Below are 144,179 nucleotides of genomic sequence, written 5' to 3'. Positions count from 1 at the left end.
CCAAAACGGTATTCATAACATTGCTTTCAAGCAAAAAGAAAAAGCTAAAAAAAAATTTGAACTAAAATCTAAAAAATAAAAAATTGTAATAGAAAATCTGAAGAAAAAAAATTGTAACAGAACAAGCCCACCAAGGAACACCCTGAGAAACAATCCTGGAGCCGCCACTGCTCTTGGCCGAATGGCCTTTGCTTGTTCTTTTCTTTTTTCTTCAACGTGTCCAACACACTTTGATTCACTTCTCATTAAGAGAAGTCAGACTTCTCACAAGTCATGGAGTGACATGCTCATTAAATGAGCTCTTGAAAAAACATGTGGGCTGGAACATGGTGCAGTGCACCCAACAAGATTCTCAAATGTGTGTCCAAACCCTAAGTCATAAGACATGTATTGCAAGCCTTGTCTACTACGTACTTGTGCACTAATAGTTTTTTCATGTGAGATAATATACTTTTTTCTCCATTCTCCAATGCCTTCCTTTTATAACTATTATAAAAAAAAAAACAAGATTCAATGCAGAAATAAAGCAAAGGACGATGAATGCAAATGCAAAAACTAAACTACATATTCCTAGGACAAAGGATGACTCTAAAGATGTAACCCTATGAGCAAAACTTGATTACCTACGACATAGCACAAACATTAATTGCCTTAAGAACTCAAACTAAAGACTATTTAGTGGTTTCGTAAATAGATCAGCTAATTGGTTTTCAATGTAGAAAAATTCAAAAGATAAGACTTGAGTTCCATAAGATCATGAGTAGTACCTAATGTTTATGTGCTTAATCCTAGAGTGTTGAACATTGTTTTCGGTTTTATGGTTTTTTGTTTTTGTTTTTGTTTTGTAAGAATAGTAGAGTAGATGCACATTATTTCAGGAGAATTTTATAATTTCATATATTTGTTTTAAAAATTAATTTGCGTATAGATGATGAAATAATCAATTTTCCTTTTTGATTCTCTTAAAAAATTGATCTTTTAAAATTTCATATATGGATAGGCAAGGCACATTGAAATTAATTTAAGAAATAAAAAAAATCAAAATCAATAAGACACTTTACTATGTGTAAGTTGTATTGTATTTTCTTTGGGAAAAAAAAAATCTAGAAATAGGATTTCTTTTTTAAATTTATTAATATCATTGTTTTCCCCCCTAGATAATTGCAAGGATCATGGTTAAGAATTTAAGGGGATACATACATACATATATATATATATATATATAAATATATATATATATATATATATATAAAATAAAAGTTGGGCTTAAAAGCCGTGATTGCATTAAGTTGCTACATTAAATTGCAGTAATTTTTTTAAAGTTTTAAAAAAATAAATAATTTTTTTTGTACTTATCTTCTTCTTCTATAATTTCTAGATTGATAAAAATCTTAATTTGATTACAATCCAAATTCTTCATATAATTCTTTTAGAGTTGGGTTTAAAAGTCGTGGTTGTGCTAAGTGGTTGCACTAAATTGCAAATTTTTTTTTAAAATTTTAAAAAATAAATATTTTTTTTGTGCTTATCTTCTTCTCCTATAATTTCTAAATTTATAAAAATCTTAATTTGATTATAATTTAAACTCTTCATCTAATCCTTTTATTATTATAATTTATAATTTGATAAAAAAATTTTAATTTGATTATAATTCAAACTCTTCATCTAATCCTTTTTTTTTTTAAATTTAAAAAACAAAAAATAGCAACAATCTTCATCTATTCCTTTTTTTTAAATTTAAATTATATTACTTCATGTAAAAAAAAAAAACATAATAACCGTAAAAAAAAAACAGCTAAGTATTCAACAACAAAATCTCATCTTCATACGTAACTTTTTTTTTTATAGATAATTTTTGCACATACCGATTTACCAAAAATGTTTTTGGATAAAGTTAAAAAAAAATATAAATAAGGTAATAAGTATTTGAGTTTAAAGTAAATACCTTCTCTTTCTTCTCCAAAAAAAAAAAAAGTATCTATATATAATAAATGTTTTTTCTTCTTAAAAAAATGTTTTTTTTTGGTTATAAAAGAAAAGTTTCCATTTTTCCATACAAAAATGTTTTCTTTTTTCTTTCTATTCATATGATTTTTTATTCCACTTTTTATGGGATTTATGAGATAGCAACAAACAAATTGATTAGAAATCTTAATTCCAATAGAATTTAAATTCTATATCAAATGAAACTCTACCTATATATATCCTTTTTGAAGTGAATTTTATTTCAATATGTGAATGTCTAAATCCCATAACAGGTATGCATTCTTTCTTCATTATTATTTTTTCATTTTGTTTAAGCTATTTTTTTTAACTTCAAAAAAAATTAATAAAAACTTCTCACACACGTTTTAACCCAATTCATAATATTAAACTTTCGTACTCATTTATTCTCTTCTACAATAATTGATTCAGGTTTTAGTTATATACTCACACTTTGATCTCTCAAAGTGATAGAGAAAACAAATGGATTATTCTTTGTTCTTTTTCTAAATTTATAATTTGTGTTAATTTCTTAATTTTAAATTATGAATAAGTTTGATTATATTCTTTATATTGAATGTGTTGGAGCATTTTAATATTAAATAATTAAAATGAATAAATGTTATAACATAAATGTAAAGATATGAGAGTGAATATGGAAGATGAGGAGTTAGTGAAAATGTTTAATCCCACATTGACAAGGAAAGAGACTATTTTGTTCTTTTTAATTGTAATGATTAATGAGTTAACATGAATTGTCTCAAATATTGAGCCAGATACGTGCGCAAGAGGGAGGTGTCGGGTGGAGGTGACGGGTGGAGGTGTCAAATTTGGAAATGAATGTTCTTTTTGGTGGAGTTTTGAGCTTGAACACTTTGTGCAGAGGTTGTTCTAGCCATACAACACTTGTTTGACTGTTGTATCCTAGGGGAGACAAGTCAGAGACAGTCTGCACCGGTTACAAAGTTTAGCCAACCAAGGGTTTGAATCTCTTTAAAGAGAGCGAGTGCCACGCCTCAGTCCAAATAGTGTTGTGTAATCTCTTTCTTTAAATTAATAAAAATTCAGAAGTATTATTTAGTTTCTCTTCATGTTATTTCCATTATCATTGTGTTTGCACCAACAAAATGTAAATTGTTGTTTATAGGTTTTTGGTTGTGTTATATTATTCGGAAAAAAAAAAAGTAAAAAAAAGAAAAAGAAAGAGTTTATATAAATTTGGCGACAAAGCTAAATAGATAAGCCTAAGAAATGTTTACTAATAATAGCTTTATCAGTAATTTTTTATTAACATGATTTAAAAAAAAAAATTGAATAGAGAGATAATATATTAACATGATTTAGACTCCAATAAAACTTTTTTAAGAGATTGGCTTAAAAAATTTTAAAGTAATTTTCTAATTATTAACTACTATGCACTAACTTCTAACTACCAAAATTCACAATTGAAATCCTAATCCATATGAGATGCCACTTCCAAAGATTAATAGCTTAATTATTATATATTATATGGGCTGACTTTTTGTGTGTGTCAAAAGAAGCGTCTCTCTCTCTCTCTCTTCAAAACAAATGGATTATAATAAGAATTAGCTAGACAGAGGTAAGACTATACCACATCTTTTCTACAATAAATGTTAAATTCAGATAATTTTTCATGTATATACACACGCTACACAAAGAGATTATAACAAGAATTAACTAGACAGGAATAAGACTATTCCACATCTTTTCTACAATAAATGTTAAATTCAGATAACTTTTCATGCATATACACACACATGTAGCGTGCAACGAACAAGACTTAAACTTGGTAGGGTGAAACTTACTTAAGTTTCATGCCTTCTTCCATGCTTTCTGTGGGGAGTAAAAGAACCCAAGCGGGCATTTGGGCCCTTGGGCTCTAGCAAGGAGGGCCGATCTGATCTTGAGCTAAGAATTTGTTAGTATTGCGAATCGGCCCATACGCTGAGGGTCCGAGGACACATCCGAGGGTGAGTTTTTCCTCGGACAGACCTAAGAAGATTCGTAGATTCACTACGAAGGTCGAGGCAGAATTCTGGAAAGACTGTTGGTTAGGAGGGGGAAACCTTGAACCTTCTTGATACAACGATGTTAGAAAAATATCATAAGCAAAGGCTGCCACCTCCACATTAAAGACTCTGCACCTACCTCCCTGGCCGCATTAATGGAGAAGTAACTCCTGAACAGTAGAGCTGAAACTTCTAGTCACTATTCAAAGGCACTAAAAGAAGAAGTATTTAAGTGGGGTGAAGGCCAAAGAGAAGGGGGCAGTCTGTAACAAAGAAAGAAATTAAGAATTGTAATTTTTAAAGAAAGAAAGAGAAATAATATAGCAGTGGTCCTCGGCCCACGTCCGAGGAGGTCCATCGGAAATTATCATTCATTATTTACAAGTGTTTGCACGCCAAAGCCTGTTATCAATTTCTTAGTACCTTTAGTCTAGATTTCAAGCCCACGCTCTACAAATTTCATTGTTTAAGGCTCATTGGGCCTGAGCCTATAATTTTCTTTGGGTCCAGGTGCAATTGTGCACTTACACTTTCAAGGACAAAAATTAAATTCTTATATGAGTCTCTCTCTACTTCAAATTTTTAAATGTTTAATAATTCAGATTGTTCTTAATTATTGAATTGAAGTTTCACTTAAACATGATTTCAATTATTGTTTTGGATAGTTTTTAACTATTAAATTCAAAGGTTTTTGATCCATTTAAATATATGTGATTAATTGAGCCTTAAAGTTTAATGTATTATTGAAAATCATTTTATATATATTTTTAGGTACCTCTATTATCTTCCCTTCAATTATATATATATATATATATATATATATATATATATATATATATTATGATACCTTAGTCTCATACAACATGCATTCATTATGTAACTCAAAAGTAAAATATTCATTTATTTTAAGTAAATTAATAAAAAAATTATTTACATATGAATTTTGATTAAACCGTGCATCGTATGGGCATAATACTAGTATATATATAAAACCAAAACCTCTAAAATTCCCAAAATTTTCCACATCATCATTTTAATTTATAAATTTTTTTTAACTAAATAGTGAGAGAGTCCTAACATGAATCTCTCTCTCTTTTTTCCCTAATCCTAAAGTTTTTTTTTTTACGTGAGTCTTTCTTTTTTCTGTTTTTGAAACCTAAAGTGAGTCATTTTAAAAATAAAAAAAATTCTAACGTGTGGTCTTTTTTTAAACTAAATAATGAGAGAGTCCTAATAGGAGTCTCTCTATCTTTTTTCCTTAATCCTAAAGTTTTTATTTTTCATGAGTCTTTCTTTTTTCTTTTCTTGAAACCTAAAGTTTTTTTTTTTCATGTGAGACTTTTTTTTTTGAAACCTAAAATGAGCCCTTTAAAAAAAAAAAAAATCCAACATGTGGTCTTTTTTTAAAACTAAATATTGAGTTCTAACAGAAGCCTCTCTCTCTCTCTCTCTCTCTCTCTCTCTTTTTTCCTTAATCCTAAAGTTTTTTATTTTTTATTTTTTATTTTTTATGTGAGTCTTTTTTTTTTGAAACATAAAGTGAGTCCTTTAAAAAAAAAAAAAAAAATTCAAACGTGAGGTCTAATTAAAAAATTATAATTATTTTTTAAATCCTAATTCTAACGTAAGTATCTCAAAAAGTAAAAAATTTTGGTTTTATATTATATATAGATAATAATAATAATGTGACAAGCTCTAAGGATATGAGGATGTAATTTGTAAATTTACTATCAAGATAACATAGATTAGATTGGTGGTGGATGGTAGATTTAATTATAGTTGAGTATTATGTGAAGTCGTCACTATGGAATAGCCCACGCGGGGATGTGTTATGTGGAACCAATGATATGAAAGAAAAAGAATTTTTCTAAACCATTATACTGAACAAAAAATTACTTATTTTCATTCATCTTCAAGTTATACATTTTTTAAAGTTAAGTCATAACCTTTAAGAAAAATAAGTACTTTTAACTCGTGCATCTTAACGGGCAAATTATACATAATGATAATAAACATAAACATAAAAGCAAATAACAATTGTGGGGTCAATGGGCCCAGGAATGTGTATTGGGCTAGAGGCCCAATCCGAGGACACTGAATGGTCCGAGAATGTAGGAATATCAGCTCAAGAGGCATTGCTAATGGATAAAGAGGCGAGGTCAGTTTAAGGTTGTCTAAAAAGGTGGTCCAAGGAAGAAAGCGTCCTCAACTAGTTAAAGCCGAGATAGGAAAGGGTTGTCCGACATTCAAAAACGATATTCTAAGAGATCCTATAAGTAGGGGTAGGCGTGATGAATGTACAGGAGAAGTAGAAGGATTATGAAATATTTAAGATAAAACTATTACCACTGCATTGAATGCTATGTAGCTACTTCTCTGATCGCATTAATGGGAAAGTGATGCCTGAGCATCATGGTTTAGCCTTACAGCTGCATCTAAAGACTTCAGGGATGGGTTGATAGGACAAGTATCTAAACTAGCAATCTGATCCATACGTGAAGGATGGGGAAAAGAAGAAGTATGATATAAAAGACGGGGGGGACATTGAGAAAAGGAGATCAGAGGGAGAAGAGAGAAAACACTGTAGACATTAAGATCAATAACTGTAATCTTTCTTTGAGAAAGTGAAATATAAGGTCCAGTCTTCTCGGCTTGGGTCTGAGGACAATTTTTGGTGTATAAACCATCCCAAGTGTATGCTATTGCACTCTAGCCCATCATCTTTATTCTTAAAAATCACTAGAACCTAGATTTCAAGCCCATTCTCTTCAAATTCATTGTATTGAACTTTTTGGACCTATCCCAATCTTACTTTTGGGGTTTGGGTGCAAATTGTAACCTTACAATTGACGCCATTTGTGTGAAATCTTGTATTTTAGGAAGTTTAATATTATGGTAGGCTCAGGTCCATACCATGCAGAGTCTATGGGGTCCCAGTGTGAGGATCACTTCTTGCATCTTGAGTAGGAAAGAGATCGGGAGGACAGTGTGCATACAACTCACACTAGTAGGAGTCATTCACGAGGTGGAAGCAAATTTCCTCACGAGGAAAATGTTAAGGCCATGCAGCTAGAGATTGATCATCTGAAGAGGAAGTTAAGCCGTGAAAGGCGAATGCGAACTCTCTCCTTTTTTGATCCTTCTTCTGAGGACACCAAGGATAGCAGTTACAGGCTCAGGTCAAGAACTCCCCCTGATAAGTCTTTCTCTTATGAGGAGGACGACCTTCGTGGTCGTAGGGGTAAGAATTCATCCTGTAGGGGCTTAGGAAATGATGCTATGAGTAAGGCATTGCACCAAATTTCCAAGTCACCTTTTACACGTAGGGTGGAGAAAGGGAAGCTTCCTCGGCGATTTACCCAGTCAACATTCACCATTTATAATGGCCGAACAGACCCTGTGGAGCATGTGAGCCATTTCAATCAGAGGATGACAGTGCACTCCAAGAATGAAACATTAATGTGCAAGGTCTTCCCATCCAGCCTAGGCCTTGTGGCGATGAGGTGGTTCAATGACTTGAGGGCAGGTTCCATTAATTCATTTATGGAACTCACCCGGGAGTTCGGGTCTTACTTTATTACATGTAGTAGAGTTCCTCGACCACTGGATTCATTACTGTCCATGGCCATGCAGGAGAGGGAAACCTTGAAATCGATAGGTACTAGGAAATGTTTAATGAGATCGACAGAGATTTTGATGATGTAGCAATAAGGACTTTCAAGGTTAGCCTACCTGCCGAGCATGACTTAAGGAAATCTTTGACCAAAAAGCCTCTAAGGAGTGTACGTCGGCTCATGGACCGCATTGATGAATATAAACGGGTTGAGGAAGATCAGCAGCAAGGTAAGGGAAATGTGAAGGTTATCCCTCAAGAGATGAGGGATTTTAGGTCGGACAGATACAACAACATCAGGCCCCGAAGAGATTTTGCTGGGCAATCTGGTCCTACCACTCCTTAAGTGGTCAATACTGTATTTAGGGAATCGGTGCATCAGCTGTTGGAGAAAATCCAGAATGAACTATATTTCAAATGGCCCAACAAGATGGCAAGAGACCTCATGAGGTGTAATCAAAATCTTCATTGCCAGTATCATCGAAAAATGGGCCATACCATTGAGGATTGCAGGACCCTGTGAAATCATTTGGAGCAGTTAGTCAAGAAGGGGATGTTAAAATAGTTTTTATATCAGCCTAATGGGCAGGGAAACCATTAAAGTTCTATACATCAGGGAAACACTTCCTCAAGACCTCCTTTAGGTACGATCAATATCATCTTTGCTGCTTTAGGAAGGACTGGTTCTCGTCCTTCCAAGGTGATGTCCATAGCACGAATCCCCGCCGAGGACTCAATTTCTAAGCCGAAGAGAGCCAAGGGAAATGTCTTACCAGCATTGAGTTTTTCAGAAGAGGACAAGGTTGGGACAATACAACCACATGATGATGCTTTAGTGGTTACGCTGAGGATAGGGGGTACGACATGAAGAGGGTGATGGTGGACTAGGGCAGTGGTACAGATATTATGTACCCTGACTTGTACAAGGGGTTGAACTTAAAGCTTAAGGATTTGAGGATTTGATGACTTATGATTCACTATTGATAAGCTTTGAGGGGAAGACTGTCATACCAATGAGCCAAATTAGATTGCCTGTGCAATCAAGCTCCGAAGTGGTAGAGGTGGATTTCATTGTGGTGGATACCTATTCTCCCTACACGACCATTGTAGCAAGACCATGTCTTCATGCCCTAGGTGCGGTTTCCTTAACTCTACATTTGAAAGTGAAATTTTCATTTGGAGACCAGATCGAAGAATTGATTGGGAGTCAATTTGTGGCTAGACAGTGCATGGCGGCTGCAATTCTGCATTAGCTTGAGGTGGAATCCTTAGCCTCTACTGAGGGGGGCTCATAGCAATCAATGACTTTTGCCATGCCCATGATGGCAACGGTAGAAGACCCCACGTGTGAGGGGTTGGAGGAGGTTGTTATAGGTGACGACCTTGAAAGATTCTTTCAGGTGGAAGCTCAGTTGCTTCCTCAGGAAAGGGAGGAGTTGATTGTGTTCTTAAGGAAAAATATTGATGTATTCGCATAGAATGCTTACGAAGCCCCTAGGGTAGATCCGAGTTTCATTTGTCATCATCTAAACGTCCGTCCGACTATGATACCGAGGAAACAACCACCTCGGCATTCATCCAAGGAGCATTCTGAGGCTGTCAAAGAAGAGGTAATCAAGCTCAAGAAGACTGGAGCTATCAAGGAAGTGTTCTACCCTGAATGATTGGCTCATACAATGGTGGTAAAGAAGAAGAACGGGAAATGAAGAGTATGTGTAGACTTTACAGATTTGAACAGGGCTTGTCCCAAGGATTTTTTTCCCATGCCTCGTATAGATCAACTGGTAGATGCCACTGTTGGGCATCCTCGGATGAGTTTTTTAGATACTTTTCAAGGCTATCACCAAATACCTTTGGCTTTGGATGATTAGGAGAAGACGACATTTATCACTCCAACAGGGAATTATCATTACAAAGTAATGTCCTTTGGTTTAAAGAACGCAGGGGCTACTTATCAGAGGATGATGACCCGGATGTTTGAGTCATAATTGAGAAAGACTATTGAAGTGTATGTAGATGACATGGTGGTGAAGAGTAAAGTGGCGTCCATGCATGTGAAAGATTTACATGACACCTTTCAGATGCTGAGGAAATATAAGTTGCGCCTTAATACTTCTAAGTGTTCTTTTGGTGTAGGATCAGGTAAATTTCTAGGTTACATGGTAACCCATTGTGGAATTGAAGTTAATCTAGTGTAGGTTAGAGCAATTCACAATTTCAGCCACCTCGGAATCCTAAAGAGGTTCAGAAGTTGACAGGAATGACTGCCGCCTTCAAGCAATTTATCTTTCGGTTTGCAGACAGATGCAGGACTTTCTTCCAATTATTGAATAAGTGAATGGGATTTGAATGGACCGAGGAGTGTGCTTTAGCCTTTCAGCAACTTAAAGAATATCATTCACGACCACCTATTATGTCTTGCCCAGAGGTGGATGAAGTCTTGTTTGCATACATTGCTGTGGCTAACCATGCTTTTAGTCTGGTTCTGATACAGGTTGATAATGGTGTACAGAGGCCAGTTTACTATGTGAGTAAGTCCCTACATGAGGCCGAGGTGCATTATTTACCGTTGGAAAAAACGATCTTAGCAGTGGTGCATGCTACGCATAAGCTTCCTCATTACTTTCAATCTCATACAGTTGTTGTTTTAATTCAGCTTCCTCTTAGGTCTGTACTTGGAAGTGCTGACTACACGAGAAGGATTGCCAAATGGGGTACCATTTTGGGGGGTTTTTGATATCAAGTATATGTCTCGCACCTCTATGAAAGGCCAAGTCCTTGCTGATTTGGTGGCAGAATTTGCTGAGCCTTTGTTAGAAGAGAATGCTAAGAGGATGGACATGGATGAAAAATCAGTTGGTATGATTTCGCGCAAGGAACCTTTGATATGGAAAGTGTACGTTGACGAAGCAGAGAACCAAAGAGGATCTGAAGTGGGGCTAGTTTTGGTATCTCTTAAGGGAATTACTTTTAAGAATTCCTTAAGATTGGGATTCTCAGCCACTAACAATGAGGCTGAGTATAAAACTTTACTGGTAGGAATGACTATGGTTCAAAAGATGGGTGGAAAAGCAGTGCAGATGTTCTTAGACTCTCAGTTGGTGGTAGGCTAAGTGGAAGATGAATTAGAGGCCAGAGATTTGAGAATGCAAGAGAATCTGACTCAGGTGAGATATTTACAGTCAAAATTTGAATCCTTTGCTTTGTTACAGATTTTCAAGAGCAGAAATACCCATGCAGACTCCCTAGCCGCCCTCGCAATGTCCTCGACTCAAGGTCTTCCTCGGGTCATCCTCATTGAAGATCTGAGTAAACCTGCAGGGACAAACGGTGACGCCATTCGAGTTCATCAAATCAGGGTCAGACCTAGCTGGATGGATCTTATAGTGTTATTCCCTAAGGATGATATTTTGCTCGAGGAGAAGTCTAAGGCAGATAAAATACGCAGAAAAGCATCTTAGTTTTGGCTATTTGAGGATCAAAAGTTGTACAAACGCTCTTTTTCTAGGTCGTATCTATTATGTGTAAATCCTGAATCAACGGAATTACTTCTAGAAGAGTTGCATGAGGGAATTTGTGGAAGTCATACGGGAAGAAGGTTTTTATCTCATAGAGCTCTTACACAAGGGTATTGGTGGCCAAATATGTAGAGAGAAGCACAAGATTATGCGAGGAAGTGTGACCAGTGTCAGATGTTTACTCATAACATCCATCAACAAAGAGGCATCCTAAATCCTCTGTCCAGCTCTTGGCCTTTTGTACAGTGAGGCTTGGATATTGTAGGGCCTTTTCCAAAGGCAGTGGGAAATAGGAGATGGTTGCTCGTTGGCACAGATTATTTTACTAAGTGGGTTGAAGTTGAACCATTGTCAAATATTAGGGATTTGGATGCAAAAAGATTTATCTGGAAAAACATTATCACCAGGTTTGGAATTCCTCACACTCTTTTTTCAAATAACGGTCTGCAATTTGATAGTAAGACCTTCAGAAGATATTAAGACCTTCAGAAGATATTGTTGTGGTTTGGGCATTACGAATAGATATTCCACCCCAGCTTATCAGCAAAGGAATGGGCAGGCCGAGACTGTCAACAAGGTTATAGTCAATGGGCTCAAGAAAAGACTAGATGATGCTAATGGAAGGTGGGTGGAAGAATTGTCGCATGTTTTGTGGACGTATCGAACTACACCTTAGAGGTCTACTGGAGAGACGCCATTCTCTATGACTTATGGAGCCGAGGCTGTAATCCTTCTAGAAACCGAGTTTCCAACATTGAGGACGAGCTCTTTCATCCCTAGCAATAATGATGGTTTATTAGAAAAGAGTTTAGATTTAGTTGAAGAGCGAAGAGAAAATGCCATGGTTCAGCTAGCTTATTATCAGCACAAGCTCAAACAGGGGTATGATTTCCATGTAAAGCTAAGTTCACTTGCATCTGGAGATTTGGTATTGAGGAAGGTTGTGGGTATTATGAAGAACCCAGCATGGGAAAAATTGGGACCTAACTGGGAAGGACTTTATCGCATAACTTTGGTAGCTGGAATAGGGGCATATTATCTTGAAGATCTAGATGAAAATATTGTACCACGTCCTTGGAATGTAAATAACATATATTATTATTAATGAAAGGCACTTCTGCCATGTTATTTCTGTTGACACTGTGTTATGTTGATTACTATTTTTCTATATATCAAATTGAAATTTGGTCATGCCTGGCTCATCGAATCACATACCTCGTATAAATTGACATTTTATTAAGTGTTGAACAGAATCTTAGTTATGTCTGGTTCTCGGATCATCTACTTTAAGAAAATTAACACTTCAGTTCATTTTTCTAAGTATCAAATTGAAACTTGGTCATGCCTGGCTCTTCGGACCACATACCTTGTATAAAATGATATTTTATTAAGTGTTGAACAGAACCTTAGTTATGTCTGGTCTTCGGATCATCTACTTTGGAGAAATTAACACTTCAGTTCATTTTTCTAAGTATCAAATTGAAACTTGGTCATGCCTGGCTTCTCGGACCACGTAACTTGTATAAATTGATATTTTATTAAGTGTTGAATAGAACTTTAGTTATGTCTGGTCCTTGGATCATCTACTTTGGGGAAATTAACGCTTCAGTTCATTTTTCTAAGTATCAAACTGAACATTGGTTATGTCTGGTTCCTCAGATCACATACCTTGTATATATTGATATTTTATTAAGTGTTAGTCAGAATCTTAACTATGTCTGGCCCTCGGACGATCTATTCTTGGGTCAACTAATGTCTAAATTTGATTTTAGCACCATTTTGCTATCCTGATCGCGTATCTTGAAGACTCCTAAAATAGTGATGAACAAATGGGAATTCATAAGCATCACTTAAAGCATTTGTAGGTATATTAAACATATTTGTTGTCTGGGTTGTGTCTGATTACTTCCTTAGAATCATTAAATTATATTGGAAATGATGTGGATTATTGTTTTGTTGTGACATATAGACTTTTCAGTTACCAGATGGTTTTGCTAGATTTGGTTGACTAACTAACTTTGAATTCATCAGAAAAGAGTTATAATTTATGCAGATGACAAATTTAGGCGTGTGCCATTGTCTTAATAATTAAGCGTTAAGTAAGGTAGAGGTGATACAAAGAAAAAATATGTGTCAAACGCATAAGAGAAACAACTTGGTATTTTCATTGATTTAAAGTCCTTTGAAAAGACAATTTGCTTACAAACTACCAAATTACATCAAATACAAGGAAAAATAAAGTTGAAAGAAAGAGTCGACAAGGATAAATCACGGCTTCAGTTTTATTGTCAGATTGCCCTTAGGATTCTTTAGAGGCTGGATAGGAGCCGTAGGGTCAGAAGCAAGCCCTTTGCCTTTTGGATCCTCTTTGATGGTGACAGGAAGGGTCGCCAGGACAAGCTCCATTGTCTCAGTAGCTCCCTTCTCCTTTGCAAACTCTTTAGGGGTATTAGGAGGTTGGGTAGCATCATGGGCCGCCCCTTCTACTGTTTCAATGGGTTGCTTGGTGGCCTCAGACTGCATAACTTTCTCGGACCCACGTCCAGTGAAGGGAAGGGCCTCAGCTGAGTTATCCTTTTCAGCATCTGCTCCTTGGGTAGTAGCATCAGCCTTGGTAACGGATGGAACAGAGGCTTGGATGGCTGGGGGGAAGTAGACATTGTCTATCTTCCAAAGGGCAGAAGAAGCATTAACCTCAGCCTGTGTAAGTGCTTCATTCCACACTTGGAGGCAGTAGTATCTACATACCTCGGAGACCTACAGTCTGAGGTTTTTCTTGGTCTTAACCACCCCAACCTTGTACCCATCTTGCTCAGCTTGGTCCCTTACTTTCTCGGCTTCTTCTTTGGCTTTTGTAGCTTCTTCCTTGGCTTTGTTGGCCTCCTCTTTCGCCTTCTCAGATTCCCTTAGATCCTTTTGAAGGTCCCCTATCAACTTCTTCGCCACAACATAATCCTCATCGGCTTGGTGAAGCTGTAGCCGCTGGGTCTCGGCCTGCCTCTCAGCTACTTTTAAAGTAGCCTCGGTGCTCATTTTATCGCTTTCTGCCTTGTTCAATTGGGCAATGACTTCTTGTAACTTTTTGTCTTTAATCTTAAGGGTTTTATAGGCATTATTGCACCTTATTTCCTCATCCTTAAGGGCTTTGTAAGAATTGATAACATTCTCTTCAGCCCTATGAGCAGATTGGATAGCCTATTTACAGTAACAGAGTGGAGCAAAGGGATATGGTCAAAGCAAAAAAACTAAGTACAAAAGAAAATGCAATGAGTAACAGTTAAGTGAGATTCTTACCATAGTGAGCTCTTTTTTTAATGTCATAAAGACATCTTACTTCTTCATTTGCCTCAGCTCGATCATGTCCTCAGGCAGTAGAAGAGCTTGTTTTAACGTGTCTACCACACAAGTAGCTGTTCCTAAGTTAGAACTCCTGATGGAGGCGCTGACGATAATCGCATGATCGTCCATGGTCATTGACGGAGCCCAAATTGGGGCAGACATAGGCGCCTGGATCTTGGTCCTTTTTTCTAGCCTTGTTTGTGTTGTGCGAGCCTGTTTAACTCCCTTTTCGGGCTTCACATCCTGGGAAGGAGGTTTTTACCTCCCTCAGTCACGTCTTTCCCCTTAGGCTGGTCCCTCTTTCTCTTATGATCAGCCTGGTCAGCATGTTGGGATTGAATAGGTGGGGGAGGAAGGAGTTTAGGTTGAGAAGACTTCTCAGGCCCCTTGTCCTTGGTCTGGGGTTGTTTAGTCTGAGTAGCCTTTTCAGGCTCTTGATTCCCCACCTGGGCTTCCATTAAGTCTTTGAGGTTTTGCCTGGGTTTGCGCTGAATTCGCATTGTGTCAAAGTTGTTAATTTCTCCTTGCAGATGGCTTGAAGATGACATGCCGAGGTCACTAGCTCGATTCTCTAAGGAAAGGGGTTGGTTGAAGACTTCAAATTCATCCTCGGAATCTAAAACTTCAACAATTTCTTCTTCTTCCTTTACGATGGGTTGAGAAGAGGTTGCCTCACCAGCTATATGTTAGGATGGAATGGGAATTAGAGGGATACTGTCAGGTATGGTTTGTGTGATGAGTGTGCCTTAGGGAGTAGGAACGCCCTCAAGTAACAGGAAGCCTTCAACAACAACGCTTATCCGATGTAGACAAGGGTCTTTTGCTCTAATCACATATTTGGGTGCTTGAAAAGATTTAGAGATGGGGTCATAGCCGAGGATCAAATGTGCCGCTCAAAGTTGATTATCTGTATGGAAGAATACTTCAACCCTCAGTATCTCGTTTAATTTTGCCTCGTTAACAAGATCGAAATAGGGAATCACGGCGTGTCTGTTTGAAAAACCGCAAGGAAAAACAAGATTAAAGTAGAAAAAAGTTTCTGTAAAGACCCAAATCAAAAAAGAAGCTGAAAGGGTGGTTATAAGTAGTTCATTTAGACCTTAGGCCTCACCTGGTTCCCCTTCTCTCGTTGGACAGGGGAGGTTATCGTGCTATGCCCTCAATATGATCAAGAAATCCTTTTTTAGACCCTTGTTGGATTCAGGGAGACATTGGATCAATCTAACCTCAAGAAATCTAGATTTTAGGTAATATCCCAGCCCCTTTAGGTGGTGGAGGTTGTAAATCCAGTTAACATTGTGAGGGGTGAGCCCTAGACCCATCTTTTCATTTAGTGCATCTACAGAACCCAAAATCCTAAACATATTTGGGGCGCACTGGGTAGGAACTAATCTAAAGACTCTAAGGTAATCTCTAGTGACTGTCCTCATCGAGATTTTCATCCCTCCCTCTATAAAAGCGATCATCAGGATTACTACTTCTCCCTTTCGCCTTTTCAAGAGCCATTCCCCTTCCTTACAATATGTAATGGATACTCCTGGTGGAATCCCATACAAAACCTTAAATTGTTCTATTTTTTCCTCAGAATCAACTAAGGAGGCAAATCTACCCATATCTAGGAAAAGGTTGAAGGAATTGATGAATAGAGGAAGGGATGGGTGAGCTGAGGCGAAAGAAACATAGAAAAAAAAGAGTACGCATAAAGATAATGAATGCAAGAAGTTGGTGAAGACTTACGTTAAGAAGGAAAAACCACCTTGGACTAATTCTTGGTAATTGTGAGGGCACGTGTAGACCAAAAGAGTTTGTAGGTTCGTTGTATGAGTGTTGAAGTGAGAAAGATAATTTAATTTGATGATATTTATATCGACGAGAATTTGGAAGCGGGGAAAACTCTCGCCTATGTTCCTATACAATCCTCAGCTGTTGGATATGCATCGCACCGTCGAACGTAGGAGACAAAAAGCTGTCAGAATTAAATAAGGGGATGCTCCGCATGCCGAAACATCGAGAACGAGCATTGGACAGTTCAAGGGACACCATCACTGTCAGGGAAGATGTGTGGCGAATACAAATTAACGGTGGCAAATGTCGAGATCCTCTTTTCCTCCTGAGGTGGCAGAAATAAGAATCTCGAGGGGTTACTGTGGGGTCAATGGGCCCAGGAATGTGTGTTGGGCTAGAGGCCCAATCCGAGGACACTGAATAGTTTGAGGATGTAGGAATATCAGCCCAAGAGGCATTACTGATGGATAAAGAGGCGAGGTCAGTTTAAGGTTGTCCAAAAAGGTGGTCTGAGGAAGAGAGTGTCCTTGGCCAGTTAAAGCCGAGATAGGAAAGGGTTGTCTTACGTCTAAAAGCGATATTCTAAGAGATCCTATAAGTAGGGGTAGGTGTGATGAATGTACAGGAAAAGTAGAAGGGCTATGAAATATCTAAGATAAAGCTGTTACCACTACATTGATGCTCTGCAGTTACTTCTCTGGCCGCATTAATGGGGAAGTGATGCCTGAGCATCAGGGTTCAGCCTTACAGCTACCTCTAAAGACTTCAGGGATGGGCTGATGGGACAAGTATCTAAACTAGCAATTTGATCTATACGTGGAGGATGGGAAAAAGAAGAAGTATGATATAAAAGAAGGGGGGGACATTGAGAAAAGGAGATCGGAGGGAGTAGAGAAAAAACATTGTAGACATTAAGATCAACAACTGTAATCTGTCTTTGAGAAAGTGAAATATAAGATCCAGTCTCCCCGGCTTGAGTCTGAGGACAATTTTTGGTGTATAAACCATCCCAAGTGTATGCTATTGCACTCTAGCTCATTATCTTTGTTCTTAAATATAACTAGAACCTAGATTTCAAGCACACTCTCTACAAATTTATTGTATTGGACTTTTTAGCAGGGTGGTCGATACTATACTGGTACCAGCCGTACCGGTCAGTGCACTGGTACCGGTACACTTCTATTTTGTACTTGAAAAAATACCGGCCGTACCGGCCAATTTCGGGCAATACCGGGTGTACCAGCCGGTACAGAAAAAAGCTTTTTTTTTTTTTTTTTTAGTTTTGTAACTTTTAAATTTTTGTAAGGGCATAATGGTAACTTATTTACATTAACTTATTAGTATTATTTGTTTTCTTAGTATGCAATGAACAACTAAACTTTCTATTTTTTATATTGTGTTTTTTTTTCCTTTTAATTGATACTAAAGTTTAAAACTATGAATAATTTGTTCTGAATTAAGGTAATATTTTATGATAAACTTTTATATTTACTATAATATAAGTGAAATATTATATGCTTATAAATATAGTTCTAGAGATTTTGGTGTGTGTATATAATATATATATATATATATATATATATATATATAAAATAGCGGTAAGCCCGAAACGGTACACCGGTATTGATCGGTATCCGAAATATATCGTACCGATAACCAAACCAGTACAGCCTCCGGTACGGTATTGACTTCCTTGCTTTTTAGACCTATCCCAATCTTAATTTTGCAGTTTGAGTGCAAATTGTGACTTTACAATAATAAACATCGACATGATATTAAAACTAATGATCCTTGTACTTAATTATGATTTTTTTTCTCTCTAGAAACGCCATTAATTTAAACCTCTATGGATTATTGTTTTGCCAATATTTATTCTTTCACCATAACGGACTTAAAATGGTAAATTCAACAAGTGTTTGATTGGATTTATTGATTAGTATCAATTGCATTTGTGTTTGAGAGATTGAATAACACATACGAAGAAAAATGATTATCGATATTACATTCAAACAAAAATTCATAATATTTCGTTCATAAAAAAAATCATTTCTTTTAGTAAATCTACCTAGGAACTCTAAGTTAATAATTGGCATTATCCTACCAAGGTAGGCTGCAACTCTTAAAATTTTTATAGGGAGTCCAACTACTATATATATATAATTTTTTTTTTTGAGAAAAAGGAGTCCAACTAATACGAGGTAATGTCTACTGTCTTAAAATATATTTGCGCAGATTGTGGTAGCTATAATGATGATTAACTATAATAATAATCACATTCACCCTACCAGTTCTAATAAAGAAGAGCTATAATAACAATATATGATAATCAATTGACTGAATTACCAAACTCATTTTTTGTATTCGTTTGACTTAATTATTCTCACACATTGCTTTTTTTTTTCTTTCTTTTTTGAAAAAAAAAATTCTAATAAAAGACAGAGTGTAACAAAAGTTTATAACTCACATAAAGTTTGAAAGTAATACCATTCAATATAGCAATGCTACTTTTTTTTTTTTAAATGTCAATTTGTTAAGGATAGTTTTAATATAAAATTTCATTTTTTTGAGAGTTTCTCTTTTAAGTCTATTCCTTATTCATATTGTCTCTTTTTTTTTTTCAATATCAATTATATTATAAATATTTTTCTTTTGTTCAAATAATAATTGATAAATTTTTCAATATCAATGATTAATTATAATTATATGTTTTTCTAATATGTGCATTTTAGGGAGCATAACGTCAGTAATGACAATTAACATTAACAAAATAAGATAACAAAAAAATAACATAACGTATAAAATGGTGCAAAACTTGTCAAGTCCCACAAGTTGATCTCTCACATTATCCTTTGTACCAAAAAAGACTTTCTAGCCCAGGCTTCCTGTCTAAACTAAAGTGGGCACCATCAGAAGAAAATTCTTGAATTTTTATGGCATTGGTTTCATAATCCAAGCCAACACTAGCAATTGAAATCCCAACATAATACATGCATTCCGCAGCAGTAAGGACATACATGAGGAGGGAATCAGGACTTGGAGTTAGGGGTAGTTCTACTGCAGGATTCTTGTGTTGGCTCCTACCTTCGACCCTACTACTTAATCATTGAAGTTTTTTTTTTTTTGGTCTTTGATGCGTGCATGCTAGATAAGGAATTTTTATTTCAAAAATTTTAAAGGATCGGGTTGTTTGTTTTGAGTAAAATAGGTTGATTAGGTTTAATTTATTTTAGTTTTACTATTGGTAATTTTTGTTGTTGTGATCATTTTTTTAGGCTTGTATTTTTTTTTGTTTTCTAGATTTAGATCTATTATTTTTAGGCCTTTAAAAGAAGAAAAATGCTAGAATTAAAAACTTTTTTTTTACAAATTAGTGATGTGGTGAGTGGTTATTAGTAAGTAAAAAAATGATATAAGTGGTATAGATGTGAACCAGTAAGAATTTGCTACTTAAACAATCGATAAAATTGTGGAACAACATAGGATAAAGGAGACTCCAATACATGTGAGAAATTTTAAGATAGTAGAAAAGTTTCGTACCTCATGCCATTATTTTTCAAGTAAGGAAACCCACTCGAAAATAGTGATTTATGGACGAGTTCTTCTAGTTTATGGCTTACACCTTCGGAACCCTTTGATAGAACACAAGCTTCCTTTCCAAATTTTAAACTAGGTCTAGCACGCCCCCTTGACATGATGGTCATTCCATGAGCACAAATTCTTTTGGGGTATAAAGGCTAGAATTCAAGTTTATAGGAGAGAGTTTCACACACATGCACTTAGATTATGTTTGAATAGGATTTCTATCTCATATATATATATATATTAAATGTTAAACTAGGGACCCCTCAATTTAACTTTACTCTCCATTATAAACTCCTTCCATCAAAGAGCTTCATTGATGGTTAATTGTCAATTGATTATTCATAAAAAAATTATCTATTTGCCAAATGATGTATTAAGTGAATGTTCACAAATATACACCTAATAGGATTGATCTTTATCTATCACTCTAAACATACCTCTTAGCCATTATTGTTGATAAAACTCATTGCAAATTGTGAATTAGAATTTATCCTGTTGTTTATGGTCTATGCCTAAGAAAATCCTTTGATGGGTAACAAACATAAGCCTTTTTTTAAAGGCTAGCGTAAGGACTCTTTTAATTTATCGTTGGTTTCTTATTTATACTCCTTCTATCAAGGAATATTATTGTCAAGTGATTGTTCACTAAAAAATACGTCTATTCATCCAATGAAGTTTTAAGTGACTATTCATAAATATACTTCTAAGAGGGTGATTTTTTATCTATCACTCTTGACGAGGAATGTACTCTAGATCGTCCACAGTCATCCACACCAGCAGCCGTCCAGAAGAAAGCATCAAGACGGGAGCTAACGCCATAGCCGTCCATGGACGAAGTCAAACCCACATCTCTCGTCCTGAAAAGGCAACCACCTCGTCCTGACTAGACTCGTCCACACGAGGACCCTTGGACGAGAACGTACACTTTGGAATTAAAAAGAATACACTTCACCATTCCGTAATACACGCATAACTTTCGATGACCGTTGTATGAGAAAATACAACTATCAGGTGGTTATGAGAGTTATCCAAGAACCCCGGACCTCCTGAAATCCAGGGGAGGTTACAATTTTAATAACTGTCCCCAGGACACTATATAAACGGCCATTCAGACCAATGGAAGATACGTTGAGCATTTTCCTAAGAAATTGGAACTCCAAAAATATAGAGAGAAAACTGACTTTACTATCGGAGGGTTCTTGGCCGGCGATCCCGGTCACCTTTGATCGTTTTTCTTTGATTTTCAGGCCATTAGAGAGTGAGTGGACCTTTCAAATTCGGAGCATCCAGCATACTGATTTTCATTGCATCATCAACTCTTATTATTTTTAAATAAAAAAGAAACTCCCATTCTACCTTCAAAAAAAAAAAAATCTAAACATATAATAATTAAAAATTTCGTATAAATTTTATCTGGATGACATTTAGGGTCTATTTAGTACTTAGAGGGATAGAAAAGTAGAATGATGGAAAATTGTGGGAGGATGGAAAAGTGAGACGATAGAAAATATTTTAATTTCTCTCATTTTTATTTGGTTGGGAGTGAAAAAGTGGAGGGATAGAAAAAGTGAGTTTGTAAAAAATTACTAATATACCCTTGTTAAAAAATGATGCCCAAGTAAAAAAAAAAAAAAAGACCAAAAAAAAAACAATCACACAAATATATTAAAAACTAAAAATCATGTCTAGAAAAAAAAATTAGGTCTAAACCAAAAAAAAAAAAAAAGGAATGGGAACAAAAGAAACACTTAACAAGGTACTGAAGCCCAAGAAAGCAAAAGAAAAAAAAAATGAGAACAAAAATCAAACTATTACTAAAATGGAATTAAAAAGAAAAGGACTTGTTCTAAAGCCCGTGTATAATTTTGCACATGGGCATTTTTGTCCTTCACTTATCAGATTTTCTCCCACAAAGTTTTCTTTTTCATTTTGAGGGGAAAGCTTTTTGATGAGCCCACCATCATTTTCCTCTCTCCTCCTCTCAATCAAAAACCTTCCAAAAAGTTTTCCCTCCTCATTTTTTTTTTCATCCTCCCTAAAATTCACTCTATCAAACATACCCTTAGTCTTTCGATGGAAATATTTTACATTGAATACTTAGGAATGAGATTCAAAGGATGGAAAATGTATGTTCTGTACCAATCAGCCTAATGGGCTTTCTAGTTCCTAAGGACAAGATAAAATATAAAAAATTTAGAGAGGTGCTATATTCACAACATTTTAATACATAATATCATGAAAAATAAGTAATTCTAATAGCACAAATGAAGTCCTAATTTTTGATATAATTATTTTACGTGATAAATTATAATTGATTATTTGTTATTTTCACATGAACCCGCTACTTTCATGTGGATAATTATGATTTAATTTGTGGTTTTAAAATTTTTGGGAAAGATGCTTAGACAAAATATATATTTAGTCAGTGGTTTAAATTATCGAGTGTAATTGAGAGCAGAATATGGAAAAAGGAGATCGAGTGCTATATTCAGCCAGTAGTTTACATTATCGAGTGTAATTGAAAGCAGAATATGGGAAAAGGAGAGTGCTTGCCTGCTTGGTCCTCCAAATATGGAAACCGACTCTCTTCCATTTCCTTTTCAAGAATAGGGGTAGCCCAACCCAACTGAGTTGCTTTACTTTGAAATGACCCACACCACCAGTAGCAGTTTCTCTAGGTGGCATTTTGGTGGTGGAGTTCCTTTATACCCTAACCTCTTTTATAATATCTCTAAAATTGGTAACTTCCTCAGTGAAATGATCAAAAGTAGGGAGGTTCTAACAACACCCAGCTCAGGAATTTATCCCTTTTTACCTTAAATATAAAAGACCATGAGACTTTTTTTAGCTTGGGAATGTCATAGCATGATATGCTAAATTTCTGTCTTTCCTTTATCTCAAACTAGCTAGTCCAGAAAATGTGAACTACTACAGTGGAATCCTACGTCAATACTCATTCTTTTCAAGCGCTGGGAACAGGACACAGATATCACATGCAAAAGAGAGAGAGAGAGAGAGAGTTACATTTTGAAGTGGAAAAAGTTAACATATGATTGAAGGATATTAGTTTAAACTTTTTACAAGTAAAGAAAGAAAAACTGATTTTTTGATAACTTTTTACAATTCTTATGAATATGGAATTAAAAATTTTCTAAAATAATTCATTAACAAATAAATAATGGTACCCATTAATATTGTTTCAATTCTTAAACCAAAAGTCTCAAAAAAATTGATAATATTAATTAATAGTTGTAAAAAAGAACACAAAATCTTTTTACATCCCTAAAATAATTTTTCTCAACAAACTTTCCCAGCCTGCAGAATTCTCTTTTCCTCTGGTTGCTTTTTGCCTTTCTGGTTCCTTTTTTCTTTCCCCATTAGATTCGAAGAAATTTCTGTCTAGTTTAGGCTGTTTAGCCATATATACGATGACAGCACATAATGTACCTAGAGATCTATCAATCCTATACATCAAATCCATATTATTTGCTTTCTTCTTTTCTTGTTCAGAAATGTGCCATGCGAATTGGTCTCTCTTATTGCGTAGCTGATTAACTGTGTCGTGGCCACTTGTAACACCCCACTTGTAATGCACGCTCCATTGCTCTTGCGTGATGACACATATATAGAGAGACATATGGTTCTACAATAGGAAGTGATATCAAAGAATCTATATATAATTTAGTTCTCCTCTCAGCTTTCTTCTTTTAATTAGAAGTGTGTTTGGGATTTGCTGTCTTCAAATTTTACTCACTTTTTTACTTGCTTAATTAAAGAAAAAACCAGAAACATTTGAATTTTTTTTTTGGTGGTAAACAACATCTGGATCTTTTAACTCCGTATATGCACCATCCATATTGTACAGTGTTGAACGTGGATATCATGCTCAGAGTTCTTAGTCCAGATCTTATCAATATATGATTGAGTGCATGAACAGGATTTCACTTGTTTTTAGTGACCTATTATTCCTTCAATTGACACTTGCTGGGTTATTTGGAGCTCAAATTTCTAACCATAATGTGATGACTTGACACCTGTGGTCAATAAATTTGTGATCAGAAAGCTTTTTTGTTTTTCCTTTTCTTTATTAATTTGTCTTACCTTTTATTTTAATGTTGCATTTTTTATAACTAAAAGTAGTTTTAGATAAGTTTTTCTTTTTTTTTTTTTAAATTTTTTTAAGTTGTTGAAAAATATGGTTATACTTAGGGAAAAGTGAGATACTTTTGTATACATTTTTTGATGTAAATTTTTTTACTGATTATTTATTTGATTAAAGTATAATTATATTTTAAAAGCGAGACTTTAAAAAACTAAATATAAGTGAATAAACTAAAAAAAATGGAAAAAAACATATGACAAACAGACACTAAATCCGAAAAAACAAACTTAGCCAAGCACACCTAAGAGTATTAACCATTTACTCTAAAAAAGCTTTACATGATAAAGAATATGAAGTAATTAATCTATATTTGAGCTGCCCCGTTCAAATGATCCTATATTATTAGCCACTAATTAATGCTAAGAAACTATGGGTGATATATATATATATATATATAAATGAACCTTATTTTTATAGCTAGCTCCTACGAATCCTATATAGCGTGATGATAGGTTCTCAACGTTATAAATATGAGGCTTCCATTTCGAAGCCCCACAAGAAACTCTTAAGCAAAAATCTCCAGCTTATTGCATCTATAAGTCCTTAAGTTCTCTTTTAACTTTCCCTAGCTTCTCTTTCATGGCAAGGGTGTCATCAGATCCTCTTGTGGTTGGAAGAGTGATTGGAGATGTTATTGAATCCTTCTCTCCAACTGTGAGAATGACTGTAACTTACAACTCCAATGTTAAGGATATCAAGTCCAATTCTAGTCAAGGCCAAAGCCTCAAGCAGGTATATAATGGCCATGAGCTCTTTCCTTCGGCTGTAACAATGAAACCTAAGGTTGAGGTTCATGGAGGCGATATGAGATCCTTTTTCACACTGGTATATATATTTTTATGCCTAGCTATATATATTTTCTTTCTTTCTTTCTTGGTCTCTCTATATACTATCATGCTTTGATTGAATTTCCCTATTGTAGATCATGACAGATCCAGATGTTCCTGGTCCAAGTGATCCATACCTGAGGGAGCACTTACACTGGTATGGTCTTTACCCTAGAAAACCATCAACCAGAGAAATAAAGAGAACAATTTTATGTTAATTTTTTTAATACGCAAAAAATTGAGGGTACAATTGTCTACCAATCACCTCTCTAAATTCCTTGTGCCTTGACACTATAAGAATCTCCACCTGGACTCCATAAACATATATAACATAATTCTGAAAACAGAATCCCAGAAGCAGCCAATGAACAATAACCAAGAGACTTTGTTCTTCTAGCACAAATAGGTGTGTAAGCATCTGCATGAGTTACCAAGCTTAACTGGACTATACTTTCATTCATGACAGGAGTATTTATTTATTTATTGGGTAAATATGAGATGAAGAGTTCATAATTTTCTGATAGTGCATGCGTTTGACCAGCTAATTTCATGCTAAATTTTTTGTTTAAGTCACTTTTGACTCAATTTTATGCAAATAAGCTGGTCAAAATGTAAACGAATTTCAAGGAAGAAAGTTATAGTCATGTATTTAGCAGGTTACGTACATTGCCTTAAACTATTTGAATTTCATCCTCTTACAGGATTGTGACAGACATTCCAGGCACAACTGATGCTTCATTTGGTAAGTCTCATCATCATCCACAGGTGAAATTAATTTATGGGTTTGTTTCATGGACACCCGTCTCATGTGGCAAGTCTCACACACCTGTATAAGATTCACATATTTTGGAAAAAGGCTGTAGAAGGGGGTCTCATAAGATTTTTTTTTTTCACATAGAGAGAGATATGCTAACTATTTATGTTTTTTTTTTTTTTTTGGGGTTTTGTTCCATGAACAGGAAGGGAAGTGATTAACTATGAAATGCCTCGGCCAAACATAGGGATCCATAGGTTTGTGTTCCTCCTGTTCAAGCAGAATCGCAGAGAGACAGTCATCACTGTTCCTTCTTCAAGGGATCGCTTTAGTACTAGAAAATTTGCGGAAGAAAATGAGCTTGGTCTTCCTGTGGCTGCTGTATTCTTCAATGCTCAAAGGGAGACAGCTGCGAGAAGACGTTGAAAACTGGTACAAAAAACCAGCTAATTAGGAGTACCACTACGTGCAAGTACTAGCTAGGAAGTTAATGACTTCAGATAATAAAGCAGTACTGGGGTCTTTGTTAAAAGTCTGTCTGTAATATTATATATTGTACCTTGTCAATGGAATGGAATAAACCTAACAGAAAGAGCATATCTTTTCTGTCAATCTTATTGCTTTTGACTTGCATATATCATGGTTTGTATGTTAACCCATATGGTCACAAATAGAGGGAAGAAGAAAAGGTTTAAAAAAAAAAGTATTAGGGTATATATGAGCCTTGCAGCAATGTGTAACTTTTGAGTTGTTTTGAAAACAAAAACAGAAAGCCTATGAGTTGTTGCTCATTTAGGTGATAATTTAAAATTAAAAGGACTGAACAAAAGAAGGAAAAGTAGAAGCACTTTTAATGGTATGGGCTGATCTGTTGCAAAAATTACAGGTCTCTGTGCACTCACGCAGTTACTTAGGTCTCATAGCTTTAGGTGATGTTGGTTTGAGTTTACGGTTTAGGGTGCCTATGCCTCAAAGACATCTTATCCATAATGGGCAACCCTTCGATTTTCCATTTTCTCCTAACAGGATTTAGTATAGTCCGTTTTGTAATCCAACTCTTTTTTTTACTGCTCAAACATATTAGTTTCAAATACTTACAATATTATTATAAATTATAAAATATTTTAGGATATTATCATAAATTGAGTTATCAATATATATATATATAATCATAATTTGAGAATATTCCATGTAGTATGAGCAACTTCAACATTTGAGATTCTCTTGAATTCCTCTATAGAAGCAACATTGAAAATAACATTAATGGATTTGCTATTAAAAGCGGCAGCTTCTTTTTAAGAAGTTGACCACTCGCTTATAGGATTAGTTGGTTTCTACCATTCGTATTCAACGGAGTTTCATACTCTCTCATCAATAGATTTCAAGAATGCTTTCATTCTTACTTTCCAGTAAACATAGTTATTCCCATCAAAGTGAGGTGGAATCACTAGAGAGTGACCGTGTTCCATAACAATAGGGGTCAAAGATCAACTCTTAGATCAAAGGATCTAAACACTAGAGCTAACCCGCTCTGATACCATTTGTAAAACTTTAGACCCCTTAATATGTTTAACCTAATATTAAGCAAAGTTGATTAACAAGTTTGTTAATTAAAACTAGGTTAAACAAATATGTGTAAAATAAATATAATGCGTAAAGAAAAGAACACAAAGATCTAATGACTCAGGAAAACCTAACAAGTAAAATACCTGAGGAGGATTTAACCTAACTATCCTCAAGGTAAAAAACAGATCCATTAATAAAGAGTTGAAGTTTGTACAATAAGACTTAGACCACTAACATCCTATTACTACTTAGAGTAGAAAACTTATTACCACGACTATGTGACAGTTCCGAGTCCACGGACTACTTCTTTCGTTGATCTGCTGCAACCACAAGTTCTCATACTTGTGACTTTGAGACTCCACTCAAATGTTTCAGATCTTCTTTAAGTTCTTTAAGCAGCAACTGAAGCGATCATCAAGCTCTTGATACGAATCTTGATCTTGATAACCCTATGTGTGTATATGAAGGTAAACACCTCAAAATCTCACAAAAGATTCACCACACAACACTCAAAAAGACCTCTAAAACATAGTTAGGGTTTTTCCTTTTATATGTGAAATAAAACATAAAACCCTACATGTCAAACGAACTTGGGCTAAATTGGAAATTTCACAGAAAATTAAATCTACGTGAGTTTCGATCGATTGAATCTAATTTTCGATTGATCGAGCCTTGCAGGTTTTGTCCAATACTTTCTGCAATCTCTCGATTCCAATTTTACAATTAAACATACTTTGAGCAAGCCTAAACCTAGACTCTATGTTTTGATCATGGTTGCCAACACATTACATATTGAAGTTCTAATACATTAGTCCTTATGGTCTTTGAACTTAACAATCTCCCCATTTGGCAATCTGTGATAAAACACATCATAAAAATGAAATGCTCAAAGTTAAAAATAGCCCAATCAGATTTAAAAAGCCCTAATTACAATTCAACCTAACTACTGTCTATCAGTTGCCAATGTAGACAGTAGCTACGACTGAATTAACCTGTAAATTCCTGAAATATTCAACAAACACATAAACGCATGTGTGAAAAATACAAGTAAACCAAAATTTAACTTCTTGATTTCACAAAACATAAAATAAAAGACATATATCATGAATAATCTCATAAATATAAATCAATAATCAAATGTACCATATGTGAAACAAGAAACAATAAAAATACTAAACACAAAGCATAACGTCTCCCCCTAACATATACAACCCATAAAGACATAAATACATCAAAGCCATAACAAAAATACATCGAAAAGTCATCATGAAGCTCCTAGAAATAATCTATATCTCAAATTTCCCCTATCTACATGTATATATACTCCCCCTTTTTGTGATGAATTGTCAAAGGGCAATCATGACTCATCATCAAAATGTGGAGGTGGTGGAGTAGAACGTCTAGCACCCACCAAATCATCCTGTAATGCCTGAAGCTTAGTGAGCACATCCAACAGAATTTGTCCATGCACCGCCTGAACGGTCATGACAGTATCCAGCAAACTTCGAATAGAAGAATCGCTCAATGAAGAAGGTGGAGGATCAATAGTGATGATAGGATCTACATACTCTTCAACAGTAGGATCGTTTGAAGGAGGAGGCATAGATGCATCACCTATAAAAGACTCGTCTCTAGGGCATTTAGAGCTAGCTTTCGTCAGAGCCGCTCTTTGCCTAAGGAAGGTGGCACTGATAAGAGCTATGATATGAACAAACTCGGATGTAGGAAAATCCTCTAAACCTAAATCTAACAAAATCCTATGAATGAAAACTGGAAAGAATAAACCATGAGATTTAGCACTACTCCTATGAACCTCAACTAATGAGCTGATAAAAAGAGAAGGAAAATTGATAAGAGCATTAGTGACAAGAGCGTACAAAAATGCACATATCTCAAGAGGAATAGTATGAAAGTGGGAGATAGGCCAAATATTGTGACAAGAAATCTCGAAAAATAAGTAATTGAGCTCGGTAAGCTCATAAGAAGTGATCCGAGGATTAATACCCCATCTAATGGAAGTACCAGTGAGTAATAACATAATGTCATCAAGGGGAGGAGACTCAGTGTAAAGGTACACGGGTTGCAAGGCCAAAGGTACACCAAGAGCAGAGGCCATTATCTGAGGAGTAATGACATACTCTTCATCCCTTGTCCAACTCTTTATAAACTGAATGTTGGAATTATCGGAGTGGACAAAGAGGTTCGAATAAAACTCTCTAATCAAAGTAGTTGGAGGAGAATGCTCTACATCTGAAAGAGGTAACCAACCCCTATTCTCAAAATTCCTCCTAATCTCCCCATCAAGCTCATCTAAAATGATCTTACGCTCAGCCCACACAGACCTAAAAATGTTTAGTTTTTCATAGGTTTCTTGACATGTAAGGGTTCTGAACCTATCACTTTGGAACTTAGGGGTAGAGGGAGTGGTGGTTTTCTTGTTGGCTCTAGTGTTCCTAACCATGATGCTAAGAGATTAGAATAAAAGGAAAATAGAAAACAAAGAAAAACCAAGGACAAATTACATTAGAGAGAGTTAGAGCACAAAAGTTTGAATAAATATCAATCTAAATGATGCGTGTAATGAATGCATATATGATACATGCTCTAATGCATTGAAATTTGTTCAATTACACTTTATAAATCAACAATTGACTTGAACATAGAGTTTTAATCCAAAAACCCCAAATTTGAAAAACTCAATTTCAAAAATTCAACCAAATTGATCAATTAACCATTATACTAGTTAGAAAACATCATATAATGAGTTAATCTATCATTAACGCTAGTCAATTTCACCAATTTTATTCCAATTGAACAAAATCTCCAATTTCACAGAGTTCCAAGCCCTAGAATTTCAAACAAAACACAAAATCGATCAAATTAATGTATGAAAATCACATGTATATGAGCTAGGAACAAAAACCCATTGATTAAAAATGAATAAAAACAACCCAAACATCGAAATCCCAAAAATCTTATGTTTGAAAATCCTAAAGAAAATGCATAAAAAATGTAAATTCATTGAAAAAAGGAAGGGTATTTAGGTCTTACCTATACTTGAGGACAAAAACCCTTGAATATTTAAGGAAGAAAACAACAAAAATTCTTAGATTGGATCGGTCGAGGAGAGAAAGTGAGAAAAAGTTTGAAAAAGCTTTTGAAATAGTGAAGAACACGTGAGGTGAAACTTTTTTATAAAAATTCAACGTTCGAATTTCGATCTATAGAAATTGAGCTTTGATCGATCGAAAAATAGATTCGATTGATCGAGCACCAATTGAGCCAGGCAGATTCAAACCAAAACTTTTAACGTATTTTCGATCAGTTAAAAAATAGATTCGATCAATCAAAAGCCTGGAATTTTGAAATTTTTGAAAAACCATGCACATTTTGTGTAGAAACCACTCAAACCACTTTATTTCATGAATGAAATGCATGATTATGAGTTTAAAATATTTTCAGAAACACTTGAATTTGACCCAGATCTTCCAAATTTTTTTTTTCACACTTTTGTCCCCAAAACTCAAAAAATAAAACATATTTTGCATCAAAATCAAAGAGTATATAATCTTGGATGACCAAAACAAATTCACACACAATCATGTACTAAGTTTAGCAAAGAATAACTTGTGTAGTGTGTGCAACTAGTCATAGCTTGAGATACATGTGAGGTGATAAGTAGATAGTAATCAATCACAATTTCTACATCATTCATCATATATGTTTGAAAGAGACTATCGCCCTAGGAGTTACATTATGTAACTCTCACATCTCCTTGAAAACAAGCTTGCAATTATGTAAGTTTTTATTTTATTTTATTTTACCTCATAATGTACACACCAATTTTATTTCATTGTTAAATTGATATTTAAGCCAAATAATATACACACCAATTTTGTTTATTTGTGTCATCTTTATTATATCCCAATAATGTACATACCAATTTAATTATTAATCCAAGGCTACAGTTTATGTTCTTTTTGTGCATGTGCTACAATTTCTCGAGCACAAAATCTTACGATATGCACTAATATGTTCATGATTGGCTAGTAAGCAGTAGTAAGATGGTTATTTATGTCTTTCTCATTAAGTTCTAGTCCTAACAATAAATAAAAAAATATGATTTCAAAATCAAGATCATGTGATAAAAAACTATAAACAATTCTCACACAACATGCATTACGTAGCTAAAACTAGCAAAGTGTAGAAAAAATAAGCTCATCAAGCTAAACAAGGTACACAAGCATGTTATGTAAAGATAATAGGCCAACCTTGATTACAAAATCCAAGTTATATGATACAAAACACATTTTTCCTTTTTATTATTATTATTATTATTTATTATTGGAAAAACAAAAACAACTTATCATAAAATGCATGAATGTGATGCAATGCAAATCCTAAAAGCAAAAAGAAAAATAAAACAACAAAAGAAGAATGGTCACAAAAAGTATTGAACTGAAGTACAAGGACCGTATTAAAAAGACTCAATTAGATTGAGCATTTTGCATTCAAAAATTCTTAGATGCAACTCTAGATCTGGAATTATTATTCACATTAGAATGATGAACAACTCCAGGATTGGTATGAAGGTTTAACGTCTTAATCAATTCACCAATAAGTACCATAGGATATTGTGCTTGAGGCATAGGTACTTTTGGCTTATTTGCTCACTTTGCATCTTGCAACTTGAAACAGTTTGGGTGAGTATGCCTAGCCTTTCTACAAAAATGACAAACCCACAAAGGTCTATTATGCTTTTTATTCTTAGGGAGGTTAGGATTCTTAGGCTTAGACTCTTTAAGATCAACCTTAATCTTCCTAGAAGGTGAAGTGTCTTCTATTAGTTTGACAATCTCACTCTCAATAGGCTCGAAAGAAGGATCAAAATTTGTGGAGTGGGTTTTAGACACCGAGATGCTTTCTACAAAGCCTAGACCAGTTTTGTCTAAGGGAGACTGATGAGCACTCAACATGTGATCAAGTTTAGAACTAGCAGGTCTATATGTTTATTCTCTACCAACAGATAATTCTGATTCTAAGTTCTTAATCTTATCAAGCAATAACATGTTTTCAGTCTTTACCTTATTAATCAAAGTATTAGCATCAAGTAATTTCAACAACAAATCTTTCTTATGAAGTTCAAGGGAGGTAATTTTCTTTAAACCTAAATAAACATTCATTGTATCCTTTGCAGCAACCTTGCATAGCTTATTGAAACCTTCTTGCAAATCAGCACATTCAGAGAGTTCCCCATTAGAAGGGTTCTCTTCAACCAAAACACTTTCATCAACTACAACAGTAGCTGTGAAAGTAATGAAGTTTCCATCTTCATCACCACCAGACTCATGATCAAAAACTTTATCATTACTAAGGGTTACAACCATAGCTTTACCCTTTCATATCAAGAATGTAGAACATTCTGATTTCACATGACCATACCATTGACAACCAAAACATTGTTGATCTAGAGAGTTACTAGAGGTTTGACCAGCTTTCTCTTTTGTTTTATCAGTATTATTAAGCTTAGTTGGTTCAATCCTTTTAAAGTTTCTAGGTTCAACATTGTTTTTATCTCTTGTCCTTTTATTGTTATTCCTAAGAAAATTTCTAAAGTTCTTAGCAAAATAAGCAATCTCTATAGAAGAGAGTTCATCATCAAATCCATTTCCATCAACATCATCAACGGACTTAAGAGCCATTTATTTGGATTTGTTTATTTTGGGTAGGTCTAGCTCATAAGATTGGAGAGATCCTACAAGCTCATCAATAGGGATGGAGTCCACATCCTTACTTTTAGTAATGACAGTCACTTTGTGTCTAAAGTCCTCAGTCAAGGATCTAAGTATATTCCTAACAATCTTAGGTTGATCTTAAATTTCACCCAAATTATAAGCAGAATTAACAATAACATTAAACTTAGCATAGAATTCATCAAAACACTCATCATTAGACATTCTAATTTTCAAATCTAGTTATTAATTGCTACAACTTATTAATTTATTATCTTTGTGCCTTCATGCATAGTTTGGAGTATTCCATGCAGTTTGAGCAACCTCAACATTTGAGATTCTCTTGAATTCCTCCATAGAAACAGCATTGAAAATAACATTCATGGCTTTACTATTAAAAGCGGCTGCTTCTTTTTGAGAAGTTGACCACTCGCTTATAGGAGTAGTCGGTTTCTCCCATCTGTATTCAACAGAGTTACATACTCTCTCATCAATAAATTTTATGAATGCTTTCATCCTTACTTTCCAGTAGGCATAGTTATTCCCATCAAAGTGAGATGGAATCACTAGAGAGTGACCGTGTTCCATGACAACAGAAGTCAAGGATCAACTCTTAGATCAAAGGATCCAAACACTAGAGTTAGCCTGCTTTGATACCACTTGTAAAGTTTTGGACCCTTTAATATGTTTAACCTAATATTAAGTCAAGTTGATTAACAAGTTTGTTAATTAAAACTAGGTTTAACAAATATGTATAAAATAAATATAATGTATAAAATAAAGAACACAAAGATCTGATGACCTAGGAAAATCTAACCGGTAAAAAACCTGGGGAGGATTTAACCTAGCTATCCTCAAGGTAAAAAATAGATCCACTAAAAAAGAATTAAAGTTTGTACAATAAGACGTAGACCACTAATATCCTATTGCTACCTTGAATAGAAAACTTGCTACCTTGAGTAGAAAACTTGCTACCATGACCACGTGACAGCTCCGAGTCCACGAATTACTTTTTTCCTTGATCTGTTGCAACCATACGTTCTCCTACTTGTGACTTTGAGACTCTACTCAAAGGTTTCAGATTTTTTTAAAGTTTTTTAAGCAGCAACTTAAGTGATCATCAAGTTTTTGATACGAATCTTGATCTTGATAACCCTATGTATGTGTATAAAGGTAAATACCTCAAGATCTCACAAAAGATTCACCACACAACACTCAAAAAGACATCTAAAACGTAGCTAGGGTTTTTCCTTTTATATTTGAAGTAAAAAATAAAACCCTACACGTCAAATGGGTTTGGGCTGAATTGGAAATTCTGCAGAAAATTAAATTTGCACGAGTTTCGATCAATCAAATCTAATTTTAGATTAATCGAGCCTTGCAGATTTTGTCCAATACTTTCTACAATTACTCGATTCCAATTTTACAATCAAACATACTTTGAGCAAGTCTAAAGCTAGACTTTATGTTTTGATCATGGTTTGCCAACACATTACATATTGAAGTTCTAATACATTAGTCCCTATGGTTTTAGAACCTGACAGAAAAGAGTAAGAGCAAAGAAAGGGAAAAGAAAAATGCTTCCCTCTAATATGTAATATGTTAGGAAGTAGGGAGGGAAAGAAAAGAGAAAAGAATATATTTGATATTTCCTATGTTTAGTTTGCAAATGGAAAAGCATTGAAAGGATAATCTGTTTTTCCTTAAATGTCTCCTATAAAGTAAAGAGAGTAAGAGTAAAAGCATTACGGGCAAAACCAAAATTTTGTTTGTCATTATGGTTCTACATTTTTTAATTGAATTTTTCTCCATTTGTGCCAAATTTTGATAGAAGATAAATATGGGTTTAGATGAATGAGTTTTCCCTCAATTTTCACTTATTTTCCCTTCTCTTATGCCAAGTTATTGCTAACCAAATGAAGGAAGCTGTCGAGTCACCAACATTTTTTATGCAAATTGGTTGATTGTGCAAAAAATAAATTTTAATATTTTATGTTGTTTCCACTTCCTAGTTAATTTGAGATTTCCCCCCTTGTTTAGTTGAATTAGGATTTCATTCAATGTTTTTCCCCCTTTTCCTAGTTGAATTATGATTTTTCTTCTTTTCCTAATTACGGTATATTCCTTTCTCTAGTATAGAAGTGGGATTTTGTTATTTCTTTTTCTAAAATGAGTAGGAGAAAACTTCTTCCAATAAATATTCTTTAAAGAGAAGTGGTGATGTTGAAGTATTATTAATAAAATATTCTTTTGAAGGCTTTTATATATTCTTTTGTCTACAAGCCTAGCTAGTATTCTTGTAAAGATTTGTAATTATTTCATGTAACGAATTTTGCTTCTACATGACTACCCTACATTAGTAGGCTTGAAATTGTGAGAAGAGGATAGCAAAGTCCAAGGAACTATGATTTATCAAGAATATGTGATTGGAGTTGTTCCCCCGCGTGTGCAATAAAGCTCATGATCAAGACTGCCACAAGCCTTTTGTGACATAGGATGCATATGTAGGTAAAGATTCTTAATATCAATTTATATTATTATTCTGTTAGATTCATTTTTCAAGCTATTTCTCAATATATTTTGAGTTTCGCATATTAAAACATCATGTAAGTATTACACAGAATTTTGTGTTCAATTCTATATGATTAGTTTTTTCTTGATTAGTTCATGTTTAAATCATGTTTCATTCATAAAACATGTTAAATCATGACTAACACCATTGGTTTTAGGCCTACCATTTGAATTTGATCGTATGAATGTGTAAAATTAGGGTTTTAGAATCATGTATATGCATGCAATATGGTGATGTGTGTTTTATGCTTTAGGGTTTCGACTCTTGATCCATCATGTCATGTTCTAATTAAAAATTCATAACTTTTTTATCACATCAAGCATGCATCATTTTAGGATTAGCTTAACTTGTTTCACATAAAACAATAAGTTTTCACATGGATGACAAAATTTCACCTGAAATAATGAAAGCTATGCATAAAATAATGGATTTTTTTTTTGAGAAAAATAAAATAATGGATTTTTTATGGAAAAAAAAAAATCAATTTTCAAGCATCTCACAGGTCCATACATTTTCCATATTCATTCATTGTGTTAATTATGTTCATTACTAAGTTAATTTCATGAAATTTAAAACATCTTTTAGGTTTGAGTAAAAGTCTTGAATTTGATTTTTAATGACTTTGTTACTAATTTGGTATGTTTTGAATAGTATATATGTTGTCTTTTGTCCATACTTTATATTTGATTAGTAAATAATTTATGCGTCATTGAATATTCAAAAAGTAAGCTTAAGATCAAATATCGTAGATGTCTAACAACTTCTTACCTTTATATTTTTCTTTATATAAAAATTTAAAATAACAGCTCCGTGTTATGCCCATAGTTATTTCATCTTCTTTACCTCTCCTCTAACCTCATACAATCCCATATAGCCTCCAAGATCTTAGGCACCAAAAATATTGAGAACTAGATCACCCAATTCCAAATCAAAAGCAATTAATCCATCATATCCGCTTCATAAACCTCATTTATTCACCAAAATTAAATCTAACAAACAATCAACACCCAAATTTTCAACCTCTAGGTTTCAAGCAGTAGAATAGAAAGGGTGACATTGGTATTAATAATTGTGACAATGACTGTGAGAACCATGATCATTGGACCTCGATCACATTCTTGGGTCCCATAGTAGCCAACTCTCATAATAGAGAATCAACTATAGATATAGAAGGTGGGACCGTGGGAGGAAGATAGATACCATTTGTTTGACAAAGATACCTCTGCTAGTCCAAAATAGTGGGAAGTAACAGAGATTGAAATATTAAAACCTATAAGAAAGAAATGATAGGGTTTTAATTTATGAGAATAGAAATAGAAGGTTTAATAGGAAATCAACGTCAAACTTTTTTTGGGGGGGGGGGGGGGGGTGGGTTAGGTAATTTCCCTTAAATTTTATGGAAAAATTATTATTTATATATCATTATAATATTTCTTGGGAAAATATACAAAACCCCTTATAGTTTTCCATTGAATTGATACAAAACCCACTATATATGGTTTTTCCTTAAAATCCAGACTTCCTTAATGTTTTGAATATAACACTTAACTCATATGGTATTGTTTAATATGTAAATATATAGTAGATTATGTAACACTTAATTAACGTCCTTGAAAATTTTGAGTGTAGCACTTAACTTCCCTAAATATTGTCATACGTGAAATAACAAGAATATGTGTCATCGATCACATAAACAACTCATTATTTGTATTAACACGTGTTTAATGATTTATACATAAAACAATAATGCAAGTAACTTGAGTGTTTTATTCAAAAATTCAATAGGGTGGTTTCGGGTTTACGGAAAACCACAAGGTGATTTTTTTTTCTTTTTGTTTTAGAGTTTTCTCTTCCTTTAAATTCTAATAGATTCTAGAGTTCATACCTTAACCTGAATTCAAAGGTTTGATATCCCATTCTAACAATTTATAAATTGAAAAGAAAAAAAAGGAAAATTGATATTATATGAACATGAGTCAACCTGGAGCTATATATCAAATTATATTAATTACATTTTCAAGTTTTATTTATTTTCGTGTTAAACAAGCTCGAGCTTGTTTATGAGCTATTTGATTGACTTATTCTTTTTTTATATATAGTAAATACCGTGATTAAAATTGTTCACTTTTACAAATCTATGTAATAATTAATAATTAAATTATATTCTTTAAGTAAATTAGAAAAAATAATTTTTATTTATGAACTTATAAAATTTAGATTCATGAAGAACGAATTGGATTAGTTTTATTATCAGTAAATTATATTACAAATGTTTACCAATATATATATATATATATATATATATATATATATATATAAACATATTAAATTGAGCTTAATACTCACCAATTTCTTCACAAACACATAACTAAATTTCAGTTTTGCAATCGAACTTAAACTTAAGTTTGAGTCTGGCTCGATTGCTAAGTACATAAACAAACATAAATAAACTTTTTTCTTTTCTTGAGTCAAACTCAATCTGTTCACAAAAAAAAAAAAAAAAAAAAAAAAAATTAATTAATTCAGTTATCACGCTAATTACTCTAGTCATGCCAAGTGCCAACTGCTTAAGGACACGACTATGGATCCCCCACAGCCCCCACATTGTGCACTCATTGTCATTGAAACATATCTCTACTTGGTCTCACAGCATATATACGTGAGAGTTACAGGCTACCTTCAGGTTGTCATTACTCGTAAGAGCTAGCTAGTCTCCTGCTTTACCGTTCTCGTCAAATTATTTAGCAAAAAGAAGAAACACATTGGATTTCCCGTCCGCAATATTGAGAGAAAAGAAAAGGACACTGGATTGAACTTCTGGATTGGACCGATTGAAACACTGTGAAAGAACAGAAACGAAAAGAGAAGAAGCAAAGCTTTGGGCACCCCCTTAATCTCTGCCAAATGTCGCATACTACTACTTATGGCTTCACCTGGGCGCATACATTCACCTCCCAACTTCAACCACGAGAGAACACATTTGACATTTGACAGTACATCATACATACATGCCTTTTATCTCCTTCCAGTGGTATCTTTTAACTTCAATCCTTCCTTACTTCGAGAAAATTTATAAGGTATCTAATACATGTATCAACTCTTTTATATAAGGTGAATTTTGCATATTGAAGTCAAAAGCTGACACAACATGTATAAACTTGCATGTCACTATAGCTACAGGGCAAAAGTGAAACAAACAAAAGAAAAGAACACATTGGATAGAGGTGAATAGTGGCCTAATAAGCTAACATCTGAAACATCTTCCACATTATAATATTAAATTGAGATAAGAGTAACATAGCTTTGATATTATTAATAACGACATTATTATTATTGATGTATCATTTGCAATAATACATATCAACTGTTTCACAAAAATATCATGCCCCCAAACTTATTGGTTTAGAATATTACTTACACAATGTGGAAGAGGATTGAAGTCATGCCCAATAAACATAAGATGGTTGCTGTGGCAGAGTCACGTTTAAATTAATTCTTTTTATGTATCTATACTATTAATAACAAGATTTTTTGTTTGGGTTTTAACATTGTGCGTACTAAAATACTCTCACACAAATTATTTTTTTTTATAGAAATAATTACAATCTGTTGCTAATCTTACAGTTCGAACAATTTTTCCACCGGAGGTGCCAATTTAGCTACAAGATCTTTGGCCCTTCACACAAATTCTTTAACTCTCTAAAATATCCATATCTTATAGTTTGATAATTTTAAATTAAAAAACACAAATAAATTAAAAGGGCAATTTACCATTCCTAAGTTTTAGGTTTTTTCCTTTATTTTTTCCATTTGGCCTAAAACTTAAGACACTATCTTTATCTCATTTTTAAACATTATTCCCCGTTACCACTTTCTTAAAAAATAAAACACATATACACACACGGTTATTTATATATCACTTTTAAACATAATTACACTAAACCAAAAAAAACAAATAAATAAAAAAGAGTTTCATTGCACGTGCAAAACATGTGTGATGAGTTTGGTTATATATAATTATATAGCTTACCCTTAAAAAAAATAAGTTAGCCCCTAAGAAGTTGAGTTTGGCCAACCCAAAATTGTTATTTATTTAAGGAGTATGCCTAGGGTATTTTTTTTATAGCAAAATTTGTTCATGCTTTTATGTTTAGAATTATTCATGTCTTTGAAAATTTTATTGGTTCAATTAGAATTTATTTTATTAACTTATGATTCATGAATACTCTGAGTTTGGCTTTATGGACCTGTAGTATACAGAATATATATAGATTTTATTTATTTTATTTGCATAGCTTTTTAATTGTTATTCAAGGGTTTTTTTTTTTTTGAGAAGATTTTTATTCAAGGTTTGATTGAGATTTCTAAATATTAAATTCTTTATTTTGCTTAAATGAATAGCTTAATTAGGAAAATTTAATGTTATGGACGAATGAGTGATAGTGCTTAATTACAGATGGATAACTGATAGTGCTTGAAAGTTATAATAAAAAGACAGTGATATGTTATAATAAATGATAGTAAACAAATTTTATATATTAATGAGAGTTTTGGACATTTTTTTTATATTTATCAAAATTGATAATTATTCTTCAATATATTTATGTGTTAATTTAAGACTTACTTTAGTACTATAAATTAGTATTTATATCTCTTCCTTCCAACACCCACATCTGAATTAGTGTCAATATACCATGATTCGGCACTCAAACATAAATTTTAAAGCTTAACTCTTAAAAAGCAGCATCAGTGGACATGTATTCTATATATCAAGCTCAAAAGGTTCTATCTGATCCAAAATTTAAAACAATTTTTAAAGAAAAACTTTGAGATCTCTAAGAATTCTTCAATAATATGGTAGCCATTTTGTAAGAGATGAATCTTCTTGGAGAACTAAGTTCAAAAAAATTAAAAAGCTAGGTAATATGCATTTTTTTGAAATAGTAAAAAGATAGTTAAATAGATATGCAATTTTATTATTGTCCCTAAAGTCTTAATTACTTTGTTAGAGAGGATAGTTACATCGAATGAAATCTTACGTATAACCTACTTGAGACTTTAGGTTCCTTTTCAAACACAACAAAACACTCAGATGATTTTAGTTCGTCAAGATTTATTTAAGAGAGGAAGCATGTATGAGCATAAGTCAATATATTAAAATAAGTGTTAAATTTCCAATAGAATTATTATGTTGATGAGTGACATAAAATTCCAAAGAAATTGTGACTTAGGAGGCATTAACGATTCAGCATATGCTGAATCAAAAATTAAACAAATATTTTGATCATATATAATAATTTTTGTGGTGGAAAATGATGTGAACTTATTTTCAGTGCATCTGATTCGTAATCATTTAGAAATGCCTCTGAATCTCCTTGCTTCTCCTTCCTTGGTCTTTTAAAAAAAATTAAATTAAATTAAATGCATTGTGTATGGCATATATCCTTTTCCCCATTTTCCTTAAACTAGATTCCTTAAAATACTTGGACCATATTTTATATATATATATATATATATATATATATATATATATATATATATAATTTTTTTCCCTTGAGTCAGTTGAGTGAAGGAAACAAAAAAAGAAAAAGAAAAAAGAAAATTGCTATGAACTAGACTTTATTCTGGCTAACCACCCATGATATATTATTTCCAATTATATGAAAGTTGCATTTTGTAATATCCCATGAAAAAGAATATATAGCAATGCAATAAATAAATCTTGCAAAAATATTCTTGTAGAATCACATGACATGTTTGTTTGTGAAAAGTATTGCTTCTAGCTTGTAGGAAAAGTATTTCCCAAAAAATAAATATTTTTAAAAAATTTCAAATATTGCTTCTAGCTTTCGGTAAGAAAATGTGGAGAGAGTAAAGTCGTGGTTTGAAGTAGATACTAGTTAACTCAATGGAACCTCTTGAGAGCAAATAAAGAATTTAGAATTGAATCATATATACGCTAATAATCCTAAAACCAATATCTTACTTATCTAATCTAAAAACAATAAAAAAAAAAAACAAAAAGGAGTCGTGGGCTGCAAATCCACTGAGTTTAAATTAGTCATAATCCACATTTAATGTACTTGTAATCATGTAGAACATTTTGTTGGTTATTTCATACAAAAACCTCACATTGATTATTCTCAGCTACCTGCTAGTTTCAAAATGGATCTATATCTATCTCTCACCCTCTCCAGTCTCACACAGTGCACGTGAATATGTGTATTAAACGTGTTGAGGTAAATGAGTAGGACATACGAAAAGATTATATGATTGAGGCATGTGTTAAACATTATCATGAAGGTGGTACTGAATAATTGTCCTTATTCAGAAGAGCTTGCTATATATCTACCTATTGTGTTAAAAGAAATTTACTTTCAAAATACAACAAATTCCTCTCTTGCTAACTCAAATGAGCCTACTACTGTCGGGTTTAAAGTTAAAACATCCTTAATTGTTTATCAGAAAATAACCTCCATAGATTATGATCTAATGCATTTCATTTATTTCAATACATTAAAAACTCAACACCAAATCCTGATCATTAATTTGCAAACATACCAAGTGTGCAACTTGCATGCATGTTCTAGAGCCACATATTCTCAAATTTTCTTAATTATTTTATTATTTATTAATAATTATGTTGCTTTGTTTAATGACCAAAAGTTTTGTAAATATTTTGCATAAGACAAGGCACAAACACAAACCATTTGGAGAAAACGGTTCGTAGAAAAATTCTTATAAACCATTACGCTTAAAAGTTTGAAAGTTATGAATTCAAATAGTGATATATTATGGGTCTATTTAAGATTTGCTTATTTTTCTAAAATTGAAAATTTTTTTTATTGAAAATACTATAAATAAATGTAAAAATTAGTCGAAATAGTATAATAGAATCCATGAAGAATAACAAAAAGTGCAATGAAACTCATGAATAGTAGCAAAATAAATTAATTAGTAAAATAAATTGACAAAAATAATTTTTGCCAAACACACACAATATTAGAACTCATATTAGTACTTAAAATGTGAGCGAGCCTTTTTTTTAATTCTTTTATTTAAAAAAAAAAAAAGTAAAGTCACACGTCCACAGAAAAACACATGCATGCATATGCAAACTTAGGGTTTTTTTTGTTACATGTGTTTAAACACATATTTTCAATTATTAAACAACATTTTACGTATTTTTACACACTTTTTTATTTATACATATTTTAAAAAAATACAAATAATATTACTAGAACAATATTACCAAATTCTCCGATAAACTAAGCAAAACTCGAAACAAAACTGTGAACAAATCTCGATAAAATCAGGGATGACCTCTGCAATGCTTGATAATATCAAGATGTCAAATCCAATATACCCACACATATTTATAAAAAATACAAATAACGTTTAAAGAATAACTTTACCAAATTCTCCAGTAACCTAAGCAAGACTCGAAATAAAACTGTGAACAAATGTCGATAGAATCAGGGATGACCTCTGCAATGCCTGATAATATCAAGATGTCAGGTCCAGCATTGCGCTCTACCAGTGGACACTGGACAACATATCAGTTTTTTTTTTTTTTGGTTTCACGATTTTCAATGGGTCAGAAACCCAAGAAATGTTCCCTCTCTAACAAACCACACTTCATATAATGGACATTATTAGCAAGTACTAGATAGCAGGATGGGTCAGAATAAAATTCAGTGATTTAGTTTGTTACTTACTTGAGTGAAGAAAGATTCATCATGACTTACAGACAATTTAACGCCTCAAGGACAAGACAGGAAGATTTCATTTCAAGAACAATTGGAATACCAAGCAAAAGAAGGGATAATAATAAGTGGTACTTTCTCTGTTTCCAACGGCTAATAACAGATGATATATAACCCAACAATCCTTTATTTTTAGTAATTTTTTGGGACTTCTATGCATAGTTGACTTTTAATATGATATATTAGGCGTTGCTTCTATTTTACACTCTAATAATTGCTAATGCTGTATGTTGAGTCAAGAGTTGCGTAACTCAATTAACATATTTTAATGTTTTTGTTGAATTTGATTCTAAAAACTAATATGGTCAAAGAATTAATTTTGGTCTCGACTTCTAGTTTTACTCAGTTTTTATCGAACTGAATTGGTGCTTGATTCTAGTTGAAATGGTTAGTCTAATTCGATTTTAAAACTATGCTAATGAAGACTATCAAAATCTTACCTCTTCAACTATCAAATGGTTAATAAACATTAAAAATTACAGTTTGTCACATTTCTAATTTTTTTATAATTTTTTTTTTTGGTTATTTCAAAGTATGTCATGGTCTCGTTATAGTGATGGCAATACATTTGTGACATTTTATGCTTTACTAATTGCAGTATGCTATATAAATAGTTTTGTATCTTGATTGACATATTTTAGTGTGGTTAATGAATACTATAAAATTTTACCTCCCAACTACTAAATGATAAAAACAAAGAAAAAAAAAACAAAATAAAAGGAAATTACAGTATGTCATGTGTCTAATTTTTTTATATAAAAAACGGTTATTTAAAAGTATGTCAAGGTCTCATTATAGTGATGGCAACACTATGTTGCATCCCCTATAGAAAAAATCTATTTTAAAAATAAAAAAAACACTGTTGCATCCAATTCTCCAATTATGAATTATCCATGCCTAGTAATTCATCCTCCGAAAGGCCACTGTAGCTGAGTTTGGCCCCATTTCCCAGAGCTTCCCCACCCCAGGGAGGCGGGGACCATCCTAGGTATTAGAGATTTCTTGAATTGCATTTAAGAATCTTCTTCCATTCTCTTCTGGTAACATTAATGTAAGTTTTTATTTTTTTGGTTGATTGGAATCACCTTTATTTTTTTTGTTTTTCTTCTTTTTATATGGGTCACTGGAATCACTTTCTCTTTGTTCCAACCTTTACCTTTCTGCAGCTTCATAAGACTTGATAAGGTATTTAGTGACTCCCTATTCGTAGCATAGAATTTGATGTCTTGATCTTCAAACTACATCCTTACATCAGTAGCTCTGCAGGACCACCAAAATATAAATTTTGAAAAGCATTTCATCAACCCCACTATTTGCATTAATTTGCATCCTACTATAACTTTGGTTTCACTTTTGAGAGATCAAAGATTACAAAAGCGAGAGGAAATGACCAAAGATGCCTCCATAATCTATTCAAGATCTCCTGCATTAGCATGATGACTAAGATACTGTCCAAGGAAGCATCAGCATAGGGATTGTTAATTAATATCAGCGAGATCATGGAATAGTTATCACTCAGATTATTGAGCATCAGAAGTACTTTGTATCTACCAACCATAACAGTTTATTAGATTATTGAGCATCAGAAGTACTTTGTATCTACCAACCATAACAAGCATAAGAGGTCGTGTCTTGGTGCGATAGCAAGTGTCATCCACCAAAAGCAACAAGTTGAGGGTTCACGTCCAAGTTTATCTCTTTTAAAAAACAAGGGATAATTATAGATTATCCACCTGTGGTTTGATCTGAATTTAACTTACTTACCCATGGTTTCATTTTTGATACTTTACCTACTTGAGATTATTTCTGTTTAGTCTTTGTTACCCACCTTTGTTTAAAAAGAGGGGTAAATAAGTCTTTTTACACCCATTTTATGTCTCTCTCCTCCCAAAACAAGAAAAAAAAAGGGTAAACTATATATTTGGTCCCTATTCTATACACCATATTTCAATTTGATCCATAACCTTTTAATTGTGTCAATTTGGTCCATAACCTTTCTTTATCGTGTCAATTTAATCTTTACAGTTATCTTTTGGATGAAAATTAATAACATGTCTAATTGCCAAAATAAAAAATTAGCTTCTGTTGATGTGATAATAAACTAAAATTTTATTTTGGCTATTTGCTATGTAAACAATTTTCATTTAATATATAATGGCAAAGACTAAATTGACACGACATTAAAAGGTTAAGGACCAAATTGACACAATTGAAAGGTTAAGGACCAAATTGAAATATAGTGTAAAGGCTAGGGACTAAATATGTAGTTTACCAAAAAAAAAACAAGATTAAAATATGGTATTAGTTTCTCACAATTCACAAACATTAAGAATATACACCCAGAAAACTAATACAAATCAAATCAAGCAATACCATCAAAGTACAAACCATAGATCTATCAAAATACAACCCCAAAACCCAAGTCAAAATACAAACATCAACACACCCACACACATCCAAACCCGCGAATCCATCAGTAACCATGCCTCAAATCCCATTTTTCAAATCCCAACAATCAAAAGAAACCCAATCCCTAAATCAAATAAACAAAGAAGAAGAAGAAAAATATAGCACAATATTTGATCCCACGTTTTATATTAGATTGACTTCAAAATTAAGCCCACAAAAAAGAGTCACAAATTGCTAGCAACACATTGAAAATTAACATGCAAAGAGAGAAAAATCACAGTTCCAACTTCTTTGTTGGAAGAAAAAGAAAAAAAGAAAAAAACTTAAAGAACTTTAATGGAACTTAAGAACAAATGAATTCAAACTCAGGCATATATTTGAAACCCCAATTTCAAATCCAAACATATATTTCAGGGACTTCTTAAACCTAGAAAAATTAAACGCAAATCAACCATTCCACAGATCTCATTCTCTCTCTGTCTTCCCCTTCTCTCTCTTTCGTCCATCCATCCAACATATCATTGAAATCTTTGTAAATAGTGGAAAAATCCAACCATCAAATTTCAATTTACCCTTCAATACATATATTATAAGAGTGAGATTGCATTGGGAGGTAGAGGTGCCGGTGGGCAAAGAAGATGCAGCGGTAGAGGAAGTCGTGGGCGCCATGGGAGGTGAGAGGAAGACGTGGGCGCCGTGGGAGGTGAGAAGCTCGACCCAAATGATGAGGGAAGGGTCATAGATTTGGGTTTGAGCAAAGGAATGGAGCCACCACTAGCAACACCGATGATCCACCACACCCACAATGACACCGCAACCAAGCCACATCCACTGTAACAACCCAAAATCTCAAATCGACCACCACCAAAACCCAAATCGCATCCTACACGTCACGCTCCTCAAAACCCAAACCCAAATCAGTCATACTCCTCCTCCACAAATCAAAACCCAAACCCATATAGCCACCCTTGGCTCCTCCATTGTCGCAACCATGACCCAAAGCTACTGCCTATCTAAACCAAAGTGTGGGAGATGAGAGAGAGAGAGAGAGAGAGAGAGAGAGAGAGAGAATGTAATAAGAAGTAATGGAAAGAGTAGTAAGTGATTCTTGCCTTTAATGGTGATTCTTGGACTAATAAATCAAGTGGGTGCCATTGTAGCATCTAAAATCTCAGGTGGGTGAGCAAGCGTGAGAGAGTGCGTGGGAGAGGAGTGTTTGATCTGATTTCTTGTTTGATTTTTTGATGAAACTTGTTAGAGTAACAAAAAAATTAGAGATGGGTAACGTAGCATAAACGGAATGAACCACGTGTGGGTAAAGTGTCAAAAATGAAACGATGGGCGGGTAAGTTAAATTCGGGCTAAACCACAAGTGGATAATCTGTAATTATCCCAGAAAACAAAGAGGGGGGGGGGGGGGTAAGACTACTTACCAATAACCTCTCTCAAACCCTGCAAAGTGGGAGCCTCGTGCATTAGGTACAACCTTTTATATGGACTGTTTTTCTGTGGTTAGTAACCTTTACACATTGTCTTCGAAGAAAGCTAAAAAATAAAATAATTACTTTGTGATGACTAATTTGGAGTCATTGAAGCAACTAAGGATTAGTTTGTTAAAGATTTATAAGATAATTCAAGCAGTCCTAACATATTTATTGCTAACAAAATCAAAGGCCATAGCCTAGAGAAATTAGCACAGTTATATATTACTTGTGCAGCAATTTTACACTCTTTAAAATAAGTAATATGAGGTGGAATGCTGACAGGCACAACAAATTTACAGTAGATACTGAAGATGCTCCTCAACTGAGAATGGTCATGCTTCAAATTTTTTGCTGTATGACTGATCCTTCTGAAGCCAAAAGTTAACTAGTAATGAATCAATGATGACCTGCACCAATAATTTAGTGTAAGCCGAAAGTGTTCTGCAAAGACTTGCCCTTAAACCAAGGAAAAAGAAAAATGTAATAAGAAAAAGGGTCAGATGAGGAAAACCTGGTTAATATGTGCCGCAACACAAGGAAGAACTAGCAGCCCTGATTCACCGAGTGCACCACCGAGCTGCTCCACTACAGCGACAACGATAAGTAGAGCTTTCTGCAAAATGAGGTAAAATTTAACAACTAACGTCCAATTAAGGATTTTTTTTAATAAAAAAAAATACATTACAAACAATACATTGTTAACAGAAGTATGACGGATAGAAATTCATTTTACAGTAACCGTCCAAAAAAGTAAGGAACAACCAATCCACCATGGTAGGCATTAAAATTACAGATTTATTTATTTTTCTCTCCTTTTTGCTTTGGAAATTTTCATTTTCTGTGCATCCAAAATGAAGTGTAAAGAGGTTTGATGCCAATTCATTCAAGCAAAAACATTTAAGGTATTATAGATGGGATCAGAGCCTCATATGTAGGAAGGTTAAACAGGAAATGTCAATATTGATCAGCCTTGCATAAGCATAACTGAGTTCTAGTTTTCGAAAGTTTCAGCAAATTGATTGCATGATGAAGCCAATTGGTTAGTATCTAACGATATAGACAAACATATTTAGCTATATTTATGACACCATTCAAGGCTACTAGTCTACTATACTAACCTGGCTACACACTATTAAGAGAGCACGGAAATTCTCTTTCTTAGAAAAAACCGATTTACTACCACAAAAGCCAGATGACATGCTCTTTATTGCAACGATGTTAAAACCCAGTAAGGTGAGATGCACAAGTCTGCAAACAAACGAAATTAATAATCTCTGTCAAATGTAAATTTTTTCCCCCTGTAATTTTGTTAACTAAAAAGAACTAAACAGAAAACTGCGACAGAGAAAGGTAAAAATGAAAAAATGCCAAAAAAAAAGGGAGGCTACTGTGGTACCTTTCTTTTAAGGTGCCAAAATTAAACATCTTTAAGGCTTAAGCGTGGAGTAAAAATCAAGGAAATATATCACACAGACTAAAATTGTAAGCTTTTTGTCCAAAACATCCCCCAATTACTTTTTTGAAAGCAAGATAGAAATAGAACTAAACAGAGAGCACAAAAAGAATGACTAAATGATTTATGGAGAACTCACATTCCCATCCCAATGGCCTGGATAAATACTTGCGGCTTAACCATTAAAAGCAAGGGTCTTGATTTACTTACTTGCATCCATGGTGTCTAGAACAAGAAAAAAAATTATTAATAAAAAATAAAATTCCAAAAAAATATACAGAATAGCTTCCAAAAGAAAAAATCACCAGTAATAAATACCAAATAGAAGCAGGTGAGCAAATAAACAATTCAAGGTGCAGTGGTAGGATAAAGTCTTCACAAACAACCCTGTTTCGGGGGGGAGGGGGGAAGATTTGAACGCTGGTCATTTCCGTTTGAAACACTAGGGAGAGGGGGGGGGGGGGGGGGAATTTTAACGCTAGTCATTTCCGTTTGAAACACCAGGAGGTGCTGAGCTACAAAGCTCTTGGCATAACGAAACCCCAAATTTAACGTTTTAAAGTCATTGAACTCTTAAAGACATCAAAGCCAATTTCTTCTTATTAACTTCTTCCAATCGTCACAAAACTTTCTGTAATATTTTTCTTTCTAACATTAGTGGTATATCATTCACCTGAAGATCAGGAAAATTGCTATATTGAGCAGATCTGTTTCCTCAGAGGTATACACTACTGTTAGTGCATAACAAAAGAAACATAACCTTAAGACTATGCTTCATTGTGTCATGGATGCAGATTTCCTCGCAAGTCATACCTCAGTGGACCCCAATTCAGTAGAATAAAGACACTAACTTCGAGAATTGGTACAAACTAATATTATCTTGCAGTAAGCGTTTAAATTGATATGCCTTGAAGCCATTCCCCTTCATCTTGTCAACTTCTTCCACAATTTTTAATTACTGTTTCCACCCGCATTTAAACTTCTGACCAATTGGAATTATATTTTTTCCAGAATATACTAAAAGCTACTATCATTTAAGAAGCTGCTATCAATTTAAATTAACATTTCAAAATGAGGGGTGAAATAAAAAAAAGATAACTTTTCAAAATAAATAATAAAAGTATAATCAATATTTTATTTATGGCCATAAAACTTAGAAAAGCCCCATTATTCCATGTTGAGAAGAAGATCAAATACTTACAAGACTAAGAAGGATTGAACTTAGGATTGAGAAAAACCTCTGATTCTGATCAATGTATGTTGCCAGACCTATAAACTAATCATAATAAGATACCTATGTGGGAAAACTGTATGATAATTAAAGATATTTAAGAAAAGATAATAAAATTAATAATAATGAGAATCATATAATATTTATGTTCAATATAAATCAACATATATCTGCTAATCAAAGTCATATCATGTCATATCTTGAATGTATCCAAAGTGGGATTCTCATTTGACATAACTCATATTTTAAACAACCACAGTATGAAAAAGCATTAAAATGGATTACTGTTAAAGGTGATACTCAAGTTCAAATTAAACAGAGCAGATGATTACTCCATTACACCAAGGAGGATAATAGATGATCCTCTTAGTTTAAGAGCATCATATACATAATTTTTAGATGTAAGGAGACAATTTGGCATCTTTCTGTACACAGAAGAGAAAACAAATGTCAAAAAGAGGGGGAAAAAATAGAACTATTACCTTTCAACATATTCCGTACTACCTGTCAATGAAAAAGTACATAAAAATCCAGAAAAATGTGGAAAGATAAGGCACATGGTAAAAATGGTGAAGTCGAAACATCTACCTGATATTTCCTAGAACATTTTTAACAATAACATAATCCAGGAATAGAAAAGTGAGAAATTCTGGAGGGAAGAATAGTATTTGTAAAGAGAAAGACATAGTACACACAAGTAGGACATAAATTGTTTTTGATTTTTGATATAGATGATATACAATTCAGCATTTTTTGCTGATTGTATATCAGTCCTGATAGAGAATCAAATTAAAGAAGAAAGTATTTGGACTCTAGACACTTCCTTCAGATATGGGGCATTCTATTATTTTATTCCTTACCAAGAGATTTGAGCTGACGAAACAGATCATGGTTTTAAATTATGGGCAGGTATCTATAAGTAGTAAGTTGGGTGGCTTTCAAATAATGAATATTTTCAGCAATATTGGTGTTGGGATCTTGCGTATGTGAGAGTTAAATATTAACACTTTGAAGAAGTCTATTTGTGAGGATTTCATATAACATGTTGGGACACCACTTAGCCCAAAAGGTTAAACCTTTGGGTTTGAGCACAATTATATCATATTAACCACTCATTCTTATAATACTATCCAATGTCGGACTTAACTAATTAACTAACCACACCACTCACACGCTAATATTCCAACAAATCTCCCTGTCATGTGTAGTCCTTCTACCAAGCCATATCTCCTTGTTGAACGGAAGCATTTTCTTAAAAATTCAAGAGCCACACATTACCATTAAGTCTAAAGCTTATGTATAGAGTCCCTTTACTCAATTGTGGGTGGTGCAAACATGGGAGTCTTGCAAAACTATGAGAGCAACCAACATGCAAAATCACCTTGACTCACCACTAGTAAAGTCTTTACTCAACTGTGAGTAAAGTCTTTACTCAACAGTGGGTAAAGCTAACATGCAAATCTACCTCATTCAATGGAGCTTCTAAATCTAATCAACAAGTGAAAAAATCTGAAAATAATTAGCCTTTCTGTAAGCTAATATTTAAGTGGACAGTTTGCTTATCTAAAATATGTTACTCAGAATCAAGTAGAATAGGGACTAAAATGTTTGACCAACTCAATGAATCCCAAACATTCCAGTATGGGTTGCCCTAAATGTGATTCTTAATGACAATGAAGCTTTAGCAACAATCTAGAATGCTTCATCACAGTGGAACCAGAAAACAGAATTAGAGACAAGTACATCCAGAAACAAAAATATATTGGAAACTGTTAATTCAATGTTCTTGTACCATTAGTTGGTATTTAACAGAAGAACTGGTCATACTTATAGAGATAGTGTGATAGTCTGCTAATCCCGTTCTCTTGGCCAAAATATAAACAACATTAGATCTGGATATAGCTATTGACAATCAACTCTTCCAATTCAGCTAAATGAACTCCACACTGTACCACTTTTCAAAATAAGCAGCATTGAACATCAGGTCAAAAACTTAAGGGGAGGTTGTGAATGACTGTTAGCTTGGGCTTTTATCAATTAGGAAATAAGTAGTTACTAGTTTTTCTGCTACACCCAAACTTTATTATTTCTGCCTCACTAAAAAATATAAAATAGGAGGTATTGAGATACTTCCCCAAAATTAGGCTAACTTCAGTACAATAGCTAGAACTAAAGGCACTGGAAGGAACCTTTCCCAAGATTAAAGGGATGAGCAGTGTCAAAATAAGACTCCAAAACAGCTCCCTTGTTGGAATGGGTACACCAAAATCATCAGCAAAAAACTTTGAGATCCAAAATGGCACCTGTATTGCCAGACAAACCATTAGCATAGTATTCCACGGAAATGGCATTAAGAAAAAAGGTATTCCATGAAAATGATACTCAACAATGTTATGAATAGACACTCATGCTTATCTGATTAAACAATTCCTATAGATGTCTGCATGTGAAAGCAGATTCCACATGCAGTCATCTAAGAACAAATTCAAGTTTCTTGCAGAGAAAACAATGAATGTATAATAGCAAAGGTCAGGAGAAAAGTATCAGCTGCTGAAGCATTTGTATAAGTCAACATAACAAAGTTTGATTCAGATATGGGTAACAAGATGATGCTTAGAGGAATAACATCATCACAACATTAAATTAGGGAAAAAAAACATGGAACAGATAACCGTTTTAGTAAACTTCTATTGTATCGTGGCAATCATTCCATTACATTAGCAATGAATTCTTAGAAGCTTAATATGTTGTTTAGAAGGATAAATAGTGTGACTGATCATAGACTTTAATGGTGCTTGAATAAAAACACAGAAAGATGACAAAGCTTCTCTTAATAGTGAAATTCCAGAGGTAAGAAAAGGTCCAATGGTACAAAACATTTTTTTTTTCCTGATATAGAAAATAGTTAGCGAGAAGGAAGAAACTTTGCGTAACAACATGTATGCATAAACCATTTAGGAAAAAAAAAGGATTTATACAAAATCTCCAAAAGAAGTGCAGGTAACAAGATTTACATTTGAAAATAAGAAATGTTGTTTGGACCCCTACATGGCTTAACCACCAATTTCAATGGATTAATTCAATTATTAGCCAGGCAGTTAATTATTCAATATTCAAGCAAAGGTTTGCATAGATAAACATATTCAATGCAGTAACCAACACACCCACACAAACACAAGTGTATGTACATGAAGTGAAATCCCAAACTCCACGGCCAAGCCTAACTCAACAAGTCCACTATTGATGGTTGTTGCAGTACACGTGTTACTCACACGACTTCTCGTACAGGTAGTCAGACTAAGTACCTCAGCTCCCCACAAGTCGATCCCCTAATTGTAAAAGCAAGTCCAACATAAGTATGATGATCTTTGTGCTTGGAATACTTAACCAATCAAGGATATTCAATGGGAGAGGATGGAATACGAATAGCTCTCTCTCGGGTTTCTCTTATTTTGTGGCCATCTTCCTTCTCTCACAATTACGATTGAAATAAGTTTTAAATATAAGTAGGGTTTGGGCTTGAGGTGGCTACAAACACAGCCTTGAAAGTAAAACTTGGAATGTCATTAATAGGGTCTCAGTCAACTGAGAGCTTTTGTCTGAATCATCATTCTCGCAAGCTTTGGATCTCACTTGACTGAGGTCTTTAGTCTTGCACAGTGACCAGAAGTTCAGCCTTTAGCCCTTATGACACCCGTACATATTACAAAGTACAAAACCCAAATTTATCATGGAATTAGCCAACACTAAAAATCCTAACAAAAAAGACAAAGAAACTATGAACTCAACAAGTGAATTCAGATTACTACCCTAGAGTGCGAGATCACTAAAATATCTCAAGAATGAGGATTTCAAATCAATAATAGAGATCTGCACATTTTTGAATGTATGATTGCTCCTCTCCCCCTATATTATCCACATTAGAACTAAAGGAACCATATTCCAAACCAAAGAACTCCCATATTTGCCAAACCAATGATTTAACCAAAAAACATATCTATTACTCCCTTCAGCGTCACCCAACACACCCTGAAGAATGAATATACAAAAGAACATAACTCTCAAACAACTAGACAATGTATTAGCAAATGATCCACAGTTCACCTCTACATTTGCTCATACAACACCTGTCCACCAGGAATATGCCTCTTCTAATTATATTTTCAAAAGTAAAAAATTTAACCCCACCTTGTTTTCCATACAAAGAATGCCACCTGCTTGGAACTTCGTTAAACCAAATACTCTTCCAAGGAATGATCACATAGCTTGGCCCTTACAATACCTCATAATAGGATCAAACATCCAATTTCCCATTATTATTTAATCTCTCCTTTATACAATTAAAGCCTGTTAATGTGGCTTGTTTTAGGTGCACAGATGCACCTTAGTTTTGCCCTATAGCACAGCCTATAGAAAGCCGGTGAGCTATGTAGTCCAATTCAAGTGGTATTAAGAATACCGCAAAACTGATTATGTAAACTGAGCTGACCTTATTCTTTTATATATATATATATACACATCCAACCTTTTGTTAATTTGAACAAGAAAGGGTTCTGGCCATGGCAGCTAAGAAGATTATTCTTGCCATTTGCTTTTGTGAGAGAGCTCTTTGGGTGTATTTGGGGTTTGGGTTGTGTGAGAGTGCCTTTGTACCACCATTGTAATCCTAATTTTTCTAGTGAAATTTTATCGGTGATGCCACTAGTTGACGTAGGCCTAAGGTCAAACCATGTAAATCTTGTGTCGCTTGTGTGAATATTTTTTCTATTTTTCTACTTGTATTTTACATAAAGTCAATATAATTAACTAAAGTCACAACAAATCAGTCTAAAAACTTCCACTACCTCAACATAGCCCTTACCACTCAATATATTGGGGAAAAAAAAAGTATATAATAGATTGAATATGCTAATTACAATTCCTAATCATTCAAATGTAACACAAATCTAATATTCCAAGATCTCATTTCTCCTCCAACCAAAGTCTCCAAGTATGAATAAACCTACAGATCCTTATCCACTGCGTTGATGCCCACACCATTTGTCATCCCAAAACCTCATTCTTCAACCATCTCCACCTTCAAAGCTTAAGAAGCTCACAAATCACTCCCAGCCTACCATTATACAAATCAAGCCTACAACAAAAGCAAAATAAAATAGAATAAAACTGAAAACTGAAAAAGAAAAGAAAGTATAGTCCAAAATACTTTCTCCTCAGCATAACATATATCAATGCCAAGAGTAGTAAGAACAATCTGTTAACAGCAATAAGAGGTATAAGTGTATATTAATCAAACAAACATCAAATAGAGCAAATTTTTTTATGAGACCTTATGTTCCGAAGAAATAAACAATGAAATCCTATAAAATTGGAACCAGGGACAAGTTCTGACTATTATCAACAAGATCAACAATTTGTAAACATAGTATTCTAGGACACACAAGATAAAAATCCTCTCTTGTAACCTATATCACCAACTTAAGGAAAAGTTTTAGCATACAAAAAGAGAGGAGCAAGTGAAATCCTAACCTAATGTCTGGATGAAAACACTAGACAACTAGCTAAGGATCAAACGCACACCACATTTCTGTTTTGCCCTAGAAACCAACTTCCAACAAATGCATTGCACTTGACATCTGCAATTTGACCCTTTCCACAGAAGTAAACAATAAAAAGATTTGTGAATGGAATGTCATTTGAGACATTTGTATATAAACCTTAAGTGTTACTATCTATTCAGTAATCAACATATAAATTATTTGTGTATAACAATGGTGAAAACTTAGCCAAGTCCTTCCTTACCAAACTGCAATTTATCTATTTATAACAATACAATAAACCATATTAGAGGTTCACAGAAGCTAAAACAACCTTGAAGTCAATGTATGATAAAACATATTGTTCATTCTTCTTCCTATAATGCTTTCTTGAATTATAAAATGAACAAGACAAAAAAGTTTGATGTGCTCCAGAGAGCATAATTTAGTAAAGGTACCAAGTCAGCCAGAAATGAGTAGTAGGAGGTAAAGTTCAAACTTACTGTCAAAATGCCTAATAAATTAGACATCACAGTCATAGCAAGAGCAAGAGCAGAGTTCCCATCGACAAGCTACATTTACACCACGTTTACCCTCATTAGGTATATAGCAGAATGTTTGCTGAAAGAATTATATTACAGAGAGATAAATAGTAGAATACTTGTGTCAGTGCAACTCCACTTGATAATGTTGTTGGCATACAACTAAAAATAGCCAATCCTGTACCAAGAAATGTCAAAATCAGTGACTTTGCCCCAAAAAATCTATTTCATGATATTGAATGAACAAAAAATATTCTTCATTCATTTAACTGTATTGCAGAACAAACTGCAGCTTTTGTGTTCAGCCAGCATGCCTGTTACAAACTCCCGAGGTGCAAGATTAACTTGCAAAATCAGACTGGAGAAGAAGGGACTAAGCAACAGAATAGAAGCCTGAAACAATCAAGTAAAACACTTAGAGGCATACACACTATTGGAAATATCAATATACATCTTCGCATGTATCAATATACTTGAGAAGAACTGAAAAAGCATTAAGGCCACTATTAGCAAAGCATGTTGAGGCTTTATTTAAATAGCATCTCTCCAAATTCAAAAGATAATTCTCTATTACAAATATACACACCAAGGTATTAGCATGCCTGGCTATTTTATGATGGATGAATGTGATGAGAGGATTCTTTTCTTTCTTTTAATGGAGAGGGGAGGATGGTGTTGCTGGAATGATCAATTGAGTAGAACCTACATTGCTTTGATGATTTTTCCTCCCTTCTATTGGTAATCAATTGATGCCTGGCTAATATATATATATTAATATTAGGCTGTTGTAAATTTGAGACATTGCTTAAGGGAGCTCGAGCTTTGAACCCTGATTCTCCCTATAGGAGGAATGGGAGGTGTAGGCTAAGCCACGAGGCTTGTGAACATCTTGCTTTGAAGAATTTAGTAGGTATCCTAAAGCATTTAAAATGCATCACATCTGGAGATACTGCATAAAAAATCAGAGAAATGTATTTGATAAGGTTAGCTCATTATAAGGAGCATAAAAAATCATTTTTGTGATAACCTGAATTATGTAGATTGTGTGTTGTGTAGGCTTATGCAAAGGGTGTGTGTTGAGTCCCACATCAAGTGTTTACTAAGTTGGAAGTGAGATATTTAGGAGCCCCAATTGTCACTTGACTAGTCCTTTTGGGGGTATAGCGCATTTATGGCTAGTGCTTTCCCCTGGCCGTGAACAAATATATGGCTTGTTTCATAATGAAGTGACTAAATTTGAAAGGATAATTAGCATAAAATTCTCTTGGTTGATCAATAACTTCCTAAGAGAATGATATAGACAATGGCAAGTCACGACTAGCATTATCACCAAATATATAAGGGCTTGAGGACAAAATTTTAACAAACAGAAGAAGGATGAAAATTTTGAGGTCATACTAGCCCAAATATTCCAGCAGGCCATGCTTCTGCAACTGCTCGAAATTCCCCACCCTGTAACTTCAGCCCTAAAAGATTCAAGAGGAGTTCAGGAAAGACTAACAAAATGACATCTAAACATACAATCCATAATGAATACAAGAACTCCACCTGAGATAAAGAAAATTCCGGAAGTACTAAATTTTGACAGTGAATATTTGTGTGCAAGACAGCCAAGAGTCGGATTTGCAAATCCCAAAACTACTCCACTGATTAGAGCTACAAATTTAAGTTAGAAGATTAGTGAACTGGCTGTGTAAAGAACAGTGAAAACAGAAAGCAGGATCTTGCACTGTCAAAAGGTAAATTTACAGCAACAATTAATATTTTTATCTTTTTTGGATTGGCAAATAGGGTGAGGGCAGCTGGTGGGGTTCGAACCCTAGTGTCTAGGCACCACGAGAGGCACTAAAACCACTAGAGTATCCCTCTAACCTCAATAATTACAAATATTTTAGTTCCAAAAGGAAAAATAGTAAAACTTTAAAGGAACATATTACTAACGATAAATAAATCAGGAGATTGACAAAGTAATAATGATGATGATGGTCTTGTCCCGGTATTGGTGGTGAAAATCTGATTACATTGAAGAACTTGCAGAACAAAATATGAGTTTAACTAAGTTAATCCAATAATTAAACAAGACAAGCCACATAGATTTCAAATGCAAGGAAAGCACACCACTCAAGGCCAGGCTCAAACAGAACACCAAATTGATGCCTTAAAGGTTACCATAACCTGGGCCTCATGCATGACCATGAGATACTCATGTCAATCAAGATTAGCACCTATATGATGGAGTCTAAGCTGGTGAGCGAGACTAAGAAATGAACTGAAATAAGGGTCATGTAAATTCAACCCACCCTTATGTGAAGAAACCACATTAAAACACCTTCCACTGGCAATGTATATAATGTAGAAATAAATAAATTAATCCTTCAAAAATGATCAACATTACCTATAGGAAGGAAGTTAGTCATAGTGAAATTTAATAACGCTTTAGTCAAGTTTGACACATTTGCTGATATCATAACCTTCTTGTGATTACCTGCATCGAAGTTTCCCTGTAAAGCACATAATACTTCTCACTTCAAAGTGACATAGGTGGGCATGTCATGCCAATCACTCCAAAATTATTATTCCTAAAGAAGCATTCATTTCAATTACTGAATACCAAAGGGATTTTAAAGCATAAAAGTGAAGAAGTTTATGTTCAAATGTGAGCATCGCTTCAAGGCAACAACACTTCAAACATAATCATGGAACATACATTTTATTTTTCACTACAAATCACTTTCATTTTGCCATCGAAGTACTTTTCCTTCTTCAACTTATTTTACAGTATCTAGTTTCTCAATTTGAACATACATCAATAAAGATGTCTATAGGATTATGATGTAATATAACCAACTGTTGTATACAGTATTTCCCCATAGATAATTATTTCATATATGACTTGTAAAACGAAAGTATGCACATAGATTGGCCAAAAAATAATGCCCCACAACAACTCTATCAATGCCAAAATGGTAAGAGTAGAGTAAATTTAGTCTCCAACACGGCATCTCATTATAAGCTCTCCTAATATCCACAATGTTGTTACATTCTCTAATGCATAATTGTTGAGACAACATGTGATTCATAACACAAAAATTCTCACACCAACTGCATAGCAACTCATCAATCAAAGTCATTGATATACTAGTTAAGCCAAATTGTTTTTTTTTCAAAGTTTCACACTATTTAATGGGGTTGTATACTTAAAATGTGAAAGAAAGAAAAAAGTTTTTTTTTTTTTGGGTGCTTATTTCTAAGTGAGAGCAGTAATGAAAAACATAAAAACAAAAATACCTGGAGCGCATTATTTTCATACCAAAAAATTAGAATTTGGGAACCTCAACATCAACCTTGACTATATAATTAAAATAAATAAGCAATCAAGAAATTGTAATAAAGTGGGGAATTGAAGAAGATGAACCTGATTGGAATTGTCAATGGCATGTATAATAGTCAATGGAAGTGTCCTTACAGTAGGCGTGGAAACGAGAACTAAGCCATGGAAAAGACCATTGTATTTGTTGGACAAAAAATATGGGTTGTGTCGAGGAAAGTACCCAGATAACATAGTTGGTCTAAAACTTTGTGTTGGCTTCATCATAACTGAAACGTTGGAAAAAGCAAAGAAGCCTAAGCAGTGGCAGTTGGAACAATATTCACTTGGAAGTGTGTTTTTTGTACTTTTGTTTATATTATTTCTTGAAGACCCAGGTGGTCCAACTTAACCAATTATTGTAAACTACATACATAATGGTAGATATAGGATAGGACACGTGACTCACATGAAACCAAAGGTTTGGAAAATTGGGAGGACCATGTTCACTGTGAAAGGACTTGTATGGTCCCTTTTTTTCAGGGGTTATCCTGGAAGAGAAGACATTGTACCATCAATCATATTCATTCCTGCAAATGCAATTGTCCTTAGCTGTGGACCGTTGGTGGTGATCTTATATACTTCTCAAGATTGCAAAATGGTGTGTGTAGATGTAGAGAGACAGATAACTCCTTATTGATAGAACTTCAATAAGTGAACACCACTGACAAGAAAGGACAACCCATTTCAATTACAACGTGAATTTTTAACTTATGAATATGTAATTCAATGACAATTGTGTGTGGGTAAATTTTAGGGGACTTAATGGAACCCCACCAAGGACCTCTTGATTGAGTTCAATCACCTGCTAAAGAAAAAGACCTCAAACCAATCAAGACCACTCCAAGGAGAGTGGCTAAGAAGGCTTTGATGGTTAAGTAAAAAAATTACTAGAAATAATTAAAAATGGAAGAGTTGTGCTTCATATAGCTTATTAAGCCTACCTTGTTTTGCTAAGTGAATGGATATTTAAAGAGTATATGGACTATGGAGTGGTTTTTGGTGGATTTGTCGGTTAGTTGTTCTCTCAAATCGACTGAAGGGATGTATGTCAGGGCAACGAACCCAAGATGCCACGAATGAGTTAGTTCTAGTAGCATTAGATTCGATAGTTAGAATTTGGCCATTAAGTTTGACTATTATGTTAAGACACTCCATACAATTATAGTAAATCAACAATTGAATAGATATAAATAAAACCAATGTTTAAATTCGCATAATTTAAAATAAAAAAATGAACGTCTTTGAGGATATAGGTTTATTATTGTCTATCTATAGAAAATATATATACATTTCATCTAATTAAGTTTTTATTTATTAATATTGTTTTTTGATAATTTGATAGTTACACGTGAAAAGATTTAAAACCTAAGCATCTAAGTTGGAAATACTTATATATCCACACACACAAAAAACAAAAAAAAAACTAAAATCTATATTTTCTTTCATGCAATTAGCTGTTCTCAGATTTGTGGTGCGTCAAACTCGGCCCAAGGCCATAGACCCTAAATTGGGCCTACTGTGCATTTGCACCAAGGAATTTATACCAAAACTGGGCTGGCATGAGTTTGGACAGGCTTGGTTGAGCCCATCTCATTTCCTTGTCCTACAATTTTCAATGCCATGATTCCATCTCATTTTTCTTCTCCTAAAATTTTCAACCGGATTAACTAACACGATGTCATAATTTTTAATTCATAATAACAAGTTACATGCTTACTTTACCTATCAAAAGCTAAATGATTACTTTAATAGTGCTACAAGTTCATTCTTCTGATAATATATATTATTTTTATATCCAACAACAAAAGTCTTTTTATTGCCCATTTTTTTAATAATTCTTGATTCCCGTTGATCACGGCTAGGTCTCAATTCCCTTTGAATTATGAAGTGTTGATGACACCACCAAGTGGTGGTATCTTAATACCGAATCATTGTACCATAGAAATGGACTTTGTCCATAGAAATGGACTTTGTCCCTTTCTCTTAAGATTTATTTATTTATTTTATTTTCTCTGTCCTCCGTTTTTTCTAGCTAGTCTCCGACGTCTCTTAGCATCCATTTAAGTCGAAAACCACATTTTCGTCCCTATATTTTCATGCGATTCTCACTTTGGTCCCTAATTTTTATTTCCACCACTTTTAGTCCCTATTCTTAAAAACGCGTCTCATTGTTGTTCTTACCGTTACATCAGAAACGGAAAATGCACACGTGACAAACGAAGCACATTGTTGAGATGACGTGGCCATTAAAATAATAATAAAAAATGTCACATCTACATCTAAATTAAAAAAAAAAAGAGTTTTGCGAGTTGGCGAATTGCGGAGGTGGGTTCGAGTGGAATTAGTAAATGGTGGGAGATTTGGAGAGAGAGGACGAGTGGGTCACAAGGGTCGCTCGCTTGTACGGCGTGGAAGATGAGGAAGAAGATGGAGATGGAGATGGAGGGGCAAGAGGGTCATTTTGCTTCTGATGATGATGCTGATGTTGTTATTGTTGCTGTTGTTGTAAGAACAATTGTTGTTGAGACAGAGATTGGTGAAGAAAAGAGGGTTGGGGCTGTTTGTGATGGTGAAGAAGATGAGTGGAAGTAGGAGGAGGGAAGAGAAGTGGAGGGGAAGGGTAGAAATCGGAAGAGATGCCACTGCTTTCTTTTCCGATCTAAACTTCTGATTTCTTTTGATTTTGATTTTGATGGATTTTTTATTTTTATTTTTATAATTTCTGAGTTTGTGATATTGTATTTGGGTTGTGTTCTTGTTATTCTTGTTCAAGACACACTTAGATCTCAATTGATGTAATTTTTGGTTTTTAATTTTTTTATTTAATTAAAATTAATAAATTATTTTTTTTTAATTTAGATGCTGACGTGGTATTTTTTATTATTATTTTAATAGTCACGTCAGCTCAATAGTGAACTCCGTTTACCACGTGTGCATTTTCTGTTTCTGATGTAACGGTAGGAACAAAAACGAGACGCGTTTTCTAGAATAGGGACTAAAAATTGTGGAAATAAAAGTTATGGACCAAAGTGAGAATCGCGTGAAAATGTAGAAACGAAAATGTAGTTTTCGCCATTATTTAAATTAGGCGTAAATGCACTTTTAGTCCCTACATTTTGGCCCTATTTCTATTTTGGTCCCTACATTTTCATTTCACCACTTTTAGTCCCCAAACCAATTAACACGTGTTATTTTAGTATTTTCCGTCAGTCAACAGACGGAAATAGCTGAGGTGGCAAATAGAAGGATTAAAATATTATTAAAAATTTACTGTAGCATGCCACATCAGATTACTATAGCCTGCCACATCAGATTATAATTTAAAATATTTATTTTTCAAGTTTAACAAAAGAAAAAATATGAGTTAAAAATTAAAAAAAGAAAAAGAAAAAAGAACACACTAGAAACGTAAGAACAAGAACAGAAGGTGGAGAAGGGAATCTGGTCGAGCATGTTCCGTTCGGGTTGGATGTCGACGGAGGATTTCAATGGCTCTCGGCGCATCATGTTGTTGTGCGCCCAAACCCTAAACTCTTCACAACCTGATTCCGACATGTACCGGAAGTCTCTTTCCACATTCAAGGCTTGTGGTTACAGTTCATGGTGATGACTTCACCGCCGACTTTCATCGCTTGCCGTTGAAGTCTCTCGAGAAAATAGAGTATTTTAATCTCATCGCCGCCGCGATCGAGTACATCACCGACTTGAACCACGGTCGTTGACCCGCCGGTCCAATCGCCAGAGTCATTTATCAACTCAGCGAGCAGTAACGCTTGCTTTGACTTCTCCAAATCACTGTGGAGATCGCCGATTGCGACAAGTCAACCCGGCAGAGAAGGATGCCGAGTTTTGAACTTTCCAAGGGTATCTCGTCATTTTGGTGACTTATAGGTAACAGGGGTATTAGAGTCAGGGGTGTTTTGGTAATTTGGTAAGAAGAGGCCGCCACTGACACAGAAATCAACGAAAATGTCGACGAAAGAGGAAAGAAGATTTGGGACTTGTTGACACGTTGAGCTTGTTGTGGGTTTTTCCATTGTGAGATTTTTTTGTAGTTTAGGTGTTTGTGTTTTTTTCTGTGAGAGATTTGGGTGCGAGAGAGACTATGGAGACGAAAGATTAGGGAGATTGAATGGACTTTGATGGTGTCTTTATGCTGAATTTTCTGGGTTTATGAATTTGGTTTTTGGGTTTATGAATTTTATTTGCTGGAGGTTTCGTTGTTGGTTGAAAGATGAGAAAATCTGGGTTTGAGTTGAGATAAAATAATCTAGGTTTTGTGGTTTGAGAAAATCTGAGAAGATCTGCTGCTAGGTTTGTGTTTGTGTTCTTGCTGGAGATTGATTTGTGTTTGTGTTCTTGCTGGAGATCGATTTGTGTTTGTGTTTGGTTGATAAGAAAGGGCAAGAAAATTTGGGCATGTATTCTTATGTTTAAAATCTGGGTTTGTGTTCTTTAATGTTCTTTGTTGAAGATGAACACAGCTCTTAATATATTTTTGGATTTTAATTTTGTTTTTTTCAATTTTAAATCTGTTAAAAACTTAAGAATTATAGATTTTTTAATTATTTTATCTGATGTGGCATGCTACAGTAAATTTTTAATAATATTTTAATCCTTCCGTTTGCCACCTCAGTTATTTCCGTCTGTTGACTGACGAAAAGGACTAAAATAACACGCATTAATTGGTTTGGGGACTAAAAATGGTGAAATGAAAATGTAGGGACCAAAATAGAAATATGGCCAAAATATAGGGACTAAAAGTGCATTTACGCCTTTAAATTATACATAATAGGATGCTAAGTTAGACTAATAACTTTTTGTGGGTTAACCCACAAAAAGTATGTATAGAATTTTATAAATAAGGTTATTTTAGGAAGTTTAATTAAAATATGAACTCATTTTACCATTTTATCATAATATCGTACCAAATTGGTTCTAGTCATATGATATCGCTAAACATATACTAGTTTTTATTTCCCATGTATCACTATTATTGTACATCAAACTTATCTAAAGTGTTAAAATTAAGACTTTAAGCACTAAGTGTAACTAATTTTAACACAAAATATAGAAAAGGTCAAGTTGATATCTGAAAGGGAATCAAAAAGAAAAGTAATAAAAAAAAAAAAACTAAGATACCTACACAGAGAATAAACCAAAAGAAAAGGAAAAAAGAGAAGCTTTTAACTTTTACGATAGACAAAAATTATGATGGGACATCATCTATTCATCTTATAGTAAAATGATATAACCCCACTAGACCGTTGATCAAGTAATTTATAATAGGGCAATGCCTCACATAAATTTGTCCCTTCTTTAATAATCGATATAGGCCAAAATTAAAATGAAAACAAAAATAACAAAGAATATATGCAACATTTTCTTTTTCAATTAATCTCTTTATCTCACCCTTTGCACACGGACACTAATAAAGATTGAAGCTGATGAGTAGCCAAGTCAAGTCAATCTTCTCAACGCCTAATATATTTATATACTTAGAGAAAACAATTTTTTTTTTCCAACTTGTTAGTTACAGACTATTTGTATCTACGCATAATGATTAAAGATTTAGAAGAATTGACATTTTTCTAGAAAAATAGAAGTACCATTTGATCAAATTTCAAAGAGGAAATGGTAAAATACTAAAGTCCAATACATGAAACATTCCACTTTCAAAGCCTCCTGTTTGAAATTACACACCCTTGTTTGGTACTCTTCCATTAGAATCCCAACGGACCCAACTGCTTAAAACTGCCATTAGAGAGAGAGAGAGAGAGAGAGAGAGAGAGAGAGAGAGAGACTCAGTCACTCAGGTCAGGGTCAATTGGTAAGCAAAGATGTACTTAAAGTACTAAATTCGATTAACCAAACAAAGATATATAGAATTAATGTGGAGATTGTCATAAACCTCTAGCACAAGTTTTTGACAATGGTAATTAATACTTAATACCAATATCAATATGCTACTCATTGTGTCCTAGTCCGTATATTTATAAATATAATATTATGTCAACATCTCATAAGTTGGATTTGCCTTGAACCTTTGAATTTGAAATCTGAATTAACATGGTAAAAGCAATAATAATTGATTTTGTGACATTGCAAGAAAATTCTAAGTATGTAAAATGATTCCCAAGTTTTCCACCTAGTACAAACAAATAGTATATGCTATACTTTATTCCCTAGAAGTCATACAAGACCAGCGATAGAATAAACCTCATTCATATTTCAAAGTTTTGGTCATTATATTAAAAAATGTAGATAGTGAAATACCCCCCTACCCATTACTCAGTCATAGTATTTCTATTTCCTGACCTCTTTCTTAACTTGGCCATCTATTCCTTTGAGTGCAATAAACTTGACCTTTGGAAATGTAATAATATCTGGGTATTCATGACTGGGTCTAATTAGTATGACACTAGCTGGAATCACCAACAGCAACAATGACGGGTTTGCGTTTTTGATCAATTTCTAAGAGGACTTTAGGTGGGGGGGTAAGGAAAATGTATCTCAAAGTAAATGATTTTACATTTGACCTCTCCGAATCTTTGGAGTTTCCACCAGGTAGTCTGGAACGACCACTTTGGCCACTGTTTTAGTAAACATCCAGCTTCCATCTTTTCCATAATTTGAGGACAACTTTCAATATTAACGGTTAGTGTATTTTGCTCCTAAAGTCCTAATTTATATGTCTTGGTTTGGAAATTTCAACAGCATGGCTACTATTACTGAAAAGGTGAAAAAACTTATTGATTATTTTATTTAATAAAGATTTAAAAAAAATTAAGGATAATATATGAAATTGAATGAATAAGAACTTATCTATACTGTATATAAGATGATTTATCTCTTTGAACTGAACTTTTATATAGTTCAAAAATACTCTCATTAATGAAGGGTAACTTCTTTTAGAAATAGAGTTATAAATGTCAAATAACAAATTTAATTTTGAATTAAAAAAGAGAATTCCTAAGTTTAGGATTTTTTTTCCTGCACGTTCATTTTTTTATTCCTTAAAATATAACTTTTTTTCTTTTCATTTCTATAATAGATGCAAATTATTAACTTTTACAAAAAAAAAAAAAAAAATAGAAAAGCCTCTAAACACGCACAACACACGTACTTAAAAATAATTACAATTACACACATACATTCACACACACACGCGGCGCGCACACACAAATATATGAGTTCACAATTACACATTTTCTAAACCATAGATCTCTAAAGTATGTAATGGTTTTTCCTTTTATATATATGGACTATCTCAAAAAGAAAGCATGACATTTATCTAGGTGAAATCATCATGGTTTAAACATTAAAAGTCTCAATGAATGTCAAAAGCCTTAAGTTTAGTGGCATTGCCTTCTCTCCTTTACAAGGAAAAATAAGGTTTAAATTTTCTTTCCTCATTATTGAAATCAAGAAATTTTTTTTTTTAAAAATCTTAATGTAGTATATATTATTAATAGGTTAAGAAAACTATGGTTGGACTTCAACATTACATGATCAAATGCAATATATGATTGCACGCACAACTATTGTAATTGGTACTCACCTAACTCGTTTTAACTAAAGTCTCTTAACACCTAAGCACAAACCATAAGTTGAACAAACTATTGCGCGTGTTTGCTTTCCCTATCCTATCTATGACAATTATCATTGTGCTTGTTAACAATTTTTTGTCAAAATAAGCGTTTGCTTGGTATTAGTGTTAAAACACGGTTTTTTGTTTACACATGTAGGAAATTTTGTTCCCCAAAATTACTGTAGAAAACAATTTTTTCAAAACACATTTTCTAGTTTGAGATTTGTTTCTAAAGTTATCGCTGATTAAAATAATATTTTTTTTCTTTAATCACATTTCTCTCTCTCTCTCTCTCTCTCTCTCTCTCTCTCTCTCTCTCTCAATTGAGAACTATTTGACTCTCTCTCTCCTCTATCTTCCTCATCAGTGTGGGTACATAGCTCATCCAATATTGCTTGGTGGGTGAAGCTTTGGCCACCATACATGATGGCTATGAATGGATGGAATTCAATACAAATCGCAGTGTAGGGTGGGATTTGGTTGTTTGACTGCCACAACATTATTGTACTTCAACTACCAGAGCATCGTGATTCTCTCTCTTAATTGCGAATCACCGTGACTGATTGGGATTTTTTCCTCTCTCTCTTAACCAAGAACCACCATGACTCTATGTGTGTGTGTGCACGCGCACATGTATGCAGTAGGGACAAGTTGGTCTTATTAGGGTGTGTGTACATGTGCTGCGACAACTATGTAGGCTTTTTAGGGTGTTAGGTTTCGTGGAGATGGATTTAAGTTTAGGGCTAGGTTTGTTGGGATTGGGGACCATGGTGGTGTTGGGCTGGGATGGGAAAATGAGTTAAAGGGAAAATAAAAGTAAACAAAAGGAAAGGAATAGGGAGAACCTAAATAAATAAATAAATAAATAAAAGAATGAGAAAACAATGTCAAACAAGATTCAACATTTTTTTGAGAAGGAAAAACAAGTTCTAGGGATAAGTTTTGAAAACGCATGCCAAATCCGTCCTAATATATTTTTATTTAAAAAAATAATAAAAAAGAAGTAGGATTGGAGGATTTGAATCAATGTATTTCACATAAAGAGAAATAAGCAATATCATTAAAGTACAATGCTCTAAACACATTTTTTAAAAAGATTTTAAGCATAACTTCGTATATACTCTAGCAATAATAATAAAGTTTAAAGCATATACTACTACAAAACAATGCAAGAAAAAGACTTGCAGATAGTTCCATGGGTCAACTAGAAATACAAAGAATTCAATGGGATGGTCTATCTATAAGACAAAAGAGGGGCCTAAATAAAGCCTTTTGTTTAATTTGGCAGGAAGCTCTCAAGTCTCGCCACGGTGGGTGACTATTGTCTATGTAGAATGATTAATGGGCATCATCATCTCTCAAAAAATGTAGGGAATGATTGATTATCAAAATAATGTAGGAATGAATGATTTCTGAGTGGAATTTTACTAAGAAAATTAAGAAGTGCTTAGCAAAAAAAAAAAATGAAAATAGAGTCAAGTCAATCAAAAATAGAAAACTACCAAAATCCAAAAATTAAAAAAATTCTACAATTGCGGCGAAACAAACAAAAATTCTTTTACGCTGGTATGACAAATGACTCAAAAGAAACCTGCGAAAATAATAATTAATTTAAAAAAAAATGATTGGAAAAGCTGACTACTATATTGTAGCATAAAAGACTCGCAGAGTTTTCATACGTGATGTCACATTCTAACGCTGTATGATGTCATTTATATATTAGAAAAAATTGTGAGAAAAAATAAAGTTACCTCAATGGAAAATTTCTACTCAAAAATGCCACGTGGGTTTGAAACTTGGAATTTGGAAAGTAGAATATAGAGCTTCAATTTTCTCATTTTAAGACTAAGCAAGAAGGCAACTGCTTAAAAAATTTGTAATGGTATTATTTTGTTAGTTACGTAAGTATTGACACTAACGGTGATTAATAGAATAATCAATTGTGTTTATTTTAGAAACATAAAAAATAAAAACGGAGGTATTTATATTAATGATGATTAACAAAATGATCAGTTTTTGAAACATGAGAATCAAAAGTGCTTTATAGGCAAACATCATGGACGACTGCTTTATTCTGGCCTAAAATCTATTGATAAAGTAAAGCAACTATCGATATGAACAATAAAAAATCTTTACTAATCTATGCCATTTTCTCTTTACATCTACTAAAACTATATAGGGAATACCCCAGAAAATACCTTCATTTTTGTGAACACTCAATACATTTCTATACATTGTAGAAATAAAAATATAAAAAGAAAAATACTTGATCATCAATTTATTTATTTGGCCCCAATGAAAAACTCTTTTAACTCTATCAAACTCAAAAAAAAAAAAAAAAATATATATATATATATATATATATATTTATTTGTGGTGGGGAGGTGGTAAACGCTAGAGAAAAAGTTGAAACTAAAAAGTCATAACCTACAAAAGTGGTCTACTGTCTACAAGATATCAAACTCCATACGGAAGATTTTATACATTTATTAGTAAAAAAGCACTTTTGTCACGGGAGTTTATTTTCGCAATTTGACCTTGGAAGGTTGGAAAATAGGTCTCAAGGTAGGTCAGTGTGCTAGAAGTTGCTATGTCAATAAAATTGATTTTTCTGTTGAAAATAATCTAAAAATAAACTGTGTAAGAGATATTATAAATGCTAGGACCTTTAGTGTTGATTAATTCTGTGACAAGGTTTGCTTGTAAATTGTAATTATTAAACAAATTTCAATTCTATTTGTAATTTTATGTGGTGTATTTGAGATCGAAGACTGAAGATTGTTGTTCGCTGTACAAGTTTGTGGAATTTGGTTGAGCAAATTTCATGATTTGTCAAGTAAATGTAATAAGTTATATATAAATTTTTACTTGTAATTCGTGAGACAGGAGAGATTGAACCCTTTAAGAAAAGCACCAACTTGAGCTTTCACAACAATTTTTGGGGCCAATCACAGCTCAAACCCTATATTTTTATATACAAAAATTCAACCCTAATTTAATAAGAAGGAAGGTGGTGTTGGGGAGATAAATACCTTGGGGAGCTTACTTGAATAATTAATATAACATATAGAAACACACTTTAACCTAAAAGGCTTAAGTCCGAAAAAGGCCTAAGCCCAATAGGTATGTATTCAATTATGTTATATTAATCACTCATTCTTCTCATTTTAATTCAATGTAGGACTTCACTCACATGTGTAACCCAACAATCTCCCCCTCACGCGTGAGTCTGCCTCTCTATGGGCTTCAAGACCTCTCTGTGGGCTATGAACAAGTCATACTCACTCTCCCTTGCCTAATGTCATTAACGGGTCATCCATGGGTCTCTTGTACGCCATCCATGAGAACCACATGTCAACCCCGCACGCACATCTATGAGAACCCCGCACGTTCATGTCCATGGGAACCTCGCACCACACCATTATTTAGCACCATTAACAATATTCTATTTATTGGGTTTTTTTTTTTTTTTCCCTTCTCCAGGATCTTTGTGTGTGGGCCGTTTAGGCTTTCTCTGTCCCCACTGGGTAGGGACCATGAACACCTCACTACCTTCGCCGCACACCACCATGGGTTCTAATACCACTTGTTGGGAAGATAAACACCTTGGGGAGCTTCCTTAAGTAATTAATATAATATATAGAGACACACTTTAACCCAAAAGGCCTAAGCTCAATGAGTACGTGCTTAATTATGTTATATTAATCACTCATTCTTCTCATCTTTTTTCAATGTGGGACTTCACTCACACATGTAACCCAATAATCTCCCCCTCATGTCCATGGGAACCTTACACCACACCATTATTTAGCACCATTAGCAATATTCCTTTTATTGGGCTTTTTTTTTTTCTTCTCCAAGATCTTTGTGTGTGGGCCGTTTATCATAGGCTCTGATACCACTTGTTGGGAAGATAACACCTTGGGGAACTTCGAGTAATTAATATAACATATAGAGACACACTTTAACCCAAAAGACCTAAGCCCGAAAAAAGCTTAAGTCCAATGGGTATGTACTCAATTATGTTATATTAATCACTCATTCTTCTCGTCTTTATTCAATGTGGGATTTTACTCACACATGTAACCCAACCAGTGTCAACACAAATGCAAAGATCTTCGCCTTTGTATTGGAGCTACTATTTTTAAAACCACAAATACCAAGACAAATGTTCAAGAAGCCTTGGAGTGACCAAGAGTTTAATTTTGAGGTCGACAAATCGACTTGAGGCTTCAAGTTAGTAACATTGAAGACATAAGGTAGGAATTTGAAGCTGGGAGCTTGGACACTTAGGCTAACTACGCGTATTGAAAATCACGTAATTAACGGCGTAAATAACATGTGTACGGCAAAAATTTCAATAATATACTTGTTGGGTTGAACTTTGCTCCAGAGTGTTTCTACCTATTGGATTTTCTCTCCATGAATAAATCCTTGTCTTTGTGTATGTGGGTTGCTCATGTGATGCTTATCTTGTGTTTGTTTATTCATGATTAGTGTTGAGCTTAAATTTATTAAGTAACTACCTGAACTTATTCTTAAAAAAAAAAAGTAACTACTTGAACTTAATCTTCAATCATTAATTAAAATTTGTAGCAAGTCAAATTAGGGACTTAAGTAAACATTTTTCAACAAATGAGATGTAGCATTGCTTAATTATGTGGTAAACCCTTGAATATTTGCTTCGGATTTATTTATTTATTTTGATTGAAAGTGGATTCAATACAGACTAAACATGAACAGTGAGATTAACCAACAAACTTGAAACATCGAAAGATAAAAAGAGGGGCAATGGCTTCCAAAGGGAAGTTATTGATGACAAAAACTTGCAGGAAAGATTAAAAGATGGACAATATTATTGCAAATAGTTAAGACTCAAGTGTGCAATTAATAAGATTAAAAGATGGATATGTCTAAAGATATTGTATAAATTAAATTAGAATTTCTATTTTATCATTAGTAGCAATTATCTCAATTAATTTTTTTTATGAGATATCATTCTACTCTAACATAATATAAGTATAAATGTGTGTTAAGCTTCCTTTTAGAGACCTGAACTCCGACTCTTGCCCTTTCACCCCGCAATAACTTACTCTTGTGGAATGACTATCATGCCAAGGATGCACGAAGGTATATATCTCAATTTTTTTAAATTTAGCATATTTGTTTGAGTGGAGAATGTCCATCTGTATTTTGAAGAAACCTAAAAGGTGTTTGGTACATGCACTTAAAAACTGAAAAAGATGTGTTTAAAAATATGTGTAGAAATACGCGTGGGTGAAAAAATGTATAAAAATACGTATAATATTGTTTAAAAACTAAAAACATATGTTTAAATGAGTATACCAAACATGCCATAGATTCTTACAAAATGTTCAAGGATGAGCCCATGAAGATCATTGATCACAATTCATAAATATTTTCCTGTCCAATCAACACGATATTGAAAATCCAAAAGGTACGATTCATATCATTTCAAAGAAAAGGCCACTGTCTAAGCTATAAAATGAACCTGTGAACTATGTGTGCTGCGTGCACTTTGGGTTCTAGCTTCTTATATCAATATGTTATATAAACGAGTTTAAAAAATGGCATAGAGTGCTGTTAATTAGTTATAATATATAAAAAGCATGGTAGATTGTAAATTACATCTGTTTGAATTTTACATTTTGAAATTTCAAAATTTAGATTTTACTTGTGAAGTTTGAGAGTGTTTGAATTTTACACATGTTTCAGAATTTATAATTTATCCCTTAAATTTTAGGAGTGTTTGGAGAGAGAGAGAGTAACATGATCGGTACAATTACGGCTACATCAACGGCAAAACTAACAAAATTTACTATTGCTAATGGCCAAACCGACAAACTTACTATTGCTAATGAGAGTGATACAAAATTTATTATAATTAATAACGTGTTAAATTTCTCAAACCTGAAATTGGTTCTCTGGCCAGTTGGATTTATCCAGAAGCAGCTACCATTATTCTAAACATCTTTAGACCTAAAATTTTTGTGTTTATAAATACTTATTGTCTAGGTGTAACTATATCCTTTACATCTTATTTAGTTAATTGGAATTGCATTATCTGTTACATATATATTTTTGTTTAATTTAAGAAGTGAACGTCATTACGTCAAGTCTTTAAACTTACCAATGACCATGTGGATATTGTCGAATTGCTTTGATAAAGTAGCAAATTACTTTTTTTGAATTGGCTTCCATCGTGGAGATGTTGAATAATATATATAAAAAAAGACCCAAACATATAATATGACCGTAAACAAAGTTTTGACTACTCAAAGTTAAGTATAAACAAACGTAAGATTTTTTTTTTTTTTTTGGGCGATAGAGCTACAATTTATTTCATATTTTTTATGATGATTATTCCTTATCACTATGTCAACACATCAATTAAATTTTAGTGTAGACATAGTTTAAACCCCTTAGACGACAATGAATTTTACCAATTAAGTTAAGTAAAACCCACAATCTTCTATGAAAAAAAAAAACTCACAAATTTAACAACTTTTAAGGCTACTGTATTTGCATATGCATATGAATTAGTGTGTGTTTGGTAATCGATTATAGGTTAGTTTTTTACTTAAATTATCCATTGTTTGTGGATTCTACACAACTTTTTGTCTCAACTTTATTTCAAGTAACAGTTTTAAAAATAATAAGATAGTTTTTAGCTTTTTGTTCATATTATGCTTCTTTACCTTTTGAGTTGTTCTGCTAGATAGTTCGCTCAAGACCTTTGGTCTTACTCGAACCCGATGAAAAAAAATGGGATCGGCAAATAAATTACCCAATTTTTTTTTTTTTTTAATTTCCAAAGAAACCAAGGTTATGTAGTGATACATAAAATTTTGAGTTAGCTCAATTTAAGGATAAATTTTTTAATTACTTTGTTTTTCTGGTTATATGTTTTGACAAATTATAATATATTTTTCTGGTTATATGTTTTGACAAATCATAATGTAGGGTTTATAGTAAATTTTATAATATATCTAACTTTACTCTTTCATTATATATATTATATTAAAGTTAAGGCCCAGTTAACAAGTGTTCTTACAACATTAGTTAAAATCTTTAAAGGGGTCCGGTTAACAAATACCCTTAGGGCATTAGTTAATGAGCTATTTTAGAAAAAATAAATTTGATACCACTTTTATAGAAAATATAAAAAACTGTTAAAAAACTCACTTGTTTTTTTCTTGTCCTATAAAGAGTTTCTAAAAGTATTTCCTCAAGCAATACCTGTACGACATCCGTTAACAAAATATTTAAAATTAAAGTACAATAAAAATAAAAATTAGTTTTTAATAGTTGTTTAATTTTGTGTCACATGTCCAATTTAGTTTCCTCAATCCGCCAATTATAATAGTCAACGAGAAGGTTGAGATGACCACTTCACTCACTTAGGTAAGACCACCTCATCATCGCTATTATTAAATATTTCTATACGGAAGCACATATTACAACCTAGATTAATATAATTTTACTGGCTTCTATGGAATCAAGAAATATGTTTGATTGTCTATCTTTTTTGTATAAGGCATCCTCCAGATAGTTTAAATCAAAGCTTTCTTCTAGAAAAATGATCATCACAATAATTAAAATATAACCTTCTATTCCTGAGATTTAATTGCTATAAGATAAATAAAAAACGTGATAATTATCTTTTCAAAATATTTATTGCTTGCACTCTTCAACATCGTCCAATATTAATATATGCATAGAGGAACAATAAAAGAAGGATTTTACTGATATATGTCTTAGGGTGCGTGTACATTAGTAAACTATTTTAGAAGAAATTTTTATGGAAAAAAAATGACTAACTTTTTTTACATGTATTTTAATTTTTCATAAAAAGTTTCTTAAAATTGATGATTAATGTATATTCTAAGAGTATACATTAATCGAACCCATAAAAGAAATGTTCCCTGCGTTTTGTTTGTTTTTGATGATTTTTTTTCACTACCTCTCTCTCAAAGTCAGTTTTGTGTCACCTGTAAAAGTAGTAACGCTGATCAAGATGAATACTTTTGCACGGTTAACTTACAAAGTATGAAAGGTTGAAAAGAGTAAAAAACAGTGGAAAGTGAAGTAGTAGTTGTGGTAGAGAATCATAAACAGTGGTGATTATATTACAAAAAGATAGGGTTAAATTAAAAAGAGATAGAGATAGCTATAGCTAGAGAGAAGAGAAATATCAAATATGTGTTTTTTCTCCTGAAGATCCGCTAAAGGATATCTTGTTGTCGGCGAGTTTTTATAGATCAGTTTTTGTGTATGTTAAGCTAAGGCACCAAACTATACCCACATGATCAACTCTGCATAATTGCTTCTGTGGGGGTCACCTTTTTTCTGGTTTGTCCAAATAAAGATTACAAGTTTACTTCACGGACACTTATGTGGGGGTCACCTTTTGCTTTGTAATGCTTAAGGTTCTTACTTTGACAAGGATTGTCTTCTTTTTTTTGGAATTAACTTTTACAAGATCTAAACCTCTCAACAAATGTGGAGTGGATATATATGTAACTTTAAGATATAATTCCCTGATTCTTTTTGGGTGAATTTGTGTTGTCCTATTCCTACCTTTGTGTATTATAAGAAGTTCTAGAGGAGAATTAATTTGTTTAATTTGTTCCAATAATTTCGAACTTGGGATTGACCAAATGTCCAATAATTATCTGAAAATTACATTCATTTGAGGGCAAATTATATGAACATTCATGGGGGGTTTAGAAAATTTTCAAACACATCTCATGTACATGAGATGTGTTTGAAAATTTTATATCAATTCAAAATTTCAAACTTTTGTGATATTGTAAGTGACAAATTTGACCTATCTATCTCACTTCTATCAATTCTAAAGTGATAAAAAGTGATCACGTGCACTGCAGGATGAGCTTGTATGAGCCTTCACCCTTGTTTGCTAGCAAAGCTTGATTAATCATTTGAATATATATCTTTCATGCCCATTCCACCATGTGCATTTGAATCACACGCATATCTTATCCCAATTCACCCAATGAATTCTTTGCTTCTCCTTTTATTGACTCCACCAAAATTTACTAATAATTACACTTAGATCCCTACATAGAGAAATGGAGAGTTTGAACCAACTTATCATGTAGGTTGGAATGGCTACATGGGCCAAGCCTGGGTACGTAGCCAAAGCTTGTCTTCTATCACGACAAAAGCTTCTATGTGAGTATGTAATGCACAGACTAGGGCTAGAGGACTATATAATATCCACAATAAAATTTTTTTGAGCACTTCAAAATTGTGTAACTTGAAATGCTTGTATGATATGTTACATTCAAGAATTTTATATATATATATATATATATATATATATATATATATATATATATATATATATATATATATATATATATCATTTGGTTGAAAATATATAAATATTTTTATTTGCAAATATACAAAACTTATCACAGTGTCTTGATTTTTTTTTTCTTCATTTGATGGCCAATATATATAGGGGATTATTTCAATTTCCGCAGCTTATATTGAAATTTTAACTACCAGCCCTCATTAGCCATATACATGTTCAATGGAATAAAAACTGCATTATGCGTTATTAACACAAATAAATAAGACTTTCTAGGTGCATGATTCATTTTGGTTCCATTCAATATTATTTTCTTTTCCTTTTAGGTATTGACCAAATGTTCACGCTCCTTTTGCTTTCACTATTTTTTCCCTATTTGGGGACATCTGCTCAATGCCAATGTATTGTGAGAAAACGTGTGCATGTGTGTTGAAATCCCAATATATTATTTTTTTTTTAAAGCAAAAAAGAAAATACATTATACATGTACACCTAGCTAATCGCTAAATGCAAATAATAGTTTCAGACTATTCTAGGATTCTCTTCGTCTTAGTGAGTCTCATCTTTGCATGTCATTTTCCATAACCCCACCATTAGTCTCTCTCTCTCTCTCTCTCTGTCTCTCTCTCTCTTCCCCAACCAAAACAAAGGCGAAAGGTAGAAAAGAAAGAAAGAGGGGGCTAAAGTTCCAAAAAGACAAACCAAACCACCTTTCATAACCATATAAGTGCTAGCTTTCCCACATAAAGTCTGGATATAACCATCTGAGGAGAGACTTCAAAGGAGCTCTCTGAGGATGAGTTTAAGAAATCACCTTGTAGGTGAGCACAGTTTGTGCTTCCAAGCCCCAACTTTCATTGAGTGGCTCAAGCCCTCACCCTCTGCTTCATCACTGTCATCATCATCATCCTCTTCCTCTTCTTCTTCTTCATATTCTTCCTTGACCACCCCAAAAGAGCTTGTTCAGGAGACTTTACAATGCTTGCCTCTTCTAGGCGGGTTTACTGAGACCAAACCCTTGAAACAGCAAGATATTAGACTCCAAAAGGAGGGTTACACAATCAAAGAAGAGGAGGTTGAGAAAGTTACTGTTGCCCTGCACATTGGTTTGCCTGACACGGGTGATTCTGATGCTGAGAAGATGATTTTTGACTCTAAGGAACAAGAACCCGTGAAGAAAAGCTTCCATGGTGGTTCTTTTAACACACAGAGTAGGTTTTGGATACCAACACCTGCTCAAATTCTTGTGGGGCCGATGCAGTTTGCTTGCTCCATATGCAGCAAGACCTTCAATAGGTACAATAACATGCAGGTTAGTTCTCATCAATTTCTTGAATGATTGTTTTTTTTTATCTTTTTTTTTTTATTTTTAATTTTGGACTTGAAGAATATAATTATATTTTGGGACAAAATATAGCCTAAATATTATGCATGATCAAAACATATATAGATCATAGAACATTTGTGTTCCTAGTGAAACATGATAGAGGTGTTGTTTAAGTATATTGCTTATATATTTTGTTCAATATATTCTTTTTTTGTGCTAATTAATAATTACTAAAGCTTAATGCACAGTTTCATGTACACCTCTTCTCAACTTCCTAAATTACCATTTGCTTTTTGCATGGGTGGAAAATTGAACTAACATAATGTATATTTCAAAAACTAAAACACCTCCAAGATTATGCATTCCTTTAAAGGGGAATTGTAATTCCCTTTACCAGCAAAAACCCTATTTTCTCTAAAAGAAATTAGCCATTCCTATGAAGATTCTAGTTTCCATCCAGCTGCTAGAAGAAACAGTCCCCAATGGAGTGCAGGTGTGCATACCAATGATAATTTGCTTTAATTCTTGGTAATGGAGAAAAAGGCATAATAATATATACTACAAATCACTTAAATCTTGTTTTATGTTTATTTTGGTTGCTATCACATTAAGCATTCTGTTAGATATCAGCGTTGGTGTAGTTATTTTTTATAAGATATCATTCAATTTAGATGTATTATTCTCTAAGTTTTATACCAACAAGGTTTGTATCTAAAAGAAGAAAGTCTTCAAGTCCTCTCTTTTATTGTCCATCAAGAATAAGAAGCTAATTGAAACAAATGTAATTGAAGTTTGGAAAGAAAAAATTGAGAGCCTTAATTAAATGACCCCCTCTTCTTTAGGAGTAATCCTTCAAGGCCTTTCTTTAATTTTGTATGCAACATTTCCCTTTTGTTTAGCCACTCCCTACGATTTCTAAAAGGAAAACTTCATGTAAAGCCCACTTTTTCGCCTCCTGCCCTTTAATCCTTCCTCTTTGGGTCAAAAGATAATGAGCTTGGGTTTTGAAAAAAAGGACCAATTTGCTTATTGAATAAAGCTGAGCATGATTACAAAGCAATATGAGCATCACAAGATGACAATTCCAACCAGAACTTTGGATACTCATTCTTTAAAAAATAATTCTTAACCTTTTTATTAAAAGATGCAGGGAAATAGTCCACTGGTGAAGGCCCTAAACAAGCCAAAATAATCACTAGCCTTTTTGTAACTTACACTTTCTCGATCATAGCATGTTGCAATCTTGAATAGTTCATCAATAATGACATTACCAAAACTTATTCCTAGTGCTAGCTTAGGGAGGAATTAAAATCATTTATCCATTCTGAGTGTTCCACTTTATACTTTATTAATCATACCCTTAAGAAGTACTAATGTCCATAATTGAGAATCAACCGACAATTCTAATTTTAAACAAATACATATGTACCTACTTAAAAGTTATTTTTATTTATCTTATGAGATTTGAGATTTAAACAAATTTTATGTCAGTATGAGATAAATTAGACATGAATGCATAAAAAAGTTTTATCCACTCTATCTGTTTCACTTTATCTTCTACTAATAACAGTATATTATGTGTTTAATTTTTTGGTAACTTTTAGTTATTTTACAAGGAAATAAAAATGGATGTGTGCCAAATTGTGATAGGTTATTGAAAATAATCTTTTTTATTATATATTTTTTGTAGATGCATATGTGGGGGCATGGATCCGAATATAGAAAAGGACCAGATTCACTTAAAGGAACTCAACCAGCTGCCATGCTAAGGCTACCATGCTATTGCTGTGCTCAAGGCTGCAAGAACAACATCAACCATCCGCGAGCAAAGCCACTGAAAGACTTCAGAACACTGCAAACTCACTACAAAAGGAAGCATGGAGCAAAGCCATTTATGTGTAGAAAATGTGGGAAAACATTTGCAGTGAAAGGAGACTGGAGGACACATGAAAAAAATTGTGGGAAGTTGTGGTATTGCACTTGTGGTTCTGACTTTAAGCATAAGAGATCACTTAAAGATCACATCAGATCCTTTGGAAAAGGCCATTCCCCACACCCTTCTCTTGATGGTTTTGAAGATGAAAAGGAATGCATCACAGGTTCTGAGGATGAATTTGCTCGCTAATTAACTAGCTCTTGATCCATGGTTTACAAGTTTAATCTCTTCCCATTTCAGCTTTGTTTGATATAGACGTAAAAGCTAAGTATGCATGCTTATCTAAGCTTGTGCTCAGTAACAAAAAATTCTCAACAATTTGCGCGGAGGCACCACTGGGAGCGGTTTGTTTCGGAGCACTTGCTGGGCGATAAGCAGAATTAATATGTATCTTTCAATATCTAGACGGTTTGCTTAGTTAACTATGTTAATAAGCTGATTGCCACAAGTGATGAAGTAGATGAATTTTCTTCTCTTATCAACGAAAACTAGGCATTAGATATTAATGTTTAAGCTTTTGTTCTAAGGAGAAAATTTGTCCGCTTCATTCCTAACTGGTAATCTTTTATAAGATGATTGTATTCTTGTTATCTTTTGCAGCTTACATTATCATCTCTTTCTCTCTCTCTCTGAATAGTTGATTTCTATATGAATCTGTTTTTAGCACCTTTTCATTTTGGCATTAGCTTTTTAACTTAATTATTTATCTATAACTTTTTCATTCATTTTTTTTCAAGGTACAATTATGTTTCAACCAACTTTCAGCAACCAACTAGCATAAACATTCGGCCAAAAATTGCATCCAAACACATACGTTTCTTTCTATATGCTTCAAAGAATTATAAATAAATATGTATAAATTATCAAATCAACCTCTCCTATATCAACTGATCAGGACTAAGATCTACGATGCATATGAAAGCTCCTTTGAGAAAACTCAATAGTGTTTTCTAAGATTTCTAGACAAGATTGTTGCTTGCAGTTTGTCATTTTCTCCCTTAAAAATTAGAAAACAGCAACTACATGTTTGTGGATTTTGAACTAATATCTACATCCTCTATACCATTATTGTAGGAGTCGAGTTATAACTTATTTGCCATATATACAAAATTTAGTTATTAAGTGCTCGACGAGCTCTAAATATTCACATTTACCAAGAATTAAATTGAAAATATGTATGAATTTTCCACCTGCAATGTAGAAGATGGGAGAGGGTTAGAAGTTAGAACCCTACTAGCATATGCGATCTGTATATTTTACAAAAAGCCTTAGCCCATAAATTTAAATATAAAAATACACAACCCTCGAAAGTATATATAATTAATGATTATATTATTTTATATAGTGAAATTTGGAGAAATCATTTTATTTGACAAGAGCCTGGCCAACTGTAGCAAAACACTGCGGAAAAAACTACTTGCATGTGAATCCTTGGCTTTTCCATCTAATGGATTAACTAGAGATGTCTAATTAAATAGTACTAAGTCAAAAGGATACCCGTAAAATTACACTATCGTTTTATTGTCCCTACTTTCAAAAGCATAGTGGAGAAGTTGGTGAGAGTCCAATTTGGAGGCCTAATTACCAAATCAAAAATCCACCAACTGAGATTACAATATCAACCAGAGAATGATTGGGTACTAATTAACCTCAATGGAAAATTCATTTAGTCTTACTTTGAGGACTTTCTGATAATACACACCCACAAGATTGAAAGCCCAAAATACCCACACACAAAAAAAAATTTGCTAGTATGTGTGAAAAGGAGATTTCCAGAAGACTTTTTTTCTAAACCAAGATACAAGGCTAATCTAGATCAGTAGTGATACACAAAACAAGAGAGAGAGAGAGAAGGGGTTGAAATTTGGCTTCTTCTGTGGTACTCGGTAGGCTTGACCAAAGACTTAAAGGTGTAGGAAAATTTGTGAGAAGGTGTTTGATTTTAAAAGATGAGGGACCTCCCTCCACCATGGTTTGTCGGGTGAGAAAACAATTATATAGAGGGGAAAAGAACAACTGCCCTCTTTATCTCCATTGATTTAGCTTAAACTGTGTTCATATTCAAAAGAGGCAGTTTGAGTGTAACACCATTGAATTTAAGCCACTTCTTTGAGCCAACAGGTATAGCAACTTTCTAGCTAGCTAGCCACCAAGCTGGTCGGTAAGGAGGCTCAGTTTCTTTTCCTCCATGCATATCCTTTTTAGTATTGCCATCAAGTATACATCATCATCATTAAAATTTAAAACCTAATAGTCCATGCACAGGAGGACTGAAAGGAAAAGAATTTAAGGACAAACAAGTTTACATGTGCCTACACAGGTTGTCTTTTACTAATATGACATTTTTACAAATTAGTGCAAACTAGTGTGCACTAATTAGTAAAGGACAAGACATTTTTTTAGGTTTTGTGGTAGCCTAGGGTGACGGTATCTTGTTTTTTACTGACTTTAAGATCAAAGATTGTTTATCATTGTATGTCTAATGTCTTCACCTTATGACAAGGTATCCTTTACTAAAGGAGGAATCACAAGCTAAAAGTTCTCAGCCCACAGAATATAGAGAAAAGGATAAAAACATTCATTACTCTAATTAAGGAATACATGAGTTAGGACTTATTTAGGACTAATCCTTAAAGCATGAGGAATGACAACCTACATATTTCCAAGATCAAAACATTCAACAAATAGCGAAGACTTAAACAAATTTTCACAACACAAATAGCAAGACTCATTCACAAGACTTTATGAAATACATTTTGGAAAGTAAAAAATCTAAGTTTGACCCATGTGATCCAATAATAGAATGATTATTACTTTTATCCCAAACAATCAATAATGACTTAACAACCACACAATGATAAAGAAATCACAAATATATTACCATAAATCCATAATTTAAAAGCAGTAAAATAAAGAATAAAACAAATACAGGGATTTGGTCAAAAAGAAGTGAAAACTGTAAAAACCACCTTAGGATAACTAATACAATATTTTTTTGCAACAGTCTATTTACAAAACCTTTGCATAGCAAACAACCCATACAGTTCTACGGCATCACCTCAAACCTTGGACTTCTTCCACACAATCTCTAACACAAACAAACCCTCCATACTAGACTATAAATTTGGTGTGCAAGTGTACTCACTTACAAATTTGACAGTTTATCCAATTTCAAAAGAAATTAATTAGTGTAAAAAATTAGGCTTTTAAGATGTATATGCATAAAAGAGGATTTTCTACTTAGGGCCTTTATGCTCAAGAAGAACCGCACTTGTTTAGATTCTTAGTACGTAGATTTAGGAATGCTAGTTCCAAATTCTCAGTCAATCAAGGATTGAGCGAGAGTATTATGAAATTTCTAACTTTAATGATGTCTTGATTCTTGAGTGAGCTTCTTGAACTTCAACACAATAACTCCTAACTTGACCTTTTAATAACTTTATTACACTCATGAAAATTCTTAATGTTTTGGCACATAAAATTTTCTAATCTAAATCTTAACAATCTTACCAGTTTTCAAACAATCTAACTATTCCCCATCTTAAAGAATCAGGTCAAGCGATGATTTAACACTAAACCCAAACTAACTCAAGCAATTTTAGTTGTTTTTTAAAATTAAAAAATAATAAAAATAAAAAATTTAGAGTTTTAGCACATTATATATACTATATGAGTTGTTACACAAAGTGTGGTGCAACTTATTATTAGTTTTCTCCAATATTTTAATAAATTTTTGTAAGAATCTTGTAACTTAACTGATTAATGTCTCGCAGTATTTTCAATAAAGACATTTAGGGTTCAAATCCTTCATCGCAACTATCAATGTATAAAAAAATTATTTCAATAAATTTACTTGTAAAAAATTGTAATCTTTAGTTATTTTATAAAAAAAAAAAATAGAAAGACATTAAGAGTAATGTAGTGACTTGATCATACAATATATACATATACGCATTTGCAAAATGAAAATTGCATGATATAGTGGCTAATATAGATAGGCATGTTTCATACCTATTAAAAAATGCAAATTTCCTTCAATTATTGTTTTTACATTCTTGACTGTGTGTTACTAAATTTATTTATTTATTTTCTTTTTTTTAGACATTGTTTCAATAAAAAATAAAAATAAAAACTAAATTTGAGCAAAAATATCAAATTTCAAATCAATTGTTTCTCACATAAAAAAAATTCAATCATTATGTTTAAAATAATTAATATAACAAAATAAACATTTTTAATTTTTTAATTACATAGAATAAATACTACAATTTAGTTCCTCACACACACATATGAATTCACAAATACTTAATTTCTTATGGTGCATTAGTTTCAATTGTTGTCAAAGCAATTAAACATGAGGAAGAATGTCACATTCTAAATTTATTATTATTATTCCAGCTAAAAATTATTTCTCATATAGAGTTTATAAAAATAATAATATAAACTTATTTAATGTAAATAATTAATGCACAACTATAGATAATTAATAGATGCATTTACTTTATTGGCTAGTTTAATGAACTAATATTTTGATGTGAATGCAAGCTTTGTTAAAGTAGACACCTAAATAAAGATAATTTGAAAGAATGTGCCACATGGTACAACCTCATACTCTCCAACATGAGCTCTTTCTCTCTCTCACACACACACACATAAATATAGATTTTGCATTTCATATTGAAATGAAATCATAAGGTTAGATGCATAAGATGATATGTGTAAGGGAAGCTGGTTTAAAGTTTGGTGCCTTAAAAACAAGTTGAGGCTTTAAAAACTAAACATAAACAAATAAGTTAAAAATTAAATGAAAAAATGATGGCAAATAGACTCTATATGTCTTACGTAAGAGGGTGATCTTATGAGATCATTTCATGGGATACCACCTAGCTCCCACAAAAGATAGAAGTTTTTTAGGTATCTTTACAAATAATTTTCAAGCCAAGTGGAAAATTCACAAAATGGGTTTCAACTTGCTAGGAAATCCACGCCATGGTTGTTTACCTTATGAATCTCAAGGTGTTAACTCTTGTAATCATCAAATGGTCAGATTAATGAATGTCTTTAGAGTATTTGTTAATTGACCATTTCAGAAAAGTTTTGATTCTAATTTTATAAAAAATTCAAAGTGTTAAAAATAATTTTTTAAAATTTAATTTTCTCATAAAAAAATATTTTCTAAACTAATGCCCTTAGGGCATTAATTAACTTTTCCCATCATCAAATTAGATTTTTTTTTTTTTTAAATTGTTGTATGGACTCTTTGTCACACTCTTGACAAAATTAGATTGATAGGGTTCAATTAATAATTTAGTGATAATGACCTCTTTTGTGTGCCCTGTGTTTGTAGTTTAAAGTTTGAACATTACCCCCTCCCCCCTCACTATTTTCCTAAAGAAGAAGAATAGGAAGAAGCAAGATTGGTGAAACATAGTTACTGGGCTGCCACATTTGGTGTACCACTCTAGGCCCAACCCAGATCAGTAAAAAGGCCTCGCTTCCGCTGATGTTGAAACGAGAACAGGCCATGAAGTACAATGCTCCCTAGATCGTACTTTCTATAAACCGGCCTGGATTTCGTTACTTCAAAGGCCATTTCAGTTTCACTTCTTAAGTTAAAAGTATATTTCATTTTCCATTATAATTATTTACCATACAAAACATTTACCAAATTTGCTTTCAATTTTGTGGACAATAAACAACCTTTAAAGTCATCTTGGATTATTCAAATTTTACATTTAAAAAAATTCATGTAATTGAAAATTACAGGAAGTTTAAAAAAATTACTATAAACAGTTTTTGCATAAAACATTTTATTTGATTCCCTTCTTTATATTGGTACAGTTTAATATGGATTGATAAGTTTCAATTAGCTCAACCAGTAAAATTTTTTTTTTTTTTTTTTTTTGTTGAATAAGAGAATTGGGATTCAAATCCAGTCTATATAAAAAACCAACAACAACAAGTGTCTTAGAATTGATGATAAAGAGCAATTATCTTGGAGTGGATGCCATAAATTAAAATTCTACTGTATTTATATAATAATAATAATAACTATTTAACATGGATTGAAGTCCAGGTCAATATATCAAATAATAATTCACTTGTGTCATTATTTTTAAGTATTTCAAACTTTAAAGTTAAGGAACATAAAAATTTTCAGAAATACTAATGCGACGTATTATAATTGATACATAAAATTGTTATCAATAGTAGATTATGTGAAAATAATAAAACTATAATTTTAATTTATCATGTTACAATTTATGAAAACAAATTGAAAAATCTGTCCCAAGTGAAATTTTCTCCAACAGAAAGCCCTGAGTTCAAAACAGGTTTATAGAATATAAAATAAAAATGAAAAAAAACAAAGGGCTCAAAACTATATCTCCTGCCCCATATAAAAGACAAGCAGCACCGAACCCCAAAAACATTGGATTTTTTTCAAGAAAAAAGGACCTAATAATTGCCTATACAACTTACAACTATACTCCATCAGCCCAATACACCACAAACCGCATCTGGCCCATATAAAAGCTAGAGCATCACAACCCCAAGAACCACTTTTGACCATTCTTCTACATGTCCATTAGGCTTTGTAACCAATCATTTATTTACTTCTGCAGCTCCTACTTCAAGAAGCTGCCAAATGGAGCAAAATAATTACACAAAAGCATGTCTTCGTGCACGATATGCAGCAAAGTCTAAGCCTTTCATTCACTCACTATAAAACTTAGAATGCTACTTGTCAATGGCTTAGGCCTTCAAAAGTACCCATTTGGACACGTATCTTACATGTACATGTCCTACAACACATGGTGATCTGTGCTGTCGACACAGGAGCATAAGGCTTTGCAGTAAAAGCATGTACGTGTCGTTTTGGGGGTTTGCCTTTGCTTTCAAGATCGGCCATTGTAATTAAAAAGAGTCCCTCAGCTTATGTTCTCCAACTACGTTGCACTGCTAAACCTTATTAGGTTCTGCTAGATTTTGTACAGTTCGTTTTCTTCATTGTTTTCTTTTGTAAGCAGAGACAAAGTCCTAGCTGAAAGATGAAGGTTTGTTCTTGTTAATTGCAGTTTACTTCAGTGGTTTTATTGCACTTTATCTGTTTAATTGGTCATTCATCATGTCTATTATCTCAAAGGGTTTCAACTTTCAAGGAGTATATGTCTATGTTCTTTCTTCTTCATATACCTGTATTATATGGATGCTCTTAAGTAAATTTACTTAACTATAACTTAGTTACAATATACAAAAACCAAAACATGTGGCCAAATTATACACTAGTGATGTCTAAACTTTAGAGTTTAGATCATGAACTATTTTAGTCTTTTAAATTTAAAGTGATTATTTTTAGTCTTATCATGATTGCTTTTGGTTTGGGAAAATTTTTAGGACAAGTAACACTTAGTTGTAATTGGTACACAATGGTTTTACTTTTCACTTAGCACCATTTCACATGTGTAAGTGATATACAGGTTGGTTTGTTAGAGTGATCACTTGGTCTCTGAGGGACTAAAAGTAATTAAAAATTAAGTAGTAATTAATTTTGAATTCATGGGCTAAAAGTTTATGCCCTATAGTGTAAAGTCTAGGGTGCAACCTAGATAGACAAGCCTTGTCCTAATTTGAGATACAATTTGGGGTGTTGTATCCGTGTTAGACACGCCTCATTTGGAGGGTGAGTAAAAGTTGTACCATATCAAACTTCAACATGCCTAGTTGAGATACTTTTACATATATATCCTAGTCAAATACTTTCACAAAACAAACACACCTTGGCATGAAAGTTGTGTCTTTTTTTATAATCTTGCTTGTATTTTTTTTATAATAAAAAAATACGAGAACAAAATGAATCAAATACTTTCAAAAACATTCATGCTCTGAAAATTAATAGTACATTTGAAATGTAATAACGGTGAATCAAATACTTTCAAAAACATTCATGCTCTGAAAATTAATAGTGCATTTGAAATTTAATAACGGTCTTTATTCGTATTTTAATTTCAAGTCATAGATTTGCATTATTATGTTACTTTCAATTTCATATATAAAAATAATATATATATATATATATATATATATATAATAATTTAATAGATGTGTTTCGCGGCCGTATTTTTCAAAAAAAAAATTGTTGTATCGCGTTGCACCCTTACCCATATCCATGCTTCTTAGGGAGCAACACATATTTTGGCCACTTGTATTTTACCATCTCTTTGTAACATAGTTGACATGACCAATTAGGGTGAATGGATTGCCATGAAATAGACAAGGAAGTCTCATACTCATAGTAACGAAAATACCATATGGTTGTTTTGAACAAGTGAAGGTTCACGAGACAAGGTCTCATGCTCGTGCGTCTGGTGAGGAAGAAAAGGTGATAACAAGGAAGCAGAAGGCAGAGAGCAAGGAACATGAAGCAGAGCAGTCTCCAAAGAAGCTCTGGTCTGAAAATGAAAACGGCCAGCCTAGTGGAAAAAATGCGGCCGAGATAGCCGCGGAGTTGGAAGAATTCTGTAAAGCCATTAAAGAGCATCTCTCTATCCAACAAATGCGTGAAATACTGGAAGCTAATGGCGAAGACTTCTCCGGCCCTGATAGTGCTATTGTCTCTAAATGGTTAGTCTTTGACTCCCACTTGCAGTGGCGGCGCCACCTTATGATTTGAAATATATATATATATATATATATATATATATATATATAATAATTTAAAGTTTTATATATATTTACTTTTAATAAAAAATTTGGGACCACTCTTGAATTTTTTTTTTATACCAATAAAATTAAATTTTGATTCTATAATTTGAGCAACTTAACAGTATATTGGCTTCTTTCAAGCAAAAAAGAAAAACTAAAAAAAAAATTATAACAAAACTACTACAAGCTTGGCAGTGACTTGATTCATTTGACTAAGCACACTGTTCAATACAACACCATTTTCAACCTTTTATTATTTTTTATTACAGTATTATTTTTCATCACCAGACATATATTACTTACTTATCATTTTTAATTATTTTTTCTTGTTTGTTCTTAACTACACACGTCTTCTGTCTCTTCGATTTTTACACTTTATACTTTTAAATTTTATCATATCTTCATCTACATTTTGTCTTCTTCTTTGTTCACAACTTCTTGTTCGTAACTTCTATGTCTTTTACCAGTGCGGCAGTGCCTCTTCTCAAGTTGAGTCTTAAATTTCTCAATACGATTTTTTTTTAGCTGTACAAACACCTTTATTCATTTCTTTTCTTTTCATTTTTTTTTCTTTTAAGGTTTTTTGGTTTACAAAATGCAAATTTGTTTTGGTTTTAAGAACAATTTTTTTTTAAGCACAAACTTCATGTCGGCTGAATCTTGAATTTCGGCCGGTATTCATCAAAACACCCGAAATAGACCGGAATGACTTGAAATTTTTTCCGAAGTGGAATAGGGGCGGGTTACTGTTCCGGTTTGTTTTCCAGCATGGTATTTTTCGGCCGTTACGGTCGAAACGGAATGAAATAAATAACATTGAATCAAACCTGATTACCTAAAGGGTAAAAAGAAATAAGATTGTATAATTTATACTTTTTAAGGAACATCCTGAACAAAATTCCTGGAGCCGTCACATCAAAACTTGTCTTAGAGCATAAATCACCACCACCCCATATAATTTCCAAAAGAAAAATATTTAAACTACTACAAGCTTACAAATTAGCATGGCAATGAAGGTGATTAATGTCTCTCCAACGACATAATATGTAAATGTCTTAATTGTTTTTCTGTTATTGGTGACACAAATTTGTAAAATGCTAGAGGCAAAGTCACACGGAAATTCATTGGTAGTAAATGATTGTTTGTGAAAACTTGTTTGTACTTTATAGTGATTGGACTTAACTGTGTGGACTTTTTTGGATGATGACTTGATCGTGTGATAGCCAAGATTTGCTGTTTTATGGGGTGTTGGAGAAATGCCCAGTTTGCAACAGCAATTTGGAGTACATCGGTACACGCTATTCTTGCAGAGGATTTTATAGTGAGTGGTCTTCTTGCACGTTCAGCACCAATGATCCTCCAAGGAAACAAGAACAAATCAAATTACCAGATTCTGTTCTCAATTCTCCTGTTTCAGATGTACTTTCATTTCCTCAAATCTTGTTTATTGTTTGTGCCCAAAATTCTGGTTATTTATTTGAGATCTCTCTGTGTTGCATAGTTACTAAAGAACTATCAGGATCCAAGTCGCCGGCTTCACAGGGATTTAGTCACCACAGATAAACCTTTTACAGGAATGATGATCTCTCTTATGGGCCGTCTTTCTCGAACACATGTATGTTGGCACACAATATCGTTGCAACTGCTAGTCATGATGCCATTACTTTGTCTCTTTAGTACTATATAATCTGGACAACGTACATATTGCTGTTGGTGAATGCAGGATTATTGGAGAAAAGAGGTTGAAAAACATGGAGGGAAAGTTGCCAACTCAGTCATTGGTAACTTGGCAAATTGGAAATTTAAACTGCCAACTGCTATGGATGTTCATGCTCAGTGCTTAGGTGGAATTAGTTGTAACGACCTTTGCAGGTGCGACTTGTCTTGTTGTCTCTCCAGCTGAAAGAGAGCGTGGTGGCACCTCTAAACTTGTGGAAGCAATGTGAGTGGGGAGACAATTTACTCAAGAGAAACACTAGTTAGAAAAGTGCTCAGGAAGTCGTACAACTTCCTATGAACATATAACCTTTCACAAAAAACAAAATGGCATTTGTAGATTATTTTCTTGTCAACTCTTTTTGAAGACAAGAAATATCGACTGAGATTGCAATATTTCACAGGGAGAGAGGCATTCGTGTAGTGAGTGAAGCTTGGTTGGTAGATAGTATTCAGAAAAAAGAAGCCCAACCCTTAGAAGCTTATGATGTTGTCAGTGATCTCTCGGTAGAAGGGAAAGGAATTCCATGGGATAAACAAGATCCTAGTGAGGAGGCACTCAAATCATTCTCAGCAGAAGTATGGACATGTTTCATTTACTCTCAGCAGAAGTAGCTACATGCAGCTACTGAACCTTTTGTGCTAATAACTCACTCTGTGGATGCAGCTAAAGCTTTATGGTAAGAGAGGAGTATACAAGGATTCCAAATTGCAGGAGCAAGGCGGAGAGATATTCGAAAAAGATGGGATACTGTACAATTGTGCCTTTTCTCTTTGTGACTTAGGGCATGGACTGAATGAGTAACTTTTTGAAACCCCTTAGCATGCTGCTTCAGATCAACCTCTTTTACTTTGTACTGAGTATTGAATTTTAATTGGTGCAGCTATTGTGTGATGCAACTGATCACAGTGCCAGAGCGCGGCTTGCATCTGTACTATAAGAAAGGTAGAGTGGGTGATGATCCAAACGCAGAGGAGAGGCTCAAACAGTGGGAAGATGTGGAAAATGCCGTGAAAGAGTATGTGAGGCTCTTTGAGGAAATAACTGGAAATGAATTTGAGCCCTGGGAAAGAGAGAAGAAGTTCCAGAAGAAGCTACTGAAATTTTTTCCAATAGACATGGTACAATTGCTTCTTTCCTTATTCTTAGTGATGACCCAAGGCTAACTTGTGAAGCTTTATTTTTAATGATTGAAAGAGTTTTGTTTTGCCTTTGGTAGGATGATGGAATTGAAGTGAGACATGGAGGTCTTGCACTTCGCCAGCTAGGAGTTGCTGTCACACACTGCAAACTTGAGCCTTTGGTTGCCAATTTCATGAAGGTTTTGTGCAGTCAGGAGATATACAAGTATGATTTTGATTTATATGCAGACGAATGATACTAGGAACATAACATTTTCACAACCGCTGACATGGCATATTGTGAAGAAGGTTATGAAAAATGTTGTGTTACTAGACTTATTGATATATGCAGACAGTCCATTATCCATTTTGTACTTCGTCTTTTTAATTGGGGTGATGTTCTGTACTTCACTTAGGTATGCTCTGATGGAGATCGGACATGACCCCCCAGACCTACCAATAGGGATGGTCACTGATTTTCATTTGAAACGATGTATAAAACCCCACCCTGGATCTTCTTCTGTAAGTCTTTTTTCTACTCTATAAAACGATTGACAAAGTAATAATCATCAGGCCAGGAGGTTCTCCTAGAGTTCATTGAAAAGGTGAAATCAATGAAAGAGACCGGGCTGAAGGCTGAGGCTGTTTGGTCAGATTTTAGCCAAAGATGGTTTACTCTGATGCACTCCACCAGGCCTTTCATCTTTCAGGACTTTCAAGAACTTGCAGATGATGTAAGGGAAACAGAAGTTCTTATGTCTCCTGTGCATTAAGATTCTTGTACAACTATTAACACTACACTACCTAATCTCTAGGCTGCAGCTACACTAGAAACTGTTCGAGACATAACTGTGGCTTCACACCTTATAGGAGACATGAGTGGCTCAACCATTGATGATCCGTTGTCTGATCAATACAAGAAACTGGGATGCTCAATTTCGCCACTTGATAAAGATTCTGAGGACTACAACATGATCCTGAACTATCTGCAGAAAACTTATGAACCTGTCAAAGTTGGAGATATCGTGAGTCATGCAAATTGATGGAATTTTCTTGCTTGCTAGCAATTACAGATCCATATATGCCCTGTTAGAATAATAGTTAAATAATTAAATTTACAAATTCTCATAACAGAGAATAATAGTTAAATAATTAAATTTACAAATTCTCATAACAGTTTAAGCTTTTGGGGCACTTCATAATTTATCATGGTCATGATTTTTTGAACAATGTCTCCTCTCTACTTCCTATCTAAAAAGTTAAAAATAGAAACTCTGAACCTCTATAATTTATAGGAATATGGTGCGTCCATTGATAACATATTTGCTGTGGAAACAAATGTGCACCCTTCTTATGATGAAATAAAGAAGTTACCAAACAAAGTCCTTTTATGGTGTGGTAAGAAGCTCATTCTACTATAATCTCTCCATTCTGTTTTAGTTCTCTTGTGGGTTTTGGGGGATGATTTTCTAAGTTGTGTACAAATTTTCCTTTACAGGCACCCGCACCTCAAATTTATTGAGGCACTTGCATAAAGGATTTTTGCCATCAATATGTCATCTTCCTGTCCCGGGTTACATGGTGATAATTTATAAATGCTATTTCTACTGCATTGTCAATTTTTCATCTCTATCTATACAGTTCATAAATCTTTTACACAGATCTTGTGGTTCTTGTCATAGTTTGGCAGGGCAATAATTTGTTCTGATGCTGCAGCAGAAGCTGCTAGATACGGGTTCACTGCTGTAGACAGGCCAGAAGGGTTCTTGGTCCTCGCAATTGCTTCTCTAGGAGATCAAATTACTGAGCTAAAGAGTCCACCTGAGGTATATATAAGCTGGTTCTACGCCTTTGTGAGTGTGTTGACACAGTTTGCTTCAAACCCTTGATTGAAATATTGAAAATTTGTTAAAATAGGATTCCAAATCCTTGGAAAACCAGAAGCATGGGGTGAAGGGTTTGGGTCGAAAGAAGACTGATGAATCAGAACACTTTGTTTGGAAAGATGATATAAAAGTACCTTGTGGTCGCTTGGTTCCCTCAAAGCACAATGATAGCCCCCTTGAATACAATAAGTATGCTACTTACGATCCTAAACAGGTATAACAATTAGTGTTAGCTATGTAACATTTTTCACAATTTTTTTATAACAACTGCCGAACTATTCTATATGTGATTAGATCACTTTCATTTGGGTCTACTGTGATTATAGTAACATCACTTTCAACAATTATAACAAGCTGTTGTCATTTAAATAAATTGTGATTAAAGTAATATTACTTTCATTTTTTAATTATTTAATTATGAACAAATCACAATAAGCTATCTCCAACACTTGTAAATATGTGAAAAATAATGCATCCTTAGATTTATTATAACAAGCAACTATGTGGAGGGCTATTACCCGCTTAGTGGGTTTGAGAATAATAAATTTTCATGTGGTACTTAACTGGTTATGTTGTGTTGGTGTAGGTGAGCATGAGGTTCTTGGTGGGAATGAAGTATGAAAAGAAGGGTGTGGTGATGGAGACTAAGGAGTGAAGAATAGAAGAAGAGAATTGCTGTTGAGAGCAAAGAATGGTCCCGTTTTGTTCTTTCAGTCTCTTTCTTTAGCTCACTCACTCTTGTACCTGCTCTAACTTTTTGTATGGAGATGGAACCTTTGTAACAGGCGGGTGATGATGTTGATGAATCTTTTGTTGTATAGAATCATCAATAACCCTCCCATGACTATAATCTATCTGGTGTTCTATCACACCTGAAGTTATGTTACTACTAAATTTACTAATAGAGAGTTGGGTTTAGTTCAATAAATCTCCAGGACCATAATCTTTTGTTGTAGAAACAAAGTATACATTATTAGGGGTATAGTGAAAGTAGTCCAATATGAAGCAAAAGCTAGAAGGCAAAATGTTTGAATGGCAGATAACTAACATCCATACAAAGCTGAACAATACATAATATAATACATTTGTTGGTGCTAAATCAGGTTTGACTATCTGATTACAGTCCAAAGAATTAGCGGTGCTAGTGATTGATGATGATGTTACCAACAGGTTCATGTTTTTATAATTTATACGAATCAAATTACTTAACAGAAAAATTGAGAGCCGTATCTAGTGTTACCTGTTAGGGAAGATTTGGTGCTGAACATTAGTCCTACTCCAACCAAATTCCATGCCTTAGGCGTAGAAAAGTAGATAGAGCGACCTTTTCAGGTTTAGTTTTGTTGTTGTGTGTGTATATATATATAAAACTAAAACCTCTAAAACTCTCACAATTTTCCAAGTAAGCACAATATTTAAATAAAACCGAAACCTCTGAAGCTCTCATAATTTTCCACATCAGCACAATATTTAAATAAAATTATAAATGAAAATATTTTTATTTAGTCCAAACTTAACTCAAACTCAAACATTGATATTATTATAATTATCTCTCTGCTTCACTAACGTGATATTTTATGATAGGGTGCAAACTTATAACCATGAATTATTCTTTTGAATGTAACATAATCTTTTTCTTATATTTTTCTATTTTTTAGTCATATATATTATGTTTTGTTTCAATAATTTCTAAGCCATGAATCATTTAATTCTTTAATATTTTTTAGTATTTCAAAAGTTTTAATATCTGAATTTTAAAGTTATTTTTTGCAATATCTAAAATTGTCTGGCAAATTTTTTGTAAGTCATTGCACGTTCAAGTAATGATTTCTTCATCAAATTGTAACATAAATTGAATTCATACAAGAGTAAATCATGTAACAATATACTTTCTTAATCAATTTAAGATTTTATAAAATTATTTTAGTCTACCTCACAAATAGGTAGGTTTCCGTGCATAACACGAGTTAGCGACTAGTTATTATTATTATTATTATTATTATTATTATTATTAAGTATTTTTTTTACAGAGAGACATTAGAATACCAAGACTCTCAATCCATATCTAGATATATATACAACTTTCAATAAAGATATGATTGAATTACTATATAGTCTACACAACTTTCAATAAAAACATTATTGAAATAATGTATAATAGTATTCATCAAAACAAGAATTGATGTATAGTGTATAAAACTTTCAATAAAGACATGATTGAATTAAAAAAAAAGTCATGCGACCCCAGCCAATATCTTATCAGGCTCCAAACAAGAAGTAATTTTGATGAATGGATTAAAAACCCTGTTCTTTCTTCGGCAGGACCAAAAGATTATTCATTGGAGTCAGAACTTTTATTAGTAAAAGAGAATTTGACAATTTGAAAATATCTCAATAATACATGTAGATTTTATGTAATTGAGCTCTGGTCGTTTGCATTAATACCGTAACTGCACTACGCCTAGGTTGGTTTTGTCTTCCATTCTTCTTACGGTACTAATAAGTCAATATTTTTCTCTTCAAGAGTTTTGTAACTCAACATGTTAACACATTTTAGTGTTTTTATTGAACCTAGTTACATCCTCTCTTTTTTGTTTTTTGTTTTTTTTCCCAATTTATGAAACATAATGTCCTTGAACTCCTTTTGTGATATAGATGTTACTTAAACAACTTTAACATTAGAGCATTTAACAAACAACAATGTATGTTAAAGTGCTTTAAAGTTGTCAAAACAGTTTGGTACTTCCTATCCAAAAATAAAAAATAAAAAAACTGTTAAAATGAGAAATGAAAAAAGATTGGCATAATTTTTTTTTTTTTTTTTTTTTGTATTTTCCTAGTTAAACTCAACTAATTCAATTAACAATTCAGTAAAAATATTAATTTAATTAATGATTAATGTTTGTTTAACTATTATTAGGATTATTAGTGTACTATCTCTCAGCCAAAACAGGAGCAATAAAGTATAATCTTGAAAAATAAATATGAACATTTATATCAAATTGTGAATTCATTATTTTTATTAGAGTTGTAAAAATATACTTAGGAGCTTTAATAAAGATCACAATTGTTTGCTTCAGCGTAAAACGTTTTCTGGCAGAAAATGTCTTCAGCTGAAAATATTTTAAAGAAAAATGGTTGCATTCCTAAAAATGCTTTGGAAAAGAGTTTGGCTCTTGTTGAAATTTTTATAAAAAAAATTATATTCAAATTAAAATGTTCATGAATACAAAATTTACCATGTTAATAATATAATCCCACAAAATCTATTTCACAGAACATAACATAATGATCCAAAAAATCCAGACAAAATACTACAAAGGAGTTGTAGACCTACAAATGAGGATTAAATTTTCTAAGAATCGAGGGGGAAAAAAGCCCCTAAAATGCAAAACAATATCTAGAATGCGATTTTTTTGGCTAGTCCTAGCTAGTTTGGTTTTGGCTTCATCATTGGAAAAAGTTTTCCACAATCACTGTGCACTCCTTTTCACAATGCAGTGGCTCATGATCGGTGAAAATGTAGTGGTTGACAGTGGAAGAAGCAACCGCAGAATGGTGGTTGGGTTGGGGTTCGGGTCGACTAACTTGGGGTGGGTTGGTCAGCGAGATGTAAATTGTTAGGTCCATTTTGTTAAGCATTTTGGGAGCTTAAAAGATCATTTTTAAAACTCAAAACTCTATTTTGCAACCACAATTCCTTATAACTTTTTTACACACTCATTTTAAACTCAAAACACAATTTTTCAACAGCTTATAAAAACGCTTCCTACAGTGTATTTTACTAGTTAAACCTATAACAATTTTGATTTGACCAACATTTTTAGTTGGGCCAAACACCCGAAAATGTAGAAAGACTCAAAACAAATGCATAAACTCAAAGTTAAACAAAATTACCAAACATGAAGCAATTTCTGCTAAAAGACCATTAGCTTTAGGCGTAAATGCACTTTTAGTCCCTACATTTTGACCCGATTTCTATTTTGGTCCCTACATTTTATTTTTACCACTTTTAGTCCCTAAACCAATTAACGCGTGACGTTTAAGTCTTTACCGTCACCCAACTAACAGAAAATGCTGACGTGGCTAACGGAAGCACTGTTTGCACAGTAAATACTGACGTGTTACATTAAAATAATATTAAAAATGCTGATGTGGCACTGACGTGGTAATTAAAATATTATTAAAATTTAAAAAAAAAACCTTAAATCTAATTTAATTTTAAAAATAAAATTACTTATCATTAATAATTTTAATAAGAACATTACATCATGTTCTTCTTGTTCGTCCCAATCAAACCCAGCAACAAGAACTCAAACCCAACAACAAGAACTCAAACCCAAATTACAAGAACACAAACCCAGCAATGACTCAAACCCAGATTACAACAGCACAAACCAAAAAAGAAAAAAAAAAAAACAGAGATCAAACACAAACACATACCCAAATCACAACAACACAAATGAAAAAAAAAAAAAAATAGAGATCAAAAAATTTATTCATGTTCTTCAACTTTTTCTTCATTTAACAGCATGACGCACAAGACAAATCCCAGCAAAACCCAACAAGACCCAAACAGAATGACCGATCTAACCGATCTGAAGAAGAGCGCCGCCGCTTCGGTGGTGGAGGTGGACTCGCTGGGATTTGAAGAAGAGCGCCACCGCAAGACCCATCCCTGTCCACCAAAACCCCAAGCTGCCACTCCAAAATCACCCTAAGCCGCCATCCTTATCTTCTTTGCCTTCGCCCACTACCGTTCACCAACGCCGCCACCCTAGGCAATAGCTCCCAAACCCACACCTCTGTCTCTAATTCTCTCGCCTTCACCCACTCTTTCTCTTTTCTGTCTAATCTGAAGGGCCATTAAGAAAGGAAAAGAAAGCTCACTCTCTCTCTTCACGATCTAATATGAAGGGTCAATAAGAGAGGTAAAGAGAGAGGGTGAGTTAAAGAGAGAGTCTGAATTTAAACCAGTTTGGAGAGAAAGGGCTTAAGACAATGGGTTGGGATTTTGATCTAGGTTTGTGAGGTTTCAAAAGTTTTTTTTTTATTTTAATTTTGTGTCTAAAAACTGGTATATTTAATTTTGTGAAAAGAGAGAAGAAGGAATTGACAGAGTCGCAAAGTGGGAAGAAGAAGAAAAATAAAGAAGAAAAAGAAACTAGGGATGAACATAACATAACAGATCTAAGTTCCTCATTTTTTTGTTTTTAATTATGTTTTTTTGTTTTTTTATAATTTTTAAAATTGGTAAATTTATTTTTTAAGGTTAGATACTGATGTGGAAGCTAACGTAGATGGACATGTCAGCATTTTTAATATTATTTTAATGAACACGTCAGTATTTACTGTGCAAATAGTGCTTCTGTTAGCCACGTCAGCATTTTCTGTTAGTTAGGTGACTGTAAGGACTTAAACGTCACGCGTTAATTGATTTAGGGACTAAAAGTGGTAAAAATAAAATGTAGGGACCAAAATAGAAATTGGGTCAAAATGTAAGGACTAAAAGTGCATTTACGCCTTAGCTTTAAAGCTCTTTTTCTGCGCATCAGGCACCTCCAGATACACCCTTAATCAAAATTTTCAATACTGCAAAAATACAAACAAAATTGTGAAATTTCCCTCACCTGTGGCTTCACTCCAGACCTAAAAGCAGGAATATTCAATCAGCAAGATGAGAAGAACAGGGGTCCAAGTAATATTAGATGAAGGAAATGTTTGGTTATTTCCATTGGTTTAATCTGTAATAGTCCAGATTATGCCTCAAAAGTGTCATGGAATGATGGAAGCAACAGATAAAACTCTGTCAATTAAAATCCCTGGTTTCCTTTTATATTCTGCCCTATGGACTCAATATAAATGTCTTTTTAAGTTTTTGTAATGGAAATACTTCTATTTCTATGAATGTATGGTTTGTATCCTAATAACAACAATCCAATTCTCAACAACAGATCATCAACAAAGCACCCAACAGGCTAATATAAGTTTCTCAAGGTTCCAAGAGATCATTAAATTTAACTAAAGAATAACCTTTCATATATTATGCATAGCCATATGAATACAGACAATCCTTAATTCATTATTGCATGGATACTACCAAATAGATTGTTTGAAATGCAGCTTTTAAGTAAACTGGAAACTTTACAAGTCACTGGATCTGATAATGCATAACTCTGTCTTTGTGAGTAATCAATTTAAAAAACAATAGGCAATCTATTACTAGTTTACTACAAGGTAAACTCAAATTGTGTCTTACATGCATTGCATACTAACATAACTCCAATTTTACACGCCTGTCAAAAACATAATGCAGAAGAGTTATTCATTCTCCATTGATTGAAATCAGTTTCAAATTATGCATTCAAGTACCTTTTTTCTATTTTATTTAGTATCATACCACTGGACCAAATTCCTGTTAGAATTCTTGAAAATTCAGTACCAGTTGTAAAAGTATTAAATGACTCAATCCTATATAAATAAACGAGTACCCAGATTTGAAATCTGAAAAACTTCCATTCATTCGTCTTCCTGAAAACCCACAGGAATCTGGATATACCATGACAACCTGAGCAGGGCACAAGTGAAAAAATCTAACCTTGATAAACAAGTTGAAGGTGATATATTTATCCATTAAAACATTAACCACAATATGACCATGCTCAATGTGTTCAACGCAACTGTCTCAGAAAAGTAAAAGCATGTGAAAAATTGAAGTATCAGAGATAAGCAAATTCAGTCCCAACAAGAGCAAGAAGAATTGTGAACCCAAATCCTGAATCATATTTCCAGAATCCAATTTTACACTTACAATATCACCCCAAACTACCTTTGATAGTACAGGCTCAGAACATGAAACAGAAATTTTTCAACATTCGTGTTCCTCCAACTTTCTCTATTACTTTTACAACATAAATACAACAATTTGAACCTGAGAAACAAATCAACCAATTCTAACAACAACAAATTCAAGAATCCCAAATGAAAAAAAAAGGTCATTGGTATATTACCATAGGAGGAAACTTGAACTTGCTCAAAATGAATGGTATTTTCCACGGCCTCTCAATGACATCTTGATAAAAATCATACTCGGCCTCATAATCATGCAACCCAAGCTCTGCCTTCTGATTACTATGATAATGATGCTTAGCCAAACTTGACTTCCCAAACCCAAAAACACTAACTTTATCACAAACTCCCAAAGCCAACATCACAGCCTGCATACCCGAAGAGTAATGAAAATTAGCACCATCCCGAGCCACCGCCCACTCATCCAATGACTTCCCCGTCTCCTCCACGAACCGCTTCAACGAATAATACTTCACAATCCTCGCACACAACACATCAAACCTCGGGTCCGTGACAATCAAAGCCGCCTTGTGCGTCGAATTACACACCGTATAATCCATGAAATGCACAGGCTGACAAATGTACATAACTATTGGGACATCTACCCCATATGGGTGGCAAAAACACCCTTCTCTCCTAGCACAAAAATGCAAAATGTTACTATTTACAAACGAAATACTAGTCTTAGACCCCACATTGCGCTCGAACCCAGTCGTTCTAGCGTTGTTCAACCTCACAACGAATTCGTGGCTATCAATCAGCTCCCCATACTCACTCTTCAGCAAAATCCCACTATTGCCCACCACCGCACAAGAAGAGTAGCGTTCGCTATTGTTAGTTAATGGCAGTTTAACTAACCTTGTCAAATCCGACATGATTTCGGGGTCGAACGAGGTTTTCTTTCGAGCCCAATCGTGCAACGCAGTTCGGAACTGCAACCAATACCGATAAAACCCCGGCGAACGAAGCAACACCGATGCACCGCTAGAGGATCTTGCTCTGAGGTCTTGGTTGTGGGTGTTGAATCTCCGCCACGCGGCGAAGGTGCGGTACCGGCCTTGGCTGGCGAAGTTGCCCTCTAGCAATTGCTCTATCTCTTGCTTGGCGCGTGGCTCGGAGATGTCGACGGACGCGTATTTGAGGAGCGAGGAGTTGAAGCTGAACGCCGCGTGGGTTTTCTTCTGCGGGGACCACGCGCCGCCGAGGCCGAGGCTGAGGTTGACGTCGGCGCGGCGGAGGACGGCGCGGAAGCTGACGGTGGCGGCGAAGACTATGAGGAGGAGAATGCTGAATAGAGGGCGGACGGAGCGTTTTTGTGGGTATAGCTGTTTCATGGGTTTTGCTAAAGATGGCGGCCACGTGTACGGTTTGATCTTTGTTGGGTCAGGGTCAGATCCATTGTCTTCTTCAGTTTTAGGAGTGTTCTTGGACATTGGGAGAGATGGGGTGTTGAAAGATTGAATCTTGGCATGAAATGGTGGAAGGAAAGCTGAAACTTTTTTTTTTTGTTGTGAGAGATTGATGAGTAGCTAGTTTCTTGAAAGTGGTAGTGGGAGTTTTGTTGTTATTGTTGTAGTTGTTGTTGTTGTTGTGTTTTGGACTTACAATGTGGAGGATTTGGTTTGAGAAGTGTGTAGGAAATTTATAAGCTTTTTCAGTGAGTGATTGAGAGAGCTGAAAAGAAAGAAAGACTGACTTGAGGTCAAGATTGGGTAGAGTAGAAGTGGGGGAGTGGGGTGTGTGTAGGAATTAAAGGGCAAGAGAGAGAGAGAGAGAGAGAGAGAGAGAGAGATAGAGATTCCAAAATCTCTCAAAGAAAAGGACTATTGAGGAGAAAGTTTGATTGGAATGGTGGGTTGAGCTAATTTCTGGGTTTGATGCTGATGCATTTATGCATTTAAGTGCAGCAGCAACTATCTTATATAAGCTACTCCAAAACCCCAAAAAAAAAAAAAAAAAAAAAAGAATAAAAACAAAAAAGTAAGCAACAATAACAATAATATAATAAGGAAAAAAAAAAAAAGGTGTGCTATATATAAATCTAAAAAAATAATAGAGAAGGATCAGAACCCAGAAACCCACCACTCTTATTTGGGTAAGTAACAATTTAACATCCAGAAACGTAGCTATCAAAAGGGAAGGTGGGGGCTGGGGTGGTGGTGATGATGGGGGTGTTTCTCAGGGGGAGTCATGTGTGGTGTAGGTGGGACTTTGGGAAGAGTGTGTTTGATTTTGAGCGTGGACCTTCTTTACCTTAACATCAAGTTCCGGTGTGTGTGTTTTTTCAAATGCATTTTAATATTGTAGAGAAAAAAAATGTATGCGTTTTGGACTTGGTTTTCGATTATGATTATGGCTGACATGACTGGAAAACGTGAAATCATATAACTGGCCATGTTTCTTCAAGTATTGAATAATTGATTGCCTGTTGTATGGGTAGATGGCATGAGCTTTCGAATTGATTTGCCTGGTGAGCGGTTGAGCAGTAATCTCAGAAAAGTCATAGTAAAATAATTGCTTGCCTGTTAAATTTTGATGTTTAGGCCAAAAAAAGAAAATTCATAAATCTGTTTTTACTTTTAGTAGTGATTTTTTTTTTATTTTTTATATAGAGTATTATAATTGGGGTTGGATTTAAATTGTCTCATTCTTTTGTGTAACATTTATTAAATCCACGCATAGCTACATCAAAATTGTCATAAATTATGCTATCTTTTGTACAACACATATTGTAGTGTGTTGTAATGACATTTGGTAACACCGTAACAGGCCACAGAAATGACAACAGGATGAGATGAGACAATTAAATTAATACTACTATTTTTAATGGCTTAAAAGAATGAAACGTACCGCCCTTCTCTTTCTATTATTTCTTTTAGAAAAAACCAAGGTGAAGTATTTAATTATCGGAATGACAAGGTGACAATTCAACACAACAATTATTCTTACTGTAAGTGCACAATTACGTCTGAACCCAAAAACACACGTGGACTCAGGCCCAATGAGCCTTAAACAATGAAATTTGTAGAGTGTGGGCTTGCAATCTAATTTAGTGATATTTGAAACTTGATGAACAGGCTAAAATATTACAGTATTTGCAAATAATAGACAAACAAGGCAAAATAAACCTCATCGAACGTAAGCCGATGACAACTTATATATTATTTCTCTTTTTTCTCTCAAAGGTCACAGTTCTTAAAATTTGTCCCCCCTTTCTTTACTCTCTTTTCTCCTTAAATACTTCTTCTTCTTCCCTCTTTATCCACGTGTAACACAAATTACCCTATTAGACACTTGTCCCATCTACCACCCTCTGGAAGTCTTTAAATGATAGCAAGAATGCTGACTTCTACTATTCAGGAATCACTCCCCCATTAATGCGGCCAAGGAGATAGGTGCAGGGTTTTTAATGTGGAGATAGCAGCCTTTTTTAAGATATTTCTCTCACACCGTTGCGTTTGGAGGGTGCTTAAATCCCCCTCTTAAGCAACGGTTTTTCCAGAACTCTGCCTTGATCTTTTTGGCAAATCCCAGGGTCATCGTGGGTCTGTCTGAGGAGATATTCGTCCTTGGACGAATCCTCGGACTCTCGACTCATGGGCCAACCTACAATTCTAGGAGGTTTTTAGTCTAAAACAAACTAGCGCCCATCAACAAAGCCCGAAACCCAAATACTTACTTAGCTCCTTTTAGTCCCCACACTTACAAGGCCAGTGATCAATCCCAATCTTGAAAGATTGTTACTCTCACAAAATAAAGACATTTGAAATTAAAAAGTTATCTTGATTTTTTTCAAAAAAAAAAAAAGTTATCTTGATTATATCTACAAGTTATTACTGATGCCAATCTCTTTTGTGACAGTGATATTTGTTATCATGAAGAGAAAATTATTGATCAATGGTGCATTTTCTTCTATATTTTTTTTCCGCTAAATTGTAAACTACATCCTTAAAGTTTGTGGGTGTTTAAATTTTATTCTCTAAAAAATTTTAGAATTTAGATTTTACCCCTTAAAATTCTACTCCATTTGCGTCAGCGACTCCATCCATATTTTCAATTTAGTACTATATAAATTTGTCATACGTGTTTAGTTCATCCAATAAAATGCTGCTACATCATTTTTATGCCATGTCATGTCATTGTTAATTTCTTTTTTTTTTTAACTACAAAAATGATGTGGCATCATTTTTTTAGATAAATTAAATTAGCATGGCAAGTTTTTGTGGCATTTATCGAAAAATATAAATGGAATGACTGCTAATACAAACATAATAAACTTGAGAAGGTAGGTGAAATTTTAAAGTATAAAATTCAAATACTTCTAAACTTGAACAGTGTAGTAGTTGGCAATTTAGCTCTATTTTCCCTTGTGAGAATAACTTTGGGCAGTAACTAGTACCCAAAATATGAGAGTGACTAGAGGCTTGTTTGATTGTGGGTTTGGTTGGCTACAAAACGAGGTAGGACCTTCTGGTAAAGATCAATGATGTTAATGTGAAATGAATGCTTTAAAAGTTTTGAATTCATAAATGAAAAAAATAAATGGTGGGGTAGTAGAGAAGACAGGCATCTTCTATAAAAACCTAGACTTCAATCAACTACACATTCAAGTCAACTATGGAATCTCTTTAATCTTATCAAATTTCAAGCATATTATAATTTGTTCTTGCCTTCTTGGTTAATGCCTTGACTAAAAACAGATCAGGAGATACATGAACATATAACTCCATTTTTAGAATATTTAAATATTAACGCGGTTCCTTACGTGATGTATTACCTCACATTTTTGAGGACTTAATAAACACATTTCCTTTACTTTAATTGAGTTTTAAGTTTTCACGAGACTTATTCCACCTTTTAAGTAAGTTATGCAATAGTATTTTGTTGGACATATCATAATTTAAACTTCATAAGTTAGGAGTAATGTCAAATTAACGAAATATACTCAATGACGTTTGTGTGATTATTTCAACACATAAGCATAAAAAGAAATAATTTTACTAATAATGCTAGAGAATCGAGATACAAACTATTTTACAAAATATTTTACAAACTGCTGATATGGTGAATAATTATTGATAAATAAAAAAATAATTTTAACGGTGGGACTAAATAAAAACTAATAAGAGCTGGTCACATCAACATTTTGTAAAAATATTATAAAATAGTTCGTGCATGTCGCATTATTTTAGTTTTAATACATTAAATCCACATCGTTTTGGATGGAAATAAATAAATAAATATGTTGAAACTTAAATATTTAGGGGTTGTTTGCTTTTTTATTTTTCATCACTCTTCAGTCATCTCAAAAATTAATTTAGGTGGGTTTTTTTTCCCTAAAAAAAGAAAAGAAAACACATTTTGACTTAATCTCCAACTAAAAGTCTATTATCAATATTTTAAGAGTAACTAAATAGTAAATTAATTTTATACATTTAAACTTCAAACAAATTAAAATTATATTCAAACAAAAATTCTATTATAAAAAATTACAACAGCCCACATTTTCTTTCTCAAAAAAAAAAAATTTTAACTTCTACTGTAACTAAAAGTCTATTATTAACATTTTAAAAATAATTTTAATTAGTAAATTAATTTCATATTCTTTTTATGATATATTTCCTTAAATCAGGGGATAACATTTAACAACTTTTTAATTTAAATAAAACTAAAAGTATATCATCAAAATTTTCTAAACTTATACCCACTAAACTCACATTTTTGTTTTTGTTTTTTTTTTCTTCATGTTGCATCTTATTAAATTAATATCATGTTTTTGTTTTTTTTTTCCTCAAGTTGCCTCTTATTAAATTAATATTTTATTAGGATATTAAGCTACAAGACTCTTGATTAAGGGATAAAATTTAACAATAATTTAATTTAGATAAAACGTTATAATCTAAGTTTCAGAAGTTTAAATTCTACTCAAAGTAATAGTCTATTATCAAAATTTTCATGTGTGTGTAGGATTGTCCAACCCACCCAGCCACCTGCCCAACTAGCTCGAGCCTGACCCGCCGCCACCCGATCCGATGTCTCCGGCAGTCGGATGCGGGTCCGAACTCTTTAACCCAACCCCATACGAGTCGGTTGCCGGTTTTACATTTCAAAACTCGTGACACCCAACCCGAACTGAAACAATCATCCTCTCCGGCAAATTATTATGAATTTTGGACCAAATCCTTCGAGATCCGGTGACATTTTGGTGTTCCTTGGCTCCGATCTGGCCATCCTTGGACTTCCTTCACTCAGATCCGATGTTCCTTAGCTCCAATCCGGCCATCCTTGGTCTTCTTTCGCTCAGATTCGGTGTTCCTCAGCTCCTCCTTCGCTCAGATTTGCTTAAATCCAGCAGTATTGGGTTATATATGACTTAGATTAACACAAATCCAGTTATTCTTGGTTAGATTGGGCTCCGATCTACTCAGATCTAGCGATAATCCGTTAGATCCGGTTGGCCTTCAACTCAGATCAACGAAGATAGATCTTCTCCTCCACTCGTCGTCGCTCATCATCGAACTCGCCTGACCCAACCATTTGCTCCCCTGAGCCTGGCTGACTCGACCCGTGGTGGTCGGCGGTCGGCGGTCGGTTGCGGGTCTATTTTTGTTCCACCCGACCTGAGTAGGTCGGGTCCGGGTTGAGGCCAAAACCGATCCGGCCCGACCCGTGGACAGCCCTATGTGTGTGTATAAAATAAAAGTTTGACTTAAAAGTTGTAATTGCGCCAAATGGCTACTCTCACTAATTAAAATTTATTATTTAAATTTCAATCGATTTATAAGTTCTATTCAAACTAAAAGTTTATTATAAAAAATAATAAACTTAAATTTCAAACAACAACTCACGTTTTATTTCTTAAAAAAATCACGTTTTTACTTCTATTCCGATTAAAAGTCTATTAATAATATTTTAAGAACAACTAATTAGTAAGTTAATATTATATTATTTTTATGATATATTTCCTCAAATTAAGGGATAATATTAAAAAAAAATTAATTTAGATAAAACTTTATCATTTAAATTTCAACAAATTTAAATTCTATTCAAATTAAAAATCTATTATCAAAAATTTCTAAACTTGAATATTTCAAGAAATTTAAATTCTATTCAAACTAAAAGTCTATTATAAAAAATTATAAACTTAAATCCTAGACAACATCCCGTGTTTTCTTCCTCAAAAAGGAAAAAAAAAAATCACATTTTGACTTTTACTCCAACTAAAAGTCTATTATTAACATTTTAAGAACAACTAATCATACTATACTTACTATATAATAAAAGTTGAACTTAAAAGCTGTGGTTGCACCAAGTGGCTACTCTCACTAATTAGTAAATTAATTTTATATTATTTGCTAGAATATATTTCCTTAAATTAAGGGGTAATATTAATTATTAACAACTATTTAATTTAGGTGAAAATTTATCATTCAAATTTCAATAAATTTAAATTATATTAAAACCAAAAGTAAATTGTAAAAAATTCTAAACTTAAATCCCAAACAACAACCCAAGTTTTATTTCTAAAAAAAAAACACCCCACATAAATTAATTTAAGAACAACTCATTAGTAAATTAATTTTATATTATTTTTTATGATATATTTTCTTAAATTAAGGGATAATATTTGAAAATGATTTAATTTAGATAATATTTTTTGTTTTACAATTCAGCTATAGTGCGATTCTAAATATAGAATCGCATTATAGCGGACTTGCAAATTTTTTTGCAATACAAGCTTTTTACAAGTCCGGATGTAGGAGCTGTTTTAGGCTTTTATGCTAAATTAAACTAATATATGGTATAAACCATTCCCAATGTGAATGCTCTAACCCCATGTTTAATTAACACCATTTTCTAATCTATGTTATCTTTGCATAATTACCCTCTCCCTCACAGGAAGATAATAGTAGCTTTTTTATATATGTGGTACGTGTATAATATAATAAAAAGATTATTAGGAGATATTGTAATGCTAGGAGTGATACAGTACTACATTAATTGGTAAAGACATGTGGTAACAAATTTTGTTGAATGTAGTTGTAAAGATTTAGGGTGGAATCATAAAATAAAATTCTAAAATTAAAATTTTAATATGTTTTGCTAAAAAAAAAGGTGTAAAATCTCTTTTTCTATCATCATAATTTCCGAGAGTAAAAAAAACATGGGGAAAAATGAATAATAATAATAATCATTAAATTTTGAATACCATTGATTTCTAATACAAAATAAATTCATGCCGAAATGTAATAATATTTTATGTCTAGGATTACCAACCTTTCTAAATTTGAGACATGAGATTTAACTCATGATGGTTGTCGAAACTATTAGTTTTAAGATTATTTTTAACATTTTAACATTTTCCTTTCTAGGAAAATGTTAAAAATTAAAAATAACTCAATATTTATTTATATATTTACTTAACTCACGAGTCAGAATATTTAATTTTATATTTTATATTTTATATTTATCTTCTTTTCATTTTTATTTTTATTTTTTATGAACCGAGCTCCAACTTTGTTTTGTTACTAAAAAAAAAAAAAAAACTACTTTGTTGAATGTATAGAAAAGAGAGAAAACATGGTTCAAAGTATAAAGGGATGCATGAAGGTGGATTGTGGATTTGTGGAGGACCAAAAGTTAGAGTTATAATTTATAAATGAACTAACATGTTAATGAATAATTTGGATTGTACCATCTTGTTGTTCTAATATTCAGTACTACTATTCTCACCATCTTGTGAAGGGTGTGGTGACAAAAATATGAAAAAGGAAGACGAAGAATCTTTAGAAAAGGAAAGAAAGTGATTCTGAAGAAGTGCCAAGGAGCAATTATTTGGGTTGTCAGACATGTTGACAACGTGACAATTTAATATACACTTACAAGAACAACTATCAATCAATCAAAAAAAAAAAATCCCAAATCTTCCAAAACCAAAATTAATTGTTACTCACCAAAAAAAAAAAAAAAAATTTAATAGTATCTAGCTCATTTAGATCTACAAGTTATTAATTTTCATCATTGAAAAAGAAAAGAATCTTGCAACGTTAAGGAGGTGTTTGGTACACCAATTCAAACTACAATTTTTAGTTTTTAAATAACATTACACTTATTTTCACACACTTTTTCACCAACATGTATTTCCACACATATTTTCAAATAACAATTTTCAGTTTTTAAGTGCATGTACCAAGCACCCCTAATGGATCCAATTTCTTTTGTGAAAGTGATCTTTGTTATCCTTTCAGAAGCAAATTATTTGCTTTATGGTTCATTTTTCCTGCATATTTTTCATTTTTTCTTTGTTAAATTATGTATTTGGTCCCTTTTCTTTATATCATATTTTGATTTGGTCTTTAATCTTTCAGTGCTGTGTTAATTTAGTCTTTGTTGTTATTTCTTAAATGGAAATTGCTAACATGACAAATGGTCAAAAAAATATTAGTTTATTGAATAAACTAATTTTTTATTTTAGTTGTTTGTCATTTCGGCAATTTCCATCTAATAAGAGATAACAATAAGGACTAAATTGACACAATACTAAAAAATTATAAATCAAATTGAAATTTAGTGTAAAAATTAGAGACCAAATATGTAATTTATCATTCTTTCTTAACATACCACTTAGGGTCATAAACTAGTAACCAATAATATATGACTTCAGAAATAAAATTTAAAAACTAAATAAATTACTAACATAGAACATATGACACTGACTGGAAGCTTGTATGGTTGTGGGTTTTTTTTTTTTTTTTTGGAATAGGGGAAGGGAAACCTAGACTCAATGCTTAGTAAAACAAGGGAGACCTTTTGATCAATGATGCTAAAAAAAATGTTAATACCAGAGGACAGCCTCTTAATGGATTACCTGACAAATACAAATTTTCTATCTCATTATTAATTTTTATTCCTACCTCACATTTTCAGGACTTAATAAAGAAATTTTAGGGTCAACAAGTTAAACTGCAAAACTCTTTACTAATAATAATAGATAAAAGAATCACGCAAAACCTGCTCAATAGAATTCTTATGAGATATAATTTGTCCATAACATTTTCACAATATTTTTATAACAAATTCTAAGTGGCAGATTGTTACTGGTTGTTATTGTTGGGCAAAAAAGTAATTTTAGAGTTAGGTTTAAATTTGAACCAATATCAACTAACCACCTATGATTTGTTGTGAAAATTTTGTAAAAATATTGTGAACGTAGCATTTCTTAATTCTTATTTATAAAGCACAAGGCTTTTGAGGAAGTAGCAAGATGAAATGACATCATTTAAACATTTCTTTTATTATTGAAATTTTAAATGTTTAAATGATATCATTTCTTTTTTCTTGTACCTAGAATTAATTAATTGCTTCTCATAATAGTCGTTCTATATAGGCTGCAACAAAGTAAGTTTATAACTCCATTGTCAAAATAAAGAAATTAGTTACCAACATTCAATTGGTTTCTTGGAGATCTTGCTTTCTCCTCTCTTAAATAAAATATTTAAAGCATTACCAACTCCTTGCAAATAATGTTATTTAATTTAGATTTACATCTGTTTGATAAGCAAGAAAAGACGGTTGAGTGTATGCATCATGCATATATGTAAAGTCAACAATTATTTATAAATTGCATTGAGCATTGTAATGGAATTAGCATATGATATTTAAACCAATAGGTTTATTTCTAGGGGTTTAAATATTCTTGTTTTGATTGCAGGGGCAATCAACAATTTTTGTTTTTGTTTTTGTTTTTTAATATACAGAGTCAGAATGAAAGTGATCCCCCACAAGAAATGAAATAGACATGTTCAAATAGACAACATAGATGTATCCCAAAAAAAGAAAAATAATAAAATGAAAGAGATGCAGTCGACAATATGAAGTGCCTATCTTTTTTCATTCCTTAACCTCATGGAGTCTGCGTGCAAGTTATCGAAAGCTGAAGTCTCTAATTATGTTGTCTTTTTGAACATGTCAATTTCATTTCCCATGGGAAATACCTGTGCGTGTAAGTTATTGCCCAAAAAATTATTCAATTTTGTTACGAGAATAAGGTAGAACGACTCCTATGACTCTCGAAATAAATTTCTTTTTCTGTCAAATATATAGTGAGGAGGTGAGATTTGAATAAAAAACATGACCTACAAATGATATTACTATTACTGAGTTATTACTAGAATAAGGTAGAATGGCTCCTATCCTACGACTCTCAAAATAGATTTCTTTTTTTGACAGATATATAGTGGGAGAGGTGAGGTTTGTATCACAGACGTGTACCATAAAAGATGTCACTATTACCGAGTTATCATTTAATTGAATGTAGTTTTGTTCGAGAGGTTCTAGTGAGAAATTTCAGTTTAAAAATTCTACCTTTTATAAATGATACCAACTGAAAATAATTATTTTAGTCTCCAAGTATTTTATGTAGTTGTCCGGCAGAATTAATGAATTTATTGTGTAAGTTTATTATGAATTCCTCAGTGATATCACAAGCAAATTATATCACCTACTGCTATAATACCAAATCACAAAATAAATAATATTAAGTGTATGTTTAGATAGTGCTGAAAAGTCCTGCGTCTCACGTTTTTCAGTGGGTCATGTGCACTGTTCACGGGACCTACAAGTAATTTTTTAAAAAAAAAAAAACTTCAAAACTGGATCTTACAGCACTATTTACACATTTAAAAGCCATCTTGGAGAATAAACAGGCATGAAAACATGCTTGCTAGCTAAGTCACCAAATTGCCCCCACTTGTTTAATGTGTCTCACCTACCCTCCAGCCACCTTCACCGCACATATTTCATTGCTTCTCTTTAGCTTCTTTGCACTCGGCATTGCAGAGCTCTACCATATGTCTCTCACCTGTGTCTTTTTCTTTTTCTTTTTCTTTTTTTTAATTTTTTTTATCCTTCTTGTTGTCACTCTCTGTGTTTTTCATTGTTGCTCTTGCTTTGAAAGAGAATGACTCAATAAAAATACTGTTCTTGTTTAAGACTCTTTCTGAGTATAATGTGAGAAACCATTCGGACATTCATATATTACTCTAAATCCAAAAATTAAAAAATTCAAAGAAAATTAAGGCTAAGGTGAATCCTATAGCTTAAGCCAACTGTAGATCCGATTGAAATTCCAGTATACCACCTTAAGAATTTCTTAGCTTAAGCATTGTGTTTATTTTTTTTAGCCCATAAACAAAAATTAAAAAATGAACAAATTTCTCAAGTGGGTTTTTATAACAACGTCAACACATAGGCAAATCCACAAAAGGCCCCCCTCACAATTTTTAAACATCTGTACATAATTAATTTAAAAAAAAAAAGAGAAAGCAAAATTCAAGAAAAGAAAATTAATATAAGTTTATATGTATGATGTGTTAATTTTCATAAGATGTTATTTTAATAATCTAATGAGTACAAAGAACTTATTTCTTACATATTATGTAATAAGGTCATAAAATAAGAGTAAATTTATATAAACAACATTTTCTATCCTTCTACTTTTCTCTTTAACCAAACAAAATAGTTTTCTATTCCTCCAACGAAACACAAATGAGAGAAAACAAAATTTTTTCTATTCTTCCACTTTTCTATCCTCCCACCAATTTTCTATCCTTCCACTTTTCCACTTCTCCAACCAAACAGACCTTAAAATCAATGTAACAAGTGGTTTATATAAATGCACAAAGTAGAGTTAAAACTTAGCAGAATTTGAATTAAAATTACAAAAACAACCGATATAATGACCCAAGGAAAGCCAATGGATCAACCGTCCCAAACATAAAAGCACTAGGAGGGCTTAACCTATTAACCCCAGGAAACAAAATCGAACTTATTTGTTTTTGGTTTGTAGTTCTTTAAACTAAATTGTGTGATCATTTGCTCGTATTATGATTTATGATAATTTGTGGTCCTGCAGTTCTTAAAGCTAAATTGTTATTTTATTTTTTATTTTTTGAAGAATCAAATTGTGATGATTTGATGTTATTATGTTTATTGTTTTATTAAATTTCAGATTTTGGTCTTCCATATGGGTGATATAGTTGGGAGGGATGGGTATTTTTTACAACCCAAATCCTTTTTTTAAGGCCCAAATCCGTCTTTTACTTTAGGCTTAAGAGGATTGGTAGATATATGGGTTGGAACAAACAAAAAATTAGGCCCGAAACTGTGTTTTATCTTATGCTCAAGTTTGTGCAAAAAAATTGGTCGAAGTTAATAGTAAAATTAGGCCTAAATAATTTTTTTTTAATTTTTAAACTGGTATAAAAAGGTCATTTTAGGCCCAAATTGGCACAGCCCACTCAGCCGACAGAGGTTAGGCGATTTTCTCATAAATTTGGAACCATAGAGAGGGACGATTGATATGGATGGTTCTCTTTATTTCAAGTGACAAGAACAGCTTCTCAAATCTGACCCAAGGCCATTGTAATTTGTAACCAACACAATAATTTAACTAGAAAATTGTTATACACATGTAATAGCTTTTGCACCAGTTCATGCAATTATTTTTCTATTTTAGCATAAATTTTATTTTTTCTATTTTACACCATCACTTTTCTCTAGATAAAATTATTTATTATACATTCTATTTTATTTAAATAATCATTTTTTTTATTTTTTTATTATTTTCATAGAAATAGAAAGAGAGAGGGGAGAGGGGGGAATCTAATGAGAGCAAGAGGTGAGAGAAAAAAAATTAAAATATATAAATACAAAGCTCGTGGTTATTGGAGGCATTGGCAGTTGGTTGGGTAGAATGTGAGACTTTTCCTATTTTACATAGACCAATACAAATCCTCTAATACATCATAACTCATACTACGCCCTATTATTTTTTGGATAAATATTAATGCACATAAGTTGTTGCACACAACTGTACACACGCACAATTTTAGCACTGAACAATTTTAGTGTCAAAATTGCGTGTGTGTACAATTGTGTGTAACAATTGGTGTGAAATAAGCATTCTCCTTATTTATTTATTTTACCTCCCAAATCTCATCTTGGTATTCAGTGCTCACCCTCTGTATTAGTAACGATTACTGTATTTGGGGATTTGGGTTGTTGGTAAGCTTAACATATCATGTAACAATCCAGTATTATTTTAGTAGCAAACTGTTATTGTTTGTTTCTAAACATGATATGATTATGTGAGGAACTTTGATATCTATGTCACACCAATTTCCTTAGCCTAACGGTGTATCATAGAGCTCCATACATTTACCTTCAACCTCAACAGACTTTAACTAAATGCTAGCATTGACAGCTTGTTCTGTTTTGTGAACGAGCTAGTAAAAACAACCTACCCTAATGATTTAGAACCACCACAAGTTAGCACACTCAAACTGACCCAACCTTTTTTTCTTGCCTTGTTCATATATATAGATATATTTGCTTTATGGTTCATTTTTCCTGCATATTTTTCATTTTTTCTTTGTTAAATTATGTATTTGGTCCATTTTCTTTATATTATATTTTGATTTAGTCCTTAATCTTTCAGTACTGTGTTAATTTAGTCTTTGTTGTTATTTCTTAAATGGAAATTGCTAACATGACAAATGGTCAAAAAAATATTAGTTTATTGAATAAACTAATTTTTTATTTTAGCTATTTGTCATTTCGGCAATTTCCATCTAATAAGAAATAACAATAAGGACTAAATTGACACAATACTAAAAAATTATAAATCAAATTGAAATTTAGTGTAAAAATTAGAGACCAAATATGTAATTTATCATTCTTTCTTAACATACCACTTAGGGTCATAAACTAGTAACCAATAATATATGACTTCAGAAATAAAATTTAAAAACTAAATAAATTACTAACATAGAACATATGACACTGACTGGAAGCTTGTATGGTTGTGGGTTTTTTTTTTTTTTTTTTGGAATAGGGGAAGGGAAACCTAGACTCAATGCTTAGTAAAACAAGGGAGACCTTTTGATCAATGATGCTAAAAAAAATGTTAATACCAGAGGACAGCCTCTTAATGGATTACCTGACAAATACAAATTTTCTATCTCATTATTAATTTTTATTCCTACCTCACATTTTCAGGACTTAATAAAGAAATTTTAGGGTCAACAAGTTAAACTGCAAAACTCTTTACTAATAATAATAGATAAAAGAATCACGCAAAACCTGTTCAATAGAATTCTTATGAGATATAATTTATCCATAACATTTTCACAATATTTTTATAACAAATTCTAAGTGGCAGATTGTTACTGGTTGTTATTGTTGGGCAAAAAAGTAATTTTAGTGTTAGGTTTAAATTTGAACCAATAATAACTAACCACCTATGATTTGTTGTGAAAATTTTGTAAAAATATTGTGAACGTAACATTTCTCAATTCTTATTTATAAAGCACAAGGCTTTTGAGGAAGTAGCAAGATGAAATGACATCATTTAAACATTTCTTTTATTATTGAAATTTTAAATGTTTAAATGATGTCATTTCCTTTTTCTTGTACCTAGAATTAATTAATTGCTTCTCATAATTTTTTTTGATAATTTAATTGCTTCTCATAATAGTCGTTCTATATAGGCTGCAACAGAGTAAGTTTATAACTCCATTGTCAAAATAAAGAAATTAGTTACCAACATTCAATTGGTTTCTTGGAGATCTTGCTTTCTCCTCTCTTAAATAAAATATTTAAAGCATTACCAACTCCTTGCAAATAATGTTATTTAATTTAGATTTACATCTGTTTGATAAGCAAGAAAAGACGGTTGAGTGTATGCATCATGCATATATGTAAAGTCAACAATTATTTATAAATTGCATTGAGCATTGTAATGGAATTAGCATATGATATTTAAACCAATAGGTTTATTTCTAGGGGTTTAAATATTCTTGTTTTGATTGCAGGGGCAATCAACAATTTTTGTTTTTGTTTTTGTTTTTTAATATACAGAGTCAGAATGAAAGTGATCCCCCACAAGAAATGAAATAGACATGTTCAAATAGACAACATAGATGTATCCCAAAAAAAAGAAAAAAAATAAAATGAAAGAGATGCAGTCGACAATATGAAGTGCCAATCTTTTTTCATTCCTCAACCTCATGGAGTCTGCGTGCAAGTTATCGAAAGCTGAAGTCTCTAATTATGTTGTCTTTTTGAACATGTCAATTTCATTTCCCATGGGAAATACCTGTGCGTGTAAGTTATTGCCCAAAAAATTATTCAATTTTGTTACAAGAATAAGGTAGAACGACTCCTATGACTCTCGAGATAAATTTCTTTTTTTGTCAAATATATAGTGAGGGGGTGAGATTTGAATAAAAAACATGATTTACAAATGATATTACTATTACTGAGTTATTACTAGAATAAGGTAGAATGGCTCCTATCCTACGACTCTCAAAATAGATTTCTTTTTTTGACAGATATATAGTGGGAGAGGTGAGGTTTGCATCACAGACGTGTACCATAAAAGATGTCACTATTACCGAGTTATCATTTAATTGAATGTAGTTTTGTTCGAGAGGTTCTACTGAGAAATTTCAGTTTAAAAATTCTACCTTTTATAAATGATACCAACTGAAAATTATTATTTTAGTCTCCAAGTATTTTATGTAGTTGTCCGGCAGAATTAATGAATTTATTGTGTAAGTTTATTATGAATTCCTCACTGATATCACAAGCAAATTATATCACCTACTGCTATAATACCAAATCACAAAATAAATGATATTAAGTGTATGTTTAGATAGTGCTGAAAAGTCCTGCGTCTTATGTTTTTCAGTGGGTCCTGTGCACTGTTCATGGGACCTACAAGTAATTTTTTTAAAAAAAAACAATTTCAAAACTGGATCTTACTAAAGACTATTTACACATTTAAAAGCCATCTTGGAGAATAAACAGGCATGAAAACATGCTTGCTAGCTAAGTCACCAAATTGCCCCCACTTGTTTAATGTGTCTCACCTACCCTCCAGCCACCTTCACCGCACATATTTCATTGCTTCTCTTTAGCTTCTTTGCACTCGGCATTGCAGAGCTCTACCATATGTCTCTCACCTGTGTCTTTTTCTTTTTCTTTTTCTTTTTTTTAATTTTTTTTATCCTTCTTGTTGTCACTCTCTGTGTTTTTCATTGTTGCTCTTGCTTTGAAAGAGAATGACTCAATAAAAATACTGTTCTTGTTTAAGACTCTTTCTGAGTATAATGTGAGAAACCATTCGGACATTCATATATTACTCTAAATCCAAAAATTAAAAAATTCAAAGAAAATTAAGGCTAAGGTGAATCCTATAGCTTAAGCCAACTGTAGATCCGATTGAAATTCCAGTATGCCACCTTAAGAATTTCTTAGCTTAAGCATTGTGTTTATTTTTTTTTAGCCCATAAGCAAAAATTAAAAAATGAACAAATTTCTCAAGTGGGTTTTTATAACAACGTCAACACATAGGCAAATCCACAAAAGGCCCCCCTCACAATTTTTAAACATCTGTACATAATTAATTAAAAAAAAAAGAGAAAGCAAAATTCAAGAAAAGAAAATTAATATAAGTTTATATGTATGATGTGTTAATTTTCATAAGATGTTATTTTAATAATTTAATGAGTACAAAGAACTTATTTCTTACATATTATGTAATAAGGTCATAAAATAAGAGTAAATTTATATAAACAACATTTTCTATCATTCTACTTTTCTCTTTAACCAAACAAAATAGTTTTCTATTCCTCCAACGAAACACAAATGAGAGAAAACAAAATTTTTTCTATTCTTCCACTTTTCTATCCTCCCACCAATTTTCTATCCTTCCACTTTTCCACTCTTCCAACCAAACAGACCTTAAAATCAATGTAACAAGTGGTTTATATATATGCACAAAGTAGAGTTAAAACTTAGCAGAATTTGAATTAAAATTACAAAAACAACCGATATAATGACCCAAGGAAAGCCAATGGATCAACCGTCCCAAACATAAAAGCACTAGGAGGGCTTAACCTATTAACCCCCGGGAAACAAAATCGAACTTATTTGTTTTTGGTTTGTAGTTCTTTAAACTAAATTGTGTGATCATTTGCTCGTATTGTGATTTATGATAATTTGTGGTCCTGCAGTTCTTAAAGCTAAATTGTTATTTTATTTTTTATTTTTTGAAGAATCAAATTGTGATGATTTGATGTTATTATGTTTATTGTTTTATTAAATTTCAGATTTTGGTCTTCCATATGGGTGATATAGTTGGGAGGGATGGGTATTTTTTACAACCCAAATCCTTTTTTTTTTAAGGCCCAAATCCATCTTTTACTTTAGGCTTAAGAGGATTGGTAGATATATGGGTTGGAACAAACAAAAAATTAGGCCCGAAACTGTGTTTTATCTTATGCTCAAGTTTGTGCAAAAAAATTGGTCGAAGTTAATAGTAAAATTAGGCCTAAATAAATTTTTTTTTTTTTGTTAAACTGGTAAAAAAAGGTCATTTTAGGCCCAAATTGGCACAGCCCACTAAGCCGACAGAGCTTCGGCGATTTTCTCATAAATTTGGAACCATAGAGAGGGACGATTGATATGGATGGTTCTCTTTATTTCAAGTGACAAGAACAGCTTCTCAAATCTGACCCAAGGCCATTGTAATTTGTAACCAACACAATAATTTAACTAGAAAATTGTTATACACATGTAATAGCTTTTGCACCCGTTCATGCAATTTTTTTCTATTTTAGCATAAATTTTATTTTTTCTATTTTACACCATCACTTTTCTCTAGATAAAATTATTTATTATACATTCTATTTTATTTAAATAATTATTTTTTTTATTTATTTTATTTTTTCATTATTATTTTCATAGAAATAGAAAGAGAGAGGGGAGAGGGGGGAATCTAATGAGAGCAAGAGGTGAGAGAAAAAAAATTAAAATATATAAATACAAAGCTCGTGGTTATTGGAGGCATTGGCAGTTGGTTGGGTAAAATGTGAGACTTTTTCTATTTTACATAGACCAATACAAATCCTCTAATACATCATAACTCATACTACGCCCTATTATTTTTTGTATAAATATTAATGCATATAAGTTGTTGCACACAACAGTACACACGCACAATTTTAGCACTGAACAATTTTAGTGTCAAAATTGCGTGTGTGTACAATTGTGTGTAACAGTTGGTGTGAAATAAGCATTCTCCTTATTTATTTTTTTTACCTCCCAAATCTCATCTTGGTATTCAGTGTTCACCCTCTGTATTAGTAACGATTACTGTATTTGGGGATTTGGGTTGTTGGTAAGCTTAACATATCATGTAACAATCTAGTATTATTTTAGTAGCAAACTGTTATTGTTTGTTTCTAAACATGATATGATTATGTGAGGAACTTTGATATCTATGTCACACCAATTTCCTTAGCCTAACGGTGTATCATAGAGCTCCATACATTTACCTTCAACCTCAACAGACTTTAACTAAATGCTAGCTTTGACAGCTTGTTCTGTTTTGTGAACGAGCTAGTAAAAACAACCTACCCTAATGATTTAGAACCACCACAAGTTAGCACACTCAAACTGACCCAACCTTTTTTTTCTTGCGTTGTTCATATATATAGACATATTGCTCAATCTTGCCACCACTCCTACATTCATCTCTTCCAATTCCTGCAACCCAATTACACAAACTCAGTGTTCTTTTTCTACCTCCTTAAGCAAGTATCCACTTTTTCTTAATTCCATTTGCACAGTACAACCTTAAACATAGAAAATGGGTGGTGGGGAATGTTTCCGATTTGTGGTACATGTGGTAAAAGGAAAATGGTTCACGGTTTTTGCCTCATTGTTGATCATGGCTGGAGCTGGTGCAACATACATATATGGAAAATACTCCAAACAGATTCAGAAAACTCTTGGTTATGATGAAGATGCAATGAATAAGATAACCCTTTACAGAGATGTTGGTGCAAATGTAGCCATTTTCGCTGGCTTAATAGCCGAGGTGGTACCAACATGGGTTGTGACCCTCATTGGTGCCGCCATGAATTTTGGGGGTTACTTCATGATATGGAGAGCTGTCACAGGCAAAATTGCCAAACCAAAAGTTTGGCATATGTGCGCTTACATTGCCATTGGAACCAACTCTCAGAACTTTGCAAACACAGCAGCTCTTGTCACCTGTGTCAAGAATTTCCCGGAGAGCCGTGGCGTTGTTTTGGGACTAATGAAGGGCCTCGTTGGGCTTAGTGGAGCTATCTTAACACAAATTTTCCTTGGTATGTATGAAGATGATTTGAATTCTCTCATTCTTCTCATTGGTTGGCTCCCAGCTGTGGTATCAGTGGTGTTTGTGTTCACACTCCGGACAATGAAGACTGAAAGACAACCTGATGAGCTCAAAGTGTTCCTACTTTTCTTCTATTCAACAATTGTACTCGCACTTTATCTCATGATTATGACATTGCTTGAGAAATACGTTACTATGGGCAACGCAGTGCATTCAAAAAGTGCAATTGTGGTTACTGTCCTGCTATTCCTCCCTCTCTATATTGTCTTTAAAGAAGAGAGAACCCTCTGGAAAAATAAGAAAGAGCGTGAAATGACCATTGAGAAATCAGAAGATTCAGAACCCGAGCAGCTAGCAGAGGAGCCGAAAGGGTCTTGTTTTGCAAGCATCTTCAATAAACCAGAAAGAGGAGAAGACCACAGCATTTTGCAAGCAATACTAAGTGTTGACATGTTGTTTATCTTTGTCATTTCGTTATGCGGATATGGGACAAGCTTAACAGCAATTGACCAGTTTGGACGCATTGGCAAAGCACAAGGATATAGTGATAGACTCGTAGACTCCATTATTACACTAGTAAGCATATGGAATTACTATGGAAGAGTATACTCAGGCTTTGTCTCAGAACTATTGCTTATGAAATATAAGCTTCCACGTTCGACTATGATGACAGTAGTGCTTTTCATGTCAGGCATTGGAATGCTCTTCGTGGCTTTCCCTGAAATCCCATTTGCATTTTATGTGGCATCAGTGTTGATTGGATTTTCATTTGGTGCACAAGTACCATTAAACTTGGCAATGATTTCTGAGTTCTTTGGCCTTAAGTACTACTCTACACTGTTCAATTGTGCCCAATTGATAAGTCCACTTGGGTCATTTCTACTAAATGCAAAGCTCACAAAATCTCTCTACTTGAAAGAGGCTACAAAGGAACTCATAGCTCAGGGTGTGGATACATCATCTGTGAAGGACCCAACTTGCATTGGACACCACTGTTTTAGGCTGTCTTTCTCGATTTTGGCCATGGTTGCATTCTTTGGAGCTTTGGCAGCACTTATATTGTCGAAGAGAACGAAAGAATATTACAAAGGTGACATATATAGGAAGTATAGAGTTCAAGAAGATGAAGCATATAAGAGGTTCAAAGGTGAAACATATGTGATGTTTACAGAAGACTCTAAGGCCAACTAGACAGAGGTCATTCAATGCTCTCAAAATGGACGGTAGTGAGCCTCCAAAGGATGGATACACAACACTGAAATGGTGGAATGGAAAAAGAAGAAATGGTATTATTAGATTAGCAAATTTGAAATGATCAAGAAGGGCTTTAGTTCTTTTTTTTTTTTTCTTTCCCTTTTTTGATTAATTGGATACTGTACTGTACTTGTATTTACCCTCTACTTAGTATACTTGGTGGGATTAGCAACTTGTGAGTTAGAAAATGTGTAGTCACTTTTATGTCTTTATACATGAGATTAAAATTGCCATTGGAGAATCATACAAAATCTTTGTTAGAAATTGACATTATGGATTACAAAGAGACCCACCCAACTGTTCTTACAAATTTTTTCATAAATTGAGACAGCAAGTTGATAATGATAGGTAATAAAATGGTGTAATTAATTGATCTCAACCATGCTAGAGAGAGAGAGAGAGAGAGAGAGAGAGAGAGGGAGGGAGAGGTAGCTCAATCCTCTCATGTTGGACAGTAGTGAGCTGCCAAGGGATACACAACACAGAGATAGTGGAATGGACAGCTGCATAGAAGGTCCAGTATAAAAGAAGGGAAGACAAGTCCAAGTCGGCCTCATAGGCATTATTAGATATATAATTTAGATGAGCAAATTAGAAACGATTCAGAAGGACTCAAGAGAAGGGCTTTATCTCTATATATTAAGTGTCCGTTTGGCTTCAGTTTAAAAAGTCGGCTTATTTTACTATTTAGTTTATTTTTGTATTATTCATAGGCCCTGCTGTACTTTTTGGTACTATTCATAGGTTCCACTATATTATTTCAGTTAACTTTTAACTTTATCTAAAGTACTTTCAGCAAAAAAATTAGCACACTCTATATTTTAGCACATGTTTGATACATTTTTTTTATCTACAGTACAGGTCCTACTATACACACGTTTGATACATTTTTTTTTTCCTAAAAACTAATACATACTAAATCCAGCAGTTTAATCCATTTCAAATTCTAAATTTTAGTTTCTTAAATATCCCTTCTACAATAGATGAATTCAAGTTGAAAAATTACATTAAATAAAAAATAAAAATAAAAAGCCTCATCACACGTGCAGAGCGCGTGTGATGAGGCTAGTTATTATTATTATTATTATTACTAGAAGCAAACCCACACAATCCGGGGGAATATATAAATATTTTGTGATGGGGTGTAATATATAAAACATAATAATTACTTCAAGTAATATTTATTTTTTTTAAAAGATTTCTACAAGTAATTTTTATCCTTTTATCTCTACAAAGTATAAATATATCATACTATTATATTTTGTATGTTTGATTAATATATTTTTAAGGTGAACTATATTTTTTTAGCTTCTGTTGTAATATATTATATTTGATATACAACTAAACTATATAAATTTCAAATTTATTATTCAAATTTCTCATCTCTTAAGGAATAATGAGATTATTATAATAATACAAATTCATCACAAAATTACAATGTTATCTTAATCAAAATTAAGATGAAACAAAAGGAATAAAAGATAGACTTTATAATAATGGGTAGGCATGTTCAAACTCATAGCCATGTAGATTGTGTTTTGATGTAAATTCAAATTCCTATTTCCAATAAAACTATGTATAAGCTTTATTCCAGCGAACTCTTTTCGATTAGTCTGGGTGCTAGGGTTCTTCGAATTGTTCTTTTATCATTGATTTTCTTTCTACTCTTAGAATTGTCCCTTGAGTTATTTTTTCTTTGATGTTGTTTGTTTTTTGTATTTTATTTCTTTGTTTTTTTCATCGTGATTAATATTACTCTTACCTATCCAAAAAAAAAAAAACCTAAGTGTAAGGTCACAATTCGCACCTGAACCCAACAGTATGAAGGGAACAGGCCCAAAAAGTCCAATGCGATGAAATTTGTAGAGAGTTGGCTTGAAACCTAGGTTCTATGGATGTTGGATAACAAAAATGATGGGCTAGATCCCCAATTCACATGCAACGAACAGTTTATGTAATAGAAATTCTCCTCGGATGTATGCTGAGGACGGTTTGTATTGCTTTTCCTTGTTTTAAAGATATATTACAATTAAGGGTGGTGTGTACAGTGTTTTCCTCCTCCTTCCCGATCCCCCTCTTTGAATGCCTTTCCTTTCCTTTTATCTCCTCTTTTCCCTTCTCCCCATCCTCTACGTATGGATTAAATCACCGATCTAGATACTTGTCACATCTACCACCTTTTTGAAGTCTTCCAACAATAGTTGTAAGGCTGATCACCACTGTTTAAATGTCATTTCCTCATTGATGCGGCCAGAGAGGTAGGTGCATAGTCTTTAATGCGGTGGTAGTAGCTTTCCCTAAGATATTTCTCATCCGTTCTTCCTCTTTGTGCCCTTGTGGAACACATCTTCATCCACCAGACCTTCTAGAATCTCTTTCTAAACATCATGGCGTATCATATGATCTTCACTTCATTTATCCAAGGAGATTTCCCTCATCGGATTATTTCCATCAGCCTCTTTCGCAATAGTTTACTTGTGGGTTTTTAAGTTTGTTATCGTTACTACCACTAAACCTTCCTCGGACAAATTAATACCCTCGAATCAGGCCCAAGGCCCAAAAACATGCCTTGGACCTTTTGTCCTCACTCTAAGTATTAGCCCAAATCAAAATTCAAACAAAGCTACATAAAATGATGAGATAAGATTTCGTAATGGGAAATTAAAAAAACACAATACCAAAGCAAATATTATTTTTTTTAAATCCCATTAAAAAAATCAACAACCTTAAACAAAATTATAATAAAGAAAAAAAAAATCACAAGAAAATAGAGAGAGAGAGAGTACTCACAATTTTTTGTGGAGAAAATGTGATTGAATGGGAGAAATGATATTGAACTTATACAAAATAAGATGGGAAGAAGAATAGTCAAAATATAAGAAAGATAATGAAGAAAATGTAACAGTAGTGGAGAGATAAAGAGGTAAAGTATAGAGTAAGGGGAAACAAAAAGGTAAAAAAGGGAGGAGAAAGATTGAAGGAAGTGTAATAGTAAATGTGGACTAATTGAGAGAAGAAGAGTTTTTATTTATTTTTTTTTTTTAGAATAGGGAGAATAAAAGTTTAGAAAGAGAAAATAAGTGGATGGTGTGGCCATTATTGTCACTCAATAGGAGTGTGACAACAATAAATACTATGTTTCAAACTTTAGAGAGAGAGATATATATATATATATATATATATATATATATATTATTTTGCTTTAATTAATTAGATAATGTGATTATATTTCACATTCCTTTGACTTTTTCAATTCTCTATTTAAAAATTATATAGAATCCTTCAATTCTTTATTTAAAAATTATATAAATTCCACGTGTTACACATCTAACTAAATACGACAAAGATTGATTACAAACTTGGTTGTAGCTTAAGGCTACAGCTTCTACTAAAAAATTAACATTACTACATATTTTAGAAATCTAACCGTTGAATTGTATGTTTTTATGTTCATCAACACACATATCAAATTTTATGTTAATCAGATCTAAAAACTTATTTTTTATGCATAATTTTATATTACAAAAATTTGAAATTTAAACATTTGATTGATAACATAACTATTGATCTTTGTGGTGGGCCTTTTGTGACTTTGGGCTGGGCTGCCTCTTGCTGTACTAGGCCCAAATATTTTGGATAAGAGCGTCGAGACCGGCCCAACTGCAACTCACTTTGGTCCGGCTTTTGAGCAGACTATGCCTCGTTTGCCGAAACTTTAGTTACATACCCGTGGCAGGTGAAGTTGCTGTAGAAAAAGTTATAGCAGAATGGGTGCAACAAAAAAAAAAATGATAAACGAGATACACTATTGTTAGGCAAACTAAGTAAGCAATTTTTCATTAAAGTAAGAAAAAAGAACAAGTTGTAAGTATAATAATAAAGGCTGGAGGAGAAAATGATATCAGTAAAGTGAGAGACAGAAGATGATTAGTTTACCACATTTAGTTTTGTTGCGGGATTATGGCCAAGGAGGGAATCATTTCCTTAATATGGGTAACCTCGCAGGAAGATCCTGCCGTAGAAATTACATACTTTGAGGGAACGGACTTGAATGGCTTGTACCCAAACAGATTCTTTTTCTTTAGCAAAGGGTAGGCTTTGAGAGGGAGAAAAGGAAAGAAAACCTATTGGTGCATGCCTGCCATTCTACTCTCTCTCACTCTTTCTTTAACTCTCTGTTTCTTTTCCTCTGTTTCACTATTTCAATTTTTCCTTTTGTTTTCTTTCTTTCTTTTGTGTTTTCTTATGCGATATGATGGTGATCACCCTTATGGTGATTGCTACTTTTGCCGACCTCTCTACTGTGCATGGCAAAGACCCTTTATACTGCTTGTCGCGACTGTTTTTTACCATTTTGCCCCTTAACAATCTTTGTCTGGTCTGGGTGTCCTTGCTGACCATCACTGGTTTGTTAACTGCCCAACCATGACCACTTACCTGTACTGGCTGTGTCACTCCCCATTACCAGACAAAGAAGGCTATTTTGTTTGTTTGCTTACCGTGGCATTCTAATTTGCCATGGTATGGATGTTCTCTCTTCTTATCCCTCATGGTATGCACCTAGTGGTTCCAGCTCATCCTCCTCATTTTGAGTGATATGTCATCCCAGTAGGACATTTCCCTCAAAAGAGCTTGAGCGGGAACTTCAGAATAGGCTTCCCCTTCTCCCTACCGCCAAACCATACCCTTTCTTACCTTTGACCCATGACCCACCACTCCTGTATTGGCTGGGTATAGGTTGGTAGTGTCTGGGTTTTGCGCGTGCTCCACTTTCTGTGTACGTCCAAAACTTGTCTAATGCTCATGCGTTTGCCATGGTCTGGGGCTCGCCTGTGCTTTTTGCCGCCCATCCATGACCTCTTATGGCATGAACTGTCCTCTGGACTTTCCTTCTTTGTTGGCCTGCTTCTTTTTAAGGGCTGGGCCTTGCTTGGGTTTTTCTTCTTTTAGTCCATTTCTTACTCCACCCGTAGCCTCATTGCAATTCCTGTTGTACCACTCTGCTATTCTTGCCACGGTGTTATTTGACCTGTGTTTGCTGAGCCTGTTTGGGCTTGTTGCTCGTCCTTCTTTCAATGACTCCATAAGGTAATTCATTCTACTTTTGAGCTTTCTTAGCCCGTTGCATTGCTTGTGGGTTCTTTTGTCCCATTTCTTTCTCCTTGGGCATCCTTGGCCCATTTGCCTTCCTTGGGTATCCTCGGCTCATTTCCTAATTCTACATTCTCATGGACACTTTGCTAACTCTTTTGGGCTTCCTTGGCCCAATCACTTTATCTTTCATCCATAGGATTCATGGGCTTTCCATCCACCCATTTCTTTCTTACTTCATTACTTCGAGCCTGCTGTGGTCCATTCTTGCTTTTCTTCATTACCTATTGCCCATGGGTTTACTACTTCCTCTTTTGGGCTCATTTGCTTTTCTCAAAATCCATTTATTTATTTCTTGGGCCTATGATCCATTATTCCTGCCATTGATGGTTCTTTCCTATCAATCCACTAACTCTCTTCTTACCTATGTTGTTGGGCTTCTTCCTGCTGCTGGGCTTTCAAAAATGAGCGTCAACAATCTTTAATCTTCTGAAAAAAGTTTGCAAGCATAGAAAATATAAGGAAAAAAAATGTAATTCAGCAGTGGATTTGTCAAAATTTTCATCCAATAAAATAATATTGAGCGGAGTTGTAGTCTTAGGCTACAACTAAATTTGTTGCCAAACTTTTTTCAACTAAAAATACAGGAGAATTGGAGGGATCAAAATTTTCATCCAATAAAATAATATTAAGCGGAGCTGTAGTCTTAGGCTACAACTAAATTTGTTGCCAAACTTTTTCAACTAAAAATATAGGAGAATTGGAGGGATCCTTTTCCCCTTCTCTTCTTCGCTAGGATTTAATCACATATACTAGCCTAAACTCTACTTCTATAGTATACTTGGTGGGATTGGCATCTTGTGAGTCGAAGATTGTTTTGGTCACTTTTAATTACACGTTATAATAAAATTGTTATATTAAAATTGTGAATGAAGAATTTAAATTTCATAAAAAAAAAAAAAAAAATGAAGAACTTACATAATCTTTGTTACTTTTTTATTAACAAATAGACAACAACTAAGTTGTTAAGTTGATGATAGACGATAAAATGGTGTCAATGGTTGATCTGCATAAATAAAAAATTATTAATTTTTCAAGAAAAAATTATGAAAAAGATTATATATGTACTATATAGTATTAATCTATGGTTATGGGGAAAAAAATTTGTAAACCATTCATAGTATGTGGTAGATTATTGGAAGTACACTACACATGAAATTTACAAGAATTGAATAATATGAATATGTGATACAAGTTATTTGAAAAATCAGTTAGCATTTAATCTTGGTAAGTCGTTTGTAAAAATTTTCAAAAAAATAATATCCCTCAATTACCACTGTCACTGTGGTTCCAAATTAAACTAACCAAGATATATGAAAAATTAAATTGTTTGTTGTGTGAGTTTTATAAAGTTTCACGTGGATTCTATAGACTATTGGTGTTCCACATATATGGACGATTATCTAATTATGGGCAAAGATTGTCAATTTCACCAGAAATGGTTAGTGTAAAATGGTGACTTAATTAGTGCTCAATTGGTTTAGAGTTGCTTGTTCCAGTGAGGGGTTTTTCTCTGAAATCCTCCTCCTGTCTCATAGCGTTGCCGTTCCTTTTTCGAGGAGTATTGTCCCTATGAATAACACTGTTATTCTCAGGCTAGCTAGGTTGTTTTTCTGGGGCTTCAGGGAAACACTTTTCTTCTCCCTTCTCTTTTCGCTCCTTTCGAATTCAAAATGGAAGATTTTTCAAACTAATGGAAATCCCTCTCATTATTAGAGAAGGAAGGTCCAGGCCTGGCTTTGAAGTCTGACCAAGCCAACATAGAGTTTTCCATGGTGGCCCGATTCCTAACAAAACGCCCTATAAATCTGGAAGCCATTGCAAATACCTTCAACCCCCTGTGGAGAACAAAAATAGGGTTTATGATGAAGTTCATTGGCGACCACCTGATTCTTTTTTCCTTTGACTCCAAAGGAGACATCGACCGAATCCTAGCAGCAGAGCCTTGGAGTTTCGATAAGCACATCATGGTGGTATCGAGATATGATAACTCGGCAATTGTTAATAGCTCGGCCATGACCACAGTGGCGTTTTGGGTACAGGTACACGACATCCCATTACGCTTCAAAAACAGAGAAGTGGCTAAATAGATTTGTGAGGCAATGGGCAATATTATTCAACTTATGACCTCGAATGAGTGCGATGGAGGCAGCTTTATCTGTGTACGTGTGGCTTTAAACATCTCCCTCCCCCTGTGTCGTGGTCGGCTTATCACCCTTGACAATGACGAGGTTCATTGGGTCTCTTTCAGGTATGAATGCCTCCCAAATGTGTGCTACTGGTGCGGATGCCTCACCCACCCTGATAAAGATTGTGAAAAATGGATAGAGAGCGAAGGATCACTTAGCAAGGAGGAACAACATTTCGGCCCCTGGTTGAGAGCAGCTCCTTTCACGGCCTTTAGAAAGGGCTTCCTCTCAGTTCCAAGCTTTTACTCCTATAAGAAAGCTGGAAAACACGGTCAGAATCAGACTGGAGCTCAGTTCCAGCCCCAGAATCCTTCAATGGCGACGGCGTACGAATTTCCATCAAACTTGCTGCCAAAAAATCTGGAACATAACGTGAACCTCGCCTTTGACAACTTTGTAGAAATCACAGCTTCCAATTCAGTCTTTTCGGAGCCTTCCCTTTTGGTTCCCCCACTGAAGCCTACCCAACCTATTATGTTTGATCAATTAATTGCTGAAATTGACAACGATATTCACTGCTTTGACAGAGTGGCTCCCGCACAAAATGTTTCAAATGCCATTTACTTGGACAAAAGCCCTTCCCGACACACTAGGCCAATCACCTCCAAAGTTGCATCCCCCAAAAGCAAACCCACTAAGCCCATTAACGCAGGTCCACTCAGAGATATTTGCAATATCTCCCCGGCCCATGGCCCTTTGGAATTTGCTAGTGAAAGGAGATGGGTCCGGATGCAATGGCCCAATCTCACATTAGATGAAGAGCTATTAGAGACCTCGCTAGGCAAACGTGGACCATTACCAAGCCTAGAAGATTCAAATCTCTGAAACGTTTAGCAACCATAGACGATGACCTCCCAACATCTTCTCCTCAAACGACGGTGGCTGGCCGGCAGCCCTGTCGATCACGATGAGCCTATTATTTTGGAACGTGCGTGGGCTTGGGAATCGATGCACCGTCGGCGAGCTCAAGAGTTTCATTCGAGCACAAGATCCCACCGCCCTCTTCCTAGCCAAGACGTGGGCAGGTGAAGATAGGCTGATCAGTTTGTGTGCAGAGATGGGTTTTGATCAATACTAAGTCACTCCACAAGTCAATAGATTGGGGTGTCTGGCACTGTTTTGGAAGAACTTGCTAAAGATTGTAGTAACATCATCATCGTTGAATCACATCAATGCCGTGGTTGGGGACTCACCGAAAAATAAATGGTGTCTTACTAGCATTTATGGATTTGCTAATTTGGCCAAGAAACGAGACACATGGGCTCTTCTTCGCCACCTTTAGGCAAGCTTCTCGATGCCGTGGTTGTGTGCTAAGGATTTCAACAAAATTCTCTGGTCTCATGAGAAATTAGGCTTGGGTCCAAGAAGAGAAACTCCAATGAAAGCCTTTCGCGAGGTATTATATGAGCTCGGGTTGAAAGATTTGAGATATGTAGGGAGAAAGTTTACTTGGAAAGGGCGTCGTCAAGGTGGCTTTGTGCTTGAATGCCTTGACCCAGCAGTAGCCAACAATCAGTGGCTTTCCCTGAACCCGGGCACCAGAGTTCAACATCTCCACTCCAACTCTTTGGATCATCAAGCCATTATAGTGAAGCCAGAAGGTATTAGTCCAAATCCAAGACGAACTTTTAAATTCAAACAAATATGGCTTCGGGATAGGGGCTGTAGCAACACAGTCAATAGTGCTTGGGGTCCTTCTATTCTCGGGGCTACAATGCCTATGGTAGCAGGAAAAGTTCAAGCTTGTGGTGTGAAGCTCACTGAGTGGAACAAAAACTCTTTTGGGAGTGTTAGGAAGATGCTTGAGGAGAAGAGGAAACTCCAAACTAGAGCTGAACTGGATGCAGCAAAGGGGGGTGATCAATTGGTGGTAAAATCTCTCCAGAGGGAAATAAATGAAATTCTTGATAAAGAAAGTCAGCTGTGGCAGCATAGGTCTCTGGCGCTTTTCCTGAAATGCGGTGATAGGAATACTACTTATTTTCACAGTAAGGCTTCCTAGCAATTTAGGAGAAATCGGATTCTGGGATTAAGGAATCCCCAGAATGTTTGGTGTACAGAGGAGAGCTAAATAAAAAAATATTGCAGTTGAGTACTACCAGTCTCTGTTCTCTTCCTCCTCTCCATCTGAATTTTCTGACATCCTTGAAAAGGTTCAACCCTCAGTAACTGATTCTATGACTACAATGCTGCTAAGGGACTTCAACAAAAAGGAAGTGGAAATAGCCATAAAGCAGATGAAGCCCATTACGGCCCCCGACCCTGACAGTATGCCTCCGCTCTTTTATCAGTCTTTTTGGAATACTGTGGGTGATGATGTCTGCTCAACTATTTTAGACTGTTTGCAAAGTTGTAAGATTCCTAGAGAAATAAACCTTACTCATATTGCTTTAATTCCAAAAGTAAAATCCCCGGAAAGAATTTCTGAATTCCGCCCTATAAGTTTATGCAGTGTGATTTATAAGGTGGTATCTAAGGTGTTAGCAAATAGACTCAAGGGTATCCTCCCATTAGTATTGTCAAAAAACCAAAGTGCCTTTCAAGCTGGTAGGGTGATCATAGACAACATACTAATGGCCTTTCAAACACTACACTATATAAAGCATCACCAAACGGGCAAAACTGGTTTCATGACCTTGAAGTTAGACATGAGTAAGGCATACGACTGTGTTGAGTGGAAGTACCTGGAGCAAATAATGAAGGGCATGGGTTTTGCAGGTAGATGGGTGGCCTTAATGATGGAATGTATCTCCTCAATTAGTTACTCAATCCTTATTAATGGCGATCCCTCTCCAATTGTCCATCCAGTTAGAGGCATCAGACAAGGGAATCCGCTTTTCCCTTGCCTCTTTTTTTTTCTGTACAGAGGGTCTCCATAGCCTCCTTCAACACTCTGCGGCTTCTGGTCAAATTAGTGGGGTTTCTATATGCAAGAATGGTCCTCGGTTGACCCACCTCTTCTTTGCTGACGACAGTTTGCTCTTCTACAGATCCACAACTACTGAATGCCACAAGATCCAAGAGCTTTTAGGCAACTATGATAGAGCCTTTGGCCAATAGTTAAACAAGTCAAAGACCTCCCTCTTTTTTAGCAAATCTACTTCAACAGAAGCCATTGAGCAAATCACAAGCCTCTTGGGGGTTCAAGAGGTCAAACAATACGAAAAATACCTCGGTCTTCCTACCCTCGTGGGTAGAAACAAAAAGGCAAGTCTCATGTTCATTAAAGAGAGGGTGTGGGCCAAGTTACAAGGTTGGAAAGAACAACTCCTTTCCCAAGCCAGGCGAGAAGTGTTGCTAAAGGCGGTGGTGCAGGCTATCCCAACATTTGCCATGAGCTGCTTTAAACTCCCCGTCACTTTATGTAATGACATTGAGCAATTGATCTGGAAATTCTAGTGGGGCCATTATGGAAACCAAAGGAAGATACATTGGTCAAAATGGAGCATGCTATGTCTTCCAAAAGACCTTGGAGGCATGGGTTTCAAGGAACTAAAAAAATTTAATGATGCAATGCTGACAAAACAAGTGTGGAGATTGCTAGAAGATAAGTCCTCTCTCTTCCATAGGTTTTTCAAAGCGAAAATTTTCCCAAATGGTACTATTTTTTATGTAAAGGAAGATAAGGGTTCCTTTGCCTGGAAGAGTATCCTAAAAGGCCGTGAGATCATAAAAAATGGGGCCCAATGGAGAGTGGGAAATGGCGAAAACATCCTCATTTACAAGGATTGTTGGCTCCTTGACCCCCAATACACCAGAATTCAATCCCCGCTAATTTTCTATGGCTGTGATGCTCAGGTATTAGCACTGATTGACATGGAGAGAAGGTGTTGGATTGATGATGCAATTGATAATAACTTCTTGCCCCTTGAAGCCAAACTAATCAAATCAATTCCTTTAAGCCTCAATGTTGTGGAAGACAAGTTGTATTGGCGTAGCAATGTGGATGGGATATATTCGGTGAAGTCCGGGTATAGACTCCTGGTGGATGATGAGCTGAGCTCAAATGTTGGATCATCAAACCTATCCCTGTCTAAGAACGCGTGGAAGGGACTGTGGAAATTGAGGACTCCCAACTAAACAAAAACTTTGTTGTGGCGTGCAAATGTGGAAGCTCTGCCAACCTAAGTAAACCTTGTAAAGCGGAAAGTTCTCTTTAACCCCACCTGCCAGGTTTACGGAGCTGATCAGGAGTCTACCTTGCATGCCCTCTGGTCGTGCCTAAAGCTAAATGAGGTATGGGCTGTGTACTTTCGTTTGCTGAAAAGTGATGCTAGGGAGTGCTCAACATTCCTAGACGTATTTAGCATGTGTTTCGAGAAGTCCCACCCCACTAATCTGTTTGCAATGGTAGCATATCAGATATGGTTCAGGCAAAATAAATTGAGATTAGGTGAGGAAGTGGCTGACTTGAAACTAATAAATTCTATGGCAAGAGATGCCCTCCAAGAATTCCAGTAAGCCAACACAGCACCTCCAAAACCTCAGCCTGCCCGAAATATCACCAAGTGGTTGCCGCCCCCTATGGCGTGGGTCAAAGTCAATTTTGATGGAGCTGTTTTGCAGGGGAGTGATGAAGCAGGATTAGGAACCATCTTCCGCAACGATAGCGGTCTAGTTATGGCTACATTAACACAAGTTATTCCTCTACCCACTTCAGTGGAGATGGTGGAAGTGTTAGCAGCAAGGAGGGCTCTTATCTTTGCCAAAGAGCTTGGGTTTGATCGTGTCATCTTGGAGGGCGATTCTGAAATTGCAATTCGAGCTATGAAATCTGAAGACTACTCTAGCGCACCCTTTGGTCACATAATTTTGGACATTAAGGCCCTTTCTTCCCACTTCAGGTCCCTGGTTTTCCATCATACACGCAGACGGGGAAACAAAGTTACTCATAGTCTGGCACGTGCAACTTGTAATTTTTCTCCTTTTTGTACTTGGATGGAGGAAGTCCCTGTAATTTCCCATGTGGATTACTTTGCAGAAATTATCAATAATACATAATCCCCTTCTCTTGATGGGGAGGTTTCTCAAAAAAAAAAAAAATTAGTGCTCAATTATACACGAATTGATTTTTAGTGTAGGCGGAGATTGAATTCCAAATCTCTTATTCAACTCTTAGAGGTTTTACCAATTGAACTAACTGGAACACATTTCTTCTAAAGCTAAAACAAAAAAGGATAAATGATTTCACAACAACTTTTTGCCCCTAAGGCTTAGATTAACGAGCTTCTAAATATAGAATTTCGAACTTAATTTTATTATACAGAATTTCGAACTTAATGGATGCACTAATGGATGAGGGCCTGAGGGGTCATCTGGGCAATTATTGAATATCGAGAAAACGTTTATCAAATATTCAGGAAAGAGATTGAGGATACAACATGATTCTATTTGATCTTTGTCAACACAGGACTCGAAGCAAAGTTTTGTGCTTCTTGTTTTAGAAAATATTGCAAGGGCGCATTAGAGGTTTACTAATATAACCAGAATCAATGTTCTCCTTTTCTAAAACAACTATGGTCTAGGTGCTCACTCATGTCGTCTGTTCCTAGGACACCATTTTTTTTTACCTAGTTCTGGGTTATAATGTTATATATTGTGTGGAGAAACTGGTTAATACCTACATGCATGAAGAAGAACATGTACCTCTACTCGTACTGTTGTGGAATAAAAACATCTTCAACAATATAGTTATTGATCTTTAATCATCTTGAAATATTAGTTAGATTACATTTTCTTCCTTTATTGTCCATGTTTGAAAAAAATTTCAAGATGGATCAAGTGCAACTTAAATTCAATCCATACGTATATGACTATGTCATTTTGAATTAGTTACGGATCAATTACAACTTAAATTATTTTTTAGTGTCTAAATAATTTTTTAGGATTTGAAAAAAAAAAAATCTTAGTTTACATTGGACAATCAATATAAATCTTACATTGATATTACAATGTAAACCTATTTTTACCCATTTAGAAAAAAAAAAAAAAAAATTATGCCGTAATATAGCAAATTATATATATATTTTTAATAAATAAGCAAAACAGTTAAAAACTATGCATTACAAAAAAGTAAAACAGAAGCTATGAATATATATTTCAGAATTTGGTAGACAGTTAAATTTGATTCATAGACTAAGTCGAATTAATCCGTTGTAAGGTTAAAACTGTTTGCATATGACCCTTTCCTGTTCTGATCTACGTTCGTAGGTTTAAAACTGAAGATATTTGTTATTTTCTGAATGATCCCTCAAGCTTTTCAACAAAAACCTTCATGATTGAGCCTCAACCACAAACAGATTTTCCTATATCTAAGGTTCAACATCTCTTTCTCTCATATTAACAAGCTTTTGAACAAAAACTCAGTACCCTAATCCATTTCTGTCTTTGAATATTTAGAAACCCAACATCTGCAATCCAATTAATGCAAACACAAAACTCTCATTTCTCTGCCAACATACTCTTCTAGCCATCTTTGCTTTCGTAACAGAGTGACTAAATTTTACACTGACCATCTTTGTTAATTCAATTTACAATACTATAGAACCAATAATAACTGGGGCAGCAATGAGTAGCAGTGGGCTATTCCAATTTTTGGTGCGAGTGATAAAAGGACGATGGTTCACGGTGTTTGCCTCCTTGTTTATTATGGCAGGGGGTGGTGCAACTTACATATTTAGAAACTATTCACAAGCAATTGTAGATGCTCTTGGATATGACGAGGCAGATATCAATATGATGAGCTTTTACAAGGACGTTGGTGCACATGTGGCAATCGTGGCAGGCCTAATTGGTGAGGTAATACCATCATGGCTCATGCTTTTCATTGGTGCAGTCATGAACTTTGGAGGCTACTTCATGATATGGTTGGCAGTCAAAGGCAAAATCGCCAAGCCACATATTTGGCAAATGTGCCTCTTCATTGCAATAGGAACTGATTCTCAGAATTTCACAAATACAGCAGCCGTTGTCACTTGTGTCAAGAACTTCCCCGAAAGCCGAGGGGTTGTGATTGGTCTTCTAAAGGGTCTTGTTGGACTTAGCGGAGCTATTTTGACACAACTTCACCTTGGAATCTATGGAAATGATTTGAATTCCCTTATTTTACTCATTGGATGGGCGCCAGCAATGGTAGCATTGTTGTTTATGTTCACAATTCGGTTAATGAAGACTGAAAGGCAACGAAACGAGCTGAGAGTGTTTTTGCATTTCTTCTATATGACAATCTTACTTGCAATCTTTCTCATGGCTGTGACATTACTTAGGAAATACATTGATTTCCCTGAAGCATTCAACGTTGAAAGTGCTGTAATGGTTACTGCCTTGCTCGTACTCCCTATCTATATCGTCATTAGAGAAGAGGCAATCTCATGGAAGCTCAAGAGAAGGCAATTGAATAATCTTCCTACCGAGTTAATCATTGAGGAACCACGAGCTTTGCCAGAACGTTCATCTAGCAATAACAACCATGAGCAAGAAAACAATGAGAAAGTTTCATCTTGTTTTGCAAACATTTTCAACAAGCCAGAAAGAGGAGAAGACTACACAATTCTACAAGCAATCCTAAGTGTTGACATGTTATATATATTCATTATGTCACTATGTGGACTTGGGACATGCTTAACAGTCATAGACAATTTCAGGGCCATTGGTGAGGCTAAGAAATTACATACCCGGACCATAAGTTCTATCATAACCCTTATAAGCATATGGAATTACTTTGGGAGGGTCTATGCTGGTTTTGTCTCAGAGCTTTTATTACTCAAATATAAATTTCCTCGAACCAACATGATGGCTTTTTCACTCTTCATTACTTGCATTGGAACCCTCCTCATTGCCTTTCCAATAATCCCTGGTTCATACTATACGTCATCACTGCTCGTTGGGTTTTCATATGGTGCACAAGTCACATTGCTTTTCACAATCATTTCCGAGCTCTTTGGCCTTAAGTACTACTCCACTCTATTCAATTGTGCACAATTGGTAAGCCCACTCGGGGGATTTTTACTAAATTCAATGCTCGTTAAATCCTTCTACAAAAGAGAGGCATTGAAGGATGCTGCACTTGGACCTGATGGGACTTATCCAAAGGACCCGACCTGCATTGGTGACCATTGCTTCAGGTTATCCTTCTCAATTTTGGCTTGTGTCACATTCGTAGGAATTCTTGCTTCCCTAATTTTGACATGGAGGACAAGAGATTTTTACAAAGGTGACATATATAAGAAGTTTAAAGTTGACAAAAGCAAAAATAGCCCAGTCGACAGTGTCAAGAAGTATAATGGAGAAATATACGTGAAGTTTAATGAGACCAACAAGGCCACACCAGAGACATAGATGGCTCAACAGTCACACACCCTTAGTGGAAGATAATGTATAGAACTCTCACAGAACTTGGAGGAATGGAATGAGAAAAAAGAAAACTGCTCAAGAGAATAAAATGCAACTTGGGTTGGGTCCATTGGCATTATCATTTGATTAGCAATTTTAATTTTCAAAATGTACCAAGTCCTCCCTTTTTTCTTTTTCTTTTTTGACACAGCAAGGAATGTTAAAGTTTTGGGTCTGTGAATAGCAATCATTTTTGAATAAATTTACAAAATCTTTATTACTACTCAGTGATAGTTTACATGCTTATTTAAAGTCCAATGTCCATTGTCCCCCAAAAGTAAATTCCATTATAAACATCAAAACATGTGTTAGCTAATACCTGATGATTGAATTATCACTTAATTAGTGGGAATCATGGAAAAAAATTTAGAAGAGCATATCGTACTCTGGATAATTTTAAATATAATATTTAAAATAATCTATCATTTATATAATTGTCATAGGTGTGCTCCATAAAACATAATCAAATTATTAGAGTTTTGGTATGAGATAAGATTAGTCCTAAAAGTTGGAACTTTTGGAGACAACGACAGCATCCAATTCTGAAACAGTAAAAATAAAAAAGTAAAGCTAAATTGGGACTGGTGCAGGATTCAGCTGAACTGTTCCATATGGGAATGTTGTTATTTGACATTCTAGATTTTTATGCAATCCAACTCATTTTGCTAGGGCAATTTGTGCAGCTCCAACAACACCCTATTGTTTTTGTTGATTGTTGGTTTTCCCCTCTTATTGCAATATGTTAGTGTACAATTCATTTTAAAGTGATAGCCTTCAAATTTCTTTAGAAGTTGAGTTGGCTTATGGAGACCTAATGTAGGCAATCTCAAGTGAGTAAACTGGTAAGTGATGAAATTCAAACCACAAATAGAAACTATTAAAATGAGCCTAATCACATGTAAGTTTACTGTAATTTCTCCCTTCTAACTATGAAACTATCAAAAAAAAATTATTCATTTGTTAATACAATTTTTGTTGAGTACTATGAAAATTACTTTTAAATATAATAGGGGCACAAAATTATTTACATAAATTGTAATTTCTTTTGCTTCATTTTTTTTCCCAAACCAAGCAAAGAAATATATATATATCTTTTTTCTTTTTTTTTTACTTTTCTATTCCGGCTAAACAAAGATATGGTAAAGCAATCAAACATAAACAAAAAGCATTTTCTTTCTTTTCATTATTCTTATATTTTCTATTTCTCACATTTTCATTCTCTCAACCAAATATGTCCTAAATTAGACATGTAAACCTCACAAATTTATTGTCAACTCGCTTATATTCCTTCCACTTAGTTGTGTAATAGCAGAAACTCTAATATTAATTTCTATGATTTGGGGCTAACAGAAGTGCATTTATACAAACAAGAAAATAAAACATCTACACAAAACAACAATATTTATAACTTGATTCGGCCAACTTCATGTCTATGTCAAAATCTCACAACCAAAGTCCGCCATCAATGAAATGGATTTCAACTACAATTAATCAAATCTCACAACACTCACAAACCCAAAGCCCCAACATACTAACGTAACAACAAACTCTAAACACATAACCATAGATATTTTTCAACCCCAAAAATCTACCAAATTACTCTTTGAAGAAACCCACTTCATGTTCTTCTTAGAGCATTCTCCTCACTGAATATATGAAAACCTTTGGGCAAAAGCCACAAAACCATTTGTAACAATGCTTATTTATAAGGTTTCAATTCTATTTCTTAATGAACAAGGAATAAACAATTACTTTTTCCATGAGAAAACCATTCTCCTTCCATACCATGGAAATACTTGTCTTTCACACCAAGAAAAAACAATTACTTCCATGCCAAGGGAACCCAACCCAAATCTAATTAAGAAAGCAAATTTATAACCACACTTTTCATTTTGGTTAATCTTCTCCCTCTATTTTACAACAATAAATGCATTCATATAAAGCTCATCTCAAGCTTTTTTCAATAATTGATTATTTGTTCGGGAGACTCCAATTGATGGGTTAATATAACATATATAGATACCACTTAGACCTAAAAGTTTAAGCCAATAGATTAGGGTTCAATTATGTTATAATAATCACTCACTTTTCTTATTAGTATCTAATGTTAGTCTTCACAACTCAACTAACCACATTACTCAAAAGTTAATAATCCAACATGTAGATTTCTAATCAATTGCATCCAGCTGTCCTAGTGTGGGTTGTACATCCCTAGTACTAATTAAGCCAAAATACAAAATTCACCATCTAAGGGTCTGTTTGGATACCGCTTATTACTGAAAACTAAAAATACTGTAGCAAAATAATTTTTAAATGTGTGAATGGTGCCGTGAGACTCATTTTTAATGAAAATTTTACTAAAAAAAAGTTTGCGAGTCCCGTGAACAATGCACGGGACCCACTGAAAGACGCTGGACGCAGCTGAAAAATCATTTCAATTGTATCCAAACGTTCCCTAAGTTTTACATTTTGTCATTTCAGTCCTCTAAGTTTACATTTTGTCATTTCAATCCTCTAAATTTCAATTATACTCAATTCAATATTATGTTTACTATCTGTCAAATTGCATCGTTAACTTCCATAAAACGACATTGTTTTACACTTTTAATAATATATATTTTTTAATTTCTGAATTTTAGAAAAAATGTTAATTAAAAAAAAAAAAACTCAGACTAAACCCAAACGACGACTCCCGCCCACCCCTAAATAACACCTCTGAAGAACAAAATCTAAAGCCCAAATATTCAAAAGAAGAATACCCTTGAACAATCTCTGTGGGTTATCGATTGGCGAAGCTATGTTGCTGTAGAGGCAAATATTGAAGAAATCACTTGGAGAAGCCAAAGCTAAAGCAAAGTTTTGTAATTACTAGAATACCCTTTCTCTTTGCGGTTCCTTCTTCTCTATAGCTCCTTCTTCAGCTGATGCTGATGATCGTTTGCCTCATTTGCCACCATTAGATCTCGCGCCGAGGCTGTACAATGGTCCACGCCCCGACCAAATCTTCCGGAAAATAAAGATATTTCTTTGATTCTCTTCTACCTTAGCTTAAATCTTGTTATATTTTGATTATTAATTATGTTTTTAGTTATTTTGGTTAATCATAATGAGGGACAATATATATATATATAGCTGGAATTTGGGTTTGTTTTGGGTTTAGGTTTAAAAAAAAAAAATTTAAATTAACATTTTTTTCTAATATTCAGAAAACAAATTTAATATTAATTAAAGTGTAAAACCGTGTCATTTTGAGTAAGTTAACAGTACAATTTGATAGATATTAGACGGAGGACTGAATTGAGTATAATTAAAACTTAGAGGACTGAAATGACAAAATGTGAAACTTAGAAGTTGAGTTTTGCATTTTAGCCTACTAATTATAAATGCATGGCTTTATATAACATTGGCGTCATCTATGGTAAAACATCAATCGAGTTGGGCATTATTAATCCACCATCTAATTGAAAAAGACTCGACTCTATGGTCGTACTTCTGCTTTGAGTTGTCAATTGGAATCGATCAGGTCTATTGAGTGAGGGAGGCAGAACAATGCACAATGACAGAATGGAAGGCACAAACTATGCCTAGATCTGATCTCACAAAGATGGTGGCTATTGACAATTTGGACTTAGAACCGGTTTTCTTACAATGGTGGCAACAAACGACAATGCTTAGATTAGATCTAATCCTCCCGTGATTGACAAGGCGCAATTGATATTCAATACCCAACTGAAATTGGTTCGATTTCACTACCTAAAACCCAATACCAACCAAAGCATTAGCTCAAATAATCCAAAATAGGTCATATCACTCAGGTGGGTCTGAGTTATTAATCAATTGTTCACCCAATTCTAATTACTGGTTAATTACTCCGTAGTTTAGGGCTACTTGACAATAAAGCAGGAAGGTCAAGAGTTCTTTTATTCCTCAACTTGCTGAGTTATCACGTTGAGTGTATTCTGATATGTGTTTTTTAGCTATACCAACTAATAACTACTCCTCATGTGGTAAAAAAAACGTAAAAATCTACGACCATTCACATTTGATCCCTTATTTTATTTGCCAGCTTTGAACTTAAACAATTGCCATTTCCATTGTAGTTGTGAACTCGTGGTCCAAAAACTTTTCTTTTTAATCTCTAGTGGTCCAATCACTTTTTCCCAATTCCCACCCCTTAAATTAATTTTTTATTATTATCCATTCCTTTTTCTTTTTGAGAATCTTAATAAATTTTTTTTTTTTTTGCAACAAATAGAATTATTATTATTATTATTATTATCCTTTCCCATCATTGTTTTTGTGGTACCAACAAAAAAAATTCTAAAACCAAATTCCAATAACGAAAATGAAAAAGTTAAAAATAATAGCTATAATTATTAGAAATGTACACACATTAAATGACAACAACAAGGACTTAAATAAGAGATAATAACAACAACAACAATATGCACAACCCTGGACCCATCATCATGCCCCACCCACCCACCCACCCACCCACTCACCCGGGCCGCCCGCAAACTAAGACCCATGACCCATTCCAATTTTTTTTTTTTTTAACAACCCCGCGGGGACCAATATTTTTTTTTATCACAAAGAAAACAGAGAGCTGGCGGGGTCAAACTTGAAATAACCAAATTACCCCCTCTTCCTGATGAGACATTGAGAGAGATCTCAGATCTTGTCGAGCTTCTCGGCCTTAACGACGGGATTGGCTTTGGCGATCTGCTCTCTTCCCATCTCTTTGAAATCGAAGGTGCAGCCGTGGTGCTCCGGGTACCTGTGGGTCCCGCAGAACGTCATTCCGCACCTGCACTTGAACCCCGTGAGCCCCACGCGCCTCCTGCACGTCAAGCACCTGTTCGCCGCCGCCGCCGCCGTGACCGTAACCGCCTCCTCCGGCTTCGATTCGGTCTCTTTAACGACGAAAACCGGGGGAGGAGACGGAGGTGAGGAAGATATAGGAACATCGGCTGTTGATGATGAGGATGACGACGACGTGGCGACGAGGGATTGGTTGAGAGCGAGCTTAGCCGAAGAGGATTGCTGCTCCGTGAGCTGCAAATCTCGGTAACATTTGGAACAGAGATTTTGCGTCGCCGGACTCCCGAAAAATCCACAGTTGTTCGCGCATAGCTTTGGTGCTTGGCATCGATGCTCTTCCGCCATTTTTCTAAAACCAAGAAAAAAAAAAACAAATTCCTTAAGAAAACAACTTTCTCTGGAGAAAAAAAAAAAAAAAACAAACAAACAAACAGAAGACAATAAAAAAAATTACCTGTTTGTTTTTTTGATTTAGATCTGAATTATCGGGGTGTAGATGTAGATATAGAAGGAAAAAATAAGTAGATGTTTGAGGAAAGAAGTCAAGAGAAAGAAGAAGGGAAAAGGAAAACCAAGGGAATCTCTCTCTTCAGGGGGAAAAGATATGAAGGGAAAAAGTAAAGCACCTCCTAGCAGACGCTCCTTGAGGAGATTCCTTGGTCCTCAAAAGAAAATTCCAGACGCCTTCTCTCTCTCTCCTTCTTTCTTTCCTTTTCTTTTTTCTTTTCTTTCTTTTCTTTCTCTCTCAAGTAATTAAATTATACTAACAAACTCTTTCTTTTCTTTTTTTTTTCTTTTTGCTTTTATTGGTTTCTGTCTCTCTAACACGTCTTTAAATTAATTAACGGCTCTCTTTTGTTGTTTTGTTTCTAGAAGCCGTTTAAGCTACGCCAGTGGTATTAGGATTAATAATAATTTAATTTAATTTAATAGTTTTTTTTTTTTTAATTGGAGACGCCAAATTGGACCATCGTAATCGAATGAAATTTGGAGGAGATTAAAAATTGACGGCAGAGTGGGGATGTACGTTGCGGATGAGACGGAAATGGAATAGAGAGAAATCTGGGCCGTTCATTGTGTGTGGCGCGTACGGCTTCCTATAGCTATTTTAGATAATTGGTAGTATTTTTTTATTTCATTTCATGCTTATACAGGGGGCACTTTTGGTGAAAAAGTTACGTGATGACATTACTTTTCGGAATAATGCAATGTGTTGTTGTAGTTGTATCTCAAGTTGTCCATCTCTTTTTTATTTTTTTATAGCAAGTTGTCAACCTCTTGTTGCATCCCAAAATAAAAATGTCCATATCAGTATCTTGACCTTTACAGTTTCAGTTTGTTAATCACTTATTTGATAAATATATTAAAAAGAATTTAAATCAATTTTTTTTTTTAAATTTTTTCATAAAGTAACGTATATTGTCAACTAATTAACCCTTAGCAATATATTAGTTTTACTATTTTTTTTTCTCTGGGAATATGAGATAAACTTATTGCAATGATCGTAAATATTAGCACTCCTATCCTATAAGTAATTCTTAGGTACTCCCAGAACACGGAGAATGATACTTCCTACTTTAACATTTATGGTAAGGTTTGCTTATTAAATTCATGGTAAGGTCCACTATGAATGTGAGAGGAGGGAGCATCATTTCACTTTACTCCGGAACTACTTAAAAATTTTCTCATATCCTATATAATAGTATTACTATTTTCGTGTGTGTTCTAATAAGTATTACTCTTTACTCAAAAAGAAAAAATGTTTATCTTATATTGGTTATGTATATCTAGTGTCCGTTGTTTATAACTCTAGTTTATAATTACAAAAGTTAGGTCCTTTTGTAATTGTACTCTAGTTATATAATGTATTATAAATCCGGTTGAAAACACTAATATTAATATTTTCGTATGTGTTCTAATAAATATTACTGTTTACTCAAAAACATTCTATATACACCTACTACTATTTACTATTTACTAATTAGTAATTATTTTTCATTACAATTAAAAAATACATTTTTAACATTAATTTCAAATTTTAAATAGTGTTTAATAAAGTGATAGTTAATATAATTAGGATTTTCAAGAAAATAAAAGGTGAAAGTAATAACTTCAAGGTTAGGTGTCATTCCTTTTTTTTAATTTCCAAAACAACACCCACAAGAGAGATGGGGTAGAACTCTTTTCCATTATATGGTAATCAAAACTAAGAAAAAATATATATGTTCAATCCAAATGTAAATAACAGAGGCCTTGCAATAATTATTTTCTCCCATAGATACAAAAAAATACAACATGTATCCTATGTATGGTATACCACCTCCATAGATACATGCTGACTCCAAATAATACGGCTAAAAGTTCTCCAATTTTGCAGAGATAAATAAGCAATTCTCCTCT

At 33.8% G+C, this 144,179-nt stretch overlaps 10 protein-coding genes across 14 annotated transcripts; 7 read left to right on the top strand and 3 right to left on the bottom strand.

Moving 5' to 3' along the window:
- Positions 1–24,514: 24,514 nt before the first annotated feature.
- On the top strand, positions 24,515–26,205 carry LOC142608244 (protein CENTRORADIALIS-like). The gene is made up of 4 exons (XM_075779984.1): positions 24,515–24,837; positions 24,935–24,996; positions 25,541–25,581; positions 25,799–26,205. Exons 1-4 carry the CDS (start codon positions 24,592–24,594, stop codon positions 26,017–26,019), a joined length of 570 nt encoding a protein of 189 aa, XP_075636099.1. The 5' UTR covers positions 24,515–24,591; the 3' UTR covers positions 26,020–26,205.
- Positions 26,206–47,217: 21,012 nt separating this feature from the next.
- On the bottom strand, positions 47,218–59,804 carry LOC142606766 (putative sodium/metabolite cotransporter BASS4, chloroplastic). 3 transcript variants are annotated; one of them, XM_075778103.1, is made up of 15 exons: positions 59,662–59,804; positions 59,301–59,482; positions 58,281–58,386; positions 57,434–57,541; positions 57,284–57,351; positions 56,200–56,278; positions 56,005–56,063; positions 55,847–55,915; positions 51,996–52,109; positions 50,289–50,310; positions 49,777–49,844; positions 48,715–48,800; positions 48,241–48,370; positions 47,634–47,735; positions 47,218–47,529 (listed from the first exon to the last, which is right to left on the bottom strand). In XM_075778103.1, exons 2-15 carry the CDS (start codon positions 59,478–59,480, stop codon positions 47,455–47,457), a joined length of 1,266 nt encoding a protein of 421 aa, XP_075634218.1. In that variant the 5' UTR covers positions 59,481–59,482; positions 59,662–59,804; the 3' UTR covers positions 47,218–47,454. The 3 variants fall into 3 exon arrangements, with proteins under 3 accessions (XP_075634218.1, XP_075634219.1, XP_075634217.1); XM_075778104.1 differs by lacking the exon at positions 59,662–59,804 and having other exon boundaries at positions 58,371–58,386; positions 59,301–59,593; XM_075778102.1 differs by lacking the exon at positions 59,662–59,804 and having other exon boundaries at positions 59,301–59,592.
- Positions 59,805–76,884: 17,080 nt separating this feature from the next.
- Positions 76,885–80,093, top strand: LOC142608229 (zinc finger protein WIP3). The gene is made up of 2 exons (XM_075779961.1): positions 76,885–77,516; positions 79,222–80,093. Exons 1-2 carry the CDS (start codon positions 77,001–77,003, stop codon positions 79,654–79,656), a joined length of 951 nt encoding a protein of 316 aa, XP_075636076.1. The 5' UTR covers positions 76,885–77,000; the 3' UTR covers positions 79,657–80,093.
- A 6,306-nt stretch (positions 80,094–86,399) lies between these two features.
- Positions 86,400–93,917, top strand: LOC142608164 (protein ADP-ribosyltransferase PARP3). 3 transcript variants are annotated; one of them, XM_075779878.1, is made up of 18 exons: positions 86,400–86,522; positions 87,800–88,089; positions 89,394–89,589; positions 89,672–89,785; positions 89,894–89,951; positions 90,043–90,112; positions 90,291–90,465; positions 90,554–90,687; positions 90,771–91,008; positions 91,107–91,234; positions 91,425–91,501; positions 91,582–91,742; positions 91,824–92,033; positions 92,304–92,406; positions 92,507–92,589; positions 92,691–92,834; positions 92,926–93,108; positions 93,481–93,917. In XM_075779878.1, the coding sequence occupies exons 1-18, from the start codon at positions 86,517–86,519 to the stop codon at positions 93,547–93,549; spliced, it is 2,439 nt and encodes an 812-aa protein (XP_075635993.1). In that variant the 5' UTR covers positions 86,400–86,516; the 3' UTR covers positions 93,550–93,917. The 3 variants fall into 3 exon arrangements, 1 of the variants encoding a protein (XP_075635993.1); XR_012839437.1 differs by lacking the exon at positions 93,481–93,917 and having other exon boundaries at positions 92,728–92,834; positions 92,926–93,064; XR_012839436.1 differs by lacking the exon at positions 93,481–93,917 and having other exon boundaries at positions 92,725–92,834; positions 92,926–93,064.
- Positions 93,918–99,654: 5,737 nt separating this feature from the next.
- LOC142608165 (beta-1,6-galactosyltransferase GALT29A) lies at positions 99,655–101,702 on the bottom strand. The gene has a single exon (XM_075779879.1). The coding sequence runs from the start codon at positions 101,174–101,176 to the stop codon at positions 99,890–99,892; it is 1,287 nt and encodes a 428-aa protein (XP_075635994.1). The 5' UTR covers positions 101,177–101,702; the 3' UTR covers positions 99,655–99,889.
- A 17,755-nt stretch (positions 101,703–119,457) lies between these two features.
- On the top strand, positions 119,458–121,164 carry LOC142606416 (protein NUCLEAR FUSION DEFECTIVE 4-like). Its single transcript, XM_075777772.1, has one exon. The coding sequence runs from the start codon at positions 119,458–119,460 to the stop codon at positions 121,162–121,164; it is 1,707 nt and encodes a 568-aa protein (XP_075633887.1).
- An 8,697-nt stretch (positions 121,165–129,861) lies between these two features.
- Positions 129,862–132,647, top strand: LOC142606415 (uncharacterized). Its single transcript, XM_075777771.1, has 3 exons — positions 129,862–130,555; positions 130,656–131,035; positions 131,967–132,647. Exons 1-3 carry the CDS (start codon positions 129,862–129,864, stop codon positions 132,645–132,647), a joined length of 1,755 nt encoding a protein of 584 aa, XP_075633886.1.
- A 444-nt stretch (positions 132,648–133,091) lies between these two features.
- Positions 133,092–133,568, top strand: LOC142606414 (uncharacterized). The gene has a single exon (XM_075777770.1). It carries the CDS (start codon positions 133,092–133,094, stop codon positions 133,566–133,568), a length of 477 nt encoding a protein of 158 aa, XP_075633885.1.
- A 1,481-nt stretch (positions 133,569–135,049) lies between these two features.
- On the top strand, positions 135,050–136,904 carry LOC142606413 (protein NUCLEAR FUSION DEFECTIVE 4-like). Its single transcript, XM_075777769.1, has one exon. It carries the CDS (start codon positions 135,135–135,137, stop codon positions 136,902–136,904), a length of 1,770 nt encoding a protein of 589 aa, XP_075633884.1. The 5' UTR covers positions 135,050–135,134.
- A 4,408-nt stretch (positions 136,905–141,312) lies between these two features.
- On the bottom strand, positions 141,313–142,551 carry LOC142608152 (zinc finger A20 and AN1 domain-containing stress-associated protein 3). Its single transcript, XM_075779864.1, has 2 exons — positions 142,234–142,551; positions 141,313–142,128 (listed from the first exon to the last, which is right to left on the bottom strand). Exon 2 carries the CDS (start codon positions 142,122–142,124, stop codon positions 141,630–141,632), a length of 495 nt encoding a protein of 164 aa, XP_075635979.1. The 5' UTR covers positions 142,125–142,128; positions 142,234–142,551; the 3' UTR covers positions 141,313–141,629.
- Between the last annotated feature and the right edge of the window lie 1,628 nt (positions 142,552–144,179).

This window comes from Castanea sativa, chromosome 8, assembly GCF_040712315.1.
Source record: "Castanea sativa cultivar Marrone di Chiusa Pesio chromosome 8, ASM4071231v1".
Lineage (NCBI taxonomy): Eukaryota > Viridiplantae > Streptophyta > Magnoliopsida > Fagales > Fagaceae > Castanea > Castanea sativa.
Note: the sequence above shows the minus strand (reverse complement) of the source record. Positions and strands in the feature narration are given on the sequence as shown.

Coding starts and splice junctions, on each gene's coding strand:
- LOC142608244 (XM_075779984.1), top strand. CDS start 24,592: ATGGCAAGGGTGTCATCAGATCCTCTTGTGGTTGGAAGAGTGATTGGA. Junction 24,838..24,934: donor TGAGATCCTTTTTCACACTG/GTATATATATTT, acceptor TCCCTATTGTAG/ATCATGACAGATCCAGATGT. Junction 25,582..25,798: donor CACAACTGATGCTTCATTTG/GTAAGTCTCATC, acceptor TTCCATGAACAG/GAAGGGAAGTGATTAACTAT.
- LOC142606766 (XM_075778103.1), bottom strand. CDS start 59,480: ATGATGAAGCCAACACAAAGTTTTAGACCAACTATGTTATCTGGGTAC. Junction 56,279..57,283: donor CTGCTGGAATATTTGGGCTA/GTATGACCTCAA, acceptor TGATTGTTTCAG/GCTTCTATTCTGTTGCTTAG. Junction 49,845..50,288: donor AGTACGGAATATGTTGAAAG/GTAATAGTTCTA, acceptor ATTAGTTTATAG/GTCTGGCAACATACATTGAT.
- LOC142608229 (XM_075779961.1), top strand. CDS start 77,001: ATGAGTTTAAGAAATCACCTTGTAGGTGAGCACAGTTTGTGCTTCCAA. Junction 77,517..79,221: donor ATAGGTACAATAACATGCAG/GTTAGTTCTCAT, acceptor TATTTTTTGTAG/ATGCATATGTGGGGGCATGG.
- LOC142608164 (XM_075779878.1), top strand. Junction 89,786..89,893: donor GCCGTCTTTCTCGAACACAT/GTATGTTGGCAC, acceptor TGGTGAATGCAG/GATTATTGGAGAAAAGAGGT. Junction 89,952..90,042: donor AGTTGCCAACTCAGTCATTG/GTAACTTGGCAA, acceptor CGACCTTTGCAG/GTGCGACTTGTCTTGTTGTC.
- LOC142608165 (XM_075779879.1), bottom strand. CDS start 101,176: ATGTCCAAGAACACTCCTAAAACTGAAGAAGACAATGGATCTGACCCT.
- LOC142606416 (XM_075777772.1), top strand. CDS start 119,458: ATGGGTGGTGGGGAATGTTTCCGATTTGTGGTACATGTGGTAAAAGGA.
- LOC142606415 (XM_075777771.1), top strand. CDS start 129,862: ATGCCGTGGTTGTGTGCTAAGGATTTCAACAAAATTCTCTGGTCTCAT. Junction 130,556..130,655: donor GAATACTACTTATTTTCACA/GTAAGGCTTCCT, acceptor AAAATATTGCAG/TTGAGTACTACCAGTCTCTG. Junction 131,036..131,966: donor GCAGTGTGATTTATAAGGTG/GTATCTAAGGTG, acceptor TGGAAATTCTAG/TGGGGCCATTATGGAAACCA.
- LOC142606414 (XM_075777770.1), top strand. CDS start 133,092: ATGGCGTGGGTCAAAGTCAATTTTGATGGAGCTGTTTTGCAGGGGAGT.
- LOC142606413 (XM_075777769.1), top strand. CDS start 135,135: ATGAGTAGCAGTGGGCTATTCCAATTTTTGGTGCGAGTGATAAAAGGA.
- LOC142608152 (XM_075779864.1), bottom strand. CDS start 142,124: ATGGCGGAAGAGCATCGATGCCAAGCACCAAAGCTATGCGCGAACAAC.